Source organism: Muntiacus reevesi, chromosome 2 (genome assembly GCF_963930625.1).
Source record: "Muntiacus reevesi chromosome 2, mMunRee1.1, whole genome shotgun sequence".
Taxonomy (NCBI): Eukaryota; Metazoa; Chordata; class Mammalia; order Artiodactyla; family Cervidae; genus Muntiacus; species Muntiacus reevesi.
Window position 1 is genome coordinate 227918870 of NC_089250.1, and position 137107 is coordinate 228055976.

Here is a 137107-nt window from a genome sequence, read left to right on the forward strand (position 1 = left end):
GGACACTGTGCACACAGGATGCACAGTCAAGTCCAACTGAGCCTTTCCTAGGGACCTACCCACTCCTCTCATGATGGGCCTCTGCCGTGGTGGGGGGGGCCGAGGCTCTGCTGTGGGGGGCAAACTGCCCACCTCCTTCCCTGGCAGATGCTGTCTGGGGCTGCGTCCAGGCCACCTGTCTTGTGCTCTCCAGGGGCCCCTGGGTGTGCTGTCCACCTGAAGAGCAAAGCTGACTCCAGAGAATTCTTCAGGATAAGTGCTCTAGGCTTAGGTCCTGCCCAGTGATGACCTCTGATCCTGCCAACCCTCTAGGCCCCCCAGAGTGTGTCTAGCACTAGAGAGAACTGCCCCTGCAAGACCCCACTCCTAGGCAGAGGGATGGGAGGCAGGCTGAGTTTGGCAGTGGGCCCCCCAGGCTCTCTGAGACTGTCTGGTTCCTGCTGGTCAGCCAGGTGTGGCTGTACTACTCAGGCCTCAGGCAGGCCAGTAGGGTGAGGAGCAAATTAGCTACGTGGAGGGAGATGCCAGTGCTTTTTATTTCCAGTTGGGTCAGTGGCTGCCCAGAAGCCTGTAACAGTTTGTGGGCAGGCGGTGGGCTACAGGCAGGTGCTGACCCAGGGTTCGCACCGACCCCAAAGGGGCTGAGTGGGGGTGGGGATTGGCGGTGGAGGGTCTCAGGATTTCCATGCCCACCGCCAAGGGTGAAGTGTGGCTCAGAGGTCCCAGACATGGGCAGATGTCCTGGGGACACTTGGGCCTCCAGGACAGAGTGGTCAGTGTCCAATAAATAAACAGCACAGTCTGAACCCACCTGGGCTTTGGGCCTCTGTGGGGGCGATCAGTTCTCTTCTGGACTCAGACAACAACCTGGCTCAGGGGGTTCTGAACGTCATGGGAATGTAGGGGAGCAGAGCTGCCCTCGGCCAGGCCCACAGCCCCTTCAGTCCTCATGCTAGCTGTCAGCGGCCAGGACGTTCATCCTATCAGGAGCAGAGGGGCCTCCTTGAGCCCTGGTGGGCTGATGTCACGCGGGGCCAAGAGCCCCTCCACGGCTGGCCTGCTGCCCCATGCGGGTGCCTCCTGGCCAGTCCCTGGCTGGCTGGTCCTCCACTACTTGCCCAGGGCCCGCCGGGGCAGTAGCTCCACGTAGCTCAGGGCGCTCTGCAGGGATGTCAGGCAGTAGCCCTCTTCTCCAATCAGGTACCTGCATGGAGGCGACACCGGCGCCTGTCACTGGAGGGGCTGTGGGGCAGAACCTCAATGCTGAGGTCCCACAGGGGCTGTCGGGGGCTCCTCTGGGCTGCGTGCTGAGGTGGGGCAGGGACAGGCTCAAGGACCCCACCTCTCATGGATGAACTCCTCCAGGGCTGCACACTCCGACACCAACTGAGGGAGGCCACTCTTTAGCGCCACAAAGGAGAGGATGGGCAGCAGGTCATCAGCACCACTGTTGGGGAGACACACACCTAGCCAGGAGGCTCCAGGGACCCGGGCAGGGGGGCCCGATTAGTCCCCAAAAGCCTGAAGCTCCAGCTCAGTCCCTGGAGCAGCCTTGAGCTTGCTGGCTGCTCTCTGTGCTCCTCCCACCTGCCGGCCACAGGGGATAGGGGGTGGGCTTGGATCAGCATGACAGAAGACCACCAGGGAGCACTGAGGCCATCCCGAATGGGGCCCCTGTGCTGCAGAGCCCAGGGCTGGAACCGTTCCTCCTTCCTGTGCACTCGCCCAAGCCCAGGGACAGGCTGCTGGAGTGGGCGGCCCATGTTCCCAGGCAGCCTGTTCACTCCTGGGATCAGGGTCACTCATTTGCCACGCCTGGTACCCCAGACCTGATGCAGGAAACCTCTCAGTGAGGGAGGGAGTCCCTGGGGGATGGTCAAAACCCCGGTGAAGGCCCCGCGGGTCAGTGCTCTCTGCCAGAAGCATGAAGGCACAGACCAGGGACTCCTGTTCACACTTCCCTGGGAGCCACAGACCTGCAGGGACCCTTACCACCCTCTCTGGCTCCTCAGAAATCCTGAGGGAGCTTGTGTGGGGGCTCTGAAACACTTTTAGTTCTGTGACCCTTTCACCTGCAACAATTTTTTTGGAGGCCAGATGGTAAAATGGTGAAGGCAACCCCAGGCCTCTGCACCGGTAGGCGCCAAAGCCTGCCCACTCGACTGCAAGCACAGATGCCTTCAGGGCGACCCTGGTCTCTGGCACAGGGTGGCAGGAGGCAGAGCCCTGGCAGGTCCAGAGGGTTCACCAGTACCAGGGCAGGAGACTGCTGGCTCTAGGCCCGTCCAGGTGAGTTAAGGCAGGACACAGTGGGGAAGGCCCCTACTCACCTCGGGAGTCTGGGCAGGGACTAAGGAAGCTTCCCCAAGTGTAAGACAGTGTGACACAGAGGGGAGGCACAGGCTTCGAGAATGCCACCAGAACACACAGGGGCAGGGCCCTGTCCTCTGCAGGGCTGGAGCCAGGGGTCTTTGGTGGGAAAGGGCCTCAAGGAGAAGCAAGGCAGAATCCCAAGCACCCAAGGCCAGGGCAGGGCAAAGCGCTTCCGCTTTCCTGAGCCTCTGAAGGCAGCCACAGACAAGGCCAGGGCGCTGCCCCCACCCCAGGCCCACCCACACCTCACAATCGCACCCTTCTGGGACTCACATAGCGGCGATGCCAGGCTGCAGTGCAGCCTCCCGGGCCCGGTAGTAATCCTCCGCACAGGCGCAGATGACCCGCAGGGCCCGAACTGAGGCGCAGAAGCCAGGCTTCATGTGAGCGGGTGGGGACGGCGTTCCAAACCGGCCCGAGGCACCGCCGCACCCCCACCCCGTGCAGGACTGGGCAGGGAGGACGAGCATCGCTTCTCTCCCAAGGGACTCCTCCCCACCAGACGGCCAGGCTGTGGCTCAGAGGTTCGGACTCAGGGAGCCCCGTGGGACGGGACACTGCTCTCCCTTCCCTAACCATCCCCTCACCAATGCACTCCAGCTTCTTCTGGGGACAGCTCTCCAGAACCAGCAGCCCCAGCTCCTGGGCTGCGGCGCAGTAGGGGTAGGGGCCCACTCCTGCGGCCTCGGGGTCCTGCGGGAGGAGCCTGGTGGGGACTCCGATGGCCACCGGGGGCGCATTCCTGTACAGCTCCATGCTCCGGCTCAAGGCCGCTTCCCGCAGACGGTGAACGCTCCTGGGTTGGAGAGAGGCCAGGTTCAGCAGCCCAGAGACCCCGACCCCGGGGCGGACAGAGACCGGGCTGGGGGAGCCGGCCACGCCCAGAATCCTGGACGGTGGGTGTGGCACCGCCTGCGAACCCGAAAACACCTGAGGCCGGGAAGGGAAGGCGCCCGCGGCGGGAAGCACCCAGGTGGACCTCGGGGGGGCGGGGGCCCACCTATAGACGGCCAACAGCAGGGGCCACAGTGGGGAGAAGAACGGCTCCTCGATGCAGGCCAGGCAGCGGTCCTTGGAGGCGGCCGTGTTTAGGCCTTCAAAAGCCAGGAGGGTGAGCGAGAGCAGCCTGTCTGCCGGAAGCAGAGCCGGCTCAGCGGGGACCTCCAGCCCCGCCCCGCAGAGACAGCCTCCTCGGGGTGGGCCTCTCCGCAGGTTGCTTCTGGGCTCCTTGGGAGGGCGCTCTGCCTGGCCCTGCCTCCCCTCCCTTGAAACCCTGCGGCCTGGTAAGCCCTCATCCCTGGGGTGACAGGGTCACAGGCAGCTGCCCAACCGCCCACCTGCCTTGGGGCCTCACCGATGGCATCGTGTATGTCCTGCACCGTGCCCTTCAGCTGCTCCAGCATAGGCTCCTTCCTCACCTCTGGGGTCTGGGGCTCAGGCCGCCCCCCAGGGCCCCAGCCCCTCCTCTCAGGAGTAGCCAAGAACTGTTCTAGGTCCTCGAAGGAGCTGTCCTTGCCCAGCAGCTGGGGTGAGGGAGGCCCTGCGGGGCTACTGGGGCGGGGTGGGCTGGCACAAGGGCCATCTGGGGGCCTTGGGGCTGGGCTGGGCTCCGGGGGGGAAGGCATGCAGTAGAGGCTCTGAGAAGGCCGGAGCCGCCGGCTTCCAGGAGCCAGCAGCCCATCGGCGTCCTGGGGCAAGGAACAGCAGCCGGGGGCGGTGCCCTTGCTCACGATGGGGTACAGCGCTCTGTACACTGCACACTGGAGCTTCTTGAGGAGCTGGGAGATGGGGTGGTCGGGAACGCTGTGAGTGGGGTAGAAGCAGTGTAGAGGGCAGCCCCGTAGGGCTGGCAGCTGCAGCCTCCTCACCAGGCTCTGGGGTGGGGGCTACAAAGCCCGCCCGACTCCCCCACCCACTGGTCATGTGGCCCCACTGTGAGGGATTTCAGAGAAGGGACTCATGGATTAAGCCTTGTGGGCAAATGTCCCGCCCCTCTGACAAGGCAAAAGGCCTGTGAAAGGCCATCAGGGGCCTACTGCCCCTGCAGTCACCCAGACCTCCTCCTCTTTCCCTCTTAATCCCTGCTGAAGGGAGCTGAGGCCCGATACCTGAGCAGGTGGGAGACCAGGCTGGTCACCAGGGACAGGTCCCCCGGGCTCCTCTTGAGCTTGGCCTTCCAATGCTTTGGCCAGTCCTGCAGGACAGGAGCCCTTGGGAGAGAGCCCAGAAGCCCCTCCTCCCTCACCGAGGCTGCCCCCCGGGGACCAGACCTCCCCACCCTGCCCCGCCCAGCACTTACATGGTCTTGTTCATACTCCAGGATGGCGGCATAGAGGGCCCGCTGCTCCCGCTCCTCAGGGGTCAGGGCAACCTGGCTGCAGAACCTCCTGGAAGGAAGGACAGGTCTGGGGACCTCAGGGCTGGACGGGCAGGCGCGGGAGCCCCCACCTGCTCCCCCCACCCCCCGAAGTCCTGGGACCGGAGGCAGGGACGCACTTGTTGGCGGCCTCCTGCAGCCGCAGCCGGCGCTCTTCCATCTTCCTCTGCAGCTGGGGCAGCAGAGTCAAGGCCCTTTCCGAGTGGCATGTATGGACCCCAGGCATCCCTGAGCCCTGCCAGACACGGGCCGGTGGGGTGGGTGGAAGAAGGCAAGTCCTAGTCGACCTGAGGGGTGGAGAGGAGTCTGTGGGTGCTGGGAGGGGCAGGGTGGCCTGTGCAGAGGCCAGGAGGTGAGAGGAAGCAGGATGGGCAGGAAGCACTGCCCCCCGCCTCCCCGCCAAGGATGCTGGGCTCTGGCACCTCTCCTCCCTGCCTCCTCCCTCAGCTTAAGCCTCTGGACCCCAAGGCTGGGTGGAAAGGATACTGTGTCCTCCCGGGCCTTAGCGATCACCAGGTTCTCCATCATCTGGCGCTGCAGGGACAGGGTCTAGGACAGGAAGAGGGAATAAGGCCTGCCCCCCTGGCACCCCCACTCCACATGGTCCTGGGCCCCACTCACCAGGGATGTCTTCTGCATGGCCTGGCTGGGGTCTAGCCGGGCCATCCGGGCCTCATAAGCAGCCTTCAGCTTCTGATTCTGCAGGGAGGCCTCTTCCAGGGGTGTCAGCTCCCTGGAATGGTGATAAGCTGCTGGCCAGGCTCCAGGAAGGCCAGGAACTCTCCAGTCATCTGAGGACCCCTCCTAGCCCTCCCCTGAGATCACAAGGTGAGGAGGTGGTGATCGGGGCAGCAGGGATGTAAAGGAGAGAGGAGGTCTGGGGTGGATGGGAGACAGCTGCACCCCTGAAATATGGCCCTACTGCCTGGATTCCAGACCCTTAAGCAACTCAGTCATATGAGTTTCTGAATAGCATTGAAACTCTTTGAAGGCACCACGTGGGCTAAACAGCTAGTTTGCAGCCCACAAAAAGGAGGTCACAGTACTCTGTAACAGCCACTGACAGCCCTCTCACCATCCAAAGTTTCAGTCTAATATCATCCTGCTTTCATAGGTGGGAGGAGGTAAGCTGTGGGGCACAAGACTGTCCTGGGATGGGAGCTGGTGCCTGGCCCTGCCCCAGAGCTGCACATGCAGAGACAAAATGTAGCAGTGGCTCAGAGCCTGGCAGCAGGAGGAGCCCATCCTCTTGCCTATCCTGCTGGGGTTCTGGCATTTGTGTCTTGGGATCTTTCATCCGCTCTAGAAAGCAAATTGTCTTTATCTCTTCAAATAATGCTCCTCTTACATTTTTTTGGTCATCTGTTTCTGGATAGACCTTCCATGTCTTTTTCATATTTTCTTTTTGTGTGTGTGAGTCATTCAAGAAAACCTTTAACCTTTTATCCAGTTCTCTAATTCTCTCTTCAGCTATGTCCACTCTGCTGTCACAAACTTGTACACTTCTTTTTGGGTCCATGTGTGTACTTTTACAGGAGAATATAATGTTTCCATTGTTTTTGATTAGTTTTTAAAAACAATTTCAGTATTTCTTATTACTACTTGGTTCTTATTTGACCTCTATTATAAATAAGGGTCAGATTTTACAGTTTCTTGTCCCCTAAAGGTATTTTAAAACTTTCTTTTTATTTCCCTGAATATAAAGAGCATGACTGTGTTATAGTCTGTGTCCTATAATTCTATCTGAAGATTTTTCAGGTGTGTTTCTGCTACTGCTCAAACTTCTTTTTGTGCATGGTTGTCTCTGACTATGTACCACGCATTTCACGGAAGTTGAAGGTGCTTTTCTCCAGAGACAATTTGCATTTGCTTCTGCTAGGCACCAGCTTATTTCCATTCTAGGATTCCTTTTGACTAAAGCCACCACTGCTATCTCACCGTGCCTCCAAACCCAGCCTTAGCCCACATGCCGTGCTGTCCCATCTTACTTCTTAGAGCTTTGTGACTCCACGACCTGAAGCTTCTGGAAGATCTCAGGTGGCAGGAACGGAGAGAGCTTCCCTCCCTCATCTGAGTACACCCGGCGGTGTCGACTAGTAGGGGAGGGCACGGGTGCAGCCACAGGCATGGCTGGCCTCAGGCATGTTTTCCCTGTAAGACACGCACAGCCAAGGATCCGCATAGGGGCCCCACATTCCACAAAGGAGAGGCAGACCGAGGCGGGGGGGATGCCCCAAGAAAGCTTTCTGCTGGACACTTACCAAGCTTGGCAGCTGTTGACTGGGCCCTTTCCAGACACTGCTCTGCCAGCTTCAGCATCTTTGAGGTATCAGGGGTCACAGTTTCCCCAGCTTCTGGGGAGCAAGTGACAAAAAAAGATGGTCACTATCCCCTCTGTCACTGATCAGATTCTTGCTGAGATACAAACAAAGGCACCCCCCTTCCTTACCTCGGACTACTTGCCCTCTATGTGGCTATCCTGTCCTTCTGCCTGGACCATCAGAGCCTTTTCTCTAACTAACCTGGCCTTTTCTCCCCATGGACAGCTTCACATGTACTTATAGCCCTTCCTCCAGGTGGGCCCTGCAGGCAGTGTGGCTGTTTCGCAGAGATCACTTCCTCACCCATCTCCAGGAGCCCCCCACCCCACACCCTGCATCTCATGCATCCCGGGGGCGTCTGTTCTCTGCTGTGCACTCCCTCCTCCGGAATCGCTCCTGTCAGCAAACTCATGCTGGAGGAGCTGCCACCTGACAGTCTCCCATGGACCCCATCAGCTCCAACTCCTGACCCAACTCCTACTGCCTTCAGGGCCAGTCCCTCACTACACCCTAGTTCAGCCACCAGATTTCCACTCATCCACTCACGTGCTGCCCTTCTCCAAGGGTCCCTGATTCCTCATGGTCTTTCCTCTGGGACATCCCCTCAGGGCCACTCCCACTGTGCCCTCCTCCGTGTGCGCAAAGTTCTGCTTAGCTCCCCAGGGCGGTGCTCACTGTGGGGACAGCCACCTCCCCCTGACCATGTCAGGCTGCCACATGCCAGGAGCAGACCGTGCCCATGATGGAGGCCTCAGCTCCTGCCACCTCCTGCTCCACCTCCGGAGCTCACTGGCCCCCACCCCACCCCAGTACCTCACTCTCCCCGGAGAAAGTCTGCTGAGGCAGATCTTTAGAGAACATTCCCCAAGCCCTTCACTTGCCCACCTCCCGGCAGTCCCACCACTGCTGTCCCCACGGTGGGGCTCTGCTGCCATGCTGGCCTCTGCCCACAAAGCATCCATTGAGCTTCTCCTTGTGCCAGGACAGCCCCAGGCCCATCCAAGGTCCTGCCTGCCCCAACTGCACCTCCCTCTCTCCAGACTGCCTAACTGTTTTGTATCTGGCACCCTCTTTGCTGCAGGGCCTCTGGGCCGCCCCCAGCCCCCAACCATCGTGTAGCTCACTCCTCCCAGGACTGGGGTTCAGCATTCAGTCTGTGGTCGTGTCCCCACCCATCTCTGTCCCCTGAGTCACAGCAGCTGTCCCGTCCTGCTCCATGTCACACTCATGTGAGTGTTCAAGTGTTCACCTGCTAATGACCAAGCAGGTAGGACATGGGACACGCCCAGGTCTGGGGCCAGGAGACCCATCAAAGGCCAAGCTGTCCACAGTCTGGGCAGCACAGGAGAAGCTGTACCTTTAGTGGTCTCCACTTCTTCCAGCAGGACCTGGGAGATGTAGTGGATGCTCTTCAGGTATTCTGTATATGCCTCCTGTGCCCAGGGAAGAGAAATGACATAGATCATGCCATTAGAAGCAAATAATTCCATCATGTCTGCTTGGTGCCCTTTTGGAAACAGTAACCATGGTGTCTGCTTGCTTATCTCTGAGATACACCTTCATTATCCGAGCTGGTTAGCTGGTAACTGCTCTGCCTGGGGCACAGAGAATAACCCTTTTTTCTAGACTTGAAGCTGGCATCACTCCTTTCTCTCCAGCACAGAAAGGAATGGAGGTTCTCACTCAGTGGGTCAAGGAAGCAGCACCGGCGGGTGCTGCCGTTTCCAGTCTATGCAACAAGTTCTTTTCCTGTATAATTCAGGGGCCATTCATTCAATGGCTTCAAAGAAATATTTCCTGGGAGGTGAATCAGGGACTGTGTTGTAAATCTTAAGAGTCACTTTCTGACTCAGTCTGGGAAAACCCTGGGCACGCAGGAGTCTATGCCACTAGAATGCTGGCACTTTCAAACGTGTGACCCTCCTGGTCAGGGCTGCCTGACAGAGCTCAGGGCGTTTGGAATGACAGCATGGGGCCTGCTTTTTGTTTGTTTCCTTGCATCCCAGTTCTCGTTATCCACCTTTAAGTCTACACTTCAGATAAAGATAAAATGGATTCCGGGAAGGATTTCTGACTTGTGGGGGCATTTGCTGCCGTAGGATAGCGACTTGAGAAAGGAAACGGATGGAAGACTTGAACGCCTCTTCCCTTGGGCGGCCCAGAGTGGTTCCGCCGGCTTTTCCACGCGGTTGCCACCCTTAGGATTAACACCCGTTCTCAGAAACGAGCCGCACCCCTCCCCCGCCGGCACTTCCTACCAAACAAGCTCTGAAGGCGACTCGAAAGCCGCAGTTAACCTCTTCTGCGTACCATCCCCTTTGGGAATCTGACTAAATCTACAGGGCCCGCCTCCAAACTACACAAACACACGGGACTGTCTGCCAGATACACTTTGGAGGGCTGCTTCACAAAATCTCCTGAGTCCCTTCACAAATAAAAACGCCCCGGCTCCAACCGAATCGCTAAACAGACGACGGGGGGGCGGGGGGCGGGGGGGGGGGAGATAGGGCGGGGGGCGGGGAGATAGGGCGGGAGCTGTCCAAGGTCAAAGCCCAAGCTGGAGCCGGCACCCCGGAGTCTTCAGAAAGGCCTGGAGGCGCCCTCCCCGCGGCCCCGCCCTCGCCCACGCCCACCAGGCCGGTCGCTGATCGGCGACCGCCTCCGCCCCGCTCGGCTCTGCCCGCCTTACCCGGGGCCGGTTGCCGGTGTCCAGCTCGATGGCCCCGTTGGCCAGCTTCATGGCGCATTGCAGTGGCTTCACCGAGCCGTCCCCGGCCGCAGCGGCCATGGCGCCGGCGGGGGAGGCGGTGGCGGCGGCAGCGGCGGCCGAGGGGCGGGGCGGCCGGCTTGGGGCCCGGAACGCAATATGTGGAGGAGCAGGTGCCGCCCGAGCCCTGGACCATAGGAAAAGGCGGTACCAGAAAGGGCCCACTTCCGGCAGCCCCGCCCCGTTGGCTCGCCGCGCGCTCTGCTCCTGGGGCCGAAGGGGCGGAGGTGGGGGTGACGGAGCTCTCAGATAACCTCCTTACGCTGTAGCTAAGAGCGTGTAAGTGCAACTACTGCTGCCCGCACTCCACGTCGGTGACAGACGGCGTCCCTTGCCCTCAAGCCGTGCTGCTCTGCCCTCCTCACTGCGCCCCTCCCCTCCTCACTCTCCGCTCCTCCCTTCACACTCTCCTCTCCCTCCCCTCCGCTGGTCAGTCCGCCCCATCCCGGTCTCTTCATCCTCCTCCTCCCTCGCCCCGCCCCTCCTCTTTGCCTCGCCCCGCTTCCAGTAAGTCCGGCGGAGCCGAGCGGCGGAGTCGAACGGAAACGAACGAGCACAGTCCGCGTAGCGGACGAGAGGCTCCGGACGTCCTACCTCTCGGCCCAGCTAGCCGAGCGGGGCCGAGCGGTACCGAGCCGGGCCGGGCGGAGCCGAGTGGGGCGGAGCCGGGCCGGACGGAGCCGGGTGGGGCCGAGTTGGGCCGAGCCGGGTCTAACGGGGCGGAGCGCTGGGGCCGAGTTTAAGCCGTCTCCACGGCTATGAAGCGGGACCGGCTCGGGCGCTTCCTGTCGCCCGCGGCGTCCCGGCAGCGCGGGAGCTCGGGCCGCGGCAGTTGTGGCGGAGGCCGGGCCCGGGGCCGCCCCGCCCGCAGCGGGCCCGACGTGGCCGAGGCGGCGGCCGTGGTGGCGGCGCGGCTGGGCTGGGGCTCGGCGCGGCCCTGCGGGGACGCGGGCGAGGACGGCGCAGACGAGGCAGGTGGGTCCGGCCGTCCGGTCGCGAGGGGCGGCAGGTGGGGCCCTTGTGACCATAGAGTACCCCCGGTGGCCACCGGGACCCCGCGCAACCCCCCCTGCCCAGGGTGTCTCCTCAGAAAGCGGACTAGGCCTCCCTGCTGGGAGGGGTGAGGCGGCCTCCACGGGACGCCGCAGCTGCGCGGGGTGCTCTTTTGCAACACAGCTGACCCATCGGCTCCCCTCAGAGCTCGCGGAGTAGTTTAGTGGTCGAGTCGTGCCGTCTGTTGGGCAGGCCTGGTTTCAGTCGTGGTTTTGCGCTGTGCTTTTCGGATAATGGCTGAATCTCTCAGGGCCTCAGCTTCCTCTTCGCTAAAACAGAACTGAGGATTAAGCATAGGAATACCCGCCCCCCCCGCCCCCGACGGACTGTACGGGGGTTAATATGCACTTGGTCTTTTTTTTTTGCACTTGGTCTTAGTGTCATGCTTTTGCCCCCTCAGAAAGGACTTCAAGCTGCTGTACTATAATCCCGGGGCAGAGAGGCAGGGGCATCGTCTGCTCCTGCAGTCAGGAGTAGAGACCCCCGGGAAAGCAGTGTGGACGCGATTCCTTCGCTTCTGGTCTCAGGGGAGTGGTGTGAAGAGGAATGAAGTTTCCAGCTCAGTTTATGACGGTTCCATAGCTGTGGAGGCATTTATATACTCAAAACTTTTTTTTTTTAGAAAAAACTTTGATGTATAGTTGGCACATAACATGATATTGGTTTTAGGCATGCTAGCTAACATCCATCACCACTCGAAGTTAGCAGTCTTTTTCCCTTGTGATAAGAACTTTTAGGATCAACTTTTAAGAGCTCTTAGCAATTTTCAGATATACAGAGAAGTATTATGTTGTGGTAACTATAGTTACCATATGGTACACGACGTCACCAGGACATACTTTATAACTGGAAGTTTGCACCTTTTCATCACTGCAACCGTATTTCACTCAGGACCTCACTCCCCTTCTTTCAACCAACAATATCTTTAATGTAATTATTAGTTCATGATTTTCTCTTTTTGTAGTTTCCACATGTTAGTAACATCATATGGTATTTATTCTACTCCATTTGACTGATTTCACTTAGTATGATGCTGATAATGTCCATCTTTGTCGTTGGAAATGGCAAAATTTTTCTTGCTTTTTAATAGCTGAGTAAATAATTCATTGAGTATATATACCACAGTTTCTTTATACATTCATGCATTGATAGACACCTTGGGTATCCTTGATAATGCTGCAATGTATATAGGGGTGCATGCATGTACCTTTTCAAGTTAGTGTTTTTTATTTCCTTAGGATAAATACTGAGCACTGGAATAGCTGGACTGCAGAGTAGTTTTATTTTTAATTTTCTGAGGAACTCTATGCTGTTTTCAATAGTGGCTGCACCAAGTTACATTCTCACTAACAGTGTACAAGGGTTCCCTTTGCTGCACATCCTTACCAACACTTGTAATTACTTGTCTCTTTGGTGATGGCCATTCTGATAGGTGGGAGGTAAATGTCTCATTGTGGGATTTTTTTTTTTCCTCATTGTAGTTTTGATTTGCATTTCCCTCCTGAAGTAATGTTGACCACCTTTTCATACACCTGTTGGTTATCTACACGCCTTCTTTAGAAAGAGGTCTCTTCAGAGCCTTTGCTCATTTAAAAAATCAGATTATTTTTGTTATTGAGTTGTATGAGTTCTTTACATATTTTGGTTATTAATCCCCTATGTGATGCATAACTGGTGAATATTTTTTCCTATCCAGTAGGTTGCCTTTTCATTTTGTTGATGGTTTTCTTTGCTGTGCAGAAACTTTTTAGTTTGACATAGTCCCATTTATTTATTTTTGCCTTTGTTACCTTTGCTTTTGGTGTCAATGCAAAAAATCATCTCCAAGACCAATGTCAGGGAGCTAACCATTATGTTTTGTTACATGGAAGGAGTTTTATGGTCTTTCAAGTCTTTAATCCATTTTGAGTTGAGTATGGGATAAGATGGTCTAGTTTCATTCTTTTGCATGTGGCTGTCTCAACACCATTTTCTCAACACCATTTGTTGAAGAGACTGTCCTTTCCCCATTGTATCTTGGCTTATTTGTTGTAGATTAGTTGCCTATATATACATGAGTTTATTTCTGTACTGTCTTTTCTGTTTCATTAGCTTATGTGTTAATTTTTTTAATTAAAAATATTTATTTAGCTGTGTTGGGTCTTAGTTGTGGCATGCAGGATCATTGATCTTTGTTGCAGTATGTGGGATCTTTAGTTGTGGCAAGTTCCCTGACCAGGGATTGCATCTTGGCCCCTTAAAATGGGAACGCGGAGTCTTCACCACTGAACCATCAGTGAAGTCCCTTTATGTGCCTCTGTTTATGCCAGTACTGTACTGTTTTAATTATTGTAGCTTTGTAGTATACTTTTGAAATCAGGAAGCATGATGCCTTCAACTTTGTGGAGCTTTCTCAGAATTGCTTTGGCTGTTCAGGGTCTTTATTGGTTTCATATAAATTTTAAGATTTTTCTATTTTTGTGAAAAATACCAACGAGATTTTGATAGGTGTTGCTTTGAATTTGTAGATGACTTTGGGGAGTGTAGACATTTTAACACTGTCGTTAATTAATGTCAATTCTTATTATTTGATGTCAATTAATTATTCCTACCCATGATCATGGACTACTTATTTTTTGTCAGTGTCTTATAGGTGTCGGTGAACAGGTCTTTCATCTCTTTGGTTATATTTATTAATAGGTATTTTATTCTTTTTGATACAATTGTAAATCTGATTATTTTCTTAATTTGTAATAGTTTGTTATTCGTGTATGGAAATCAACTTATGTTTGTATATTGATTTTGTATTCTATAACTCAACTTGTTTATTCTAACAGTTTTTTTGGTGGAGTCTTATAGAATTTTCTGTATGTAATATTATACACAAACAGATTGTCTTGCTTCTGTCTGTATGACTTGGGTGGTTTTTATTTTTCTTGCCTAATTGCTTTGGCCAGAATGTCCAGTACTGTGTTGAATAAAAATGGTGAGAGTGGGCATCTTTGTTTTGTTCCTGATCTTAGAAACAGCTTTTAGCTCTTTACCATTGAGTATGATGTTAGCTCGGGGCTTGTCATGTATGGCTCTTATTATGTGGTGGCATTTTCTATCTGTATACAGTTATTGAGGTTTTTATCATGAATGGATATTGAATTTTGTCCACCACATTTTCTCCATTTATTGAGAGGAGTATGATTTTTATTTTGTTAATGTGTGTCACATGAATTGATTTGGGAAAGTTGAGCCATCCTTGCCTCCCTGGAATACATTTCAGCTGATCATTGTGCATGATCTTTTAAATTAAGTGTTGAGTTCAGTTTGCTGTTATTTTGTTGAAGACTTGTACATCTATGTTTATTAAAAATAAATATTATTTCCTTTCCTTGTTGTGTCCTTGTCTGGTTTTAGTATTAGAGCAATACTGGCTTTGTTTGGAGGCATTTAGAGTTCTTTGAAAGGATTTTCCACTCAGAAGACCCTCCACTGGCCATTCTCCCAAAAGACTGTGTGTTCATCTGGGAGCCTGGAGCCAGAGCCCTGTCTCTGACTGAGACCTGAACTTGTGTTTAAGGGGCATGTCTGAGGAGGTCCCACTCCAGGAGCTGGTGGGGGCAGGGGTGGGGTCTGGTGGAGTGTGGATCTCACCTCTTTTGGGAGCTGTGTTCTGCATGCCTGACTTCATGTTTCCTGTGCTTGCCCAGGAACTGCCCGGGCCCTGGCCATGGGGCACTGTCGCCTTTGTCATGGGAAGTTCTCCTCCCGGAGTCTCCGCAGCATCTCCGGCAGGGCACCTGGGGAGAGCTCAGAAAGGCCACCCCCTGGGGACCGTGTTTTCATCCGAGATTTTCAGCGCCTCCTGGGCGTGGCTGTCCACCAGGACCCAGCTCTGTCCCAGTTTGTCTGCAAGAACTGCCATGCCCAGTTCTACCAGTGCCACGGCCTCCTCACATCTTTCCTGCAGCGAGTCAATGTTCCCCCGACAGGCCGCCGGAAGCCTTGCACAAAGTAGGCGCCCCTTCCCTCCTTTGCTGGGGGCATGCAGGAGACCGTGTGAACAGGGCTGCGTGGGCACAGGGCAGCCCAGGTGCCTGGCGAGGCAGACACTCATGAGCAGCAGTCACTGGGTGTGTGGGGAGGCTGACAGGAGAGCACAGGGCAGGGAGGGCTTGGTGGGTGGCCTCACAGGAAAAGGCTCAGCCTGCACACTCAGTGGCCACTGGGCCGCATGCTTGTCTTGGTGAGCAACTCTGCTCCTTTGCAGGGTTGGTGTCCAGCCACGGATGGGGCCGGAAGAGGGAGCGTGTGTGGGTGAGTGCGCCCCCAGGGTGGGGTTGCAGGGTGGGTGGGAGGTGGAGGGACCCAGATGCTGACTGGTCACGGGCTGGCGTCTCTCTGCCTTTCCTCAGTGGACCTGATTGCTTCGAGCCCCCAGGGCCTGCGTGGCTTGGTGGGGTGGGTGCACAGACACGCGGCTGGCTGCGGGGCCCTACCTAGCCTCCAGAGAACGCTGTCCTCTGAGTACTGTGGTGTCATCCGGGCCGTGTGGGGCTGCGACCAGGGCCATGACTACACCATGGATGCTGACTCCAGCTGCGGGGCCCTCTTGCTGGACAGCGCTTTGGGTGTCAAGTGGACGTGGGACAAGGATTCAGCCCCACGACTCCCCCAGCATCGGGGGTTCAGCCCCACCGGGGCTGCCCCTCAGAGCTCCCAAAGCAGAGCAGCTGCGACTGGGGCTGAGACTGAGACACTCCCCAGCATGGACACAAGCCGGCTTCCTTCAGATGGTGACCCAGTGGGACCGGGGCCGGGACCCCCGTCTCAGCCAAGCCTCCCCCAAGGTGGGACCCCAGGTAGGCGGCTCCTCTGGGCTATTTGACCAGTATTCCTGGTCCTGAGCCAGGCAGGGCCCTTGGCAGGAAGTGGGTGTTGTGGTGGTAGCAGTGGTATTGTGCATAGAGGGGCCAGTATAGTGACCAGGGCAGCCCTGGCACCGCCTCGTGCATGTCTGACGGCAGATGGGGCGACCCCGCTTGAGTGCCTTCCTTCAAGGCATGCTCCCCTGCCATCCAGGCTTCCTCCAAGCCTGCTTGGGGCCAGGGCTCGGAGAGAAGAAGAACCTGGGCCTTCCTGGGGCATGAAGGCAGCTGGGGTCAGGGGTTGTCCCTAGCCAGTGCAGGTCACTCCCTGGGCCTGTCAGTGCCCTGTGGGGCCTGATCCCGTGGCCCTGTGTGTTGGGTGCAGCTGTTCGCCAACGTGGTATTAGGAGGGCCGAGCCGGCTTCCTACCCATGTCTCTCAGCTTCCATGTGGGTGCCAGGCTGCTCCTGTGAGTGGATGTTCAGCCATCGGATAGTTCAGAGTGAGGCGGTGCTCATGCTGAAGGGCTTCACGGTTCTTAGAAGTGCTTGGATTTTTGAACTGTGTGCCTGCGGTACTTGGATACGAATGATCTTTTTCAATGTTCTGAAACATCCCAGAGTGACTGGATCTGAACATCTGGGGCAGGGCTGGATTTGCTGCTCTTGCTACTGTTGGCAGGACATGAGGGTGGCGTGGTGGGCTTGACTGTGCAGTGGCCTTGTGGGGGGGTCAGGAGGTGAGTGGATTTGGAGGCATGGGAGCCCTAGGCGCCCTGTCATGCCTGTGGGGAGGACTACCGTGCTGTTCCCCTGGGGTGACAGGTGACTGGAGTCTTGTTCTTTGTTTCCCAGGGCAATTGGGTGAGAAGCAGGTTCCATCTCCAACCTCGGATGATCGGGTAAAAGACGAGTTCAGTGACCTTTCTGAGGGGTGAGAGAAGAGTGGGTTTACATAGCCTAACATTCCTCCTTGGCAACCCAACGCCACTATCCCAGGGGCTGAGGCCTAGCTCTTGCTGGCCTCCCCCTTTCTCTTTTGGGAGGAGGGGAGTGGCAGGGGGTGCTTAACAGGCTTCCTTTTTTGATTGGGGGCACTTTGGACCTGATGGAGCTGCAAGGGAGGCCCAGCCAGGTGTGGACATCACTCTGTTCAGGTGGTCCTCTGGTTGCTGGCTCAACTCCACCTCCAAGGCTGAGTTTTATGCCAGCCCCAGATGTTACTAGAACAGAAGCCAGCCTCTGGCTGTTTATCGTGGTGTTTGTGATGTGGAGTGGAGGACAAACCTAGAGGCAGGCAAGAACACCTGTCTGCTCCTGGGCCCCCCCCCCTTCCCGGTCTCCAAGACCAAATCTTTCAGGGTGGAGGCCGCACTCCAGCCGACCTTTCCACCCTGCCTTATGCGCTGTGACTGGACCACAGATGCACTTTGTCCAAACAAGTAGAACGACAGCGTGGTTTTTGGTGCCAGTGACAGATGACCTAGGTGCTGGAGGAGAACCAGTGGGTACTAGAAATCCACCCCCCACCCCGGGTCAGGAGGCTGTGGCTGTCCTGCAGCCACCAGCCATCCTTAGGCCTTTCTCCATGGGGAGGGTGGCAGCCTGTAGGGGTGGCTGAGGCATGCCAGCCAGGCTCTGTCTGTGGACTAGCAGAGCTAATGTCGTAACTCACGTTTTAGGGTAGAGATTACAGACGTGCAGATCTTTTTCAGGCCTTTGTAACCCTTTGAAATCACTGACAGCTCGCCTGTCATTTGGGCAGGTGTTTTATAGTTACGGGAAGTGAGGTGACATTCTAAAAGCCCACTCAGTGCGAAGCCACCTCTTGTGAGGGTCTTCATCTCTGCCTGGCGCCCTGTGGGCTGACTCTTTCTGAGTTTGGGGTTCTGGTGTGATGAGAGGCATGGCTTACCAGGGATCCTCAGCCTGTGACCCTGGTTTTGCCCTTTCTGTTAGGAGAGGGTATTAGAGGATTGGGGATTTTAGGCCTTCTGAGAAGTAAAACATGTAGTGTGGGGATCCACATGGTGTTAGACAGGAAGTTTCACTGCCTCCGTCACCTGCCCCAGAGCGTTGCTGAAGTTTCTCTTCTTTCCTAGAGATTTCCTGAGTGAAGATGATGAAAATGACAAGAAGCAGAACACCCAGTCCTCGGATGAGTCCTTTGAGCCGTACCCAGGAAAGAAGTAAGGGAATGGTGGTGCCATGAGCTCCCTGGGTTTGGGGGTGTCCAGTGGGTGACCTGGAGACCTGCATCTGCCCTGAGGGCAGCAGGGACCGGATGGTGGCTTGCCCCTGTCTGCCTTGGTCAGCACACACTTTGCTTCTCTGATGGCCTGACCTCACCAGCCCAGTGAAGGGTGGCTTCTCAGTGACCCAGGAGGACTTTCTCAGTTCAGCGCAGGGACCTGTCTTAGCACAGCCCTGTGAATGTGACTCAGCCACCCACCCATGTCTGCTCTGGTGGCCTCTGATCCCCCTGCTCGCCTTCTGCCCTCTGTGCCCAGGGCCTTGGCGATACGGCCACCTGGCCCTGCAGTTGCTCTCGGGTCTACCTTTGGCCCTGTTCCCTTGTTGAGGCAGCCTACCTCCCACAGGATTTTGTGTCCTTGCTCCGTGGATCCTGGCAGGAGGAGGCTGCTTATCATTGTGTTACCCAGGGCCCAGGAACACTGAAACATCTCCAGTTAGTAGATGCCCAGCTTGGGCTTCTGACGTAAAATGAAACCACACCATCAGCCAGGAAAGCGCAAAACAAAATGGAGAAGCAGGCACAACTTCCTTTTCCCTTTGTGGGTGGAGACGAGAGGCAGTGGCTCGGGAGTCCCCAGTTGGGATGTGGGGCTGGGTCACAGCCCTTGAGCGGGCCTGAATGGACAGACGCTGCTGGGCCAGAGGGGGCATCAGGAGGGCCAAGTTGGAGGGACCAGGTCCGCTGCAGCAGGAGCCCTTGCTCTCTCACCCTGATCTCCATGAGCCCACCTCTTATGTCCTGCTGCCAGCAGTCCTAGGGCGACTGGTGTGGGGTTAGGAGAGGGAAAGTCCCTGCCCTGCTCCAGGTGGAGATGGCATGCAGGCGGCCCCTCCTTCCCTGGGTTTCCGGAAGGGCGCACAGACACGTGCTATAGGCCAGGACACACCAGGTATGTGTTCAGAAAGAAAGAAAAAGTGAACTCGCTTAGTTGTGTCTGGCTCTTTGCAACCCCATGGACTGCAGCCTGCCAGGCTCCTCCATCCATGGGATTTTCCAGGCAAGAGTACTGGAGTGGGTTGCCATTTGCTTCTCCAGGGGATCTTCCCAACCCAGGGATTGAACCCAGGTCTCTCGCATTGCAGGCAGACGCTTTACCGTCTGAGCTACCAGGGAAGCTGCAATGTGTTCAGAGGCTGTGGTCAAATGGAACATTTTAGTGGAAGTTGTGCCTGTGGGAGGCTGGAGCCCTGGGCTCATCCCTGATGGCCTCTTGGTGCCTCTGGCACCACAACACGAATGCCTGCTGACGTCCTGGGATGCGGCCTAGGTCCATGTGACCTTGCAGCAGATGTGCCTGTCGAGGTCCTCAGCCACGCAGACAGGAGGGGACACCAGCTGCCAGGGTTCCCACAGGAGCCTGAGCGGCCACGGGGAGATAAAGCACCAGCAGCCCCAAGTTGGGCCTGTGAGTGCCATCCTCCCATGCCTGCAGGGACCCTAGCCCCTTGTCCTTCAGGGACGCACTGGGAGACCTGGAGGCTGCTCCTGCTCTCAAGGAACATGTGATGTGGTGCGAGCACCGGGCACAGCTCAGCTCTCACTGGGTGCCTGAGCCGCACAGCAGCGGAGGGTGGAGGCCAGGACCGTGGCCGGGTGGCAAAGAATAGTCATAGACCAACAAGGGGAGGAGCAGCCTGTGCAGTTGTTGAAAAGGTTCTTGTTAATATATTGTTTAAAGAGGAGAACAACGGTTCATGTTTTTATTTGTGGTAAATTAATACACAACAAAGACTACTGTTTTACCATTTTTTAAGTGTACAGTCGCATTTCAGAACTTTTACAATATTGTGCAACCGTCAGCACTGTTTCCAGACTTTGTCCATCCCACACGCACCCTCATGAAGCAGTGACTTCCCTGTCCGCCCCTCAGGCCCTGCCCACTCCTAGTGTACCTATCCATTCTGGGGACTCTGTGTGTCCCTTTGCTACTGGCTTCTTTCACTCAGAATAGGGTTTTGAGATTCTTCCATGTTGTGACCTGTCAGTTTGATTCCTTTCTGTAAGATTCTATTAAAGGGACTTCCCTGGTGGTCTAGTGGTTAGGATGCCACGTTTCTACTGCTGGGGACATAGGTTTGATCCCTGGTCGGGTTGCCATGCAGCACAGCCATGGTAGGGAGGGACCACATTTTGGCTGCTGTCAATAGTGCTAGAAAGGTTGGTGTAACATTTATCTGTTTAAGACCTGTTTTTGATTCTTTGGGTCCTATGGTACTTTTAACTTTCTGAGGAACTACCATAGTTTTCTACAGCAGCTGCACATTCTACATTTCCTGCTGCCAATGTGCAGGGGTTCTGATTTCTATACATCCTCACCAAACCTTGTTGTTTTAGGTCCTGCTAGTGGATGTTAAGTAGTATCTCATTGTCATTTTGATTTGCATTTCCCAAGTGATAGTGATGTTGAGTGGCTTTTCATGTTTGTATCATCTTTGGAGAAATGTTGTCCAAGTTCTTTGCCTATGTTTTAACTAAGTAGTTTGTTTTGCCACTGAACTGTAGAATATATTTCCCCCTTTTTTCACTGAAGTCCAGTGTTCCTATTTTTACTTTTTTAGTTTACTGTGCTTTTGGTGTCATATTCAGGAGAAACCATTACCAAGTCTAAGGTCATGGAAGATTTACCCATAAGGGTTTCACAGTTTTCACTTAGATTTAGGTCTTTGATCCATTTGAGTTATTTCTGTGTATGGTATGAGGTATAGATTGAGCCCCACTCTTTTGCATGTGGATATGTGGTTGTCCCAGCACCTTTTGTTGAAAAGACTGTCCTTTCCCTAGTGAGTGGTCTTGGCACCTTTATCAAAAGTCAGTTGATTGTACTTGCAGGGATTTATTTCTGATCTCTCAGTTCCTCAGTATGTATGTCTATCCTTATGCCAGTACCACGCTGCTTTGATTACTGTAGCTTTGTAGTAAATTTTGGAATCAGGAAGTGAATCCTTCAGCTTTGTTGTCTTTCAAAGTTGTGTGGCTATTCAGTGTCCTTTGAAATTCCATGTGAAACTTAGGATTTTTTTTCTACTTTGTAAAAAAAACACAGAATTTTCACAGGGATTGAATGTATAGATTGCTTTGGGGGATTATTGCCATCTTTACAGTTTTAAGTTTTCCAGTTCATGAACATGTGTTTCTACTTGCTTAGGTCTTAATTTCAGCAGCATTTTCATAGTTTTGTATACCAGTCTTTAACTTTTAAAGTTTACTTCTAAGTATCTTATTTCTTTTGATGCTATTAAAAATGAATAGTTTTCTTAATTTCCTTTTTTGGACTGTTCATTTTTAGTGTGTAGGAACAGGACTGGATTTTAATGTGTTGATTTTTCCACCCTGCAACTTTGCTCAATTTTTCTGTGTAGCTTTTTTAAGGTTTTCTACATATAACATCATGGCATCATGACTAGAGGTAATTTTCTTTCCTGTTAATTTAGATGCCTTTTCTTTTTCTTTGCCTAACAGCTGTGGCTAGGACTTTCAGTACTATGTCGAGAAATGGTGAAAGTGGGCATCTCTTGTCTTGCTCCTGATACTAGAGGAAAAACTTTCAGTCGTTGACCATCGAGGATTGTGTTAGCAGTGGCTTGTCATTATGGTCCTAGAAGTTGCCTTCTGTTCCTGACAGATTTCCTTACATTCCCGGATCTAAGAAAAGGTGTGCATGTCTCTTTAAGACTTTGAAGGACACCAAGGGGGAAGCTGCTCTGTTTGGCCTGGTCCTTAGGGCCCCGTGAGACTAGCTGAGGTGCCCACTGCCTAGGGTCTGCAGTGAGGAGACAGCAGTGAGTGTGGAGCTCCCCCCTGGTTGCTGGGGGTCTCCTGGCAGGTTCCAGGAGAGTGGATCTGGATCTTCTTTCTAGCTTCCCCAACTCCACTATTTTCCCTGGTGTTTCCAAAGTTGTGTTTTTGGTGTTGACGACAGGGAGTGACACTTGGCCCTGAAGGCCCACTCCTGGGTCATGAGGTGGCTGAGCAGGGCCTCCACTTCCCCTCCAAGTCATTTTAGCTCTGGTGGCCAAGCGTTAGTGTGAAGGTCAGGTGGTCAGCATGGGGACTGGAGGTTAGCCCTGGAGATCCGAGGAAACCACCTCAGTGTTTAAAGAAAAATGAACACCGCGTATGCAAAAAGATCAGAAACATTACTGACCAGTGTTGTCTTTTCCTCCAGGGTGTCTGGTAGGAAAAGTGAAAGCAAAGAAGCCAAGAAGTCAGAAGAACCAAAAATCCGAAAGAAACCTGGGCCCAAGCCGGGCTGGAAGGGCAAGCCGCGGTGTGAGAGGTGAGGGGTTGGAGCGGGGGTTGCACAGCCTATGGGGGCCGTGGTTCCACGTATGCTCTGCATTGCAGGGAGGAACTGCCCACCATCTACAAGTGTCCGCACCAGGGCTGCACGGCCGTGTACCGCGGGGCCGATGGCATGAAGGTGAGGGGGCTCCCAGGAGAGTGCACCCCCAGCTCTGCTGACAGGGCCTGGTTGGGTCTGTGCCTTCGTGGGGAGGAGGCCTGCACACTGCTCTGGGGTGTTGGCCAGGCTGGGAGACTCACGCCCCCGGTCCCTCTCACAGAAGCATGTCAAGGAGCACCACGAGGAGGTCCGGGAGAGGCCCTGTCCACACCCCGGCTGCAACAAGGTGTTCATGATCGACCGCTACCTGCAGCGCCACGTCAAGCTCATCCACACAGGTGTGTCCCCTCCCCTGCCCCGTGCAGATGGGGCTCCGGGGAACTGACATTGAAGAAACTCTGGCGCTGTCCTGTGAGTCTATCATGGTCTGTTTTTACCTCATTGTGTGTGTTCGTCGCTTAGTCATGTCCAACTCTTTGCAACCCCATGAACTGTAGCCCACCAGGCTCTTTTGTCCATGGGATTCTCCAGGCAAGAGTACTAGAGTGGGTTGCCATTTTCTTCTCCATTTACATCATTACTGGAAGAAAATGATATATGCTTTTCAGATTATAGTGACCTAAATTCATGGTAGCAACTGGTGGGAAAAGTATAGGTAAAGTGGTGGTGCCCCAGTGATCACTGCCATCAGCATGTGAGGTTACTATCCCTTCTCTCTGAACATGCGTCCACGACCTTGGACTCGTGTGTGCCTATGCTTGTCATTGCTGGTTCTGCCCAGAAGGCAGCTCTCCCGACCTGCAGCCCCTATATCCAGATAGTCCATTCTAAATGATACTTTTCCTCTGTTGACCTCTGTACAAATGATTAACTTCTTCACTCTGATTTGCCCACTTAATGGCTGGCTCACAGTCCCTCAGTTTCACAGCATTTCATGTTGTGAGTGTTCTTGTCCATTACTCATGACACAGTAATTCCCTGGTCAAGGGTCAAGCCATTGTAACTCAGTCTGACCACAGTTATCATGACCACGAGAAGTTTTTATTTTAAGCACAGAACAGTCTAGACCTCACACTGTCAGGACGATTGCTCCTAGTCAGGGAGGAGCCTGCCTGTGCGGCTGCATCAGGTGCTGGTAGATGCGCAGTGATATAGGAAAGAAGCATGTGGTGGTGCCCCAGGTGCATGGCTGGGGGTGTGACGTTCCAAGTTTTGTTGAAAAGCTTTTTTAAGACTGACTTCCACAGTGGGTATCCGGGTGGTGGGCCCAGCATGGGGACAGTCCTTACAGTAGCAGTAGCTATAATCAGTCATCTGTGAAACTGCACTGATTGGGCTTCCTCTAAGAAATGGTGCTCCAGAAAATAGGAGGTTTAGGGAAACATGCTACAGCAAGGTGACGTGGGTCATAGCTGTGTCACCTCTGAGTTAGGTACTTGGGCACCAAGTGGACAGTGTCAGGGCCTGTGGTCACTCCTTATCTGGTCCCCAGAGGTGCGGAACTACATCTGCGATGAGTGTGGACAGACCTTCAAGCAGCGGAAGCACCTCCTGGTCCATCAGATGCGCCACTCAGGAGCTAAGCCTCTGCAGTAAGTGGGGGGTGGTGGCCCTCCCGCTGGCAGCACCCTGGCCCTGGCTCACTGCCCCCATCCCATAGGTGTGAGGTCTGCGGGTTCCAGTGCCGGCAGCGGGCATCCCTGAAGTACCACATGACCAAGCACAAGGCTGAGACGGAGCTGGACTTTGCCTGTGACCAGTGTGGCCGGCGGTTTGAGAAGGCACACAACCTCAACGTGCACATGTCCATGGTGCACCCACTGACGCAGACCCCAGACCAGGCCCCGGAGGCCCCACCCAGGCCCGCAGCAGGGCAGGTGGTGAAGGCTGAACCCACCTGAGGGCCTGCCCGCCCTGAGGTCAGGGGTGGTGACTGAGCTTCAGGCCTGTGGGCAGAGTGGTGTCCTGATGCACCCCCACTATGCGTGCTGGGTAGTGATGGTTCAGTCCACGGCTTTCGGGGTCTTGTGGCCTCTGCTCTGGGACCAGCAGTTTCTTCTCCTATAAGCAGAGTGACTTGGGCCAGATGCAGATTTTAGAGAACTGATTCCTCTTCCCCACTACAGCAATTGAGATTTGTAACCCACTTTTCAGGGCAACAAGAGCTCCATGTTATGCTTGTAATAAATTATTTACCGAGGAGCTGGGCAGTGCCCTGTGCAGATCGGGTCAGAAGAGCTGGGGCTCCTGGGAGAGAGCAGGGTTCAACACAGCCTGCCGCCTGCTCAGGAGGGCAGCACTCACTTCCGGGTCACAATCTTCACTCACAGCCAGCAGCTGCAACAAAGCCCACATGCTGGGCCCATGCTACCCCCTGTCCCTCCCAGGCCTGGATGCTGGATGCCGGCTTTCCCCAAGGCGTCCAGCATCCTCATGTCACACAGTGACATGGACCTAAACACAGACACAATGGTGAGCACCTGGGTGTTACCTCTGCCACGTGCAAGAAGCTCCTTTCTGGGCACCGAGGTATCAATTGCAGCAGAAAGAGACGGGCGTTTGTTATCAGGCTTACGGGGTCGCCCTGGAAAGAAGACGGGCAGAGCCAAGTTCAGGATCCCCACAGCTGTGAACTGTGCCAGGAGCGTCACCCCAGTCTGGAGATGGGCCTGGCCCTGCACCTGCCTGGGTCGGGAGCTCCCCACCATGGGCCTCAGTCCAGACTGCACCGGTTTCCCCGGCCACAAAGAGGCCAACAAGCTTCAGGTACATATTGAGAGCAACGTGCAGGAAGGCATCTTCTGTGAGGAGGGCATCCTTGTCAAAGTAGGGAAGGAGGCTAAAGGCAGACACAGGTGTCAGGTGACCTGACCTCATATGTCTGACTGAGGCTGGTGGCAGGCAGCAGGGGTGCAGCCTCTCTGTCTTGAGGGACCCCTGCTGTCCCTCCCCTGACCTTCAGGTCCTGAGGGTTACCTGTAGAAGGCGACCGGCAGCAGCCTGACCTGGTGGTCGGGGGCCAGGCCAAGGAGGGTGCGCCCCAGGGGGACATCTGTAAAACCGAGGGGCTTGTCAGCAGTGCGGGGGCCTCCCATAGGGTCAGGGTCTCCAGGAATCGTGTGCGTGCTGACCCAGGGGCAGTGACCTCATGCCACAGACTAGGGGGTGGGGGCTGGGTCCCTGAAATCCCAGGGCTCCACTAAATTATTAAATGAGTCTTCATACTTAACCAAGAACATAAAGTTGCAAAAATGAATTTTTAAAGTGAGCCCCAAGGAGGGCTCCTGTGTAACCATTTGAAAGTTGCTTCTGAAGAGAAGGACTAAGGAGTCGGCTGCAGTCTGACCTGCTCCCGGCAGAGGGCTGGGGGCCAGCACAAACATGGCTGGCAGCCTCTGGATTTCTCACCCGCCTCTGTCAGCTGAAAGACGAGCAGCCAGGAAATCCTCCTCCTCTGCAGACACCCCAAGATCTCCGCACAGATGTCCAGAGCCTTCAGGGAGCTAACAGCCTGTGACCCACAGAAGAACAGGAGAACTCAAAGAGGACAGCGGGCAAGGAGGAGGTGTCTACCTGCGGCCCTGCACAGACCCTCAGGGTGCAGGGTCTGAAGGGAGACCCCACAGGGCAGGCCCGTGGCCTGGGGTTTTCTCTCCTGAGAAAGCTTTTGCCCCAAAGGTACCACACCTCCCCTGCTCAAGAGACCTAACTTAAGAGGTCTGCGGGGAAATGGGGATCCATGGTTTCATGGATCTCAAGTGCCCTGAGGGCAGGGGCTCACCAACCTGTCCAATGTGGGAGAGGGTCTGACTTACCTGTGGAATCAGATATGAAGAGAGCAGGCCCATCAAGGAAAAGAAAAACAGGGAAACAAACAGCTACAAATAAAAAAACATCCACTCACAACATAAGACTACCTGTATTCTGTTCCCTGAGAGTAACTATAAGTAAAAAACATTGCTCACTAATTGAGCATTTACAGCTAGGTTAGAAATCTTTAGGGGGATCTTCACAGGAATAAAATTTCCAGTTGCTCTTAAGAGAATTTAATGGGTTATAAACAATTACTGCTTGGGGACCCATCTCTGTGGGTCTGTAAGGGGACAGTGGTCTGGAAGATACGAAGCCACTGAAAGCCTTTCAACTTTTACAGCCTGAAAAGTCTAAGAACAGATGCTCCCTGGGACTCTGTTACTTGAAATTATAATCACTCAAACCCCACAGCTCAGCAGTTGTTGTCAGGCAGGTGTGTACAACCTGAGCTTCTGGGGAGCTCTGGGTTTTAGAGAACCAGGGGTTCAGCTGGGTGCACCATGGCAGCTCCCAGTGGGGACACCAGCCTGCCCTCCAAGCAGCCCTCCATCCAGCCCTGGTCTCAGCGAGCAACTGAATGGGGTGCAGGTACCTTGATGGGTGTCAGTCAACTCTAACCGCCCCCGCCCAGGGATTATGGAGAGGATAAACAGTTGAGAGTTAACCTGAGAGTAAGTCTTATCAAACCTATACACCCAAGAAGGTTTACTTCCAAATAAAGTCACAAGGACCCCAAACACTTGTCTGTCCTTGAAAAGCACAGTGTGTTAGATGAACCCTGAGAGAAGGTGAGCTTGCAGGAAGAGGGTGTCATCCTTGCCTCCTCTCCTTGGCCATCCAGCTTCCCCAGCTCCTGCCAGATGCTCTCCTTCCTGGCCCGCTGAATCACAAAGTGCAGGGCAGCCGCGCAGAGCCAGGACGGGCCAGGTGCAGGGGATGGTGTGAGGGGGGAGGAGACGCTGCGCAGACAAGAGGAGTGTGTCACCACAGGAACCCCCGCCCCAACCTGGCTCTGCAGACTGGCCCTATGCCCTGGACACAGGAAGCGGTGCAGCTTGCAGGGGGTCTCAGCTTTGACAGGAGGGTGTGGAACACAGGGTTGCCTGGAACCCTTCCCCCAACCCTCAGACCCCAGAATCTGCACCAGCCTCCCACATAACCCCTGCTCCAATTGCACTGTGATGTTCAAGGTCCTTCAGCAGGTTGAAACGGTCAAAAGTGAAAAACAGAATACAGTGCATTGATTTAAGAAACTTTCCTGCTCTCTATATGATTAGAGTCAATGGGCTAACTGGCTTTCCTTGTTTTCTGAGGTTTCCAGCATCCCTGACTCTTTGGGGGTGCCTGAGGGATGGAAATGGTCACAGAGGAAAATGTAAGGAGGCTGGAGGGGACCAGTGATCCTCTCAGTGATGTCTAGGAGGGCATCCACTGGGAATTAAGAGGAGACGGGCAAGTGAACCGTGCACCTTGCAGGGCCTGTCCAGAGGCCTCCGGCTCCCGAGATGCCGGGCAGGTCAATGAGAGCATGTGCCCATACTCACCTCTCAGCGAAGAGGTGGGTCTCCTGCAGCTTCTGCAGCTCTGCAGGCAGCGGGCTCCGGGACCACCTCCTCCACCGACAGTGCAGCTCGGGCTCCAGGCTCGACCACCACAGCTCATGGGAGAGAACGGGCACTGACAGTCATTCCCCACCACCACGACGCTTTGGAGATCTCAGCAACCCCGACCATCTGGGTAGGACATGTCTACCTGCTGGCTGACACCCACTCCCCCGAGCCTGACTCTGCTCATCTAGTGCTTCCTAACTACAAGGACAGTGTCTCATCTATGGCCCAACACAGCTCATCCTCAGAGGACACATGGTTGCCCAGGGAGCTCAGTGGGGGACATGGTGCTCTGAAAGAATGGGGCTGTGTCCTCCCTCCTGACAAAAGGAGAAGTGAGAAAGCCCACAAGCGAGCCCCACCTGAGGAACTTCAGAACACCATGCAGGGGCCAGGCTGCAGGGGCCGAGCCGGCAGCTTCAGCCCAGAGCAGTGTGAACGACTCCTGTTGCTGGCTCTGGCGTGAATGGACTCTTGCGACCCTGACCTCCCGCTCCAGTTCTGCTCCCGGGGGCATCTTCTCCTGACTTAACACCCACTGTGCCTGGGATCACACAGCCAGGAAACCCTAGACGGACGTGCGACCTCCAGCCTCACTGACTCCCACGGCACCCCTCCAGGCCCAAGGGCTCCCCCATGAAGATGGCAGGCCTACCAGAGCAGAAGTGAGCAGCAGGGGGCACTGGGTCTGGCAGGCAGTCAGGGCCAAGTCAGCTGCCAGGGATGGGTCTCTGCTTCGTGCACAGGTGTTGAGGAGACCCTGGGGGAGGAGATGCCCGCCGCTGGGTTTGCACGTGGACCTTGGGAGCCACTGCATACACGAGAGCCAGGCCAGAGGTCTGAGCAGTGACATGGGAGGGGTGGTGGGAACTGGAATTACCCTGAAGAAGTGGGCAGTGATGTCATGGGTGAGGGCACCATCGTGGGAGAAGTTCCTCTGTAAGATAGTAGAGGCCAGTGAGGAAGGAAGGCGGAAGACGAGGGTGGGCGGCCACATGCTGTCCCTCATCCCCCCACATCTGGCTGCTTTCACAGGCCGTTCTCAGAGCTTGAGGGGGAACAGCCTCCAGAACGAACTTGAACAGAAATCTCACCTCATTTCTGCTGCTCCCCAGTTACCCTATAAGCTCCGCACAGATGACCAGAAGCTCAGATCAGCCTCCCTACATGGTGCATTTTTACAAAGCCTCCTGCAGGGGCACAGTACCTCCCGTCCCTGACTGTGCACAAGCAAGGGCGGGCACCCTTCGGAGCCTGAAGAGCCAGGTGTGGGCACTGTCTGGCTTCTGTGCTCAGAGGTGAAGCGGGCAGGTCGGTCAGCACTTCTGGGGCCCAAACCACTAACCTGGGGAAGGTTCTGTGAAGGAGTCATCTTCCAGAGAGGGCAATGGCCCCAGTCTCTGGTCTCGCTGCCTGTGTCCAACAGGGTGAAGGACTCCCTGCGGCTCCAAGTGCCACGGCCCATCCCACCTCAGTGACCCCATACAGGTGGGGCCCATACTGAGACACTGGCTCCACGTGACCACAGATGCACTCCTGAACTTTCCCCAGAAACAGCCCGCGGTGCCCACACGGCCCCCAACCCCGCATCTGACCTCGCTTGCTCCACACCTACCAACTCTGAGTTGACCAAGTGGAAGAAATCGGCACAGCTGGGGGTGGCCGGCTGCTCCGCACAGGGGCTGCTGACTAGCATGGAGGGGGGCAGGCCGAGGAGGGTGCTGGGAGGATGGAGGTATGGACAGTGACCCCTGAGAGCAACGCCTGGAGCAGCAGCCACCCTCCCGGCCTGCTGGGAACTGGCCCTAGTCTGTGGCCCATCCCTCCCTGGAGGGCCTAGTCTCTTGTGCTGCTGGGCCCACAAATACAACTGTGCATCCCCAAAGCAGCCATGCAGTTTCATGATGACCCAGGGTGGAAGCAGTGTATGAACCAACCAGGCTCACTAGCCTGGGAAGGATGTCAATTCACAGCTCAGTTGTGATGAAGCTGCTGCGAGGACCCCTGAGCCCACATTCAATGTGAGGCCTTTGAACTGAAGGGATCCTGGGTCCAAACCCTGCTCTTCAGGGGACTCCCGGGGAGAGGCCACCCCAGAGACCCATGACTGGAGGGAAGAGAACCCAAAGTGGGGAGAGACCCTGGGATATGACCGTGTTACCGTTTGCACGTGAGCAGCTCCCGCTGTCTCTGGAGGCGGCTGGCCACGTCCCATCCGTGAGCCAGCGCCTGAAGGCGTCTGTGGAAAACTCCAAAGAGAAAGTGTTCGCGGGAAGCAGCGTGGCCGAGGGATGCAGGGCCCTGTTCCAGGTCAGCACACATCTCCTGGAGACGGCAGCAGATGAAGAGCACCCGTCTCATCACCCTGTCACACATGACCTCTAAGCCCACAACTCCTGCTATGGCCACCCTCCCACGTACTTTCTTCCATTTCCCATTACGATGGACGCAGAGGACAGACATCCCTTTTGTGTGAGGTGTTAGGATCTCCCTTTCATCCTTCACATTTTCTAAATTCAGGCACTTTTAAAGAGAGACAGTGGGAATTCCAGATCCCATAAGACAGAGCTGCATGGGCACGTCCAGTTTCAGACTCGCAGTGCACAATTGGCGAGAAGGAAGGATGGGCCTGGTCTGCTCTCTGACCCCAGAGCCCACTCTCAGGAGATCTGGGCGGCAGCATGCTGACAGAAAGGTACTTTTCACTCCAAGATGAGAACACACAGGGCTTCTGCACCCTTCTCAGTGCTCCTGCCTCAGTGACAAGTGACCCAGGAAACACGAGGGGCTCCAGCCCCTGGTCTTTGCAAACTCTGGATGCTCAGCCAAGTGGAGGGTTATTTATATCAGTTCTCAAGAGTCTGACCTCCCAGCGCAGCACCCAGAGTTAAAGAGCAGAGAATGGGAGTAGCAACCAAGTTACTACTGAAGTCCATATTTTTACTTTCTGTTTTCTAATCTTAAATGTCCTAAAGCCTGGAGATGCTTCCTGTATTTCATCTTTCATTTTTGTGTTCCTGTGATGTTCATGGTGACATGAGTTCACAGAACACATGGTCTCTCGTCTGAGTGACCGGGTCTGTGACTCAGGCTTTCATTCTGTTTAAAACAGGCGTCTGGACTCATTGGATACTCAATAAATATCTTGATAGCACATGGCTTCGATGCAGTGGATACGCTGAGTTTTGCATTTTCTAACTCACCTGCAATCTGGAAAAAATGTCCCGATTTCCTTTGCAGCCACCGAGAACCAAATCAGAATTCTCTGAGTGATGATAACTCCTCGAACTGAAGTAAAAACACAGTGAAAGCCTCCTTAGTGTCTCCTATCTCTGCTGGGCTACCTCTTCTTCTCCTGCCTCCAGTATGGCCTGTGGTCACAGGGCCAGGGAGTACCCAGGGACCACACGGCACGCATGGTGCCCCAACAACAGCACAAAGCCAGCAACCAGCTCCGCCAACGTATCAAAATGATTACGTGCCACAACCAACTGGGATTTATCCTAAGAATGCAAGGTTGGCTCAATATGCAAAAATCAATTAATGCAATAAACATGAGTAGAATAGAAAACCAAAACCCACACAGATAAAGCATTAAGTTCAACACCACCTCATGATTAAAAAAAAAACTAACTAGGAGTAAAAGGGACCTCCCTCAACCTGGCAAAGGGCAGTTATGAAGAACCCACAGTTCACATTGTACTCAATGATGAGAGACTGCAAACTGTCCTCCCAAGACCAGGACCAGGACAAAGTGTCTGCTCCTACGGCCTCCAGTGAGCATTGCACTGTAAAGTTCTAGACAGGACAATTCAGCAAATACATCAGCACATAAAAGTGATTCGGATTGGAAAGGGAAAAGTTAAACCATCTCTATTCACAGATGACAAGACCTTATATATGGAAAATCATAAAGAATTAACCCTAAAAAGCCATCTGAGCAAATAAGTGAAATTAAAGCAATGATCCATTTACAATGGTGCTAAAAAAAAAATACTTCAGAATAAATTTAATCAAGGAGATGCAAGACTTGCACACTGAAAACTATGAAACACTATTGAAAAATACTAAAGATGACCTAAACAAATGGAAGGACCCAAACTGATATACAGATACAGTGCAGTCATTATCAGAATCCCAGCTCATTTTGTACAAATTGATAAGCTGATCCTAAAATTCAGATGGAGCTGCAAGGGCTCCAGAACAATCTTGATAAAGAAGGACAAAGTTAGCGGACTCACATGTTCCAATTTTACTTCCTTGTTTATTTTTTGGCCGCACTGTGCAGCTTGTGGGATCGTAGTTACCCGAGGATTGAACCTGGGCCCTTAGCAGTAAAAGCATGGAGTCCTAACCACTGGACTGCTAGAGAATTCCCACATTTTCCAATTTTAAAACTTATTACAAAGCTATAGTAATCAAAATAGTGTGGTCCTAGCACAGGGATAGATGTAAAGATAAGTAGAACAGAGTCGAGAGTCCGGAAGGAAACTCTCACACATATGGTGAGTGGACTTTTGACAAAAGTAACAAGACCATTCAATGGGGAAAGAACAGTCTTTTCAGCAAAAGGGGCAATTGGACATTCACATACAAAAGAATGGGGCTGGATCCCTACCTCACATCTTACAAAAAATTAACTCAAGAGACTTCCCTGGTGGTTCAGTGGTTAAGAATCCACTTGCAATGCAGGGGATGTGGGCTCCATACCCAGTCAGGAAGCTAAGATCCCACATGCTGAGACGCAACTGAGCCTGTGGGCTGTAACTGGAAAGTCTGTGTGCCTCAACCAAGACCTGATGCAGTCAAATAAATAAATTTAGGGGAAAAAAGTAACTCAAAATGGATCAAAGGCCCAAAAGCTAAAACTAAAAACAGATGAATACGGCTTCTTCAAAATGTAAAACTTATATGAATCAAAGTACTCAATCAAGGGAGTGAACCAATGACTTAAGGGATGGGAGAAAGCATCTGTGATTCACGTATCTCAAGGGACCTAGCATCTGGACTATACAAAGAACCCTTACGACTCAACAAGCAAATAGCCCAATTGTAAATGGGCAAAGGATCTGATCAGACATTTGTCCAAAAAAGATAAATAAATGGTCAACACTGTGAGTCATCAGGGAAAAGCAAATCAAACCCATAACAAGATAACATCACACACCACCTGGACACAGCATATGTCCTCAACTAGGAGGACGATGAGACTGAACAGGCCATGTCAGACGCCCACAGCCTGCATGGCCCAGATGGGACTAGGAAGGCCTGCCTCTCGTGGCGGCCAGTCCACACCAGTACCTCCTGCACGATGGGTGGCGACACTGGAGCCCACCACCTACTAGACCTTTTATTCTCCTCATGTTTGCTGACCAGGTGACTCACAGAGAGAAAGATGATACCAGAAGCTTGCCTTCATTGCGAAGATTGAGACTTGCTATCAGATATGTCCAAATGTGTGGACCAAGAGAAATAAAAACATTCTTAGAGCTACGAAAATCAAAATACACGTGCCTCTGGGCACCAATGTTCCTAACCTTTGGCAGAAGTCCATAAGCACGTTGACCAGGGTGGTGCAAGCGGCTTCCAGGTCTCCGTCGCAGCCACCGGCGGCAGAGGGCATGGGGAGGAAGTGCTGGTGGATGGCCCACTGCTGGAAGTCCTGCCTACAATGGAAACGCCAGGGTCTGTGCCGAGGGAGGCCGCCTCGACTGGAGGGGTGGGGGACTGCAGGTGCATGGCTGCTGAGCAGGGGATGGAAGGGCCATCTGTACTGGCTGGGTCTAGCAGCAGAGTGTCCAGATGTGGACCAGGCTCCCCAGTGCTAAGACCACAGGGAGACCAGAACCTGAGTAGGGCCTCAGCTACAACCACGAGAGGCAGGGGGCACTGCAGTGAGGAGCAAAGGAAGGAGGCCCTGACCTGACTCCTCACTGACAGCACAGTGTCCTGAGGGAGAGCTAAGAAGGCGTACTCTGGATCTGCATGCCAGGACACTGCAGAGGAGGGAGGCCCCGGGCTGATGAGCACAGGAAGGAAGCGCTCAGGAAGTAAGCCGGGCACAAAGCTAATAGGTGGGAGTACCCCATCAGCCCCTCCACCCCACCCTCTGAGCTGCAGAAGGCAGTGTCGTCACTCCCACTCCCACTCCTGTTTGCCGTCCTTCCTAAGTCTGCTTGTTCCATTGGAATCTGACACCATGTCACAGCATCTCCGTGTGCGGGAGCGTCTCTGACCACACCACAGATGGTGGCCTGAAGACAGCTACCCCTGCTGCAAAGCCCCTCAGCACATGCCTGAGCCCCAAACAGCACGCCTTATGGCTCAGCCGTCTCGTTCACCGGCCCCGGGACCCACAAGGGCCCCGGGACCCACAGGGGCTCAGACCCCAATTTGCGCACTCCTGGTGCCACACCTCGAAGCCAGCAGTTGGCGAAGGAAGGCCTGACTGCCATGTCCCTCCTTGGCTGACACCAGCTGAGATCTTCGTGGCTCCCTGAGCACGGCCCTCGGGGGTTCAGACTCCTTGTTCCTCACCCGCCAGCACCTGCTCCCACAGCCCTGCTGTACTGCCCTGCCTGCCTCCGGGCTGCACAGTCCCTCGGCAGGAGGGCCCACTCAGGGCTAAAAGGGTAGAAGTGCAGGTGGCGAGCCCCGTCTGTTTTGTTTACGCTACATCCCTAGCTCCTAGAACATTCTAGAAATGTCTGCCGAACCACAGCTCAGGAAGTGATCCTTGAATAATAGAATGAGTAAAATTATACTCATAGACTGTACTATAACATAGACTGTATGTTAAACTGAACGTTAAATTGAGGATATCATGACACAAAATAGTGTAATGTTTTAAAGGGCAGATCCTTTAAGCACTTACCTTTCTGTATCTGAAAGAGAATCAACTTCAGGCTGAATTTCTATTTCCAGCTGTAACCAGTCTCTATAAGTCAACTGAGAGAAAAAGTTCAAGTGACCACCATGCCAAGGACGGAGCACAGAAGCCACAGGGCGGGCCGTGAACGTGGCTCTCATCGCAGCTGGAGGTCTCCTGTGTCTCAGACCCCTCTCATCCTCACGCCACTTCCCAGTGTTAGACAGGGAGCTTGGCATGAAGCCCCAAGAACCAGTAATTTAACCCTGAAAGTGAAGCTAACTGAAACTTTTCAAACTGGTCTTAAACTGCTTCCTCCACACTGTTGCCTGGCCCTGGACAGATCGTGGTGTCTGCACAACTCAGGTTTCAGCTCACCAAACTGGGCATAGAACGTGAAGCTTCCAGCAGTCCCACAGCACTCTCCCTGTCTTTAAATTCTGGGGCAGCTCCACACGCCCACAGGGACCAAACTCAAAACCTCATGTTGTGTGTAGCAGGTGTCCCACGGAGGGACAGCAGGACCTACCTGGAGCCCCCCCTGCTTCAGCAGTTCCTGCAGGGCTCTTTGCTTCCACAGGCAGAGGGCAGCTCTCCGCCAATCCACGGAGGGCAGGCACAGGGGCCTCCAGGGTGGGCTAGCTGGGTCCTCCTGAGACGGGGGGTCTCGGGCTTCTGGGAACCATCTGAACATGATGAACTGGAACTGAAAAAAGCCAGTGGCATGTGTGCTGTGAGGCTGGCCACGCTCGGCCGGCAGTGGGGAGCCCCTGCTCCTCAGATGGCACTTCAGGGGGCAGCAGCTCTGATGGCACATCTGAGGCCGCTGTGTCCTGCAGCCGTGCTCAGCCGTCCCCTGAGGCTCGCTGGCACTGGGGTCTGTGTGAGATGCTCCTGGGTGATGGATGAGCCACCTATCTTTCCTTACAAGACAGAAACCCCCGCCCTGTGCTGCCGGAGTCACAGGCAGTGCAAGGGGACCATGGCAGCTTGGGACCTGAGGTGGGCTTCCTCTTCTGGGAAGCCACTTCCCCTGACCTGCCCCTGTCCCACACTGTGAAACCGTGGTAGCGGCCCCCAGGCTACTCCTGACAAGGCAGCTCCCAGCAGGGCCCAGGAGTCCAACACTGAGCCTGGAACTGAGAAGCAGGCTCATCGCCCAGGGGACAGGCTCCCTGGAACTCTGCATGTGCCACAACCCTGGCTCCCGCTGGAACAGACAGCCCTGTCACCCTTGACACAGAATCCCAACATGCAGTCTCCAGGGTTATCTTTAGAGGAAGTACAGAATGCCTCTTTACCTGGGAAGACAATTCTTGTGACTCATGAGCCAATTTTGCAAACGGGAGGGACATCTGTAGTTCACCTTACACCCCCTCCTCTTAACTCAGCCAGAAAGAAAAGGCATAAAGCGGCAGCTCCCAGGAAATAGCCCGCCACAGACCAGGGTGGTGCCGAGCACGAGATGGAGGCCACACAGCCTCGGGTCAGAGACCCATAGAAAACGGGAACTCGGCCGAGAAAGGAACCCAGAAGACTCACCTTTTTTATAAGGCCAGGAGACAGACAGCTGTGCAGAAGCTCATGTGACTGGGAAAACTTACACAAGGAGTAAGAAATTGCTGCTGTAGAAAATCTGAAAATAGAAAATGGAAATTATAGAAACGGGATCCACACAAAATACAGGGTGGAAGAGTCAGCATGAGTCACACAAAGTGAACCAAGGGCATCCCAGCACCCCCACCCCACCCCCAGTAATGCATCTTGGAAAATGTAAACATGCAAGCACTACACGTGAGGGCTTGCTCCCCAGCGTGTCGGGGAGGGCGTGCCCCGTGGGGTTCATGGGCATGACCACACATTGTTTGCCCTTCCTGCCTACAAGGACCTCCAAGCCAAGGAGAAGTAGGCCCACGTGCAGCCTCAGCTCTGCCCACCCATGGTGGCTCTGACGAATCAGGCAGAGGCTGTCGAGAGCAGAGCTGACCCCGAGGCTGGCAGGGAGTCTAGGTGGTGAGGACAGGGCCTGACTCCCAGGGGCCTCATCAGTGAGAGCTGCTCCTCTGTTTGGCTTTCCCTCTCTGCTGACGTCAGCTTAGTCTGCAAGCCAGGACCCTGGTCCCTGCCAACGTCCCTCCCTGCCAGAGTCTCTGACTTCTGTCCTGACTTCAGTCTATTCACCTCAACAGCTGCAGAAAGCTCCAGGTCTCTGCCACGGGGTGGCTGCTCTCACCCCAGCCATCTCTCACACCTGCCAAGCCCAGCGCTGGGCTCCCTGCAACTGCTGGGTCCCGGGAGAGGTTCTAGTGCTCTGTGTGCAGTGACGGGACAGCCACGCGTGCAGCGAAGTCCCCCAGAGAAAGCTGCTCATCACAGGGAGACCCCAGAACTGAACCTGAGGGGCAGGTCCACCCAGCCTGGAGAAGGACACCTGCAGCCCAGAGCCAGCGTCTCCAAAGGCAGGGAGCAAGGCAGGATGACCTCACTGTCCTAACCAGAGATACCAGCAGGTGCCCAGATACATCCAGACGAGGTTCCTTCCGGAAGGTGTGGACCAGCACAGCACGGAGCATGTGTGTCTGTGCTGTGCTGTCTAGGAAACACATGTTACTGCTGACAAGAGGCGTACTTACTTCAGACACAGGGTCGAGGCCTGCTGGGCTGCACAGGGCAGGAGGCTGTCGATGAACTCGGGGATGGGCAGGCCCCTGGCAGGGGCGGGGGGGCCCATGTGCACCTTGGGGAGCGCAGACTTGGACTCGCCCAGGTGAACAGCCAGCGCAGCCAAGCCCAGCACGTGTGAGGCACTCAGGCTTGGGCCCTAAGACAAGAGAGAAAAGGTGTTCGGTGCTGTGGAGCAGGGTGCGGGACCCACTCCCAGCTGGAGGGAATGGCAGCCCTACCTGGTAACGAAGCAGCTGGCAGAGCCTGGTGAGCATGGCTGGCAGGAATCTGCGTCCACATAGGGCCCTCACGAAGAGGGTGGCCCAGGGGCCCTGCCTACGGGGACAGCCATAGAGAACAGGGCAGTGGCAGTCCCAGCCCTCCCAGAGCCCATGGATGAGCAGGCAGGCACCGCAGACCCAGGAAGAGCCAAGTCACTCCCCAGACAGCAAACTCACCTGCTGCGAGGCTGCCTTGGCCACGGGCCTGTGGTATATCAGCCCCCAGCCCTCCCCGCCCTCCCCCAATGCAGCAGGACATTGGGGGCGGCCCAGGGCCTAGAACTGGACCAAGACTGATGACCTCTCAGCAGGGGCACCAGGCCACCCTCAGGACAGCTCCAGCCACCTGCTGGGACTGCCCGGTTTCTACCTGTCCGGTGGGCCGACACTGGAGGCTGCCATGAGGTTCTGACAAAAAGACGTCAGCAGGAGGTCCACCACCTGAGAGGAAAGGTCTCGTCAGAGCGTTTACACCCTGGACACACAGGATCAGAGCTAAGCTCACGAGACGACAAAATAGGCTGCTGCCCAGAGAAGGCTGCCACTCCCAGGTCATAGGAGCCCCCAGACCCTGGGAAGGTCCCCCGGGGTCATGATGGGAGGTGTCAGTGGAGAACAAGGTCAGCAGACCTGCCCACACCTTCCTCCCAATGCAGAGTCTGCATGCAGACAATACCAAACTCGCAACTCACTCACACATGGTCTCCCACACTCACCCTCTGCTCCCGCGGCTGCAGCTCAGGGGTCTGGATGCTGAGCTGCACCGTGGCCTCTTCGCCACTGCCGACATCCTCGCTGAGGCCCAGGACAGAGTGGAGCCTCTCAGAGACCATGGCCACCTGAGCTGATAGCACTATGAGAGAGGGACTGCCATGAGCAGGGGCGTCCCTGCCTCTACTGTATCTACACCACCCCCACCTCGCATCACCTGCCACTTCTGCAGGCGCTGACACCTGCTGCAGCCTCCCGGCCCAGCCTTGGTGTCCCCCAGGACCACAGGCTGCAGGGGCGGTTTAGGAAGGGCCATGCTGGCCACAAGGGGATGTCCTGGGCCTGCAGGGTGACCACAGCTGTGGCACAGCTAACCACACAGGGCTGGGATTATGAAAATCATGTGTCACTCTGACCCTCAATTTTGACTCCTCACAGGCTTCCATGTTCTCTGTAGGTCATATGTGAATGTACATACACTATATGCATTCACAACATACCTAATTTTTTTAATATTTCTAGGCTACATGGTTTATCTGCAAGTTTTTTCAAATTGTCATTTACCTCCAAAAATTAAATATATTTACTGAAAATAATCTGCATATACTGAATTGACCTGTGCAGTTAAAAACATGTCTCATTTATATTAGTTTCTGCATTTAGCATAACAAAAGTCTAAAACTACTGGAACTGAGCACTTGATTTTGTGGCCACCGCGTGCTCTGAACTGCACAGACTGGTTCTCCAGGTCCCCCAGAAGAGACAGTCCAGGTGCAGAGACCCAGGGCTGAGAGCTGGAGGTGCCGGGCAGTGGAGGTCGGAAAGAAAACCACACTAGCCCAGCACACAGCTTCCTCCTCTACATCACCTTTCCCACCAGTGCTGAGGAGAGAAAGTTCACCTTCTGCCAAGGCTTCGGGACAGCCTGCATGTCAGAAACAAGGCTGTGTCCTCTACACCCACCGGGCCACGGTCAGGCTTCGTGACAGCCTGCATGTCAGAAACAAGGCTGCGTCCCTCTACACCCACCGGGCCACGGTCAGGTTTCGTGACAGATGCTGAGCTCAGGGAATGCGATGACCACGGTGGCTCAGGGACCAGCCATGAACTTGAGCACACAGGACGTGCCTTCCCATCCACAAACACCCACCGTGGATGGCCCTGCCTGCAGCCCCCGCCTCACCATCATGCTGCGTGGGGTCCGTCATAGAGGCCCTGAGCTTCTGCAGGGCAGCCGTGAGCAGGTCCAGTGGCTCCTCTGCACAGCTGGGCTCCACCTCCCCTCCCTGGGCTGCATCTGAGAGGCAGGAGGTGATTTTCACAATTGGGCTAGACAGCAAGCACACGGAAGTTTAGGGAAAAACCATGGCTCTATGCATATCATCGCCACAAGTGTAAAATGTACACATGTAATAAAAAAAGACCAAACGCTTGTGGAGGGAGGCTGGGCTGCAGGTATGAATTATGGACAGATGATGGTCAAACTGATGATGATGTTTCTCAAACTTTTAAGTAACATTGTGATACTGTTTTTTTACCACAGGATGTTAAGATCAGATGTAAGTGGAAATTACCAATCCTCAACATACATTTCAAAGGTTCTAGAAGCCCTTTTCCAAAAGCAGGACCAGGGATCAGGAAAAGAGGGGCGAGGCTACTCTCGGCTGTGGACACAGCCCTCCAACCCCTTGGCACCTCATCAGTGAGATGTTCTGATCCAAACAGGTCCAAACAGGTGTGGGTCCCCTTGGCCGTCAGAACCTGTGGCAGACTGTGTGAGAGTATTCTGCCAGACAGAACCAGAGAAGAGAATTGCAGGCAGTCAGTAAGCCTGGCTGGCAGGCAGCAGAGGCTGTGACCAGCAAACAGTGGCACCATCTCGACACTGACAGACCAGGCCCCGTGCAGATGGCACCTTGCTCCTGGGACGTGGGGTAGGGACAGTGTCCCTGGCCGCTCCAGGTCTGATGCACTCTTGGCCCAGGTCTACATCACTGTACCCTAGAGGCAGCAAGACCCCCACCAACATCACAAAGAGCCGAGGCAGACCCCCAGTAGGACGCGGTGCAGAACTAGCATCATGGCCTCAGCCTGGCTGGTCACCTGAATATAAAGCTCAAATCAGGTGGGCAAACAGAAACCACGTCACAACCTCAGCGGGGCACACAAAGATGACAGTCAGGTGGACTTGGTATCGCATCCTCCAGGAAGTGTATGGCAGGTACTTCCCGGCTGAGACCCGAAAAGGCTGACATCACAGCAGCCCTCCTAGTGTCACAGCCATCCTGGGGATGAGCCAGTCAGTCTCTGAAGTCACAGCTCTGACCAGACCAAGCATGACATGACCAGACCAGAGGGACTAGGGCACCACCAACAACGTCTCGTGATTCGGGAAGCAGAGACAAGCACGAATGAGGACCACACCTTCTGGCTGCTTCTGTCCAGCAGTGGAGCAGGCTTGGCGGTAGGTGGAGTACAGGGCTGGGGGAATTTTATCCGCTCTGGGTCAGAAGGAAACAGTAAAATAGTCCACTGCAATTCAAACTGATTCTCAAGGGTTACAATTCCAGAAACTATCATAAAACAAAAATATGCAATACAGTAAACAATACAACACATAAACAGATTATACAATACTACACTACGTGACTCTACTGAATAATACATGCTACATAAACATCTGCCAATGGTTTTTGTTGGGTAGAGAGATGAGAAAAGATTTTCACTTCTCTCAGTCAAGTTTTGGTAATTCCCAGATTTTAAAGGTGAAATTAATTACTTTTAATGAGAAATGCTAAGAAAAACACCCAATTAATGCTTATGTCACTCAAAATATAAGTCCAGTGATGAGGATAGAGGGCAGCTACAGGGCATGGACCCAGGTGGCATGCCCTCATGGTACAGGGGTGAATCCAAGGACAAGAGCCATGGAGTCACCTTCAGAGGAGTGGAAGTCACAAGTGGCCCAGTTATGAGACACATGGACAGCAGCATGGTCTGCAGGACACTCCCCCCACCACACACTGCACTGCAAACTGTGATGACAAGACTTAAGCAGAAGAACAGAGAGACCTGCTGTGGTCTAGAATATGAATGTGCACAGGGACTGGAGACGAGGGGCTGAGGGGCGCCACCTACTGCCCTGGGGTCAGTAAAGCCTTTAGCCCAAAAATCAGAAACCAGTGCAATTAAAAAGAGCAGACTCAAGGCAACAGAGAAATCCACAGAAAAGAAACTGTGAGTCATTGCTCTTATTAATATCTTCAGAGTGACAAGACATAGCACTGCAGCTATGAAACAAGAATGGATTGCTGGGGGCTTCCCTGGAGGCTCAGTGGTAAAGAATCTGCCTGTCAATGCAGGAGACAAGAGTTCGATCACTAGTCCAGGAAAACCCCACATGCTGTGGGACAGTCCATGAATCACAACTGGTAAGCGTGTGCCCTAGAACCCATGGTCCACAAAAGAAGCCACCACAATGAGAATCCCATGCATCACAACTACAGTAGCCCCTGCATGCTGCAACTAGAGAAAAGCTCACACAGTAGAAAAGACCCAGCACAGTCAAAAATAAATTATGTAAAAAAATGAATGGACTGCTGTACAAAGAAATATCTGATGGAAGAAATGAAACACTCAGTAAAAGTACCTACAGATAAACTTTAAGAAATCTTCCAGAAAGGAGAGGGAAAAACAAAATGAAACAGATATGCAAAATATGACAAAAGAGAAAAGAGTCAGAAGACACTTCAGGAGATATAATACCTAAAAAAGAGAAGTTCCAAGAAGGAAAAAGACACAGAGGAAACTCTGAATGACACGAACCAAGATAAAATAATCAGCGTCTGGGACTGGCTTCAAAACCATCCAGGATACTGGGTGGGTAAGTGAATTTGAAGGATACAGATGAAACAAGATTGGTCATTTACTGATAACTATTAAATCTGGGTGATAGATTCTATTCTGCTTTTCTGTCTTAAATTTTTCATAAAAAAGGGTTTTAAATAGCCAAGAAAATTCCTTAGTACTGAAGAATATGAACTTCCAGATTAAAAACCCCACCATATGCCCAGCCCAGAAATGAAATCAGATCTACAGTGAAATGTCCTGCTATAAGACTTCGGAACACAGGGAACAAAGACACTACAGCCTCCAGAAAGAAGAACACAGATCCCATGCAAAGAGTCAGAAGTTGTAAGTTTCTAACATCTCAGCAGCAACACTGGACACTAGAAGTCAAGGGAGTGACTCAAAAATTTGAGGGAAAATAATTTCCAACTTAGATTTCTATACCCAGCCAAACTACCTATCAAATGTGAGGGCTAAAAGGTGTCAAAAAATTTACCTCCCATCCATCCTTTTATGAAAAGCTTCAATAGGATGCTTTCCACCACCACAAAGGAGTAAACCAAGAAAGAGGAGAATATTTATATAGAAAAGAGAAGCCAGCACAAGCCATGGCAGACGACAGCACAAGGTGATGCTGAAGGGAGATGCAAGGGTGACAGCTTTTTTTTGTTTTGACAGCTGTCTTAAAGGCATAAACAGCTAGTAAGTCATAGTGGAGCAGGTTGGAAGGCCTAGAAGAGATTTCCCTACAATATAACTGCTGGGATACTCAACGATTCTGAACAAGAAAACAGTTAGACACCCAGCTGAGTTTGCAGGGAGGCATATAAATATGTACAAGGAAAACTAAGGTAAAACAAAGATGATTATGAACTCCAGAGAAAACAAAAGGAACAACTCTGAATAGTGTCTGATAGCCTTAAAAACAAGCATTAAATACTGAGGTTTTAAACACTATTACAGGAAGGACAGCAATGTTTGTTGGTGGAGGAAAGAAAACTAGAACAGAAAAAGTGTAAGTACTGAAATAAAGTTATTTGGAGATTTGGGGCAAAATATCAAAAAATCAGGTAAGAGATGAAAATTCTGCTTCCTGAAAGAAAGTGAAGTGGCAGGCTGGGTGGGGCATGGTTGTCTTAAATTTCATAGAAATATCTGATTCTTTAGTCTAACTTGTGTTTTTTTTTAAATTTTGACATATAGTTGAATTACAACATCATGTTAATTTCTGCTATACAGCAACATGACCCAGTTATATATATTGATACATTCTTTTTCATATTCTTCTCTGTTCTGATTTATCACAGGATATTGAAGTTACTTGTGCTATATAGTAGGATCTTGCTTGTTTATCCATCCTATATATAACAGTATACATCTGCAGATCCCAAGGGGAGGTCCATGCCTCCCCGTCTCCACCGTGCTCCCCTCCCAGCAACAAGTCTGTTCTCTCTGTGTGTGAGCCTGTTTCTGTTTCATTTGCGCCATGTTTTAGATTCTACATATAACGGACGTCATATGGTATTTGCAAAGTTGTGATATTCAGAGTCAAAGAAATTTTCTTTTTAACATTTTAAGCAACTAATTTTAAGGCAACTGTTTATAGATAAATAGAGCATACATGTGACACCACACAGGTCTCTGTACTGCTAGGCCCCAGCCACACTAGTCACACGTACCTCCTCAGGGACTCAATAAGAGCCTCGCGGGAATCAGGGGCTCTCGGGAGCTGTGAGGAAAGACAGACTCTGTGAGATGCCGACAGGAACCCCAGTCTCTGCCAACGCGGCCCGAGGGTCATGGAGACGTGTACTGACCACTCGTGGTGTGAGCAGCGCAGGGAGGAAGTGGGACAGGTAATAGGACCTCCGGAATATGCTGCAACAGAGAAGGGCAGACTCAGGGCGGCGCCTGGCAGAGGACCCACAGCAGGGCAGTGACCATCCACAGCTGGGGCCATCCCTGAAGGTCAGCATCATGTTTTCAAGTCTTCTTTCTCACTGTTTTGGGGCCCTTTGCACAAACAGAACTCTGTGCTGGTGACCACCTGTGTCTGGTGAGTCAGGGCATTCTGGAATCTGGGCTTATCCATGGTCAGGAGGTTGACTGTGGGAGCTGGAGGCCATGCACATCCCTCAGGGGCAAAGCCTTAAGAAAGCTACCCCATGCTGGGAGCAGCCAGAATTCATGCTTTGGAGTCAGAGCAAATTCTACAAAATTTTGCTATTCAACTCCCTGCACTGGCCTCACATGGTCACCGCTGAAGCATGAACAAGAAAAATCATTGTGGCTTGAGGGAGGGCCTGTTCTGATCCCTCTGAACAGCCTTCCTAAAGGGCCCGCCCATCACGGCCACAGACCTTTGCTGGGGCCTGCCCAATAGCCCTCCCGGTGTGTGACCCTACCTGGCCTCTAGGATGGCAACGGGAACCTTCCCTGTGTGTTCAAACACCGTGAGTGCCTTCTCGACATCCTGGGATGCCTGGCTCTGGGGCTGAACGGAAACAAACAGAAGACTTAAAGAAAAGGCAGGAGCAGAGCAGGGCCATGGTTTTGTGGTCAGGTGAGAGGCACAAGAGAGCAAGGCACGCAGACAAGCCCCTGTGCCAGCAAACTGCTAGGAGGGATCGACTGCTGCCCCCAGCCTCAGCGAGCTCACCAAGTGTGAGAGCTGCCCTGCCGGCCCCCGTGTGTCTGTCCCTCCACCCTCTTCCTACTGCCCTTCTACAGCAACGAAGATTCCAATGCAAAATTTTCAGGTGGGAAGATGCAGAGACCTGATTTTTGACATTTAAAAACATTATGAATTGGCAACTTATAAACAGCAATAAATCTCAAATGGAAAGCTGCTTTACATATTTTAAAGCTTTAACCTGACAGTCCAGCAGCACCTCCAAAGGTTCTTCATAGACTCACAACTTTGAGGTTAGAGTGTCTTAGGAAAGTACACACAGCCCATACGCCCACCTGACATGTGTCTACACGAACACAGTTAACACTTTTTTCTGTAATTCCAAGAAAAACACAACCCTGCCCTTCCCCAGCTGATTTACAGACCACTTTGTAAAAAAACCATGTGAAGGGGACCCCGAGAAGTGTTACTGGACATGGGGCCCTTGCTGCTGCTGTGAACAGACACCAGAGGATGGCTCACCCCGGCTGCCGCACATGTGGGTGCCCAGGCGGAAGAGGCTCTGACGTGCAGAGTCTGGGAAGGAGGCCATGCAGAGAGGAACATGGGCATGTTACCTGTGTGATGTCTCCAGCAGAAGACAAGTCCTCATAGAGCCCCATGTTTTCTATAGAAACCTGCAGCGAGAGGGGTGTCAGTGAGGACCCCTGGGGGCGCTGGGCTCCACAGACAGAGAAGAAGAGCTGGGACTCACTTTGAGGTCAGCCAGGCGCGTCTTGGCCAGTGCCACATAATCGGTGAGGAGGGCGCGGTACTTGCCAGGGACCAGGGGTGGGTGGAGAATATGCACCTGTGGGCAGAGCAGGGGGGAGTCCATCAGCTCCTCAGATGCCCTGACTTTCTGGGGCAGTCACTCACACTGACCACAGAAGAGTCCCAGAATCAGCCACAGACCACAGAGGACATGGGGCAGACAGGGCCCTGGGCCAGGCGAGGGCAGGAAGGGTCCTGTCACAGAGCTGGCTCCCAGGCCCCACACAGGAGGGAGGCAGTGGGGGGCAGGGGGACAGGACTCAGGAGGGCATGTGTTCACTTCCTCTTTGTGCATTACCTCATGTGTACTCTTTGAAATGAAATATACATTTCTTAATTAAACAAAAAGATGATGTTCATTTTCTAAGTGCCTTACCCACAAAAGCGAGTGCTTTTCATTACAAAAGCAAGTGCACAGCAGGATGCTTTTGGTGACAAAGAACATGAAATGAGCATCCAGTCTTATACCCCAGGAATAACAGTCATGGCCTCGGGGGCATATTCCCCCAGCATCTTTGTCAGTATACAAATAGATCACTTTGAACACCAAGCATGGGGCCCAGGATGCTTGCCTGCCTCACCATCTGTGGTGTGTGGGCACGCAGACGGCCCTGCTCACATACCAGCTCCCAGGACCACACATGCTAGTTTCTGGGCATCTACCGGAAGAAACCTGCCTCCCTCGGGTACACCCTGACACCCCAGGGTGGAGTCCCCGTCTTGTGACTGTTCCCTGCTGCAGTGTCCTGGGGGATCCCCAGGACCGGGGACTGAGCAGAAGGTCCTGTCGGCTTCTCACCTGCAGGTACCGGGGGACCTCGAAGGGCACGAGGTCGGACAGGAACTTGAAGAGGAAGACCAGCGCCTTCTTGCTGCAGCTGTGGATGCCCCTAGTGCTGCCGAAAGTGGCCTGGGGAGGAGCCCAGGAATGAGGTGGGGGCAACAGGAAGACCTGCCATGCAGTGGCCATGGCTACATCCCGGCCTCAGCAACAGCAGGAAGAGGGAAGCAAAGTCATTTTAGCTTGTTCGTCTCCAGGATGCCATGGCTGTGCCCGAGCTAAACAGATGAACTGAGAATTTAAAAAGTTAAAAATACAGTCCTGTAGGACTTCCCTGGTGGTTCAGTGGTTAAGAATTTGCCTGCGAATACAGGGGACATGGGTTCCATCCCTGGTTCAGGAAGATTCCACATACCGAGGAGCAAGTAAGCCAGTGTACCACAACTACTGGCCCCCAATCTACAGGCCATGCTCCACAACAAGACAAGCCACTGCAATGAGAGGCCTGTGGTTGACTCTGCCCAGACCGCGTGGCCTCCCACTTCCTCATGAGTGCAGTCTGGGAGGACGGCGAAAACCAACACGGCTGCTTTTGTGCACACTGGGCTGCTCTGTGGTTGTATTCACATCTATGGGGATGGAGGGGGTGCCCTTCTCTCTGTTCCACTTCCCATCAGATGCAGGCATTTATTCTACTCTCCCAACTAGAGAGTAGCCTCAGCTTGCTGCAACTAGGCAAAACCTGTGCAGCAAGGAAGACTCAGTGCGGCCAAAAATAAATAAACACTTTTAAATTTAAAAACATTAAAAAAATTTATAAAGAATACATTCCTATAGAAAATGGTAAATATGGTGCCTTTCTGTGAACCTTAGAGACAGGATGTGTCAACCGCCCACAAGAGCACTGTCCTCAAAGACACACTCATTCCACTCCAATCACACAGCTGAGTGGACGACAGCCCTGTAGGGGAGGCAGCCATGGCAGGTGGGCCTTCGGCAAAGCCCCAGGTCACAGCAGGAAAGTGAAGCGGCCCCTTAGAGAACTCAGGGCGTCTGGGGGCTCCTGGGGGAGGGAGGTTCTGAAGAGTCGGCCCTGAGCAATCTGCATGAGCAAGCAAAGAGCAGCATACACTCCACATGAGGCCCACACGCCACACTGCAAGGCCTGTGGCAGCTCCTCTTCCAGATCACGCCCCTAGTTCTTCTGAAAAAGGATGGTCAGACAGACAGCACACATGCAGTCACCAGACTGAGCATGCAGGACACACAGTCGACATCACTGGGCCTGCCATCAGAGCACTCCATGGGCCCCAGGTGAATCCTCAGTGCTAGGATAGTGGACACAGCTGCGGAGCCCCTGTGTCCGGCAGGAGCCCCTGGTTTGCTGTGTGGAGCCGGAGGACGCACGGGGCAGGAGGGAGCATCATTCAGTCAAAGAATGAACCACGCCCACCAACCCGACAGGCAAGCCGGGCACAGAGCCCAGCAAGGAGGCAACAGCTCTGCCACCCAAGCTTCTACAAAGAATAGGCCTTGAAATCCCAGATCCACACACACCCAGGTGGGCTCAGCCGTCTGGGAGGAGCAGCAAATACCTGCACCTGGTGGGAAGTGGAGCAGAGAAAAGAGCACCCCCCACCCCATCCCCATGGACGTGAGCCCCACCACAGAGCAGCCCAGTGTGCACAGAAGCAGCCGTGCTGGTTTCTGCCATTCTACCAGACTGCACTCATGAGGAGGGGGGAGGCCACATGGTCTCGGCAGAGTCAACCACAGCTGCAAGTGTGGGCCATGCTGGGGCCCGGGAGCCAGGCGGAAGTGCAGGCAGCTCACCTGGAACCAGGTAGCGTAGGACGGGAAGACAGCTGGGCCCTCCAGCGCAGCCTGCCGCACGACCAGGAACGCCAAGACCATGCTGTCCAAGTCCCAGCTTTCGAACGCACGTGCCAGCAGACGGGTCACCCAACCTAGGTAAGAATACCAGCACGGCTGTGGAAGAGCCTGGGGTGCAGGCAGGATGGTCCGCCTGCCCCACACCGATCCCCAAGCATGGGTGGTGGCCCGCATGCAGCCCGGCAGTGGGTACAAGGGCAGACGGCAGCGGGCAGATGGCAGAAGGCAGGGCACCTGCTGAGCAGGCCTGAAAGGCTTCATTTTCATTGAGCTGGACACAGTGATTTCATGATAGGCTCACCCAGACACTGGTCCATAAATCACACACACACACACACACACACACACACACAGGAACAGGACACAGCTCCCGCCCTATGCACCAACACACACACACACCCAGAAAAGGACCCAACTCCCGTCCCACGCACCATTAACCAGCTGCTGTGCATCCGGGAGGCAGATGACCAGCGTGGACACACAGGACAGCACGTGCCTCCAGTTTACTTCCTGTGTCTCCAGAACGTCTTGTAAGTGGCCCACCAGCTCTTCTGGGCTCAGGATCACAAAGAGCTGGAAGCAGAGAGTCAAAGATGGACCTTCACCTCCTCCCACTCTGCATCAGACACAACCTGGACTCAAAACACCTGCCCATACTGACCCCCGCAGCCAGCACCAGCTAGAGGGAGTTCTCCTCTGAGGCTATGGTGCTCTGCCCAAGTAACATGCTCAGTCTCGGACCGAGATGGTCATCCTGCGGGGACAGCTGTGGCTGTGGTGTCTCCCAGGACCCCACCCCACGCACTCACCCTGCGGTACAGGCCGCTGAGGAGAGTGGGGGTCCTTGCAAAGCTCCACTCTCTCTGCATCTGAACGGCATCAGAAACTTCATTCAGGGGGAAACACACAGAATGACAGATCAGCAATCATCAATGTTCATTGGTTCAATGTCAAATAACCACCGTGTTTTAATTTGCACTTTTCCAAGTGTATGTCAACTTCACCGTTTCCCCATTTGTCAACCATTTTTAATGTCATATTCTTTATCATACATACGTACTAAATATCCTCCAACCCATCAGTTACATTTTAATTATTTGGCTTTCAAACTTTCACTGTGAACAAGCAGTGAGGACGCCGTGGAAAGGATGGCAGGTGGAAAAAGCACAGGTCAGCGGGCCCAGGCCCTCTGCTGGAGCAGTGGCCTCTTAGGAGCTTCCTGTGCCCCGAGGGCAGGCATGAGGGCAAGCACCTGGAGAAGGCTTGGGTGCTGGACACCTTTCAGGAAGCCATGTACCCACAGGAAATGCTGACCTGAGCCATTGAGACAGAACCCTGGAATTCACAGAAAGCCATGCATATACAGGAAATGCTGACCTGAGACATAGAGACAGAACCCTAGAATTCACAGTATGAGCACTGTTTTAAAAACCTAACTAGGAGACTTCCCTGGTGGTCCAGCGGCTAAGACTTGGCTCCCAATGCAGGGGACCCAGGTTTGATCCCTGGTCAGGGAACTAGATCCCACATGCCACAACTAAGATTCTGCATGCTGGAACTAAGACCCAGCTCAGCCAAATAAATATTAAAAAAAAAAAAAGAAAAAAAACTACCTAGAAAAGACAAGAAGGCCTTCACCCATTGCCATTCTATTGTAGCAATGGGTGACAGTTCTTTAATTCAAACTTTGCTTATGGGAAAGCGTTACTCTCAAACAAGATGTTTAATGACAGAAGACTGTCCTTCCAGTGTTAACACCCACAGTCTGAGTTCCCATTGAGGGGAGCACCAGGGCGCTAGGACCTACCTTTTAGCACAGGCTTGTGGGTGAGGATCTGAGTTAGAGTATGACAGAACCACTTCTTCAGAGTCTCTGCTGAAAGTATACTCTGGTACATGGGTCCACTGAACACACCGAACCTATAGACATAGCGGAGGCACTCAGGGAAGGGACCCTCTAGGTTTCCACTGCCTGGCAGCGACACCTCACGCACAAGGAGCAGCTCATCCGAAAAGCAGCGGAGACCTGCAGGCCCCCCACTCCAGACCCCTGCCTCGGGCTTACGGGCTAGCCTTGCCCACACCCTGCCACGCTTCTCTGGCAGGATTGCAGCCTGGCTTCCATGCTGCAGATGGAAATGGAATCTAGGGGGCCATCACTCTACAGCACAGGATGAAAGGTAACAGTCACCGTAACAGAGAGCAGCAGGCAGGTCAGACTGGGGGCATGGAGGGCCGCTCCTTGCAGCAGGTTTCACAAGCCACAGGAACCACAGCCCCGCCCTAGACCACAAAGCTCTCAACCACACCCACATTCCTCAAGCCAAGGACGCCATCCCCTGACATGAGAGGGAAGGAAACTCGAGGGCTGAGAGAGTCACCGACAGGTGAGGAGGGTCAGGGGCCGGGCCTGAGAGTGGGGCGCCCCTTAGGGGACAGAACCCAGGGTCCCAGATGCCATGTGACCTTGCCTCCGTCCCACATGCAGTGAGGAGGCTCTGGGTTGGAGACAGGGTAGAAGGCACCCAGACAGGGAGGGGCCTCTGAGTTCACTGATTTAACCTGGGAGGCCGTGATCGCAGAGTCAGCACGTGATGAACATGCACACACATACAACACAGCTGTGTGCTGTAGCTGCTTGCTAAGTGCTGAACCACACAGCAGGCTGAGGACTCCTGATGTCATCGTGGGGAAAAGAAACCAGGAGCAAGGTAATTAAGAAGGGGTAGGAAGAACAAAGCACAGAAGCCTCCCAGGCAAGAGCCATAGTCCGGGTGGCCTCAGCCCTCGATCGCCTGAAGCAGGTTCGGTCCCCAGGAGTGTGGGGCACGCCCCCACAGAAGCATATACAGGTCCTGCTGGGGCAGCATGGCGGGGCAAGGTCACCCTGGCTTGGACCCTGCGGACCCAGGCCTGCCCCCTCCTCACACCCGGAGGGGCACAGTTCCCACAGGAAGGGCCCCATCTTCAGACGGTTCCTAGCACTTTGAACTGTCACCACGATGGCGAAGGATCACAGAGCTTTCAGGAGGGAGAGCACAGCTTGGATGCTCAGCCTGCAGGCCCACCCCAGGAACTTACCAGCAGCTCCCTGCCTTGTATCCTGGGGATCCCTCCTGTAGGCCAGCTGCCATGGCTTCGAGAGTGGCTGAGGCAGAAAAGAGACGTCAGCATCATATCGTCACGTCTGTCAGAAATAGCTTTGACCAAGTGCTTCTGGGCAAGTCAGGTCATGGACCCCCAACCCACAATCCCTTTAAGCTCCCACGCGTCTCGGTGGCACCAGACTCAAGCCTTGAAAATCCACCCGAATACATAGATAGGACAGTGCTTTCCTAACAGACCATCCAGCTGTTACCACCGCTGATCTGGAGACCAGAAGTGAAGCCAGCAAAGCAGGTCTCCAGAGGAGACTGGAGTGAGTTAGTCAGTTTATACCCCATCACAGCCATCAAAGGGCCTCTGGGGGGCACGACTGAGCTGGAAAGGCAGGAACCGTGGGAACCCCAACCCGCCCGGCCCACAGGGCCACTCACAAGCCAGCATCCGCTCAAGAACACCCGTGGCGATCTGTGGGGACAGAACACTGCAGTCACCTGCATGCAAACAGGTGCCATCACCCCAGATCCAGTTTCCAGACCCCTTCGGGGGGTCTGCCCAGGACACCCTTCCCCCTATTCCCAAGCACTGGCCCAGAGTCTGGGAGCTTCAGAAACCAGAGACGTAGGGGAGAGACCACTGCCCAGGCCCACACCCTCGCAGCTGGACCCGGGGAGCGCCCCCATACAGAGCTGCACACCCAGGCCCCTCATTCTGCGCCCGCTGCCCAGTGTCCTGCTCCACTCGCCTGGCACCCACCTGGGCCATCTGCGCTGGTGCCCCGTCTCCCCTCATACCCTCGCTTTTCTGGAATCCCCTCAAAACAAACATCTGCACAAGATCTGAAAAGCACAAAAGCAAAGTGTTTCCATGCACTGTGGTCTCTGGGCAGACCACCAGCTTCAGAGGGGCTGGGAGGGCAGGGTCTGCACGAAGCTGGGACGCCGGCTCTGGGCACAGGGGGCCCACCAACCGCATCCACCAGACCCAGCCAAGCCTTCCCTAAGCCCACTGCACAGAAAGGGAGACATAGCCAGTCAGGTTTATGGAAGGATGTTCTCACTTAAATAAATTTCAAGAGGATTTCATGTGTCATTTCCCTCCTACACCAACCACACTAAGACGCTTTTAGGGCCCGAAAGTATTAAACTGTGGGGAGCTGGGCAGGAGATGCACTCAGGGATTCTGACTAGCTTACCATCAAGGGACTGAAATTAAACAGTTTAAGCTTCATCTGGGAGCAGACTGCAGGATAACTCACATCAGCAGGACAGTTTTAGGAAGAAGGAATGCCCCTTATGCAAAGGAAGACTGCACAAGCCCCGCAGGGAACCCTGTCGTCCAGGCTTCCATTTACTCATGGGCCGCACTCCTCGGGGAGGATGGGCGACGGCAGACATGCTGACCCGAGAGCCGCAGGGGCCGGGTGTCTGAGCGAAGGGCCCCGGCAGGCAGCCCTGCTCATCCAGAGTCCCCACATTCAGAGAAGCTGAGGTTCCTGCCCAGTTTCTGCTCTGCTTCTCCGGGGCACCTTCTAAAATCACCACTTGGAGCCGGGCCTCGGAGAGGCATGGATACTGCACAAGTACTAGCAGCCTACTGTCTGCCCTCTCCTGCCCGCTCGGGGCCTGGAAGGGAGGACAGGTCATCCACGGAGCCCCTGCCTCTGTGCTCAGAAGGTCACCAAGTGCCCGTCCTCAATACAGCAGCCGGCCCACCCAACAGGCCAAGAGGCTGCCGGCCCAGTTTTCACACAGTTCAAGGTCAGCGCACACCCTGGAGACCAGGTGTGACTGCGCTGACTTCTGTCAGATCTCCACACCCCAAGTGCAGCCCGCTGTGCTTCCCTGACCATTGCCGAGGGAAGCACCCACCTGCGCCATGCACTCACCGGCAAGCACAGCCCTGGCGACCTCAGCGTGCTGACAGGGCGCCTCTATCTGCTCACACAGCAGGCCCAGGTCCTTGCAGAGCCAGACCACCACAGCCTGGGTGTCGGCGTGGCTGAGGGTACAAGCACAGCATTCCGTTGTCGGTCACACTCACTCCACCAGGGAGCCGAGGCCACAGGCAGCAAGCCGGCACTGCTCAGCCTCCTGCCCCCACTACTGTGGGGCCATCCAAGTAACAATTACCACTTTTTCCACATAGTGTATTTACCTGGAGTGGCTTACTAATGTTGGGGGAAGAAAAATATTTTAGTGACAGTAATGAGAGTACTAATAAAGTAACGAGAGTAGTAATACTGGGCTTGGGCTCTAGAAACCAACAAGGGAGTATCTGGCAGAGCAATGCTGGTTCGGGGGCATTGCAGTGGGTGGGCAACTCTCATTTGCTGGGTTTGTATTTCCCTGGTGACTAATGATGGTGAGCATCTTTTCACGCGCTTGGCTACTGGTGGATCTTTTTAAAATTTATTTTTAATTATTTGGCTGTAGTGGGTCTTAGTTGTAGCCTGCAACCTCTTAGTTGTGGCATACGGAATCTAGTTCCCTGACCAGGGATTGAACCTGGGCCCCCTGCCTGAGGAGTGCAGAGTCTTAGCCACAGGACCACCAGGGAAGTCCCTGTATGATTTTCTTCAGAGAAATGTCTATTGAAATCCTTCATCTGCTTTTTAACTGGATTATTCCTCTTCTTATTGTTGGAGTAGAGGAATTATCTGACTTGTAAACAGTTTCCTGTGCACTCTTTTCATTGTCCTGATGGTTGCATGAACTTTAGGTATAACATCTGAGAAACCCCTGCTTGGTCCAAGCTCGTGAAGATTTACCCTTAAATCTTCTTCCAGGAGGTTTATGGTTTTAGCCCTTAAGTTCAGGTCTCAGATGCACAGAGTTAACTGCGATCTGTAGTGGAGATAGGGGTTTAACTCCATCCTTCTAGAAGTAGATATCCAGTGGTCCAAGCACCACTGCTGAAAAGACCATTTTCCCCCATTAAACGGTCTTGGCACCGCTGTCAAAAACAACTGACCATAAATGTATGAGTTTACGTCTGGACACTCAATCCTTCTGTTTTTCTCTATGTCAACTGTTATGCCAGGACCCCGCTATCTTGATAATGACTGTTTTTTACTAAAAGTTCTGAAAACAGGATGTATGGAAATTTCCCTGGTGGACCAGCAGCTAGGATTATGTGCTTCCACTGCAGGGGGCATGGATTTGACCCCTGGTTGGGGAATCCCACAGGCCGCATGGCAGGCAAATACGCAAGAACTCAAACAATCAATACAGTAGATGTGATCCTTCAGGTTTTCCCCTCCTTCTGAACAATTTTTGGCTATTCAGGGTCCCTTGCATTTCCATATCAGCACTGGGACAAGCTTGTCAAAGTCTGTGAGCAAAGCAGCTGAGACCTGAAGGACCCGTACTGGGTGCACAGGTCGTGTTGGTGAGCAGTGCCATCCTGATAATAATATGTCTGATACAGAAGCCTGGAGCATCTATTTAGGTCTTAGTTTCTTTTAGCATGTTTATAGCTTTCAGTGCACTAGCCTTGTTCTTTAACTTTTTCTTTTCGATGCACTATTAAATGAAATTATTTCTTAGTTTCACCTTCAGGTTGTGTGTTGTTATCGTATAAAAACGAAAGGATGTTTGTGTATTGGCCTGGTACCCTGCGACCACACAGAATTCATTTATTCACTCCAGAACTTTTGATGTGGGTTTCTGAGGATTTTCTATATGCAAGATGATGTCATCTGCAGACAGTTCCAGTTCTTCCATTCCAATCTGGATGCCTTTTTATCCCCCTTGCCTAATTTCCTGGCCAGAAAGTCTGTGATATTGAACAGAAATGTTAAGAAGGTTCCTGATCATACAGTCTGCAGTCTCAGTATGATGTGAGCTGTGGGTTTTTCTCAGATGACCCTTATCAGGTTGACATGTTCCCTCTACTACCAGCTTGCTGAGTGTTTATCATGAAATAGTATCAGATTTTGTCAACTGCTTTCTGCTTCTATCAAGATGATCACTATTGTCCTTTATGCCATTAATATATATGTTAATTAACATTCAGATGTTAAACCAACCTTGCATTTTGGGGAAAAATCTCCATTATTATGATGTTTAGACCTTTTTTGGTTGCTGGATCCAGTCTGTAACTATTTTACTGAGTTTCTGCATCTATATTCATGAGAGATGCTGGTCAGTAGTTTCTTGTCCTGTGGTCTCCCTGTCCAGCTTTCCTGTCAGGGTACTACTGGCCTCATGCAGTAAGGTGGGGAGTATTCCATCTTCTTTATTTTCTGAAAGAATTTATGAAGGGACACTGCATTTCCTCTTTAAATGCCTGGCTGAATTCTCAAGAGGAGCCAGGGCCTGAGGGTTTCCTTGTGGGAAACCTCTGTTTTATTTAATAGTGACTTGGTTTCCTCTCCTGTTACAGGTCTATTTAGTGCAATCTTTTGTATCTTTCTGGAAATGCATCCATTTCATCTGTTTTCTAATTTACTGGCATAACACTGTTCACAGTATTACCTTACAGTGCTTTTAATTTCTGTATGGTCAGCAGTAATAACCTTCCTTTCATCTTGATTTTGGCCGGCTGTGTCTTCTTTTCTGGGTAAGTCTAAGGCTTATCAATTTTGCTAACATTTTCAAACACTTCCTCATTGATTCTCTCTATTATGTTTCTCATTTCATTGACTTCTGCTCTAATGGTTATTATTTCCTTCCTCCTGCTTGCTCTGGGTTTGGTTTGCTTTTCTCTCTCTAGTTACTTAAGGCCAAACTTTAAGTCACTGACTTCAGATCATTCTTCTAATATAGGTTTTTGCAGCTATAAATTTCCCTCTACGCACTACTTCAGTGGCACCCAATATATGTTGGTATGTTATTCCCATTTTCCTTTGTTACGCTATTTTCTAGTTTCCCTTGTGATTTTTTTTCACCAATCCAATGATTACTTAAGAGCGTGTGACCTACTTCCCACTGTGGATTTCCCAAACTGTCTTCTGTGGATTCTATTCAGCACCTCTGTGATTTGAAAACACGCTTGTATGGATTCCACCCTTTTTAGGGCCTGACCCATGTGGTCCCTCCTGCAGACGGTTCCACACTTGAGAGCCAGTGTGCTGCTACCACTGGGTGGGACGTGCTGCAGGGGTCAGGTACGTCGGCTGGTCATCACCAGTCTGGCCAGTGGATCGACCCATTACTGAAGGCTCCAATTATTATGGTTCAAAGTCCATCTCTCCCTTCATTACTGTCAAGTTTTGCTTCATATATTTGGCACTCTGACATTAGGTGTGTATGCTGGGAGATAACGGTTTTCATGTAGTCAAACTAACCAAACTTGCATAACTTCTGGATGTGACCCATACGTCATGAAACCACTGGCTTCAATATGGCATTTACCACTGTGCCTGACAGTCCCCCAGACTAGATACTCTGTTTCTTCTGACCAGAGAACAAACACTTAAACCTCCAGTCTTCTGTTGACCAGAAGGCTGCCTTGAGCAGGGACGGCCAACCACTAAGGCTCCTGACGCTTCTCACATCTGGATGGGTGGCAGGCAGTGTGCAGGTCCAACTGGCTCCACCTGGACCACCTCTCCTTCAGCCCCTCCATCTCCTGCCCCTCCTCCCCATGCCTTTCTTAACTATATAGGGTTGTTCCTTTTGTAAAACCCCCTTTCTGACTCTTGGTGGCATTTCAGGAGGTAACAGTTGCACACATTTTACCAGTCATATTAACCTGAAAATATTTTATCACATTATGTATCTCATAAAAAAAAATTACCAAGTCTGTGCATGATGAAGATTTCAATTATAACAACGTTCTCTTTAAATAATAAAGCAACTGCTTCTCTGGGTGATTTTTGGTTTAACGTATACATGAGTTATATTAGACTAGATTAAAAAATTAAATCATGTAATATTAACTTTATGTTACATAAAGTTTTCATTTTAGCTTATTTTAATGCTAAATAATCACTGGTTTACCTTTCCAGCAGCTCTGGGATGTTTACAATGTTTTGAACATGAAGACGCCACACAGCTTCAAGCAGCAGAGAATTCTGAAGAAAGTGACAGAACTATGAGTCCTTCACCCACACGTTTTCTTCCAAGACATTCAACCTATATGCCTAACAACATGCTTTCCTGAAAACAAGCCTCCAACATTCACATGACCACCTGAACCCCCATCCCCACCACGATCCTGCGTTCAGGCCCAGGGCCCAGCTTAACCCACCTCCAGGCCTTTCTCCACTGTGGCCAACACAAGACCCCACAGTGTAGCTGGTCACACCAATTTCTCCTTTCTAGGACCCTTCAGTGGTTTCTCTCCACTTTCAGGACAAAGGACCTCCGGCGGTAGCCCTGACACACCCCACCCCCTTGGACATGGTGCCCCAGTCTGACTCGGGCCCCCACACCCACTGCACCCTTCTCTTCACCCAGGAATTCTGACTCAGGCCCCATCCCCGATAAGCTTCTTCCTGGAAGCCTTTCCTAACCACCCAATCAGACACCCTGCCCACTCCTCTCTGCTGCCTGCAAACACCCGGACCATCACAACCCACATGCATTGAGCTCATTATCAGCAGGTCCTAGAACCATAGTAAAGCCTGACAATCACTTGAACTCTAGATAAATGCTGGATAAAAGTGGGGGAAAAACCATGAATGCATCACCACCACTTAACGGTTTCTTCTTTGCTATATAACGGATCCCGTTTAGTAACTAGGCAATAGCTTTCAACTGTAAAGCAACTATGTGTCTGTTCTGTCACTCAGTTGTCTCTGACTCTTTCCAACCCCATGAACTATAGTCTGCCAGGCTCCTCTGTCCATGGTATTTCCCAGGCAAGAATACTGGAGTGGGTTGCCATTTCCTTCTTCAGGGGTTCTTCTCAACCCAGGGATTGAACCTGTGTCTCCTACGTCGTCAGTGGATTCTTTACCACTGCACCACCTGAGAAGTCCTGTCAATCAACTATACTCCAGTAATAAAGTATGTTTAAAAACCTGTAGGCCTACTAAATTTATAACTTTTCAAAAAACAACAGATAAGGGAATTCCCTGGTGGTCCAGTGGTTAGGACTCGGCCCTATCACAGCCTTGGCTTGGGTTCAATCCCTGCTCCAGGAACTAAGATCCCATAAGCTGCACAGTCTGGCCAATAAAAATAAGTTTAAATTACATTTTTCTAGTTTACTACCCTGGGAAATTGTTCATCATAGTTATACCTAAGAAGGCACAACATGATGTTTCTGTGTACACTCTATATTCTAATAAATATGACTAATGATGGGAGAATACTGATAAATACGGTAATTGAGGGTCCTTCTTCCCCATTCACAGAGACACTTGCTGAAAGCTTTCCACTCCAGTCTCTGTGATTAAAAAGACACTTGCTGGAAATTCCTAACAAAACCTAGGGATTCTATTGGCTCCACCAAAATGAACCGGATACTGCTTGAAAATCCTGGAATCAGAGTTTCAATCTCAACTTTACCTGTGCTTTCCATAATTCTTGACAGAAGTAGAGACGGGAGAACATGCTCTGTGCTAATAAGTTCTGAGCGATCTCCAACAAGGACGACAGTTTCTTCTGAAAACAGATTAAATCCTTTCTAAGAAAGCATATCATACGTTCAGTTTTCCCAGACAGCCGAACAGCAGCAAGCACAGTCCCCTCACTCGCACTGGATCTTACCCTCTGCTCTGGTGTCAGCAGCACCTTGGGAGGGGGCCTCGTGTCTGCCTCACAGATCCGTATGAGGCCAGATGCCACCACCTGGCTGGACAGGACAGCCACTGGAATGCCCAGACGTGTGGCTTGATCCCGCAAAGCAGAGCCTTAAAGACAGGACAAAGTATAGAGATACCCAACAAAATCTACTACTGAAAGAGGCTGGTTAAATGCCTTCTCTTAAGCTCTGCTATGCTATGCTAAGTCACTTCAGTCGTGTCCGACTCTGTGCGACCCCATCCCTGGGATACTCCAGGCAAGAACACTGGAGTGGGTTGCCATTTCCTTCTCCAATGCATAAAAGTGAAAAGTGAAAGTGAAGTCGCTCAATCGTGGCCGACTCTTCGAGACCCCATGTTCTGCAGCCTACCAGGCTCCTCCGTCCATGGGATTTTCCAGGCAAGAGTACTGGAGTGGGGTGCCATTGCCTTCTCTGTCTCTTAAGCTCTAGCACTATAGAAAACTGCCTTTTGAAGGGGAGAAGAGACCTGGGGGACACAACATATAAAAATAAGGCAATGTCAGTTTGGTCGAAGCATCTCACGATGGTCTGGGGCCCCTGAAGCCCAGGGCTGCATACACATACACACATATTTGGACAATATAGGTGACACAAACAGGGCGCCTGGCAGATGGATTCTCTTTCTTTTAATTTAATTTTTGGCTGTGCTGGGTCTGTAATAAATTACAGAAACTGAAAAAAGAAGTGGAGCCTGAATATGTGACTGATTTGCTGCAACCTCATGATAAAGTTTGAAGGATGAGAAGCTGCTTCTTGTTTCTGAGCCAAGAAAGTGGTTTTTTAAGATTGAATATAGTCCTTGGGAATATGCCGAGAAGACTGCTCAGATGACAACGAAGGATTTAGACTATTACAGAAACTTAGCTGATAAAGCAGCGGCAGGATCTGAAAAGACTGACTCCAACTTTGAAAGTTCTACTGTGGGTAAAATGCTATTACCCAGCATTGCAGGCCACAGAGAGAGAGAGTCTATGAAAGGAAGACACAGTGGACTTCACTGTTACCTTGTCTTAAGAAATGGCCACAACCACCCCAGCCTTCAGCAACTTCTGCCCTGATCAGTCAGCGGCCTCAACAGTGAGAGAAACTCTCTACCAATAACAGAGATTACGGCTCTCTGAGGGCTTAGACGATGGTTAACATTTTTAGCCATAAAGTCTTTTTAAAATTTTAGCAATAGAGTATTTTCTAATTCAGGTATGCACACTGTTCCTTTAGACATAATGCTGTTACACACTTAGTAGATTACAGTGTCATGTAAATGTAACATTTTTATGCACCAGGAAATGAAAAAATCTGTGGGACTTGTTTGCCTGCAACACTGGCTTCCCAGCAATGGCCTGGGGGCAGCCTTCATCTCCAGCTGCCTTCTGCACTTCCTTACCCAGCACGGCCTGTTCTCGCCACTTCCAGAAACGAGGATCATATTTTTGTCCCATCTTCCCAAGGGTCACTTAGGTTCCTACTGCTCTGAGTCCCTGTTTTTAAACAAGAGCCTCAAAACAAGCCCCAAGCAAGTCACAGAAACTCGTTATTGGTGACCACACATATAAGTAGAAAACCATTATCTGGGGGTATTTAAACACATCTGCCTGTTAGAAGCACATCAAAGTCACTTTACATACAGCTCTGCCATAACGCAATATATTAAGAAAACAAATCTATAACTCACCTATCAATGAACTAGAAAGGTCAGTGTGGGGGTCAGGACCATCACAATCAATCAACTGGTGGAGACACAGCTGGTCACAGGGAGGACCTTCTACCTAGAAACCAAACACCAAGAACTCCACTTTAAAATTCAAGCCGTGTCCTGAAGACAACCAAAGTGTACGCGGTGCTTGCCTACTGTGCAATTCCCAAATAATCTGAGGTGAAAAAAAAATTTTTCTAAGGTGAAACTTACTGAAACCTTTGAGAATTACCAGACTCCTCTCTGAACTGTTCTACCTCCGAATAGATAAATGCTCCTGATTACTTTTCTCACCTGGACAGCATTGAGTGGGTGCTCCTCCCAGATACTCACGAGTCTTGCCAGGTATCTCTTCATAAAGGTGATGCCTTTGAGAGGTTTGAAAACCTGCAACCCAAATGTGCTTACAAAGGTGAAGCCAACTGCCTCTCACCTCCAGAATGAGGTCACTCAGGTTTAGATGGCTTCTCAGGAGGCGCACGGCTGACTCTCTCACCTTCTGCTCCCCTTCCAGACTCAGTTTCTGCCTCTCGACCCTTCCCTCTAGGGAAGAAAATCAGTTTCACAAAAATTACAGCACTCCTTAAACATTCAGACAAGGAAACACTGTGACACGCTGTACCCCTGGAGGTGATGCACCCTGGAACGTTATATCCATGGGACTCCTGCCAAAAACCTGCACAAACTTAATCTAACCCTAGGACATATCAGACACACCCAACAGAGGGACACTCCTTCAAACGCCCAGGTCAGGAAGGCCCAGGAACTGTCATCCACGCAGGGGCCAAGGAGAAGGGAGTAACTGACACGTGGGAGCCTGGACAGAAAAAGGACTTTACGGGGAAAATTTATGAACTTTGAGCAAAGTCTAGTTTAGCTGGTTAGGATGTACCAAAGCTAGTTTCTTGGGATTGATCCTTTCAAAGATGTTAAGGTGACTCGGGCTGAGCGGAGCTGAACAATTACTGTCATCCAGGCTACTAGGGGGTGCGGGAGGTGAATCTTACGTCTCTCCCTTCTGCAATTGCCCCTCGTGACCGCACGTAGGACAGAGTGGACAGAGGGCTGCCAGAATGGGAAGCTCGGGTGAGCGTGGAGGGATCAGGGCTCCGGGATCACGATGAAGGGGGACGAGGATGGGCAGAAGGAGGTTCGGGGGGAAGGAGTCTTGGGGCCCGCGCCCACCTACCCAGCAGCTCGGCCCACGCTCTCCTGCGGACCCCAGGCCCCTGATCCGAGGCGGCGACCCGGGCCCCGGGTGCTGACATGTTGCGAACACAGCGCGGGGCCAGGGCTCTAGAGGTTCTGCCCGCGCTGCCCTCTCATTGGCTGCGGACAGACGCGAGCGCCCATTGGCTGGCAGCTGCCATGCCACACCCACCTCGGGGGCGGAGACTCGGCGGCCATCTTGTCCGGGGCTGAGGCGGCCATCTTGCAGGTGGCGGGAGACCGCGGTCAGCAGTGTCTGTGGCATTTATTTAGGTCCGACTGAAGGCGGAGGTTAGCGGCGCTGTCAGACGGCACCACCGGGAGAAGACTGTGCCATCCCTTTTGCGTTATTCCTGTCGCGGTGACCAGAGCTGTGCGTGAGGAAACAACCGACAACCCCAAGTTCCGGAGACGCCAGAACCACGCCGCCTGTAGGGAACCGAGGAGAACGAATCTGCGCGCGGGACTCCGCGGAGCCTGGCGGCGGTACTGAGGCTGCCCCTCCCTCTTTTTCCCCAGACTTAAGCGAAGTGTCACCGCGAGGCCGCGCACGCCGGGGTCGCACAGCAGGGGTCTCCCACGTGAAGTCCATTTTCAGCCCACCCCACCCCCCGCCCCTCTCAGGAGGATGTGGGGAGGAGGACTGGAAATCCGGGCTTGTAACCATGGTGACCAGCTGGTGTCCCGGAAAATCTTGTTAGAGAGAAAGATGCTCCCAATATTCAGCCCATTTAGGAATTTACAGGGATTCAATGGGTATGTGCCTGGACTGGGCGCAGACACTGACGTGCACCCCAGTCTCTGTGTCCAGGTTTTCAGGCAACGTAGTTTCCTCGGCCGTGAAGGCGGGGTGACAGATGCCCTCAGATAGCGCTCACTGCCACCCGCTGAACCTTTTCCAGGTGGCTGGAATGTGTGTGCAGGCTGTGACCGCCTTGCACCACTCCTGCTGCCCCCCCCCCCGCCCCCGTCATGGGGGCTGTTGAACTTGAGTAAACAAGGGTCCGAGGGAAGTGAGCCTTGTGGGTTGCAAAATGTGGCCAGGAGTCCTCCCCCTCTGTCTCTGTCCCTTCCATTTGGGCTGGTGATGACATGCGAGTGACATGATGCAAACAGGAGTTTGAAAGGAGCTCATGCTGAGAGGGAACCCTCCCAGCGACCCTCAAAAGAACATCCTGAGCCAGCCCACCAAGGACCAGACACATGGAGGAGAGGCAGCCGCTCAGCCAACAGTCTCTGGCCAGCTGCCTGCCCACTGCCAGAACCTGCAATTTAGGCCATCCAGCTGCCAGTGACCTGTAAACGGGACAAGGCTGGCTGACACCAGAACTGCCACAGGCACATGATCAGGCGCTAAGCACACAGCTGAGGAGGGGAGCACCCACGTGGCCTTGTAAGTACTGAGAAGACCTTGCCTCCAGGCCCAGTGAGCAGAACCCTGGCAGGTGCATGTCCCAAGTTATGCAGCTGGTTGAAAAGAGACTGGGGAGGCAAAGGCAGGGCACAGAGGCGGGCAAGATGGACTCAGGCCATCATTTGGCAGTGGAACAGGGGCTTGACCACAGTGGTGGCCTTGAGGTGAAGATAAGTGATGAGACAGATTCCTGCTTCAAAGGTTGATCCCCGAGGTGAGGAGGAAGAGCAGAGTTTTCTAACCCGAGCCAGTGGGAATCTGGAGATACACATATATTATACACACAACATCACACACATGCACATCATGTTCACATACATCATACCATATACTTGTACATCATATGTGTACATGTACATCATACAAATGTCATATGCATGGATGCATTGACACACCATATGCACATGTATGTATAACATACATATTCACGTACACCATACAGATGTCATATTCACATACATCATACCATATACTTGTGTATCATATGTATACACATGTTTTGTACACACAAGCACATCGTATGCATGCATACATTGAGATGCCATATGCATACGTGCGTACATCACACACACATACATCATATACACACATCACATACCTACACCAGCTGAGAGGTGGCAATACTGGGAGGGTGGTTGAGAGACAATAACAGGACAGGCCCAGAGTTCCAAGTGTGAGTGTGTCAGATTCAAAATGACAGACCCTGTGTGGGGCTGCCAGGGAAGTAGGTTGTAGGAGCCTCAATACACACACACACACCAGTGCTGCCCGTCACTGCCCATCGTGGCAGTCCTCACCCACCTGCTCCAAAGAACAGTGGAGAGCAGATACCCAGTCATTTGAAGCACGTCAAACATGCCACTGTTGTGACCCATGTGTCCCCTGTGCTGGATGGACCTTCTGTGGGGAAGGGGCTGTAACCAAGCATTTCCAAAACATCATTGGAGCCTGTGCCTTCCCAGCATCCGCTGATAGTCTACATTATTTAGGGGCTATTTTCCTTTAAATTTAGTCGTTTTTTTCCTTCTTCCTTCCTTTTTGGCTACCTTGGGTCCTCATTGCTGTGCAAGGCTTTCTGTAGTTGCAGTGCTTGGGCTTCTCATTGCAGTGGCTTCTTTTGTTGCAGAGCACAGGCTCGCCAAGTAATTGTGGCTCGCAGGTTCTAGAGCTTGCAGACTTCAGTAGTTGTGCAAAGGCTTAATTGCCCCAAGGCATGTGGGATCTTAGTTCCCAGACCAGGGATTGAACTCAGACCCCCTGCACTGGTAGTGTGGAGTCTCAGCCACTGAACTACAAAGAAAGTCCCTGAGTGCATTTTATTTATTTTTAAAAATTATTTATTTATTTATTTAATTTTTGGTTGTTGGGAGTCTTTGTTGCTGTGAGTGGACTTTCTCTAGTTGTGACAAGTGGGGGCTACTCATCTTTGCAGAGCTTGGGCTTCTCATTGTGGTGGCTTCTCTAGCTGTGGTGCGCAGGCCCTAGGCCCGCAGACTCAGTAGTTGAGGTGCATGGGCTTTAGTTGCTCCTCGCCATGTGGAATCTTCCGAGACTAGGAATCAAACCTGTGTCCCCTGCATTGGCAGGCAGGTTCTTATCCACTGTACCACCAAGGAAGTCACCTGACTCCATTTTAAATGAGGTTTCTGTTAATTTTCACAACATAAAGAAACCCCAAATTTTGCAAATGACTGCCAGTGTCACTAGTGGGAAGCAAACAGTGTTCTTGAGTATTTTCTCAGCTACTGATCAGGAATCCAGAGAAAGCACCTCCGTAAGCGCCCCTTCCTTGTCCCCTGGGCAGAACAGCCCTGTCTGCCTCCCCTCCATCGTAGTCTTGTGGGATTTCCTCTCATCACCTTGGTTTAGCTCTGGGTCCCCACTTCCTGCTAGTACCAGCCTAGAAATCTGCAGCCATGCCCAGCCCCAGTGCCCTTCCCCTGGAGCTGTGTTGGCTCCTTTTAGAGATCAAGCACAGCCTAGCTGAGTCCAGCACTCCTGGGGATTCATTGCCTTTATCATTATCCCAGAATAAACCTAAAGCACAAACCACAGCCTCTCGAGTTTCAACTTTTCCTCCCAGACCCCTGAGCCCTGCCTCTCTGCAAGGATGGTGACAGAGAAGGCATTCAGGGGCCTTGTTGCTCACAGCGTCGTGTGCACAGATCCCCTGGGAGAAGCCGACCTGTTTTTCAGGCTGAAGTGGAATTTGGTGCAAGCTGAGAGTCTTTGCTTCCCTCACAACAGGTGAAGTGGCTCTACCTGTGTCTAGGGGAGTTAACTAGGGGCCTTTCATCTCACGTTGTCTGACGTTTAACCTAGTTGCTTATATGCCTGACTCACTCTGACCTTTGTCTCTGAACTCTCAGCATGCTCTCAGTGTGGCACCCTGGAACCCTACACTATCCTCCTGGAGTCACGTACGTGTATTCCACAAGGCACCTGGACTTCTGGCTCTGACTTTTTGGCGTCCAGGGGCCAAACCAGGATCCTTTAGTTTCTATTCTGCTAAAATGCTCACAGGTACAATTCCTGGATATTTTAACCTCTGGCCAGTGGCAGTCATGAGCCACCCACCCCTCTGATTGCTCTGCCCTGGCACGGACACTATCTGTAATTCCCTTAGAGCATCGGACACAGAGCGTGGGAAAAGCAAACATAACCAGTGGGGTTATGTAGCCATCAGTCCATTTCCCACCTGCAGTGACAATGTTTCCATGTGGCTGTTTGCCCCTCAGGACCTGGGGGATTTTTAGGGGGACCTGGTCAGGTTTTTCAAACTGGTCTTCAGGTCTTAAGACATGAACACCTAGTGCTCAGCAAATATGTGTGAATGAACAGCCTACACTATAAGATGAATATCTGGGGAGTGTGTTTGCTAGTCCAAGTACTGGTGGGCTGGTCACTTCACTAAAGGTTTCATTCAGACCCCAAGCACAGCCCATGGTGACTGACAGCCTTCCTCATGTACTAGACATGAAGGGTGAAGGACACGGCTTCAGGAGTGGGCTATTGCTGATTCCATCATTGTAGAAATGACCTGGATCCAATGCTTTCCCGGTTGGTTTCATGACTGACCCATCAGTTTCTGTTTCTTGTTGAGACTCTGAGCAGCTGGAAATACACTAAATTTTCGTTTCTAAAATCCAAGGGGCAACTTCAGGTCATGGAAGAACTAACATTTCTTCGACTCAGTTCTGTGTAGTGTTATTGGTGGACAAAGAGCTCCATGTTTTGACTTGAAAGCCACTATCTACTGGGATGAACCCCATTCCCATCTTAACCAGGCATTGTCTGCCCTCCCTCGATGTGCAGTTACCCACACGAGTTTTTATTAAAGTATGGGCAGGACTTGGCGCTCCACCCAGGAAGGAAGTGATCACCTTGACTCTGACTTGTAACCACTGTGTGTGCCCACCAACCAGATCAGAACCCACTGCATCTGGTTGATCAGTTTTGGTCTGGTGGAGTCACTTCATTGCCTTTTACTGACTTAGAAGCCGCACTTGCACTCCCAGGCTACACCCGACACCCCTGTCACTGCCACCACCTGCAGGCTGCTGCTGCTTGTCTGTGTCCGTTCTAGAGCTCATTTGGGACTTTTTTGGGAGATGTGAGAAAAGTAACCTGACAGGAAAAAACCAAAATGGTTTCTAGGAGCATTTCAAGAGCTGACTGATGCTTCTATTTCATAATTTGCTATGGCTAGAGGGACAAACCTTCAGATATTGAGATATGTAAGTAGAACCTAACTTAAAATTTTTTTTTTTAATAAAACCCCAGTGTTGTAAATCTTGCTGACTAAAGTGCACAGGGGTCCCTGAAAAAATAATGACAGATCAGAAATGGCCTTGTACTTTACATGGGTGATTGCAGGGCCCCTGGATCAGGTAGACATGAGTCATCACTATGCCAAGTACAAATTGGCTTAACAGATCTTCAGGTAGTTATTTTCAGAAGATTTTATGAGCCCAATTATATGTCCTCGTGTCTAGAAAAGCACTAAAAGCACTGTGACATCTGCTTGTGACTAGCACCAAGCAAAATGTGTGCCTGACCGCACATCCCCCTTCACTAAAATCATGTACATACTGACCTTCCCCTGCTTCTTAGGGGCAGTTCTGTACAGCTGTCTGATGCTGCCTCCTGGGTTGTAGTTCTCATTATACTCCAGATAAACTTAACTCACAGCTCTCATGGTGTGCTTTTTTTCCCCCAGTGAACAACTAGGTCCTTACCAAGTCCTGTGCTCATCAAACAAGACCTTCAGTTAGGGAAATTGTGGCCCTTTGAAGAAGTACCCAGAAAGGTACTTTTGCTACAACCCAAGCACCTTCCAGTTAGAGTCCTTGCCACTTTTTGCCCTGGGGCCAGGGTGCCCCTTGTGAGAGGCTCATGCCAGCAGGAGGCAGGGGGGTGGCTCTGCCTAAGGTAGGAGCAGTGACCATAACTTCCAGTGAGTTGGTGGTGGTCTGAATGGAAGACTTTACCTGAACAGAGTCTGAAATCACCCCTTGTGTGGGGGCATGGGGAACAGCCATGTGGGGGAGGACAGCTCTGTGTCCTGTGAGTCTGGGCCTTACCTCACCACTGTCTGGAAACTCCCCACTGTGGTAAGACACACCTGGAGGTTCTCCCTGACCTGTACTGACAACCATGGGTGGGGGTTCCGGTGGGTGAGGATTAGACAGAAGATCAGGTCTTAGCTGTCATGCAGGATCTTCCTTGCAACACAGGGACTCTAGTAGTGTGCAGGCTTCATTGGTCTGCATGTGGAATCTTAGTACGCTGACCAGGGATCGAACCTGTGTCCCCTGCATTGCAAAGTGGACTTAACCACCAGACCAGCAGGGAAGTCCCTAGGCAGGAAGATGAACTGGAGTCCAAGTGCTTGCAGTTCTTGGAGCCCCCGGGCTCCACCTTCACAGTGGTGGCACTGTCTGGTTTCTGCCTGCATAAGTGCCCAGAACCAGGAAAGCTGTGAAAGTGCCCAGCTCTTGGACGCCCAAACTTGTATGATTCATCTGTACAAACTCCTTTTTTTGGAAAATGAAAATGCCAGATGGGGTTACCTGGGAGTAGGGTCCTGGGGGACCGCCTCCGCACACCCCAAGTCTTCAATGAGGTGACATTGGAACTCTGTTGTGATTTCTGTCTTCAGCTGTTGAGAATTCCCAGGAACTTTCCAGTCCCAAGTTACACTACAGACCTGAGAGAATCGCCAGCATGGAGAAATTCAGGAATCTGTAGGCCATATGCTGCCTAGGATGGGGACTGTCGCCTTTCTTGCCTCACCTCCCAGTGAATTTTGGCCATGTCAGTCGGACCCAGTGCAACCAGGGCGGAAGAGCCCGCGGGGGTGCCTTTGAGCCTGTGCCCCCGGCCATGGACGGGAGCGCTGCACCGCGTTCCACGGAGACGCCAGAGCTGTCAACACTGGCGCGTGTCTACCCCCTGGAAAAGGGACACAAGTGCTTCCTACCGTGGGTCTTCGTGGATCTCCTCACGGAGTGGTGACTCCCGAGGTGACTTGGCCAGCTGGCTCTGCAGCACCGCCTGCCCTTCCGGGAGTCACTGGCCTCCGGCTCCCCCGCAGTCACCGCGATGAGGCTTGGGCGGGATGTTGGCCTGACACGCGTGTGAGAGCCTGGTGTGGGTTCGCGGGCCGGGCGGGGAGGACTGCGTTTCCCCGATCCCGGCCTGTCCATCCCCGCCTCAGGCCCAGCTCAGCGCCCTCTCCCGCCAGCCCACCCCCTCCGCTGGACGCCCTCCCCACCCCCTCTCCCGCCCTCCTCCCCTGCGCGGCTTCACCTGCGGCCGCTCGCGCTGGGCGGGGCCGGGCGATGACAAAGCAGCGGCCGACGGCGCGGGATCCGCCCCCCGCGCTTCGCGGGCGCGCCGGCCGCGGCGCGGCTGTTATGGAAACCGGCCGGGCGCGCAGGCGGCGATGATGGGGCGGCCATGGCCCGGGCCGGCAGCTCCAGCGGCGACGCGGCCGCGGGCGAGCGGGCCGGGGGCGCGGGGCGCTCCGAGCCGTGGGAGCTGTCCCTGGAGGAAGTGCTGAAGGCGTACGAGCAGCCCATCAACGAGGAGCAGGCGTGGGCCGTGTGCTTCCAGTGCTGCCGCGGGCTGCGGGGCGCGCCGGGCGGCCGGCGGCGCATCCGGGACACGGCGGACATCCTCCTGCGCAGGGACGGCTCGGTCAGCGCGCGGCGGGAGTCCGGAGCGGCGGGTGAGGCCGGTGGCGGAGGCGCGGGGGGCGGGAGGCGGCGCCCGTGGCGTGGAGGGGCTGCGACCCTCCGTCCCTCCCTCTGCCGGACCTGGCCTCGGACCCGGCTCCCCCTTTGCCGCGCCTTCTCTCCGCGGAACCCGCCGACCTCTCCCACTTCCGCGCCCCCTCTGTCGCACTGGGGGCCCTCCTCCGGCTTCTCTCTACCGGACTGGAAGGCCCTCCCCCTCTCCCCTTTCTGGGTTGGGAGCCCACCAACTCTCCGCTGGAGCTCGGACCTCTGCCCCTCGGCCCTGCTTGTCCTCGCTCCCTCTCGCTGACATGAAAGTCACTCTCTCTTTCCTGGACCCCCTCCCCCCACCCCGACACACACACCTGGAACCTATCTTACATCAGGGCCAGTGCTGGCTGGAGAGGAGAGGGGCTTTGGCTCCTTGGGCGAGGACGTTCCGCAGGGAGACCGGGCTCTGCCTCTCCTGCCCGCTCTCCCCACCCCGTCTGCTTCCTTCTGCTCTGGGAGTCGGTCCCACCCAGTGACTGGTGGTGTGGATCGGTGTTGGACTGGTATTTAGACAAGAAAGGAAACGTGTTTTCCTTGGGCTCTGTTTTGTGGGTCTGCCGATTTGAAAAAGGAAAATGTAAGATTTGGGGAACAGCTTGCTTAGTGTTCGACTTTTTTAACCATGAGCAATATTCAACAATGAAGCCCTTGAAAGATATTTGAAATCTTCGGAGAATGATGAGTTTAAGTGATTTTTAGCCTCTTTAAGAAAAAAGTTTTCTTCCCTGGAGAACCAGAGTGCCAGTGCCAAGCATACGATGATACTGCCACTAAAAGGGATATCCTTGGGGAAGTGCACCCCCGGCTGTGTGTGCTGGAGAGGTGGGTTTGCAGAAATCCATGCGATGGGCCAGGCCAAAGCCAGCCAGAAGGACAGTTCCGTTGATAACCGGGCAGTCTGCTGAGTGCTTGCCCCTCCTGGGACCGTCAGGATTCTTCCACAAGCTCCCATCTCATCTGTGTGCCCTGTTCCCACCTCCCTAACACTGCAGTTGGATGACACTTGAGAGTTGCTCTATTTGCACAAAAAGCTCTAATATATTTGACAGGAGAAAATAATAAGAACTGGATTCAAATGGTACTGTTTCCATTATGCACACAGGTAATCCGAGGCTCAGGCTTCCCTGTCACACGGGAAGGGTTAGGATCTGGATTCAGCACAGATGCTCTCAGTGCCTGTGTATACCGTCCTCACAGGTGGCTCGTCTGACCTGTGGGCCCTGGAGTCTGTATGTTCACAAAGAGCTTTTCTCTCACAACTGCATTTCCTTCTTAAAAGACCTTCCCTGTGCCCCTGCTCATCCCTGGAGACAAACAACATAACCCAGGGACTGGCTTCTGCCACTGCAGAACAGGACTGTAAGGGCCTGCGTAGTCTGACTCTCTGATTTAAAAGGTGGGGAACTGAGGCGGAGAGTAGTTAAGTGTTCTGCTGCCAGTCCCACCAGGTGGTTAGAGGAGGTTGTAGAGGAGTCAGTAATGTCCACATGGACCACGATGGCCATCCTCTGGGGTGGTGGTCTTCTGGACCTGTCCACCTCTTCTGCCCACCCCCTCTTCAGCCCCTTCTTCCTGGTCCCTACAGACCCAGAAGCACTGACCTGTACTGGGAGGTCCTAGCCTGTGACACAGGAGCCCAATTTCATTTTCCGTTAGATACGATCTTTGGTTTCTGTCAATAAGCATGTCTCGTAAAGGTGGATGAGGTTTGTGACTTGCTGCCTCTTTAAAGATTGAAAAATAGACTACCATGAACTTTCTCTTCTGTCCTTGTCAAGCTTTCATCAATCAGCTGAAACTTTCGGCCGACTGTCTCCTGTAGGTAGCTAACCCAGCATTTCTCTGGGACTTGGATGCTTAGTGAATTCTCTGAAAGAAGTGTGCTGTAATAGCCATCAAGAAAAAGGTCACATGGGCCCTCAGTTCCCATCCCCCCTCATGAAGTTTTGGTAAAGCTAGGCATTAAGTCAGTGTTTTAAGGTAATGGTAAAGAAAGCATCAACCAAGTACTTCCCCAGCAGTCCAGTGGTTGAGACTCCAGGATTTCATTGCAGGGGGCACAGGTTTGAGCCAAAAGAAAAAAAATTCAACAACCAAATTAAACTTTACTTGGGGAGGACGAACAATATTAGGACATGAGCTGGAATCTTCCCACTCTCTGTTACTTGGGGAAAGCCAACTTGAGTAAACTTTCTGATCTCAACTTCCTCATAACTGCTTGGAAGCCGCCTTTCTTCAAGTGGGAAAAATGGAAAAAAACATGTTAAGTGAAGTTATTTTTAGGAGGCTATTATTAAAACTTCCTGATAGGCAAAGGTTTTGTTTTTTGTTTAATTAAGGCAAGAAAGTCCATCAGGTAGCACATGCGCTGACCATTCCCTGAGACAAAGCTCTTTCCTTCCATGCAGCGTGGTCGTGGTCAGTTTCAGCGGCATTTGTCCACCTGATGCCTCCAGGACAGGCCCCGCAGAACACTGACTGCTCCCAAAGTGATGCTTGGCTGCCTCCTCACTTGAGACCTGCCCGCCCAGCCGACATCTGCAGGGGAAACAGACATACTTTTCTCTTCGCACAGGCTCTCCACCCTGAAAGCCCCAGGCAGGCGGAGGGTAGATGCAGGGCTTCCACAGGGCTGTGCCTCCTTTCACCTCCAACCTTCTCTGTTCTTATATGAATCCACACACTGCCCTACTTTTCCATGTTTGTTTGTTTGTTTTGTCAGTTTTGATGCTAAAATTTTCACGAGACCCGTTCTTCACGCCCGGGTGCCTCATGTGACCTGTCCACCAGGTCACACCTGCATCTGCAGCCCTCCCTCCTTTTCTGCCTGTAGTTCTGTGGCCCCGCTGCCACCCCCCAGACACCGGCCACCTGTTGCCGCCCACCGCTATCTGGAGGCAAGACCTTTCCAGTCTACCTCCTTGGTGGTCCTGCGTCATGACCTCCGTTCTTCACCTCTTTACCTCTAGCTCAGCAGCTGGAGTTAGGGTGAAGTTTAGGGGCCCCCTTTCCTCCCCCATATACTGGGGTGAGAGTGGCACGTACCAGGGGACAGGGGAGGACTAATGAGGGAATGTTAGTGTGAGGCCCATGTCCACACTGGGCCCAAGGATCTGTGCACGCAGCAGACACATGTACACACGCATGGACACATAGACACGTGGACACGTGGTGCTGTCGCCGCCACTGCTGCTGTTTTTCTGTGCTGCTGGCACCATGTGTGTAAGTGGGGCTATCCGTTCCCGTGGGAGGCACCCTTTCTTCTGGCCCAGGGTGTCCCCTCCCAGAAGCTGAAGTGGGACCCCCGGTGTTCCAGGCAGCCCTGTGTGTCCTGTGGGCTCTGGGCCCTCATGCTGGACTTGCTGGGCCTCACTGGCAGGTTGCCTCCTAAGTGACCAGGGTTGCCTGTATCTTTTAAATGGCCTTCCTCACAGTGGGGTGTGCAGTGATATGGGGAGAGCTTGGGATGGCTGCAGAGCTGGGATGCTCCCCCTGGAAGACAGCACACATCCCGAACAGAGCAGCCAGGGCTTTCCCATGTGGCTCTCGTCTCCTACTTCTTAGCCCTCTCTGAAGCTGCTGGTGCCACTCACCCTAGCTGTCCCCCAGCTCACCACCGCAGGCCCTTTGCTCCTGTGAGGGTCACCCAGGAAGACATGGTGTGGGGCTGCAGCGGCTCCATCTTGTCATCGAGGGAGATGGGGGCTTGCTTTGCAGCCTGCAGCCCGCTGTCACATTCACATGTCTGACAGGGAGGCAGGGCTATGCACCCGTCATGCAGACAAGGAAACTGAGGTTCAGGAAGGCTGAGCAACCATGCAGTCACCAGTGGGGAGACGTGGGGGCAGGGCTGGGGAGTGGGCTTGGCTGGCTTGCGCCCACCCCCTGCCTGACCTTGGGAAGTTATTCAGGCTTCTGGGTGCTTCAGTTTCAGTCTCTGTGGGATGGAGCTTTGCTAGCAGCTGCCCCAGAGGTCATATGGGTGTCTGTGGAGTCTTGGGACATGCTGGCCCCAGGCACATGCCCCATGAGCACCTCACCCAGGCATCAAGGAGGCTGTACTGAGCCCAGGGTACCTGTGTACATCACTGCCTCAGCTCCACCAGGAATGTTCAGTGAGAGAACACCTACAGGGGTGTTCAGTGAGTGCCAAGTTCGTGGGTGTCCACTCGAGCATTTCCCCCGGGGATTGGAGAATGCAAGCAAGTGGAGTGGTTTAAAAAATCAGGGCTACCGAGGGAGCAAGTTACACAAACTTACTGCTTAATACAAATTTACCCTTGTAAAGCCATGATAATCCCTTGGCCTTAAGGTCATCTGAGTAACAACTGAACCTCCGTCTGGACCCCAAGACAGAGCTCTGTCTTGGGTCTTCCTGGGGCTTGACTCGCTTCCTGGCCCTTGCTGCTGGGTAGGAAACCACACCCATGGTGATGTGTGAGTTTATGGCAGAAACCAGCTGGAGGAGGAAGGACACACTGCTAACACAGGGTGCCTTTGACCCCTGTGCTGAACAGCTTCCGGGTTTGGAGCATGTGTCTTCTCTTGGCTTCAGGCGGCATCATACTTTCACCAGCTTCTCTCTCGAGTGAAGAAGTGAGGAGTGGAGAGGGGAGTCCAGGGCTCCTTACTGTGCTGACCCCAAGCCCAGAGGGTCTCTGGGAGGACGTCCTCGGCCTGAGCCATCATCAGTGGACAATCACCCGCTCCTCCCCCCCCCCCCCCCCCCCGCATCCTAGCAGGGCACTACATCCATGTCCCCCTGTTCTCTGCGGTCAGGGAGGCAGGATGCCAGGGTCCTTATTCACCACAGTGCTCCTCACCCCCAGCCCTGCAGGAGGGGGAGAGGCTGCTCAGCACCCCATCCCACCACCCCCTGCTGGGCACCGGAAGGCACTGCCCTGGGGATTCCAGACTGCGGAGTCCTCACAGAGTTCTCTTCCACAAATGAAACCCGTTTCCTGTGCTATGACAGGGTCATCTCAAAGGAAACGCCCTCACTTCTTGACTTCTTGTCTTTTGTTGTTTCCCAGAAGAAACCGAAACAACTTTCCACCCCAGCACGTATCGGGGAGGGTGTCCTTTTGGGTATGGGTGGTGAGAACGCCAGGGAAACAAGGTGGCTGCATCTAGCTCCCACCTCACCGTGCATCAGTAGAGCCTTTCAGTAGAGCTTTGCGTCTGTCTCGGTCTCTCTGCTCTTCCCCAGGGAGCAGTTGGTTTGTAAATAAGTGTGAGCTAGTGTGCAGGATGCCAGGTGAGCAGCTTGTTATGTCAAGCTTATGTCAAAGTTATGTCGACTCCAGGTTTTCGGGGGCTCGGGAGGGCGCACCTGGAGTCTGGCTATGGCTGGTGAGGCTCCCAGCTCCACCATTCCTTAGCTCCACCATTCCCTGTCTGTCTCTAAGCTGCAGCTGCCTCATCTGTGCAGAGGGAGCCGTGGCCCTGAACTTTGCAGCAAAGCACTGGGCACAGGACCGCTGCGGGGCTCCTTGCTCTGCACAGCCCAAACGTTCCCCAAGCCCGTGCGACTTTAAATACAGTTGGGTTGGTGAAAACACCTCCACACCATGCTGGGTTTATAAAGAGTTCTGAAGGGTTGGCCGCCCCCTGCCCCTTTATAGCAAGGTAACTCGGGGCCCCAGCCCCTCCATTTCTCCCACTTTCCACGGTCTCTGTCCTTCACAGCTACGGACTTTTTACTGAACCCTCAATACAGGCCAAGGTATATGCCCAGGTGCTCACTATTCCATCAACGCCACTGATGGTGGGAGTGCAGTGTTTTAATGGGAAAGTGTTTTCATGGCTCAGCCCTACGCAAACTCCCTTCATCCCTGGCAATCTTCCTGTCTCTTGATGGCATTTGGAAAATATTTGCAGAGTTAGCAGGTTCACTCAGTGGAGAATGTCATAGTTTGTGTTTTTATCCACCTCAATTAAGGCAGCTGAAATTCATACCCTCCCACAGCTCTCTCTGTGTGCTTTATTCAAGCAAGCCTGTGGAAGGAGGTGGGTTTCCTGTCTTTGCAGGCTGGCCTCTTGGAAGGCTGGAGGGTGACTCAGGCAGTGACTGGAGCATGGATTCTGGGGTCTCCCAGCCTGGCCGCAGGCAGCACCACCACTTACTAGCTGTGATACCTTGGGGCACATAAGCTCATCCCCTAGAGCCTCTGTTTCCTTATCTGTGAAATGGGTACCAGGACCATCGACCTCCCTACACTGGCTGTGCGAGTGCTTGTAAACATGCCAGCTCAGTGCCATGTTTAATAATAAAAGGCCCACAGCCAAATTCAGCACCTGGGCAGTCTGTGTGTCTGGCTGAGGTGCTGACAGTTAGGAGAAATCCCCAGTGCCAGAGGTGCAGCCAGATGGCAACTCACCCGCATGGCTGCTGGGAACCCTGGAGCAGAGCCTGCCCTCCCCACTGCACCCGGCTTTCTCATCTGACTCTGGTTTGGGAGTGCATGGCTCCCCACGGCACCCAAGCTTCTCATCTGACTCTGAGTTGGGGGTGTGTGGTTCCCCACTGCACCTGGGTTTCCCATCTGACTGAGCTGGGGGTATGCCGCTTCCCACTGCGAGACCTTTCCTCTGGCCTGGCTGACCTGAGCCGCCCCCTTGACCCTTCCTCTCACCTTTCACTCTTGCCCCCTGCCTGCTTCCCCAGGGGGTGGGATGGGCTTTGAGGTCCTGTAGGCTGCTCCTGTCTGAGGGGTCACTTCGGGGCATGACCGCTGTGCAGGGCGGGACCGTCTGCCCCAGGGCAGGGCCACATAGCTCGCCTGGCGTCCGGCGCAGAGCTGGGTCTCATCAGTGTCTATCCAGTGACTGATGGCTCGCTGGTTTCTGGTGGAGATCTTGGGAGATGGGCTGCATGTTCCTGGGGGGTAGGTGGGGGGCCGGCCCAGGGGATGCTGAAGCTTGTCTTGACTGCTGGCTCTCTTCTCTTACAGAGCCCACAACAATGGTGTCTCCGGCCAGCTCGGAAGCCCAGGTACTTTATTATTTTTTTTTAGTTTTATTTATTTATTTATTTTTCCAGGTACTTTAAAAGCAAAATTTAAAGGTACTTGATCCAAAGTGAACAGTTAGGCCTGTTGCATGCTGTAAATTAGAAGCACATACAGTTGTGCTTCTAGAAGGACCGGGAGATAGTGAAGCCTGGCATGCTGTTGTCCATGGGGTCACAGAGAGCTGGACATGACTGGGCGGCTGAACAACGGCAGTTGTACAGTTGCTTCTCTGAGGCAGGATGTGGATAAGTGCTCAGTGGCTTAGTGGAAGGGCTTTTGGGGAGATGATGCCTGAAAACAGGCAGGGCGGGGAAGCCCATACACACAGTGGGGTGGACTGGCCTCAGGGGGTCTGAAACATGGGGTCTCCCCTGTGACCCCCGGGCTCCTGGAGGTGCCTCCCACTGACCAGAGGGAAGAGGGGGCAAAGGTGATGTGGTCTCCCTGGTCAGAGCGTTGGGCAGGCGTGGGGCTGGAGGACAAACAGGAGAAGCAGCCCATCCCCCGTGTCCCTGAGCTCCCCCCAGTACCTCATCCTTAGGACCTTTATCTGTGTCTCCTGTCCCATCTGCCTGCCCCCAGGTGGTTTGTCCTGAATTTGACATTTATTCCACTGCTTTATAAAAAATGGTTTTATGTAAATACATATTTATATGTTAAACACAGTGTTATAGAAAGGGGGTGGGCACAGCTGTTGGTCTGCTGTGAAAGTGAAAGTCACTTAGTCATGTCCAGTTCTTTGCGACCCGATGGACTGTAGCCCACCAGACTCCTCTGTCCATGGAATTTCCCAGGCAAGAATACTGGAGTGGGTTGCCATGCCCTCCTCCAGGGGATCTTCCTGACCCAGGGATTGAACCGGGTCTCCTGCATTGCAGGCAGATTCTTTACTGTCTGAGCCACAAGGGAAACCCATTGGTCTGTCACAGAGGATTTTTACAAACAGTAATAAAACCATCCCAAAGTTTTCTGACTTTTTCTAGTCACCACATGCTGGCAATTCTTAATTGTGTCAGTGTTAAAGTACACCCTCTGGTTGGGCGGATGCCCTGCTGTTTACACAACACGACTTCCCAGGGATTGCTCTGAGCTCATGCTACACAGCATCCTGGAACCTGAGTAAGAAAAAGCCTAGCCCTGTTTTCAGGACGCATCCATCTCACTGCTGTGTGCGGTTCCTGCTGCCAGGCTGCCCTGCCCCACAGCCCCAAGTGAATTTGTGTTCCCCACCCCTGTTCCACTTGTGTTCCCTACTGTCATCAGTCTTGAAAACACTTACAAAGAACCTTGTATATAGGCTCGGGAATCGATGTGGGGGCCCCAGGAAGTCGGTCAGGGCAGCCTCCTGGCCTGTGTGCTGAGATTCTCACTCTGGCCCTTCAGTGGCTCGGGCTGGTCCCGGGGCCTCCGCAGCCTGGTGCCTACACTGCCAGGGGCAGGGGGGCTCGGGGTTCTGCCTAGACTTTTCCCTAGGGGGAAGCCAGTGGTCTCTCCAGTGTCTGGGGCTGGGGCCACTCTCAAGAGGCTTGCAGTGGGGTTAACCCTTTCACTGATGTGAGTCCAGCACAGGCCAGAGACCAGAACCAGGGGAGGCAGGCCTAGCAGGGGCGCTCTGTGCTGCACTGGAGCCAGGAAACTTTGGTGCTGGGCCTTCTGCCTGCCCGGCCCGAGGGGTAGAGTGATCTCCTTCGGAGAGAGAGGGTCACCCTGGGGTCAGCGGGGGCTGTGGGGCAAAGCTGGGGTGAGGTGGAGTTCTCTGCTTTTTTGTAAAAATGATTTTATTCATTTATTTTTGGCTGTGCTGGGTCTTTATTGATGTGTGGGCTTTTCTCTGGTTGTGCAGAAGGGGAGCTACTCTTTGTTGTGGTTCATGGGCTTCTCATTGCGGTGACTTCTCTTGGCTGTGGAGCCTGGGCTTGAAAGCACAGGCTCAGTAGCTGTGCCACTTGGGCTTAGCTGCTCTGCAGCACATGGGATCTGCCCAGACCAGGGATTGAACCTGCCACGTCTCCTGCATTGGCAGGTGGATTCTTCACCCCTGAGCCACCAGGGAAGCTCCATCTCTGTCTTCTTCCTGCATCCACCTCTGAGCCAAGAAAGGATCAGTGAGAAATTGTGTGAAGTGAGGTCCTTGCCTGCCCAGCAGTCCCAAGGGGCTGCCCCACAGACTCCACCGGCCAGAGCAGACCCTTCACTCACCTTTCAGGCCTGGTTGGCTTTCAGGCCTTTGACTCCTGATTCTGGGGTGTGACTTGTAGCCCAACTGGCCCTCCTCCCGAGGCAGAGATAAGGTGCCTCCAGCCTGGGAGTGTTACTGACTTTCATTGGAACTTCGCTCCCACGGGGCCTCACTCTCCCCAGGCGTCCCCGAGCCAGGCAGACCCCTCTAAGCCCCTCCAGGCTCAGGGCATCTCGGGAGGCGCTTCTGTGGACAGAGAAGGCCTGTTCTTGTGCCCTGCCCTCTGCCCAACACTGACCGTCTCACTTCTCTTCAGCTCTGCTCTGACCCCTTCCCTTGGAGTCTGGGGGTGACGTCACAGGAAACGTCACTCTGGTCACAGGAGAGACCAGAGGGGCCCAGTGGCCGGGTGGCCTGCGCATGCCTGGCGAGGGTGTGGCTCCGCCTAGGGCAAGAGGTCAGGACCCAGGCTGCAGGCTGACCCCACCCCCAGGCCAGCATGGTCCCCCTGCCTGAGGCAGGCCGGTGACTGGTGTTTGCCCCACCCGTGACAGTCTTGAGACTAGTGGCAAGGTTGAGTGGCAAAGAGCTGTTGTCATTTTAGTGTGTGTGTATCTCGTACTGAGTCGTGAAAGGAAACCATTAACGCCCTTTCAAACACATAGTGCTGTCAGCACTGGAAGCAGCTTCCTCATTCTTTGTGCCACTGGCTGTCATCGAACCACTTCCCCCGGCACCTCCCTCGAGCAGACCCAAGGCTGTGGGGCACAGACATTACAGAACCCAGAACCCGGATCTGAAATACTAATGGTGGTCCCTGAAAGCTCAATTCCCTAGGGGCTAAGTAACACCAAAAGCAGAGTTAAGAGGTCTGGAGTGCAGGACTCATCTCGAATGTGCTAATCCGCTTTTTAAAACCTTGTTGTGGAGAAAGAATTTTGAACTTAATGCAAAGCCAGCAGAATAGCTTGGTGGCCCCACACGAGGCTCCAACAGCAAAGGACTGACTCACCTATTCCCTGCAGCGCCCCCCCACCTGCCTGCTGGTGACCCCCACCCCCTCTCCCTACACAGGTACAATTATCTTTTAGGTTTTTCTCTTTCAGGTTAGATTCACATACATTGAAATTTACATGCAGCTGAAAATACTTGAGGGGTTCTCACTTTTTGTGAGTTCCAGTGTCAAGCTTTGTATGTGTCATAAAACATACTGTCATTGCACATGAAAAGCTAATGCTTCCTTAGGTTGCCTCTCTGTCTTTTTCTAAACACTTTTGTTGGGGGTAAACTGTACATCTGGTGAGCTCTGACTGGTGTGTAAGCAATACCACACACACCTTTCCCAACATGCTTCCCCTGACCCCCAACCCCTGGGAGCCAGGGGCCTGCCCTCTGGGCTGTGGACTGCTTCTGTCTTATCTAGAGCTCCAGAGTCCTGGCTCTGGGTGGTGCTAGGGGTTCAGGGCTGTGCACGGCTGACTAGTATCCCTCGGATCACTGCCTCACTCCGGACCTGACCTTTGTGGATTCCCCTACAGGGATTTCTGGTTTTCCTCTCTCTTGGTGAAACCCCCAAGAGGAGCTGCAGCCCACCAGTAAAGCATGTCTTGATTATAAGAACCTGCCACGCAGTTTTCCACGGTGGCTGTGCTGCTGGGGAGCACCGTGTTTCCCTGGTGGGGGCGGTGGTGCACCCCTCAGAGGACAGCTGCTGTCCCATTTCACCAGTAGAACCCACACGATGGGGACCTCCTGCGGCGGCTAGGACGCAGCCCACCCCACCCCCGCCCTATATGCCCGCCCTGCCCTGGCCTAACACCAGGGCCCTGTCCCGCAGGTGGTGCAGTCGCTGGGCTTCGCCATCTACCGCGCTCTGGACTGGGGGCTGGCCGAGCACGAGGAGCGCGAGCTCAGCCCGCAGCTGGAGCGGCTCATTGACCTCATGGCCAACAGCGACTGCGATGACGACAGCGGTGGCGGGACGGCCGACGAAGGATACGGGGGTCCCGAGGAGGAGGAGGAGGCAGAGGGCGGCCCCCGCACCGTGCGCACCTTCGCGCAGGCTATGCGCCTGTGCGCTGCGCGCCTGACCGAGCCCCGGGGCGCACAGACCCACTACCAGGCCGTGTGCCGCGCGCTCTTCGTGGAGACACTGGAACTGCGCGCCTTCCTCGCCAGGGTCCGAGAGGCCAAGGAGGTGAGCCGAGGGAGCGGCCTGGGCCGGAGGACCAAGGATCTGCCCAGAGTCGAGGGTGGTGGGTGGGGCCGGCCAAGCGAGGGGTGGGGTCCCAGAGGCGCCTCCGCGCAGAGGTGGGGCAGGTGGGCAGGTGGGCAGGGCCCGGCCCAATCCCCGCCTAGTTCCTTCTGTCCCTCCGTCTGTCCACAGTGGGTGTCCACTCTGTGCCAGACGGTCCTGAACACTTTGTAGGATTTAGCTTAATCCTCAGTGTCCTGCTTACCTGGCTTTGCACAGGAGGGACCAGAGGCTCAGAAATTCACCAACTGGTGCCTTTACCCATGACCTCACTCGTGTTGTCTCTAAGTCAGTCCTTAGCTTCCCTGGTCCTCATGTTTACATCTGCAAAAGGGACTGTGTCTCCAGGTCTCCTGCCCCAGAGCTGGTTCCTTCTGAAAACAGGGAGCAGAGGTGCCAACATGTTGGAGCTTTGGGGAGGTGGGCAGTTCAGTGAGGGGTCACTCGTCCAGGTGTTTGTCCCTGGGTGACAGTCCGACATTCCTTTCCACCCCTAACCACCCCCCAACCCCCACCCCCACCATGGTTTTCACCCATTTCCCAGTTGAGCTGGAGGTGCTAAGAGGTCGTGTTCTCACCCCAGGTCACAGCTAGTACGGAGCAGAAGGGCCTGACCGGCTCCCGGCTGGCATTCTCCCCACAGCTGTTCTGCCGCTTCATGGTCTCAAAGTCAGGAGGTGACAGTCTTTGCTCAACTCTCACAGCCTCTCCCTTGGAGGGAACTGAGGTGTTTCATTGAAATGGGGTTCGCAGCCCACAGGGACCCCTGCCTTCCACCAACATTTCACAGATGAGGAGAAAAAATGGAGACTTTGGAGAGGTCAGGAGGTACTTTTGGAATTAACCAGTGCTGGTCCCTGATTTTACCCTGACCCTTTGTTGACGTGTGTCTACTTCCTGCCCAGCTTCCCTGGGCCTGGGCCTGAGCAGACTCTCAGGGTTGGGATCTCAGGGGCCTGGGATCCAGAGCAGGACAGGGTAGATGCTGCTTGGGTCACTTGGCCTCGTCTGCAGCCCACTCGTAGCCCAAAGTGTGTGGTCCCGCTGCCCCCCAGCCCTGTCCCCTGTCTTCCCTCCCACTCCTGTTCAGCATCTCAGAGGTGTCCTGCCAGTGCTTTAATTGTGGCTTCCCCTAATGCTTGTCTGTTTTTCCTTTTGTTTTGATTGGACTCTAGAGGATGGGTGGGGACTGTGTCTGAAACTTACGCCCCACTAGGGAGATGTCCGTTCTGGTTTTTCCGAGTCGGCCTTCAGAGCATTGTCTTCTTGGAACCGCTGCTCTTGCTGTAGCAGCCTCTTCAGGTCCACTGCCGAGTGGATCCTCCCTGGAAGACAAGTTCCTCTTTTTCTTGAGGACCCTCCTGTTTCCTGACACTTCAGGGTCACTGTGTGGTTCCTCTTTGGGGAAAGATTTCTTCCTCTTGGGAGGAACTCCATAGCCAGCTGTCTCCTCAAGGTCACCACTAACCGGCTCCTCCTTGGAAAGCATTTCTTTTCCTTGAGTTTGAGAAGGAGACAGATGGGTCTTCCATTCCATCCTCCCAAGGAGCCTCTTGGGCTTCTGGATTTTCTTCTTTGGGGTCTTTTACTTGTCTCCTCATGCTCCTGTGTGGCACTAAGGGTCCTAATGATTTTCAGTTGCCTGGCTGTTGCTGAGGTCAGTTCCTTGCCCAGGCAATAAAAGCTCTTTCTTTAGGTGTAAACAGCTCTAGACTTCAAGTAGTTGACCCAGGAGAAGTCAGGGGACTGGAGGAGGCAGTGAGAAGCAGGCTACTGGCAGTGTGTGGCTGGGCTGGCATTGGGAGCAGAAACAGCCTGCTCAGGGCCAGTAGAGCTGCTCCAGAAAGGACAGGAGACCCACCTTCATGCCCTTTGTCCACAGAGACGCAGGTCACACCCAGCTCTATTTTTAGAACCACACACCTTGTGCTTCTCAGGGACTTGGCTTAGTTTTCTAGAGCATCCCAGGGCAGTTTGGCAAGTGGCTTGGGAGGGAAGCCGGGGTGACTGGTTCTGTTTGACCTGGGGGATGGGGTGGCAGAGGCTGTGTGCTAAAGGCAGATGCTCCTCTAGGGTGGAGGGCCAGTGAGAGCAGAGTCCCAGCTGCTACCAAAATCCAGGGCAATGAACCTAGCAGCCTCTTCACAAATTCTCAGTAGAAAACAGCTCCCTGAGCATTCCCAACATCCTTCCAGGGCCCTCACCTTGCTGGTGGCGTCTTTCCCAGTTCGTGAAATACATCTCTGTGACTTTGGAGCCTGCTGAGTGACTCGCCCTCTTGCCCATCCATCCACCCATCCAACTCTCCACTTACTGATTCATTTATTCACTCAACCAATGCTTAAGACCTAGCATGTGTCACACAGTGCTGGGAGCCAGATTTAAAACAATCCAAAGCTGAAAACGTGGTTCTGACCTCATGGAGCCAACCATTCAGAAAACAATCAAAGAAGCAGAGGACTGTAGATTCCAGATGGGATGACATGCACAGAAGTGGCTGTGGTGTTCCACGAGGGTGGATGTGCCCTGTGAGCGGCAGTCTGGAGCCCTTCCCAGATGGAGGAGGGCCTCATGCCTGTATCGTGGAGGATGGGGGCCCCATGAAGGAGTGTGGGTCAGTGTGAGGAGGCCGTGGGTTCTGCTGCAGCCAGGGGTTGCTGCAAGGGTCGTGCTTCCCCCGGCCCTTGCACAGGAGAAGTGGCCACCGATAGCCAGCAGGACATGAGTGTTTCCATGTCGTTCTAAGGCTGATGGCTTGGTCCCCTCAGATACCTTTCTGTGCCCCAAAGCCTTGTCCAAAATTGTACAGAAGCGTCCCCGGGGGGCAGACCAGCAGGGTGCACAGCCCTACCACCCCTGTTCTCCCGTTTCTCTGGACTTAACAGATGCTGCAGAGGTTCCGGGAAGATGAACCGCAGGCAGAGAAGCCCCTTGTGGAGCTGGATAGCCTGAGGCGCACAGACTGGGTAAGACACGTGCCCGCCACCCCCCACTGCACCCCCACCAGGGCACAGATGGGGCACAGGCCAGGAGCCCCGCCCAGGACTAAGGGCCATTTCCATCTTCTCGGGGGCCTAGGCCCGACTTTGGGTCCAGCTCATGCGGGAGCTCCGCCATGGGGTGAAGCTAAAGAAGGTGCAGGAGCAGGAGTTCAACCCCCTGCCCACAGAGTTCCAGCTCACCCCCTTCGAGATGCTCATGCAGGACATCCGCGCCAGGAACTACAAACTGCGCAAGGTCATGGTGAGCCGCTCAAGGTCATGGCGGGCCGGGTTAAAGAGGATACATGTTCAGGCCCCTCTGCCTGCTGGAGCCCCTGCTTGATACACTGGTCACTGAACCAGAGATTCCAATGGGAACAGGCAATGTGGCCTCGAGTCACACACCTCATGGTCCTTTCAGGGACACAGTGTGACATTGGCAGGGAGAAGGGGACCAGGGGCAGGAGCTGAGGCTGCGGGATTGTCCCACTTAACACTCACAGGGCCTCGTGGTGTGCCAGCATCGCTCTGAGAATCTAAATGTGTGAGTTAATCTCACCCTTACAAGGACCCTGTGAGGTAAAGCCACTGACCTGCTTTTCAACATAAAGAATCTGAGATGCAGGGAAAGCTGGTGGTCAGGTCTTGAAGGCCACAACCACACAACCACTGAGGGGGAGACTGGGTGAACCCCTCTCATGGCTGCAGCCCAAGCAGATGGTCCCTTAGCCTTGCTGCCCTCCTTCTCTCCCTCAGGTTGACGGGGACATCCCTCCCAGAGTGAAGAAAGATGCCCACGAACTCATCCTGGACTTCATCCGCTCCCGGCCTCCACTGAAGCAGGTACCAGCCCCTTGGGGCATCCGGAGGGTTGGTTCTGGGACGCTGCCTGCCAGAGCATGCAGGGCCTTCAGGGAGCTGGCCCCCCACCTGGTGCTGCCACACCCCCTGCAGGTCTCAGAGAGAAGGCTTCGCCCCTTACCCCAGAAGCAGAGAACTCTGCACGAGAAGATCCTGGAGGAGATCAAGCAGGAACGCAGGCTGCGTCCCGTGGAGGGCAGGCGCTGGGACGGCCGGGGCGAGCGGGGTGAGCACGGGACACCTCTCTCCTGCGCCTTGTCTCCCCCCGACTGTCCTGTCCATCCTGCCTCACCTCCTGCCTCCCCCAGGGTTCGGCTCTCTGCCCTGCATCCTCAATGCCTGCTCTGGGGACGTCAAGTCCACTTCCTGCATCAACCTGTCCATCACGGACGTTGGGAGCAGCGCCCAGCGCCCAAGGCCCCGAGTTCTGCTCAAGGCGCCTACTTTGGCTGAGATGGAAGAGATGAACACCTCTGAGGTCAGAGCCCACAGGTTCCTGAAGAGAGACTGATGAGGAGGAGGAGGTGGGGGAGGGGAGGAGGGGGAGGGGTAGGGAGGAAAGGGAGAGAAGGTGGGGGGCAGGGGGGAGGGGGAGGAAGGAAGGAAAGGAGGTTCTGGGGAACTGAACACAGCCAGGGTGCAGCATCCAGCTGTGGGCCCTCTGCTCGGGGTCCTGTCTGCACCCTGCTGTGAATCTGTGTCCTGCTGTGGGGCTGGGTCTGCCCGGGGGACACCCTCTCCCATTTGGTCATTCACAAGCGTGACTGAGACAGTGGCCTTGAGCCGCTGTTGCCTCAGCACATAAAAGGATGAAATGGAGAGCCACGTCCTCCTGGGCTGGGCAGCCCCACTTGGCGGTGCAAAGCCTACAGGTCCCAGCGTGACTCCCCGCCCTGGCCGCACTGCCCTCTGACCCAGGAGACCGGGGTGGGAGCTGTCTCCACGTGACCCCATGTGACCCCAGGCCTGTCACCTCCAGGACTTTCCAGGGACCTCCGGCCACGGGCTGGCTTCTGAGGCGTGCGTCTCCCCAGGCCTGGGTAGTGGATAGCGGTCCACTTGTGCACCCCACGCCGAGGTCCAGGGACAGGCAGGAGGCACTGGGGCAGAGCAGTCACTGTGATGCTGGACTGGACTGTCCACAGGAGGGTGGACAGGGTGTTGCTCGGCTGCTGTGTCCACAGGAGGAAGAGTCACCGTGCGTAGAGGGGACGCTGAAGCGAGACCGCTCTTTCTCGGAGCACGACCTGGCGCAGCTCCGGAGTGAGGTGACCTCTGGCCTGCAGCCAGCCCCTCAGCCCCCTGGAGGCCTGGAGTTGCCCCGGCCGCGAGCAGGCAGCATGCAGTCCTGGAGGCCCAGCCCCCTGGAGCCGGGTATGTGCCACCTCCCTCCCTGGATGTCTTCCTGCAGGTCGCGCTGCTCCAGAGGGAGCTTGCACTGCAGAAGAGACATTTATCACCTCAGGCAGCCACGCCCCACCTTTTAAAACTCTGCTAAAGTGGTAATCCATATCCAGTGTAAAACTTGAGAAAAATCCCCACAATTCTTTTACCTAGAGATAATTAACTTTGCCGTATTGGTCTGTAGAAAGACAGCTGGACCAATGGATTAGACCCTTCTAATCTTTCTCTTTCCTGTCAGTGGAAACAGGCCCAGAGAGCATGCACACCACTCTGGACCAGACTAGTCCCCTGGGGTTTGTCACAGCCCCGTCATCTCCCGTCGGTCAGCCGGCCACTCTAGGTTAGCTGGTCCCACGGTGCTGAGGCCTGAGGTTGCCATCCCGCGCACTGCCTCTTCGTGCCTAGCACAGCCCTGTGACGCCAGAGCCGCTGCGAATTGTCCTGACAGCCCCTGTCTCTTCCACCAGGTTCCCTCCCCGTCAGTGTCCAGTCCCAGCCTGACCCCAGCTCCCTACCACGCAGTGACGTGGGCTCAGTCGAGGACAGGCAGGGGGCCTCCGCGGCCCCGGACAACAGTCACCTGTGGCTGGTGAGTGACAGAAGCGCTGTGGTGTAGGGTGGCCGGGGTGGGGGCAGTGAGAGGGGACGGGGAATGCCCCTGTCGGGCTCAGGAGTGGGGACCCTCCCAGTGGATGTCTGGGGAGGTTGGTCTTTGCTGCCGCCTCCTGGGCCTTCTGGGCACTGCAGCCCAGGCCAGAGAAGGCCCTTGCTAAGGGCACAGTCTAGTCCCATCTCTCAGGGTCAGGGCATATGAGAAGGCAGCGTGGTGACACCAGACAGCACTTTCTCGGGTCCCAACTCTGGCTCCGGGCCCTTCCCTATCTGTGCTGCAGTTCCTTCACCTGTGAATTTTGTCTGACTCATAATCGTGAAGAGCTAACAATTGCTGACATCTTGAGGCTCCCTGAGCTGAATGGAGTGCCTGTAGGGCCACAGGGCACCTTGCTGGCATGGGGAGGGAGGTCCAGAGGGTGGCTGTCATTATTGCTTCATTGAGGTTTTACCAAGAGACCCAAGTGAGAACAGATGTTCAAAGGCTTTGAAAAGTCAAGGTTATGTTACTGTAATACTCCTCAACTGAAGGGCATGCTCTACCCTCTGAGTCCTGTATTAGATATCTGGCCACATAGAAAATCACCCCTCGCGCAGCAGCTACAACAGCACACAGTTACCATCTCATCGTCTCTCTGGGTCCAGAGCCTGGAAGTGGCCTCTGCGGGGGGCTGCAGTGGCAGGGCTGTGTCTCACTTGGAGACTTGACCTGGGCTGGAGGACCTGTTCCTAGGAAACTCCTCCCCCGTCTGTGCCCGGGGCCCCAGGTCGTCCCAGGTGAAGTGCCCTCATGAGGTGGCTCCCCTGAGTGAGCCATCTGAGAAGCAGAAGGAAGCCAGTGTCTTTATGACCCATTCTCGAGCCTGACACTGTCAGCTCCACCTTATCCATTCCGTACAAGTCAGTCCCTAAGTCCTACTTTAGGGAACTACATCTTATTTATTTATTTGGCTGTGTGGGGTCTTGGTTGCTACCCTCGGGATCCTCCTTGCATTACGCAGAATCTTTTCTTGCTGCACATGGCCTCTCTAGTCATGGGGCAGAGCACAGTAGTGGGCCCAGTAGTTGTGATGTGAGGGCTTAGTTGCCCTGTGGCTTGTCCCTTTTTTTTAAAAGATGGATTCTTTATTAAAGATGTTATTATTTTTTATAATTTTATTTATTTTTGGCTATACTGGGTCTTTGTTGCTGCATGCCAGCTATTTCTAGTTGCAGCGAGCAGAGGCTACTCTCCATTGTGGTGTAAGGGCTTCTCACTGCAGTGGCTTCCTGTGCTATAGAGCACAGGCTGTAGGTGCATGGGCTTCAGTAGTTGCAGAGTGCAGGCTCATTAGTTGCAGCACACGAGTATAATGGCTGTGTGGCATGTGAGACCTTCCTGGACCCAGCATCGAACCCTTGTTCCCTGCATTGGCAGGTGGATTCTTATCCTCTGGGCCACCAGGGAAATCCCAGGACCACCTCTTGAAGGGAGGAATGTCAAGCAATCAGGGGACATGTGTTTAATAGCAAGTCTTTATCCAGCTCAGATCTCGAGAGCTTTCCAAGAGGCTTGGCTATCAAACCCTTGAACTGCAATGACCTTGCCTCAACCCAGTCTGCTGAGCACCCAACTTGAAATCATTGGCAATGTGTACAGTGATTGTAACATCTGTAAGGTTAGAAGGGGATTGTTCACATATAAATAGCGCCATCAGGCTACAGGAAACACTAATCAGGAGCCAGGAGACCTAGATGCTTCAGGTGAGAGGAGAGAACGCAAGGTTCCAGACTCACCCAGTGCCAGACAGTAGCAGCTGACTAACAAGTGTAATAGGAGAAAATCTGACCACAAACACCATCCAACTCCCACCAGCCTCTGGTGCCTCCCACGCCACCTTGTCTCGGTAGCTAACATTTTGATTCTGGTGCCAGACACTGCATCTTCTTAGTGGAGCTGAAATACCCTACTTCATAGAAGAGGAAGTGACCCTTTGAGAAGTCAAATTCTGTGATAGGAACACAGGACTGTTCTCCTGGGGGCAGAACAGGGTATACTCACCATGACAGCCCAAAAGGCTAGGCGGTTATGACGAGGTGGACAGGTGCATCCAACTAACCAACAGACCCAGAGTGGCAGTGGATGGTTAGCACTGGGAGGGAGGAGGGGGTACGGTGGTGGTGGCATTCCAGGAGGCTGGGGGCAGGAGGGGGTATGGTGGTGGGGGGTTCCAGGAGGAGGGGGGTGGGGGGCAGGAGGGCACTGTGGTGGGGGTTCCAGGAGGGAGGCAGTGGGCCTGGGGACTCTGGGTGACTTTGATTGTCCTGGGGTGTTTTCAGGTGAGCAACAATGTTGGAGGCAGATGGCTCAGGTCTGGGTAGCATCGTGAACAAAGGTGGGATGTGCTTATGGGGTTGTGTGAGCAATGAGGTCATCGAGGGGCTGGCTGCCAGTTGAGTTGTTGGGGCCAGGTCAGAGAGCTGCCTGTAGGAGTGTCCCAGGAGCAGTACAGCTTCTGTACTTCCCCATGGGTGTTCTGGGGAGCTTGCCTGGACTGAGGCCAGGAAGATGCCAAGTCCTCAGGGAAGTGGGGAACTTGTGGAGACGCCCTGAGAGCCTGAGACCAATGCTTCAGGTCTCCTGCCTCAGGAGTTCAGCCACCCTGTGGAAAGCCTGGCTCTGACGGTGGAAGAGGTGATGGATGTGCGCCGTGTGCTGGTGAAGGCAGAGATGGAGAAATTCCTGCAGAACAAGGAGCTCTTCAGCAGCCTGAAGAAGGGGAAGGTGAGGAGCTGGGTGGGGGGTAGGTGCGGGCAGGACTGGGCCTGGCGAGTTTGGGATAACACTGGGCTCCAACCAGGCTTTCCTCACAGATTTGCTGCTGCTGCCGAACCAAGTTCCCACTATTCTCATGGCCGCCCACCTGTCTCTTTTGCAAGAGGTGAGCCTTCTGTACGCACCTTGGCTGTGAATTCACGTGGGAAGGAGGTAGGAAGCCTCTCGGATTTTGTCCAGTAGAGCTGCCTGTGATTCGGGGCATGTTCCATGAGGCACTGTGACCAGTGCAACCAAGGAACAAAATTTTTACTTTAACAACTGAGGGGCCCCCACTTTCAGCCAAGATTGGGTAACAGGAAGCAGAATAGGCGTTTTCCACAGGAAATGGCCAAAAAAAAAAAAAAAAAACATGCAAAGACATGAAACATTGGTTCTCAAGAAGCAATCACATATGAAGCAAGTACCAGGAAGCAGACGGGGTAAGTTCTGTCCTACGACAGCCTCAGCTCTGGACTCAAACCTGTTCAGCTCCTGCAGTGGAGGAGGTACAGCTGAGAACAGGGGCACCTGGGCAGCTAGAGTTCACAGCACAGATACCCAGAGGGGAGAGGGTTCTCCAGGAAGCAGGTCTCAGAGACCTGCACAAGATCCCCCTTGCATATTCAGTTCTGATCAGCACTTACATGAAGGAAATTACCCAGGGTGTGGAAACCTGGCCCACTGCCTATTTTAGAAATAAAGTTTATTAGAACACAGTCACACCCACTTGTTTATTATTCATTTAGCCACATCTAAAATGTTGACCATCTGAGCTTTTGGAGGAAAAGTTGACTGACCCTGTCCTACAGACTTAAAGGAGCAGTACCAGAGACAGCGTCTGTTCCCATCAACCAGGGTGGCAAGCTGTGACTCGGGCTGCTGAGTGAGTCACAGAAAGGTCTTGCCTCACTACCAGGAATAAGTGCCCCTAGACTTGAGTGCTGCTCCAGAACTAACAAATCACAAAGTCAGACCAGAAAAGACCAGACTATTCCCAAGTATCTTAATTGCTTCCTAGAATAAAACTCAAGTCTATGTGTCTATGTATATACGCTCAGTCGTGTCTGACTCTTTGTGACCCCGTGGACTATACATGGAATTCTCCAGGCCAGAATCCTGGAGTGGGTAGCCTTTCCCTTCTCCAGGGGATCTTCCCAATCCAGGGTTTGAACCCAGGTCTCCTGCATTGCAGGTGGATTCTTTATCAGCTGAGCCACAAGGGAAGCCCAAGAATACTGGAGTGGGTAGCCTATCCCTTCTCCAGCAGATCTTCCCGACCCAGGAATTGAACTGGGGTCTCCTGCATTGCAGGTAGATTCTCTACCAACTGAGCTATCAGAGAAGCCCATAAAACTCAAGAATAGGAGTAAAAAAATACCCAGCATCCAGCCAGATAAAATGCCTGTCATCCAATTGCAGATTATCAGGCATGTCAAAAAGCAGGAAAGCATGACCCATGGTGAGAAAAACCAATCAAATCATGGTGGTGAACTGACCCAGATTATAGGATTAGCAGGACATTAAAATTTGAACTGCATTTTATACCTTGAAAAAGTTAAAGACATGGAAGATACAAAGAAGTGACAAATCAAATGTCTAGACATGAAATGTATGAGATGAAAAAAATTACACTGGATGATATATAGCAGATTAGACATTCAGAGTAATGTGCAGAAGAAAAGATTAGTTAACTTGAAGACACAGCAGTAGAAGCTATCCAAAATAAAACACAAAGAAAAAAATAATTTAAAATGAAAATGACATTGGCAAGCTGTGGGGTAACATTAAGAAGCCTAATATAGCTGTAAAGAAAGTTCCTAAAGATGTGGGGGCAGAAAAAGTATTTGAAGAAATAATGGCTAAAGAGGTTTTCCAAATTTGATAGAAAGTATAATAAACCCACAAGAAACTCAGTGAACTTGAAGCACAAGAAACATGAATAAAATCACACCAAAACACACAATCAAATTGATCAGTGGTAAAACCAATGATAAAGAAAAATTCCTAAAGACAGAATTTTTCTCTGTCAAGAAGACAGAAATTCCTAACGTCAGTCAGCAAATAAAAGACATGTTGTATACAGAGAAAGATAAAGATGATTGCAGATTTCTCATCAAAATACTACAAGCAGGATGTCAGTGGAACAACATCTTGAAAGTACTGAAAGAAGAAAAAAGTGGTCAATCTAGAATTCTGTACAAGAATATTTGTGTCAAAAACAAAGGCAAAAGTAAAGACACTTTGAGAAATACGAAAGCCACCAGCAGACCCATACTGGAACAAATGGTAAACGAGGCCTGCTGCATAAAATTAAAATGATGCCAGATGGAGATCTGAATGTACACAAAGGAATAAGAGCACTAGGAACAGTAGCTACTAAGATGTAACTCTCCTAACATAAAAGATTCTCTTCTTATGCCTCTTTAAAAGGTAAACCAGTGCTTCCCTGATGATTTACTGGTAAGGGATCTGCCTGCCAATGCAGTAGACATGGGTTTGATCCCTGATCTGGGAGGATACCACCTGCCACACAGCAACTAAGCCCATGTGCCACAACTATTGAGCCTGCACTGTAGAGCCTGGGAGCTGCAACTACTGAGGCCCAGCACCCTAGAGTCTGGGCTCCGCAAGAAGAGAAGCCACTGCAATGAAAAGCCTGTGCACTGAAAGTAGAGTGAGCCCCCACTCTCTGCACTAGAGAAAAGCCCATGCAGCAATGAAGACCCAGCACAGCCAAAAGTTAATAAATGAGAAAAAAACAAACGGTAAGCCAATATCTAGCACCCAGCAAGGTAAAATTCAGTCTGCCATCCAAACAAAATCTATTAGGAATGCAAAAAAGTAATAAAAAAAAATGTATTTTGGAGCTTCTAACAGATGTATAAGTTAAAATATCCTAACAATATCATTAAGACTGAAGGTGAGGATCAGAAATATGCTGTTTTAAGTTTTTTATACTGTACATTAGATGGTAAAATATTACTTGAAGGAAAACTGTGATAAGTTAAAGATGATTTAAAGATGATCCTGTGAGGCCAAACACAACCACTGGATTAGCCTGTAAGTCAAAAAGAATATACTGGGTTGGCCAAAAAGTTCATTTGGGTCTTTCCAAACAAACTTTTTGGCCAACCCAATAAAATGGAATCATAAAAAAATACTCAATACAGAAAGCAGAAAAAGGACAAAAGAACAAGCATGACAAAAAGAAAACAAATCCCAAGATGACAGACTTAAACCCAACTGTATCAACAACTACATTAAACATAAATGGCTTAAACAATCCAATTAAAAGACAGAGTTTCCCATATTGATTAAAGAAAGCAAGACAATCTGCTGTCTATAAGTCATGTATTTTATTTTTTATTTTTTGGCTGTGCCATGCAGCTTGTGGGATCTTAGTTCCCCTACCAGGGATCAAAGGCACACCCTCTGCCTTGGAAGTGTGAAGTCTTAACCTCTGGGCCACCAGGGAGTTCCCATGACCTGTAGCTTAAATAAAAGACACAAATTGGTTGGAAGGAAAAGGATGGAGAAAGATACCCTATGCCGATAGTAGTCTAAGGAAAGCCTGAGTTGATATGTTAATACCATACAAAGTAGACTATGGAGCAAAGAATATTACTAGAGTTAAAGGAGTTCATTTCATGGTGATAAAGGGAGGAAATAATTCTGAACACTTTCTGTACCTATCAAGAGATTCAAGACACATGGAACAAAACATTGACAGAACGGCAAGGAAAAATAGCTAAATCCATGGTTATAATTAGAGAAATGAAAAACTAAGGGTATAGGAGATTTGAATGACACCATCACCAAATTGATCTATGTGATGTTTACAGAAACTAGTCCTTACAGTGGGATGTACATTCTTGTCAAGTGCACATGAAATATCACCAACATGACTATATTCTGGGTCATAAAACTGGTCTCAGAAATGTGGAAGGATTCATATCATACAGAGTATGTTCCCTGGCCACAGTGAAATAAAATCAAATGAATACAGAGGTTTGTTGATGGCAGATTAAGTATGGGACATCCCTCTAAGAGTATATGGTCCCTTGTCTTAAAAAATGAATTTGGACAGTTTGCATTGATGTGGAGAAGAACCCTGGTGTATCTTTATAGGATAGTACACAGGATACCCCGTTCCATGTATTTTACACTTATTTTAAATGTTTTATTCATTTATGTTTAGATCTGGAGCATGGAAAGTGTGCTAGTAGGGAGCATCTCCAGAATGGGCTATATAGGAGAGGACTCATGACTAAATTAAAATTCTCTCTAGCGTTTGAATTTTTACAACAAAAAGGCATGTACTTTTGAAATCACATATGGATGGGAAATAAACGTTACTCACTGCTTACAGCTGGGCATGTCACCTGACTCTCTGGCTGTGGCAGTGCTCGTGTGTGGGGAAAGTCAGGCACCCTCCACTGCAGATCCATGCTCCCCAGAAAGAGCCTGAAAGGAAGGAGTGTTTTGGGTGTGGAGCTAAGTAAAAAGAAAAGCAAGATTTGGAAGTAAAATGAGAGTAAAACACTGATGTGGCCGGGGGCAAGCAGAAGGCGGCAACAGTCTGGCGTGGCCTGCATGCTAGACCCCTCGAGCTGACCCTACTAACCCTCTTCTTTCCTCTCCAGAGCCGTCTGCAACTCCTGTAGCATAAAGGTGAGGACCACTTGGGGTCAGAGCGAGGCCCCGTGTCCTGAGCGTCCTGCAGCCTGGCTGGGTTGTCCGGGAATGAGGTGGGGGGTTGACAGAGGCTCTGCTATCTTGAGTCTGATGACCCCCCTCACTAGTCACTTCTTTCATCTTCTCCTTCCAGGAAGAACCCACTCTTACACTGCCCAAGACTGCAGTGTAAAGACCCCATGGATGGTTCTTTTTTTTTTTTTTAATATTGTTTTAGTAGGCCAGTGCCAAGAAACCCTTCTCTAAACTCTCCTTCCAACAGGACAATCCTTGAGTGTTTTCAGAAGGGCTTGTTTTATATACAGCAGCTGGTGGTGTCTGTGTACACCTGGGGTGCAATTTGGGTGGCACTCCTTTACCCCTCCTTTATCCCAGAGATAGTCATCTGTTTGAGGGGTTTTTACCACCACAATTCTCAAACCCTTGCCTTTTATGACCCCTCTTCAATGTTAAGTGATGGTTACATACAGGCCACTGGGCTACACCTGGCATGTTAAAAAGGCGCACTTTGTTCTACAAAGCAAGGGAACCATGCCTTCAGACACCAGGTGTGAAGGGGCGTCCAGTGAGCATGTGGGAGCAAGTGACCTCAGGCAGGGTCCTCTGCTGGCCAGGCAGGTGGCCTTTTGGGGGGAGCAGGATGCCCGGAGTGTCTCTCTCTATTGCAGATGAAGATGCCTTCTAAGAAGTTTGCTCACATCCCCGTCTACACACTGGGCTTTGAGAGTCCTCAGAGGGTGTCAACTGCCAAAACCACGCCAACACAGAGAAGAGACGCGTTCCAGTGCGTGCCGCCCGTGGTGACGTTCCTGGTGGGCCGGGAGCTGCGTGGGGGTTTCTCTGCTGGGGAAGGCGGGGGGGGGGGGGGGGGCACTGAGTAGTCAGAGCCCAGAGTCCCAATTCTTCCTGAGGAAGGGCTTTTGTGGGGTGGACTTTGCTCTGCCTGGCATGGGTGTGGGGGACGGAGAGGCTTGGGCAGGGCCCCCTGACGGCCCTGTCCTGCCTCAGATCCCTGCAAGGGCTGCAGTGGCGGAGCGTGGAGGAAGAGTTCCCGCACATGTACACCCACGGCTGTGTCATGAAGGATGTGTGCATTGACTGCACTGGCTTCGTGGCGGATGTGGTACACTCCAGCCGCAGGAGTGTTGATGCCCTCAACACCACGCCACGTCGTACCCGCCAGACCCAGTCCCTGTATGTCCCGAACACCTGGACACTCGACCTCAAGTGATGACCCGTAGCCCCTGGGCTGCCTGGCAAATGCTTCTCAAGGTGCCCCCAGACGGCCATGCCTCCAGGGAGGAGCCGGGCTAGGCCTGGACCAGGCTGATGAGTCTCCATCCTGGGACAAGAACCCCCATCCTCCTGATGTGCATGTACATATATACATACGTTTATATAATATATACACACAGCCTATATATTTATATTCATGTCCCCTGGCCCCCAGAGCTCACTCCAGGACCCTCCCTGGGGAGACTGTTCCTCTCAGGATTCCTTGGGCGGGGTGGGGGGGTGGGAGCAGGTCTTCTCACTGAGACAAGGAGGGGCGGTGGGTGTAAGCAGAGCGCACTCAGAGGTGCCAGGGTGGTGCTGGTCCGGGGGCCCTGGTGATGCTGGAGGTCCTGGTACGGGAAGGCACTCCACAGACTGTACCCATGGCCACTCCTGGCCTAATAAAGGTGGTCTCACAGTCTCCGGTGTGGGGGTGTGAACTGAGTTCTTCAATTGCAGCGGTGGGCCTGTGCTCCGAGGGTGGAGGCTGGGCTCTGAGGGGCGGGGGCTGTCATGACACGAGGGTGCTCAGGCTCACTCCATGACCTGGCCATCTTGGTCTTACGACCAGCGGGGCTGCGTGTGTGACAGCCACTCAGCCTGCTTTCTGGTCACCTGCCAGCCTGGAGGACCCTTCAGCCTCGTCCCCCAGATCTCTACTGCTGTTCTCTAGGCAGAGGGTTCGCTCAGGGCCTGCAGAGCTGGGGGGAATGTGCGAGTAGGCACCCAGGTGCTCTGCAGTGGGCTTCTGTGGTCACCCCATCTTACAGATGAGGAAGCTGAGGCTCAAAGAGGTGAGGGAACTGACCAAGATGGCACAGCCAGGTCTGCTGGATGCCAGGCTCTAAGGCCTGAGGAGGCCCCAAGGGACAGAACGTGCAGCAGACAGGCCTTCGGGTGAAATGCTTTCTTTCCTCAGCTGGGATCCAGGGACACTGAGCGACATAGAGAGAGCAGCCAGTAACAACATCCAGTTCCCAGGCTTGTTCTAAGCACTTCCTGTGCAGGGAGTATTATTCCCATTTTCAAGTGAGAAAACTGGCACAGAGAGGGTAAGGAATTGCGCCCAGTCACACAGCCAGCAAGGAGAAAGCACTTCCAAGGGTGATAACATCCCCAAGGGCACATAATCCTGCAGGTGAGGAAGCAGCCAGGGGACACATTCAGGTCCATGCTCCCAATAGGGAGAGACTTGGGTTCTAATCCTCACAGGGATACTGTGAAATGAAAGCCACCATGGGACAGCTGGGCTAAGCCAGGAGGGCCCACATGGTTCCAAGGTGAGGTCAGGAGGGAGGGTCTAGGGTTCCCAGTGCTACAGCCTGGCTGCTGTGGGTTTGCCTCCTGCTGAACCCAGGGGAAGAAAGCTGTAGTGTCCACCCAGCAAACCCGCCCCACCTCCGCTCACCTAATGTATCTCCTGACAGAGGGAGGGTGCTCGCTCTAGAACTGTTCACAACCAAGCTTCCAGCTCAGGCCAGGCCTTTGGGAATACTGGGAAAGAATCAGGTCCAGAGTTGCCTGTTCAGGGAGGGCACCCCTCACAGTCCCTGTGTGGTCGACTTAGGGACAGCAGAGCAGGAAGCAGCTTTAGGTGACACCCCCACGTTTCCATCCACAGGTGACGTGACAAGCCTGCGTAAGCTAGTCACATCTGGGACTAGCCTGGCCCTGCACAGTCAGAATTTTCCTGAGGAGGGTGGCCTGGAGGTCCTGTCTGTGTGAACTTGAACTCTTAGTCGCTGGATTGGGGCCAGGGTGGGGGTTGGAGCAGCCACGTGCCAGCCATGGTGAAGGAGTCCCAGGGACTAGCATGGCTAACGGACCAGGGCTGCAGGGCACTGGCACACACACCTGCCACCCTTCTGGGTCCTCGCCAGCAGCCTTCCTCATCTGAACTCTGGAACCGCAGGCAAGAAGGAAGAAGGACTACATTCTACGTGGACCAGTCTCCTTGTCTATAAACGGATGGATATCGACCTTCTAGGGCGACGTAAGAACTCAGTACAGGGATCGGCCTGGTGCCGCAGTCGGAGCCGTCTGACTGACCGCGGCCCTTTGCTCTCCTCCGTCAGGGTGGGAGGACCCATTTCCACGGCAGATCAAGATTATCTTGCCCTCGCGTTTGGAGCTCTGCAAGGCAGGGGTTCTCAAACCTGCCTGCACATTCTAGTCCCCTGAAGATCCCACGTTGGTACTTCTAGGGGTTAAGTCGTCGACCTTCACTGTAAACCGCCCCCCTCACCCCCGCCCCGGGAAGTTATGACACACGGCCAGAGTGGCGAGCCTCCACGTTAGACCACGGATTCCCCTATCCAGACGTGCGGAAGAATCACTGGGGACTCACTAATGACTACAAGGGCAAATTCCCAGGGCGGACCCTAAGGGTCGGTTTCAGCCTGTCCGGGGAGGGGAGTCCAGAGGACCTTCATCTTCAGCATGTCCAGTCCGCAGCTTTGGGAAGCTCCTCAGCTTGGAGGCGCCTACTTTTAAGCAGGACAGAAGGTTCTCACGGGCAGCCTCAGAGGCGGCCCGCACAGGATGGCCCCGTCTGTCCCCGTCTACCCTAGGTGTTGCCTGGCCCCGCCCCCGGCCCGCCCAGCTGACCAGCACTCGGGGCTGGAGGCTCGGAGCCCCACCCCGCCCAGAAGACCCGGAGACACCGGCCCGTGGAGGCTCCCAAGTCGCGCGAGAACTCGCCCGGAAGTGTCAGAACCTTTTCTAATACTATCGACAACAGAGAGGAAGTTCCGCAAGGCAGCAGCGCGCAGACGCGACACGCCAGCCTCGCGCCACCGCGCCTTAAATGCGCAGGCGCGCCGGCCGCTCTCTTTTCTGCTCTTCCTTCTGCCTGTCTCCAGACGTCAGCGGCTGTTGGGTCCTATGTCGCGTCGGGCCCTCCGGAGGCTGAGGGGGGAACAGCGCGGCCAGGAACCCCTCGGGCCCAGCGCCCTGCAGTTTGTCCTTCATGATGACGATGATGTGGAAGAAGAATGCCCAAAGCGGGGTCCAGGTGGCCGGCACCCCCGGGGCGCAGGGAAGGAGGGAGTCCGAGTCAACAACCGGTTCGAGCTGGTGAGACGGGGTTACCTGGGGTGGGGGCAGCAGGTGGGGGCGGTGTGCGAGGCGGGTCCGTGACGTCACGGGGCGGGGCGATGAGGGTTTGGGCTGCAGTGGGGAGGGCGGGGCGAAAGGAGTGGGAGGTGACCTGAGGCCAGGGGGCGGAGCTACCTTGGGTTTTTTCCGCGTTGGGAGGAGGGGCCATAGCATTCAGGGGCGGGGTAAGTAGGGTCCGGGCTGCCGCGGGGTGGGCAGGGCCTGTCTTGGGGGCGGGACCGCGGGGTGGTGGGCGGGGCTTCATTCCCATGGACTGGGGCTCCAACTCTGATTTCAGGGTTAAGTATCTCCCCCGCGGTGCCTTCGCAAATGTTCTCACAACCCAGGACTCTGCCTCTCCCTTGCTCGTCGCTTCATCTCCCACAGCAGGTGCCAGGCACCGAGGAATAACGCCCCCACCCTGGGTTCTCCAAAGCTCTGGCTTCAGACTGTAATTTTATTTTTTTTCTTTTGGCTGCGTGGCTAGTGATATCTTAGTTCCCTGACCAGGACTGAACCTGGGCACTTGGCACTGAGAGTTTAGAATCCTAACCACTGGACTGCCAGGGAAGACCCAACTGGGTCTGTAATTTTGCATGTGCTGGTTCTGGCTCCGCCGACTGCCTGTGTGGCAGGTAGCATGTCTGCTTCCTGTGCCCAGCACACACCTGGGGCTCCACACTACCGCCGAGCGTTCGGAGGAGTAGCAGTAGGTCTGAAGATCTGTAAGAAAACACCTCTCTCTTGGTCTGGCTCCCAACTTCACAGGAAGGTGGCACGTTAGGACCTATCCTAAGATAATGGAGAGTGTAGGCTGCCCATCCCACATGGGAAGTTTGGTTTAGAGGTTGTCCATGTCTCTCTAAGGTGAGAAAGCCTCACTCCAGTTTCTGCTGGGGGTGGCATGAAATCTCTTCAAAATCTCTGGACTCTCTGTCCACCTCTTCTGAGCCTCCTTGCACTCTTGTTTCTTGTCATTTCTTTCTTTGTAACTTTTTATTTTGGAAGATTTCCAACATATGCGAAAACAGTGTTACAAGTAACCTTCATGTTCCCCCTACCAAGCTTCCGTGGCTCCCCACGCACAGCCACATCTGGTTGTTTTACCCCAAGGCTCTCATCACATCATTTATCCCTAAATTTTGCAGTTACTTTTTGACTTGTCCCAAAACCCTCAGGGCTTCTTTCCATCCCACTTGTTCACAGTCTGAAATGGGTTTGTGCTGGAGTTGACCATTTTCACGGATCTTCTGTCAGGGTAATTTCTCCTTATTCTGACATTCTCCAGGTTTAGTGTCTCTCTCTCTCTTTTTTTTTTTAAGTCAAACAATATTAAGTTATTTGGAGAACATTCACACATCCCAGGCACTGCTGTGATGTTGTGTGCCTTACTGTCTGCCCAGGTCATGTTGTCCCCATTGTACAAATGAGGTAGTAAGTGACACTCACTGTAGATCCAGGCTTGATGACTTACAGTTGTACTCTTAACCATCCCCTGGTATTTTCTCTGAGGCATAGTTAGTGTCCCTTCCGAAGAAGAAAGTAGATGGATGGTAGGCCAGGGTATGTGGGATAAATGGGGGAAAAGGCAGGTTCTTCTCTGTGTGAACAGAGGGAAAGGATGCTTATGTGGAGCCCCATGAACTCAGGTCAGGGGACCAGCGGCTGCACCTGTCTGTCTGTGCTGTGTGTGTTCCCTTGTGCTTTCCGGTAGGACACTGATGTGGCCGGCACAGACCTCCATCATGGTCTCTGGATCCACACCTCACCTCCCATCATCCCCTTTAGATGTTCTGCAGACATCTCAGTCTTGGTGTGTCCAAGCTTCAGCTGCTTTCTGCCTCCTCCAGCCCTCCCTGACTGTTGAGGGAGCTCCACTCTCCTGTTACTAAGGCCAGCAGCCTGGAAGTACCCTTGACCTTTCTGTCTCACACACCACATGCAGAGCCTGGTAAAGCCTGTACGGCTTCAGGCACAGTGCCTGCGGGGTGGCCATTGCCTCCGTGCGAACCATTCTGACCACTCCCGCTCATCCTCTTGTCCTCTGCAGCCTGTCTGGATGCAGTAGCCACAGGGATCCTGTCAGGCCCACGTCTGCTGTCAACCCTGTTTCCTTATAGCTCCTAAGGGCCTGGGTCATGTTGCTCATCTGCTGGAGCCACAGGCCTGAAACACAGGTCTCCCGCCATCCCCTCTGCCTGGGACATGCTCTGTTCCCCCGTCGCTCACTTCTCAGGCTTCGCTCAGATGTTGCCTTCTGAGTCTTGCTCATCCTTCCCAATTTAAAATTACATCCCCCTCCCACTCCCGTCCCCCTTCTTCTGATCTTTGTCCTTTTCCCATGGAGGTTTATCACCGAGCAGACCAGCCAAGTTACCTCCATGTTCTTTTTATCTCGTGCTGCTTGCCTCCCTCTGCCTTGTGAGAACGGAGACTTCATTGTTCCCCAGTGTTTCCCCACCCCCGGAGTGGCGTCTGCCCCTGTGGGTGTGCAGAGAGGTCCTCTGAGGCCAGCCAGTGAGAGCCTGCACCTAGCTTTACGGTCAGAAGGACCCAGATTTGCATCATGGCTCCACATGTCCTTACCTTTGAGAACTCGGACAGCATTCCTAACCTACGTGAACATACATGTCAGCTCCCCTGCTTCCTGCCTCATGGGGTTGTCACAAGGGGTCAGTGAACTCCATGCCAGGCACACAGCACTCAGCAGATGTTGGTACTGAATGATGTTAACAACCAAGAAAGGGTGTAATAGGACTTAAGTGATTCCCCCACCATCCCTGGGAGCGCGAAGATCTCTAGGGTGTCTGTGACTGGGGCTGTCCTCTTTTCTGGCTCTTGAGTGAGTTTCCTTGTCCTTCGATTAGAAATCATCTGCCCTACCTCATTCCAAGTGGTTTTTGAAAATCCATTTTATTGAAATATAATTTATATGATGAACATGCCTGTTTTTAGAGTATAGTTTGAATTTTGCAGCATAACGTACTGCACAACTGTTAAATAGTGTTGTGTAATAGAACTTATTAGTGTTTTGCGGTCAGGGACCACTTTGACAATCTGATAAAAACTACAGAAACTTTTGAAAACTGTCAAGTTTTACTCTATATCATTGAAAAGTTTTAGCAAGAAGACCATTTTTCTCCAGAGAATTGCATGAGTCTGTCTCTCTGTTTTCATGTACAATGCAGTGACCAGTCTCTGAAAGAAACCTCAATTATAAAGGAAATCTAAACTATGTAATTAAATAACAACAAACTTCTTTCAAAATAAGCATCATTGTTCAGGTTGCTGTTGTTTGAGTTGTTCAGTGACCGCCGACTTGCCAATATATGTCATCTTCATCTTTGATGTCCAGTTCAGGAGCAAAACACCTGGCTTCATATTCACAAATGTGTTTAATTTCAGGTGGTGTTAGAACCTCTGTAGCTTTTTTCACTGGTCAAGGATTTGGATGAGGATTACCATAGTTTTCTAAGATTCTTCATGTTAACATCATGTCACATCAATTGTCTTATCCTTAAGTCTGTGAGAAAACCTTAGCAGAGATGGCCTCATTGATGCCAGTGTCTACCTACAGTAGACAGTAGATGTACCTACAATAGACAGTAGATGAGGCTTTGTCCTCCTTGACTACATACCATAGGAGTACTCTGTCAGTATTGCAGAGGTTTAATGTTTTCTCTCTTTAAATTGAAAAAAGAATTAAAATGAAAGGCTTTTTGTTTTTTCGACCTGAAGGATCTTAGTTCCCTGATCAGTGATCAAACCCAGGCCCCTGCCGTGAAGGCACTGAACCCTAACCACTGGACCGCCAGGAATTTCCCAAAAGGCTTATTTTTGTAGATCCAAAAATAATCTCCCAATACACCAAGCAGTGCATTAATAGAAACAAAAGTAAGGTTTTTTCTACTTCCAGTCCTGGCGGAATAACTGGTACTGAAATAGCCCTCTTGCCCTAAACAACTGCAAGACCAGCAGAACAGTGAACTAATTGTGTTCAGACATTAGACAACAAACGTTGCAGGTCTCAGGTCCCCAAGACCCCCGTGCCAGCTTTCTACTTGGAGACACTCTCCAGAGATTAGCACAGGAAGGCTGTCCCAGCAGATCGCAGTACTCTCGGGGAGTCAGGGAGTTGGGGGTAGACTAGATTTGGGGTTTGCAGAGGTGGCTTGAGTTAAGGGAGAGGGAGCTGGAAAGAGGGAGTTCTAGAAACCTGTTTGGAGTCTTGGGCTTGATACCTGGTTGTTTAGGCATAGAACAACAGGTGAAGAAGGGACAACACCAGAGATTGACCACCACTTGAGCTCACAGGCTTGAGAAGACATTCAGCTCTGACCGACCAGAGCAGACGAGTGGAGGCTTCCAAAAGGCCTTGCTGTAGGAGTAGGGCACAGTCACCCTCCAATGAAGAATATCCTATACCCATCCTAAGACAGCCTAAAAATAAAGTTCAGAGGAATTGTGCTAATCTGCAAGTAAATTTACTACCTGCCTAAACAAATGTCAACACTCTGTTAAGGAAAACTACAAAATCCAATCACTCGGCAGTGTCACATCATGACAGTCAGTGCCCACTAAAAAATTCCAAACAAATGAAGAAGCAGGAAGATGTGATTTGTAACCAGGAGAAAAAACATTCAGTAGGAACAAACATGCTGATGACAGACGGTAAAATCATATACAAGCCTCAGACAAGATACAAATATGTTCAAGGATTTAAAGGAAATCATGAACATAATGAGGGAAAAAAATAGGGAATATCATTATAGAAGTAGAAACTATAAAAGAGCAAATTCCAGAAAGGAAAATATTTACTATCTGGAATGAATAACTAACTCAGTGGTCTGAGTATCAGATTAGATAATTGAGAAGAAAAGATCAGTGATCTTGAAGTAAGGGCAAAAAAAAGACCATCTAACAATCCAGAAAGGGGGAGCGTGCTGGGAAAAATTAGTCTCAGTACTTTGTAGAGCAGTATCATGTTGTTTAATGTCTGTAATTGGAGGAGCAGAACGGGAGGGGTTCTGCAGAAAAAGCCATCGATGAAATTGTGCTATAAAAAGTCTCAAATTTGACACTGAAGAAAACCCCATAGATCCAAAAAGTTCAACAGACTCCAAGTGGGATACGATTTAGCAATAGTTTAAATCATAATTGCTGAAAACCCATGGTGAAGAAAAATCATGAAAGAAGCTGGAGGTAAGAGACAGGTTGTCTATAGGAAAGCAATTACTGACCCACTCTGGCCCAGAGGGGGTCCGCATCCTTAAAGTGCATTCTATGTCCAGGGAAATGTTTACCACAAATGATTGTGAAATAAAGATATTTTCATAAACACAAAAGCTGAGAAAAATCATTGCCATAAGGCCTACACTAAAAGAAAACTTCATTTTGAAGGTAAATGATACCAACTGGTAATGTAGATGTATGTGGCGGAGTGAGGAGTGCTGGATATGGTAAATGTTAGGGTGAGTACACAATGTTTTTTAGTGTTAAAGTTTCTCTTAAAGGTAACTGGCTGTTTGCCTCTTCTTAGTCTTTATTTACCTAATGGGGTTTTGATATTCTTTTATTTTCCTTTCTGTGAATGTTGTCAGTTCTTTGTGCATTGAGCACGAGGACATGGGTTCAACTCCCTGGTCTAGGAAGATGCCACATGCTGAGGGCCATGTAAGCCTGGGCAGCTTCTACAACTGCAGAAGCTCACTCGCTGTGGAGCCCATTTTTCGCAACAAGAGAAGCCCCAGCAATGAGAAGCTCAAGCACCATAACTAGAGAAAGCCCACATGCAGTAATGAAGAGCCAGCGCAGCCAAAAGTAAATAAATTTTTTAGAAAAAGAATGAGACGACCCTCAAAAGCTGTACACTGTGGGACTAGGCACAAGAAGACACTGGTTTGTGGATGCAGTGTCCTGGGACAGGCAAAGTCATAGTGGTGAAAAGCCTAGGACTCGGCAGCCTCAGCAGGAGGGCTAGCTGCCAGCCGGGGTGTACCGTGGCCCGTGTTTTTGGGGTCATGGAAGGGCCTTGTCTCTTGACCAGAGTTTGGGTCACACACCTCCTCCAAAACTTGTCCTGTACATTCATTTCAAAGAGCTTTAATAAAAAGTTTCCTACCCCGAGCAGAGATCCAGCCCCTCCGCATCCTCACTAGTAGTGTGCTTCGTGCCCTGTCATACTGTGGATCCCAGAGTGCACACCAGCAGTGGACAAGAGCCTCTGGATGTTGGCATCTATTTGGGACCTTGAAGCTGATGACCGACCTGGAGGCTTCTGGATGGCGAGTCAGACACGTCAGGGTGCTGGACAGAGGTGCTGGGCCAGCACCGGCCAGTGTGGGTAGCAGTGAAGCTGCCGGTGTGCAGAGCCCTTTGCGTCCTGTGTGCACAGTCAGAGATTTTCTTTCCAGGGAAGTTGACCTTGGCATGGAGCTTGTTATTAATTGGAACTTCTCAAAACTTTCTCAGAGCTTCCAAAGGGGGCTCAAAAATGAGAATTTGTTTGAAGGAAATGAGCAGGACTGAAAAGAGAACCAGTCCCTAACTTCCCGGAGGTGCAGAATCCTGGACAAAGTGTGCGGGCCGTTCATCTAGGACCCCTGCCACAGAGAAGAAACATCAGAAGACCCTTCCGGTACTTCCTCCCTTGGTGGCGCTGGTGTGGGGAGCAGCCCCCCTCCCTGTCACTCCCCGTTTCCAGTCGTTACAGAAGAAGAACTATGAACGTGAGGGACAGGCAGCCATCACACAGCCTCACACTTTGTCCCTGCCCCCTGGGAACCTCTACTGCTGAAGACAGGAAACCAGGGCACCCAGACAGGCATATGTCCTCCCTCCCTGAGACCTTCCGTGGGAGCCCGGGCCTACGGGAGCAGGCAGTGCACAGTCGCTGAGGACGTCATCCCAGTTTTGTTTTGAAATCATCTTAGGGCTCTGGGGTTAGAGTGGCTTTTATTTTTTGTTTTTTGAGCTTTATGTTTTTCGGATGTTCTGAATCGAATGTGGTTTCATTTCTCTACTTTTGGACCTCAGCAAAGCAGCGTGGGCCCCTCAAATCTGGCTCTTGGAGCCTGGTGGTTGCTGCTTCGTTTTCTCTGGCTTGCTGGTTCGTTTACTGGCCAGAAGGCCAGAGCTTGTTCCGTGACTTGTCCCCGCCCCTCTCAAGAGTGAGGGTGTGCATCTTTCGGGACCTACCATCTAGCATCAGGTCCCTAAGGTGTGCGTGCGTGCGTGCGTGCTTGTGGTTTATCCCTGTTCACTACCAACTGAGGTCCCATCCTTAACTCGTGCGTCACCCACCTTCTCCCCAGCACTGCTCCTGTCTGCTGGTGTAGACTGGCTGACTGGAGTCCAGGTGGGAAAAGGGAGCAGTGAGGCGTTAGCTGAGCGAGTATGTTTGCAAACCGTCTCTGGAGTGGTGCTCGGAGGGGGAGCACTTGTCACTACTGAGCAGATGACGTGGCCACATGGCACTCTAGCGTTCTCTGGGGACCCTAGGCTGGTGATGTTCATGGTCTTCCCCTTTGTGACCCCAGTGATCTGACATGCACCCGCCCCTCCAAGACATGCATGTCTCAGATTCACCTTTGTAATTGATGACTAGGACGCAGCCCTAACACCCTTGCTCCCCCATCTTTGTTTCCAGATAAACATTGAGGACCTTGACGAGGCACCTGGGGTAAACGGGGAGAGGACGGACTGTCTGCTTGTGGACGCTGTGGTGTCAGGGAACAAGAGGAGGGCCCAGAGCGGGCACTCAGAGTCCACCAGGGGTGGCGACGCGGCAGACACGGCAGTTCCCTCAGAGCAGGTGCGGCCCACCCTCCATCCCGCTGGCATGCTCCGAGGGCTGTTCTGTGACTTGCCCAGCTGCCTGGATTGCCTTGGGGGCCATGATCAAACTTGCATGGACTCCTCGAGACTAGTGGTGGCTGGGGAAGGGCCATAAGCAGGGGCCTCTAGGCACGTCTCCCTGGCACAGGGCCTGCCTCCCACATTCTGGGTGTGTTGTTTGTGACTGGGTGGATGCTCCTTGAAGCACATAGGCTAGGTTAGGGTTGGACAAGAAGGGGTCTCCTAGGAGGCCCCTCATCATTCACCTGCCAAGTGCTCACTGCAGGCCCATCTGTGTCCTCCAGGGGCCTCTGGTGCAGCTGGGCACCCGACTGGTCTTGGGATGTTGGAGGCTTCCTTAAGGACCTTCGCACTGATGGAAGGGAGGTGGCCGGGTAAAGGCACAAGAGATCTTGAGGCAGGGGGCCTGCAAGTAGGGGGGGGTCTGCCGAACGCAGTGGGGAGTGGTGACACGAGGGCAGGTGGGTGTATGGTCCAAACCCCATGAGTGTCAGGGACTCCTAAGAAAGGTGGGGTGAGACCAGAGTTGGGAAGGCTGGGGGAGGGTCAGCTGCTGGAGAGAAGCAGGTGTGTTCCTAGGAGATTCAGAAGGTGGGCAGCTGGATGACAGGCCTGCTGCCATATTCCCTTCAGCTGACTCCCCCCCTCCAGCTAGTTCTTGGGTTTAAGATGTCCTCGTCTCTCTCCACTGAGTGAAATGTGCTTCTTTTGTTAGTCCAATGCAAGTAGCAAACTCCGCAAGAAGAAAAGAAAACAGAAAAATAAGAAAAACGCAGGAGAAACCTCGGTATGTACAGCTGGCAGATTTCCTCTCTGTTCTTTTCTGTTTCTTGAGGTGGTGTTGAAAACAGGCCAGTGTTACTTGATATTTTGTTGACTATTCAGAGGTTGGGGGAAATTAGCGAGCTTGTTCACTTAGATCCCAGAGGCTTGGAGCCGTCTGTGCTGTCCATTTTCCAGCAAACATCTGAAACAGTGCAGACTCTGAGTCCCTTCCTGGTCCGTGGTTCTGACTGTCCATCTTATGACATACCTCTCCTTTGTCCTCACTGTACCTGAAGTACATGGTGTTCGGATTGGACTGTCTTTCAGGAAGGCGACATGATATAGTACTTGCTTTTAGTGAAAGTAGATTTTGCTGTTGATTGCTCCGTGTGGTGATGTGTGTCGTTTGGGATCTCAGGAGAATGGCCTGGAGGACATTGACCGCATCCTGGAGAGGATTGAGGATGCCAGCGGTGCCAGCCGCCCGGGCCCGCCCCCCCTGAGCACCAAGAAGCACGTCCTGTACGTGGAGCACAGGTGCGGCCTCGCCGAGTGAGGAGGGGGATGGCTGGTGCTGACCCATCAGGACCATTCTCTAGCTCTCTGTGCCTGGGGTATATGACCTCCTCTGCTCCTGTCCCTACTGCCAGCTGTGGCCTCCTTCCTCCCTAAGGCAGGGAAGGCCCCTCGGTCTCATGGCCAGCGAGTGGTGGCCAGCATGGTCACGGGCTGTGTGGTTGCAGAGAAGGTCAGCCGGCAGGAGAGCGATTTTTCCCGTTGGGTTCTCATGTGACTTTCTGACATTCCCAGGATTATTGTCAGAGCACTCATCTTTGTTTTTTTCTCTAAAATTTTCAATTCTCTAGACACTTGAATCCAGACACAGAACTGAAAAGATATTTTGGTGCCAGAGCTGTCCTTGGGGAGCAGAGGTAAGATCACTGCTGTGTTTTCACTGAGGGGGGGGAGGGGAGGGGCTTTAGAGCCACAGTGACAGACGGAGTCCCAGGGTCCGAGGGGAGTTGGAGAGAAGGCTTGCGGCCTCACCCTCCGTCCCACACCACCACTGCCCACTAGGGTCCTAGTTTTACAAAGCCTTGAAATCTCAGCCAGATGCATTTTTGCTTTGCAGTCTAGAGCAACTCTGATTTGGAGTTCAGGTTCTGACAGAAGTCTGATCTTTGTGAAGTGGGTTCTGTGGCTGCAGCCGTGTGTTCAAGGCCATGGGAGCGCCCAGAGCACTGCCATCCCAGGCTCCTGTGGGAGGGGCTGTTCTGCCTGGCGCTCCCTTGCAGGCCCAGCCCCAACTGAAGGAGCTTTCCCTTGGCCCAGGCTTTATCTTTTCAAGTGCATGTGTTTCTGATTGTAGGACTCAGTGCTTCTGTAAAACCGCCACTCACTCCAGCAGCTCCAGTCCGGTTGTCTGCTGTGCATTCTGGGCCTGCGGGTCCTGCTGTCTTTCACGTGCCTAGTTTGCGTGGCTGAGCTCTGGGCACCGTATACCAGGACACGGGTGCTGGGGTGTGTTTGACAGCAGCCCCTGCTGGCACTTGCCGTGGGGGTGCCACCCGCTGCCCTCTTGAGAGTTGAACCCCCACCCCCAATCTGGGTGTGACTTCCTGCTCGGATCCATGGCAGACGTGGGAGGCTTTAAAGCCTGTCGTGATAACAAGATGAAAAATAGTCATGTGTTGAGTTTTGTTGGTTTGGTTTTTCTTGGCCTTGTTGCTCACCATGAGGGATCTTGGTTCCTCAGCCAGGGATCAAACCCATGACCCCTGCGGTGGAAGCACGGAATCTGAGCCATTGAGTTTCTCATTGTGTTTGCTTTATAATTTGCTTTTATTTTTGATGTTCAGTTATACAGGACACAGGGTCCTAACCCAAACCCTAACCCTAACCCTAACCCTAACCCTAACAGGACACAGGGTCCTGTATACACAGGATACAGGGGTCTCTGATTTTGTCTTCTTTTTTGGAATATTAAGGAAGAACGTTTTTAACTCAAAATGTTCGTCTTTTTCACCTGGGCTTCCCTGGACTCGACCTTCCACCTTGCTTCCTTGCATCCTCTGTTTGCCGTCTGTCTGGTCGTTCTGTATCACATCTTTACATGTTTGCCTGATCGTATTTCTGTGCAAATTACAGTTGTTAGTGTACTAGTATTTAACAGCTCTGCATTTATGTTTTCAGTGGTAAACTGTACTTTTTTCCCCATTTACTCCTTTGAACACTTAATTCCTGTGTACAGGCTTCCCTGAGAAGCTGTGGTCTCTCCTGGGCCCCTGGCCCCACGTGTCTCTGGCCATCTCGGGACCTCCAGGTGCCCTGTGTGCCTCACCTTCTCCGCTGCTGGTGTCTGCCCCGCCTTGGCGCACCACCTCCCAGGGCAGCCTCTCCTGCCTGCCTAGCAGCTCCCTGCAGGGCTGGACCCTCCCTCGGATCCCTAGACAGGACAGTTCTGAGTATCTGGTTAATTCTCCTTTGTATACCTTACCAATCACCTCGAACCACCCCACATTTCGGTTTCCTCCAGGTTTTGACCACTGTTTTCTTTTCTTTTTTTTTTAACACTGTTTTCTTGAAGAGTTGTATTTTCTCCTGTAGTTTTTTACTTTTTTTTCTTTTTTTGGAGTAAGTGGGATTTTTAAAAATTTATTTGCCACATTGGGTCTCAGTTGTGACATGTAGGATATTCATTGTGGAATTCTGGATCTTTGGTTGTGGCCATTGGGCTCCAGAGTGGGGAAGCTCAGCAGTTGTGACATGCAGGCATGGTTGTCCTGCGACCTGTGGGATCTTAGTTCCCCGACCAGGGATCAGATGCATCCCCTGCATTGGAAGGCAGATCCTGAACCACTGGACCACCAAGGAAGTCCCAGTTTTTTACTTCTCTGTTGGAAGAAGGGGCATACTTTTTCATCCCATTCCTCACCCAGTCCAGATTCTTACTCATTTTTTTTTCCTTGATGAAATAATTCAGATAATCAAAGAATTATGCAGAGAAATATAGACGAGTCCACTAGGCCACTGCTGCTCAGTTCAGTCATGGAGGAGAAAGCCTTTGGTGTGACCCTGGCTGAGGGGAGGGGCTGGCGCCTGCAGCAGAGAACACCCCCCATAAGAGGTTGGGAGAGGGCTGGGGGAGGGAGCCGGGCCACGGCCCACTCGTGCTTGTGTGTGTGTGTGACTGACTTGCTTTCTCCAGAAGTGTGCTGGTGTTTGGGCACCGATGCCCCATCCTTCTGGGGTTTGTTGGTGGCCCCTGCGCAGTGGGTCATCATCCAGGGAGGCCAGCGCATCTGCTGGTCACTGCAGGCTCCCTCTCTCCTTGTTGTCTTCACATCAGGTTCCACCTTGTGCTGCTTTTTTACCTTTCCTAGCCTGAGTTTCACTAGCCTGAGTTTCCTGTTTTTCTTACCTCTGCGTGTGTGGTTTGGTCGCTCGGATCTCAGTCTGCAGTCGCGTCTGGCAGCCTGATGGCTGTTGTCCAGACAGTTTATGTTCTGTTCTTGCCCACCGAGGTAAAGCCGTGCCCTGTCCATTCTCCCCAGGCCGCGGCAGAGACAGCGCGTGTACCCCAAGTGTACATGGCTGACCACCCCGAAGAGCACGTGGCCCCGGTACACCAAACCAGGTGAGGGAGTGGGGCTGCCGGGGGCTCCAGCGTCTGGGCTCAGGCCCCACCCACCGTCTGTCTTCTCAGCCGTGTGGTAATCCGCTTTTCTCCACCTTCTCCCTTTGTGCTGTGGGTCCTGCCCCACAGGAACCCAGCAAGTTCATTCTTCAACTGTGCTGTTCTGTGTTCTGTTGCAAACTCACAAGTGCACAGAATTCAAAGATCAGCAGCAGAGCAGAAAGGTTTGGATGTGGGGTAGTGCCCTGCTGGGGGCTTGACTGTGTGACGTGAAGGATGGGGGCACCCTGGAGCCTGGGGTGCCCTGCACGACCCCTTGTGCCCAGTAGGGACCTGGTGGGCACCTCGTCCCCCTTGCTCTTCCCTCCCGTGTTCCCAACAGTGGCTCCTGACTGCAGGCAGAGGACACATTGGCAATGGGGTCCTGGTGGGCTGGAGTAGACTGTCAGAGACCATGGCTAAGGGCATCCCCAGACCCTAACGGGTCTCACGACAGTGCTGAAGGAGATGAAGTTGTCAGGTTTCTCAGACCCTGGACCCGGCACCCAGCGTCACCACAGGAGCAGAGTTGTGTCATGAGTTAGCAGTCCCTGTTGCCTCGGGGGTGACATCTGGATCCTGACTTTAAGCAGACCATGTCTGGGGCTGACCAGGTGTGGTGGGGGAGGCGGGCTCTGCATGTCCCCCTATTGTCCACGTTCCTAGGGAGAGAAAGGGTAGAAGGGGCATCGGATGTGTGGCCTGAGCCGCAGGCAGTCGGCTCTGGGCATCCTGACGTGGGCAACCCCCACCCCAGGTCTGTCGATGCGGCTGCTGGAGTCCAGGAAAGGCCGCTCGGCCTTCGCCTTTGAGCACAGCGAGGAGTACCAGCAGACACAGCACAAGTTCCTGGCTGCCGTCGAGTCCATGGAGCCCAACAACATTGTGGTGCGTGGGTGTCCTGGTGTGGTCCTGGGGGCGTCCGGAGGCCTGGGGCCTGCCTGGGTATCATCTCATCAGCGCACACCACCCCCCCCACCATAGGTCCTGCTGCAGTCGAGCCCCTACCACGTGGACTCACTCCTGCAGCTCAGCGACGCATGCCGCTTTCAGGAGGACCAGGAGACAGCACGCGACCTCGTGGGTAAGGCCGTGCAGCAGCCAGCGCCTGCCTGCATATAGGCGGGGACGCTCTATAAATACAGCTTTATGGATCTAGTGTACACACAGCTCTTCAGCCACCCCCCTGCTGATTCTGGGTCATTCCCATGGGGCGTCAAAGGACCTTGACCATCAGCCTTCATCTCCCCTCCCCCGCCGCTGGCAACCGCCAGTCCATCCTCTGTCTCTGGACTGTCCTGTAAATGGAATCACAACCCTGGTGTCTCCCTCTGGCTTCTTTCATTTATCACGATGTCCTCAGGGTTCACCTGTGTGAGCCCTGTGTCAGCATTTCATCCCTTCATTCATTCTCCCAGCCGGTTCCCACCCTGGCTCCTGGGAGTTGGCCCCTGGGGGCTCCTGGGTTTCTTGAGGGGTGTGGCCAGGTTATGCCTCCCCTTTGGGTGTGACTGATGCCCACTGTGTGTCTGTCGGCCGGCAGAGCGTGCTCTCTACAGCATGGAGTGTGCCTTCCACCCCTTGTTCAGCCTCACCAGCGGGACCTGCCGGCTGGACTACCGTAGGCCTGAGAACAGGTGAGCGGCCCGCCTGGGTGTCTGTGGGCCACACTGTGTTCCCTTGCAGGGTCGTAGGCGTCACGACGTGAGGGCCGGACAGTCTGTGAGGGGCACCACTGGGATCCTAGGGTATCTCACTGTGTTTAAAGCTCGGATGCAGGAGGGCTGGGCCCAGGGATGGACAGGACCGGCCGGCCTGGGGTTGATACTCATGGGCAATAGGACAGAAACCATCAGCCATTTCACCACTTGTGTCTGGACTCAGGGTCCTCTGGAACGCCTGTGGGCAGGTGTGCATGCTGGTGCTGCGATCGCAGTCATCATGTCCACGTGCGGTGGTTGGTCACACGCACATGTGGGACCCTCTTCCTGTAGATGCCCCTCCCCCAAAGCCCCTGCTCGGCAGTGCAGCCTCCCACCTGGGCCTCTGCCTCAGGGCCCCACACATGTGGGCAGGCTCCACAGCCCAGTCTCCCTCTCCACCCTCCTGTCATGTCGCATGTGGGCTGTGTCCCCCAGCTGGGGGCTGTGCTGGGCCCCAGGGCACAGGGCCGGTCCTGAACTTTCTTGTGTCTAGTTGTATGAGCTCTTTCCAGTGAAACTCTTAGTTCTTTGAGATGCTGAAAACACTGACCTTCCTGGCATTAGCAGGCACTTACAGGGCAGTGGTGACAGTTGAAATTTGAGGATAAATGAAGATGGTGATTACAGTTTAAGGTGTTAAGTCTCTTCCCTTAAACGAGAGTTATTTTGAGAAAGCCCGAGAAGATGGAGGTCTCCACTAACATATCAGCTTGGTTTTCTGTCCGTGCTCCCACACGTGACTGCAGACAACAAGCAGAGTCACCTTCTCTGCAGACAGGACCCTGGCGAATGTTGGCGCTGATTAGGCCACACGGGATACGCCAGCGAAGCCCACGGGCAGAGGGTGGACGCGGTGTTGGACGAGGCGCCGGGCGACATGCGGTGCGGCCTGCTGCCGCGCTCATTCACGAGGAACTGTCTTGGGTCTAGGAGCTTCTACCTGGCCCTCTACAAGCAGATGAGCTTCCTGGAGAAGCGGGGCTGCCCACGCACGGCGCTGGAGTACTGCAAGCTCATCCTCAGGTAGGGGCCGCCGCTGCTCCCCAGCCCAGGGCTGCGGCCCTTGGGCGTCCGCGCCAGCCTACTCTGGGTTTTGTCTCCCTCTGCCTGCCCTGCTCACCATACTGCCTCCCCCTGGAAGCCTGGAGCCGGACGAGGACCCCCTGTGCATGCTGCTGCTGATCGACCACCTGGCCTTACGAGCGCGGAGCTACGAGTACCTGATCCGCCTGTTTGAGGAGTGGGAGGTGGGTGTGCACACAGGCCAGGCAGGGTGGGGCCTCCATGGAGGCTCTGGGGCAGACCCTAGTGCTCCTGCCTCTCCCTGCCTTGCCACCTGCTTACAGATGAGCACAAGCGCAGAGAAGGCCTGGGGGAGGGGATGGCCATCGGACCCCTGGACACATTGGTGCCGGAGGGGTCTGAGACTGGGCAGGAGTGAGGACACCAGCAGTCCCATTGATGACCTTCACAGTGGCTTCACGTGCAAGTGTTGCTGTGTTAGGCATGCTAGATTGCATGTAAGGTATTAGCATCAATTTCACCCGTTTTCTTTTAATTTGCTGCTAGAAACTGTATACTGATGGTGTGCTCCTGTTGGGTGGTGCTGTCTCGGGGGACACCTCCGGTCAGGAGTGGGTAGAGGCAGGAGGTGACAGCCATTACTGCTCTTTGAACTTCCTCATAGCACATGCCGGTGTATAACTGAAGGCTAACTACATGGATCCTTTCGAACTCTGGGTCTGTGGTGTAGTTGGGTGAGGATCCCCACCCATGGGGTCTAGCTCACACAAGTTCCTGAGGTCACAGGAACACAGCTGCAGGGGCTGCCCCTGAATGTTTGGGGTGAGACCGTGGCTTCATCCTCACAGAGCATCATACATCGTGTGTGTTCTGCCATGTGCCCTTGGGCAGGGCGGTGAGGGCCAGGCGTCAGCAGCCGTGGAGGTGGGGGGTGGTTCCACTGCCCAGATGACCCTGAGCCTTGGGAAGGTGGGCATCCGGCCTTTTCTCGCTCACCCGGCCTGCCTCTGTCCTCACACCCGGGTCCTTTATTTGCCTTTCTGCACAGAGGAAGGGACAGCTTGCCCATGGAAGCCATGTGCCCGTGAGCATCACCTTGAAGCCCTTCCCCTTCCCCTTGTAGGCCCATCGGAACCTGTCCCAGCTCCCAAACTTTGCCTTCTCTGTGCCGCTGGCCTATTTCCTGCTGAGCCAGCAGGCAGACCTCTCTGAGCAGGAGGTGAGCTCCGCGAGGGAGGAGGCCTCTGTCCGGATCCAGCAGGCACTCACCATGTTCCCTGGAGGTGAGTATGCCCCGCAGCCCCAGGCACGAGTGGGTCCCACGCTGGCCCAGCTCCCAATGATGCATCTGAAAGCCACGTGTTCTCGGAGCATCTTTGGGGCTTAGGGTGTCTTCAGATATTGACAGTTCTAGCAGAACTTGTCACCTGAAGCGTATGCTTCCAGGGAGAGGGCACTAGGCTGGGTGTGACGGGAAGCAGGGTATCTGTCCTTGTCCTGAGGACCCAGTTCTCACTGGGTGAGGAGCTCGGGGTTGGGGTTGCCCTGGGTTCTCTCTGATGACCTGCCGGTTTCCAGGGCCCCTGAAGTCTGGCTGTGTGGGTGGGAACAGGGCCTGCCGCCCCATCAGGCCCTGGTGGGGTTGCAGTCCTGTACTGTGTGTAGTTCCTGAGGGGCTCCCTCCCCGGTGGCGAGCCTGCCTGTGGGTGGCCTGGTCGCTTGGGACTTCCTGCTCATCTCGATCTGGCTCCATCCACGCGTGGGGCTGCCTGGCTGGGTCTGAGGGGAGCTGACCCTGCCCCGTTGAGACCCATGCACAGTGAGGTCACCCGCTTCATGGGGAAGCCCCATCGGGAAGATGGGCAGCTGTAGTGTTGCGTGTCCCAGGGGAGGGTCTCTGATGACAACATCCAGCGCACGTGCTCCAGAGTCCTGAGTGAGCCTCCTCAGCCTCAGCCCCTCAGGGTGCCTCCCTGTTCCCCCACAGTGCTCATGCCCCTGCTCGAGTACTGCAGTGTGCGCCCCGATGCCACCGTGGCCACGCACCACTTCTTCGGACCCGATGCCGAGATCAGGTACAGACTGGAGGTGCCTGGGGCCTGGGGAGCAACCACCTGGGTGTCAGCCTGGGGCCGCTGCAGCATGTCTGCTGGGCGAGCATAGTGTTGCTGTAGCTGTGCATGTGGTCCAGATGCCTTTGTTGCCACCTGCTGCCTTTTAAAATTTCTCATGATAAATGAAGAAAAACCTGTGACATGGGAGCCAGGCACCTCAAGGTTGGCCAGTACACCAAGGCAGGTCCTCAGGTCTATGTCCACAGGTGCACACATTCTCTGAGTGTTTATGTTGGCATTGGGAACTTGTTCTTAGTAAGGGTGCCCGCTACACAGAAGGAAACGCCTGGGGGCCCTGCCTTGGGGGCTGCGTCCCGGGGCAGCAGACCCCTTGGGGCGGCCTCCTTCTGCTCCAGGTTGCCAACAGCCTGGGACCCCCAGAGCACCAGTGGGCCCATGGAGCCGTCCCATGGGGTCTCACAGTCCCCGCTGCCTACAGCCAGCCGCCTGCCCTGAGCCAGCTGGTGAGCCTGTACCTGGGGAGGTCACACTTCCTCTGGAAGGAGCCGGCCACCATTAACTGGCTGGAGGAGAGTGTGCACAAGGTCCTACAGGCGGTGGACGCTGGGGACCCTGCCGTGGAGGCGTGTGAGAGCAGGTGAGCCGGGGCATGGGAGTGAGCAGTGCGGAGGGCCGGCCTGTCTCGTGGAGCCACGGCCTCCTGCAGCGCCGCCCTTGTCTCCCGGCCCCAGGCGCAAGGTGCTGTACCAGCGGGCGCCCAGGAACATCCACCGGCATGTGGTCCTGTCTGAGATCAAGGAGGCCGTGGCCGCCCTGCCACCGGTAAGGAGAGGGCTGACTGCGGGCTCTGTCCCTCCAGCAGCTCTGCCCCCAGGTCATGGTTCATGCAGAGCCCCCTGAGAGGCAGAGCCATGCCTGCAGCTTCTGTGATCTTACGGGGTGCAGAGCGGTGACCCGATGGCTCGGGGCCCACGGCCTGTAGCCAGCAGCCCTGACATTTGGGGGGAGTCACAGCACCTGTGAGCGGAGGCCCTGTGATCCCCACACATGTGCTTGTCCTGGGTTCACCCTGATCCTCAGAGCAGACAGCCTGAATGTCCTGGTGGACGAAGCCCCCAGCCCCAGACTTCCCTGACAGGGAATGTGGCCCACTCCCAGCAGAAATGTCCTGTCCAGAGTCGAGTCAGCTGAAAGCAGCCCGTGCCCTTTGTCCCTTTCCGTAGGATGTGACCACACAGTCTGTGTTGGGCTTCGACCCTCTGCCCCCTCTGGACACCATCTACTCCTACGTCAGACCTGAGAGGTACTTCTTGCTTTGCTCCTGGCCTTGCACTGCTCCGAGGTCAGTGCTGGGGCTCAGAGGGTCTCAGAAAAAAGAGTCAGCCTCTACAGGCCGTGTTTTTCCATGTATCTGTTCACCCAAGGCCGTTTTTCTGTCAGGTTCTGGAGCAGGTGGTGGATACAATGGGACATGGGTATTGAATCCAGGAGTATATGTAGTCAGAGCTGGTGTAAGAACCTGGAGGAGACAGCCATGAGCCTGGGGTGTGGGGGGCAGCTGGTTTCCCATGGGAGCCTCAACCCGTGCAGGGCCCCAGGGACAAGCGTCCAGCACAGCCAGAGGCTGGGAAGGAGGCCCCGAGGCCCGATTGTCCAAGCTGCTTTAGAATCGTGTTGGAGACAGGCTTCTTTCCGTTTCCTTATGGCCTTTAGTACTGAGGGAGTAAGTGCTTCATTTCACACAGAGCCTAGTCTAGGAGGGGGACCTCACAGTCCCCAGTCTAGGAGACTCAGACAGACTTTCTCATGTCCAGGGCTCAGGCCGACGTATTTTTTAGATCCAATCTTTTTTATCTCCTTTGAAGTATAAAACTTAGAGTACATGTTCATAAGGAAATACAGTCCTCAGTTAAAATGTCAGTGGGTTAAGATGAAAATTATTAATGATGAGTATCAGAAGACTCAAAACCAAGCTGGCATGTGGGGTGTGGTCCCACTAAGGACAGTTGGGGGCCATCCTGGCTCCAGGTGCCCAGAAAGTGCAGGAGGCCCCTGAGACGCACTTGCTAGCATCGTCTCTCACTGCACAACTCGGAGGGAAGGACACTTGGAAACACAGCTTTTCTCAAGATGCGGTGGGGCTCGGCTGCAGTGACCCTACTTTGCACTCTGCTCAACCAACTTCGTTCCAAAGGACCAACCCGCTCTGGATCCCCTTTCCCCTCAGGCCCCAGCCTCCATGGGGGTGCCCTCCCAGCCCACCGGGCTTTTCTGACCATCCTGACTCCCTCCTGCAGGCTCAGCCCCGTCAGCCATGGAAACACCATTGCCCTCTTCTTCCGCTCATTGCTGCCCAACTATACCGTGGAGGTACGTGGCGTCAGCCCACGGGGCACCAGCCTGAGACCGGGCGTTGGGCCTGGAGGCCTGGCTCAGACAGGTCTCATTTCCACAGGGGGAGCGACCGGAGGACGGGGGGCCCGGGGGTCTGCACCATGACCAGGGCCTGAACAGACTGATGCTGGCTGTGCGGGACATGATGGCCAATTTCCACTTCCACGACCTGGAGGTGCTGCCCGAGGAGCACCCTGAGGGCGACGGGGAGTGGGACTGAGTTCAGCAGGGCGCACGCCCCAGCGCTGCAGTCGTGCTCCGGGTTTTGTTCTGGTCGGATCGGCCAGGTCGCCACCTGCTCTGCTCTTCTATAAACTACGTGGGTTGCACTCTGCCGCGTGAACTCTTCTTTCCCAGGGCTGCAGTCGCCGCCCCCAGCTTCCCTCACGGGCAGGACCTCGCCGCCACTGCCATGCTGCCCTGGGGCATCACAGGGCCAGAGTCCACGCTGGCTTCAGGGGACACGGGTGGGTGTGGAAGCCAAGAGATATGTCTTGGGAAGATTGCTCGTCCTGGCAGCTCTGGGGAGTGAACGAGGCAGAGACTGGGGGGCACTTGATCTGGGGGCAAATGGACTGAGGGGTGGAGAGGGCGAAGACCAGACACTTCATCCAGATTGCGTCCTAGCACTCTTGAGTGACAGCTCAGAACCACACAGGCTGCCCGTGACCGAGGACGCTGTGTGGTGGTGGAAGGATCCAGGCCACTGAGGTTGTGAGTCCCACTGGGTACTCTTGTCTACTGAGCACCCTCCCAGCCCTGATCTCTGCCCACAGAGGCTGCCTGTGTGCTCCAGGGTAGCGTCTGGGCCCCAGGCCGGTCAGTGTGGTGACAGGTGTGACCCAGTCGTCTCCTGTCAACAGCCACCCAACTCCTGTCCATCGCCCGTCTTCCAGGAAGTCCAAGGCATCCTAGTGATGTGGGCTCACCCTCCAGCCGTTCCCAGGTGAGGGGCACCTGAACACCTGGCAAGGACAGGGCCCTTCAGACATGATGCTGTGAGCTAAACTTCCCATCATCCACACCTAGCTCCAGAGACCAGGCCTGCCCTGGAGCCATGCGGCCCGCACCAAGGTGGCCTGTGGTGGACTTTGGCCAGTAATACAGTCTGCTGAGGATCTTTTGGGAAGGGGCTTGTTCTCTGAAAATGACAGGCAAGCAGGGAGAGCTTGGTGCCCTGCCTCTTTCAACCTTAAATACATTTGGGTGGGGGTGTGATGTATGGAGCTACAGCAGCCATCTTGCAACCAGCAGTCCAACTACGATGAAGAGCCAGGGTCCTGGGATAGTGAAGCAAAGACTGGGCCCAGGCCTGCTGCCCACACAGTGCTTAGCCATGCTGCTCTGGCTGCTAGAGTTAGACAGCCAGGGCCCTTACATCTAGACATCTGTGCTATAAAGATTCTCACCTGACCACTCAGACCTTGTGTTGCTCATGGATTGCTATTGTACTCCTTGCCACCAAGTCACATCACACCTCAGGTCTTCAGCACAAGCACCAAAGAACGGGCACAAAAGCCCCTCCCTTCCCCAAGTTCAAAAGAAAATAGACAGTTCTTGAGCCAAGACTCTATGACTCAACTCTGAGCCAGGCCTTCCTGAGATCTTCCTGCGGGGCGGGGTGGGGAGTGGGGGTGCTGGCAGCACATTCCCCGTGGCTGCCCTCGGGTGACCCCTTGAAGGCGGCCACTGTGGTGTGACTGTGACTGGATGCAGGCGCCCCTCAGCTCTGCAGGCGAGGCTCCTCAGGCTCTGGCTCCCAGGAGCTCCCTCATGGGACGAGCCTCTGTGTGCCCAGACCTCTTCTGGTTCTGGGGTTCCCACTCAGCCTCCACATGTGGTCGGCACATGCTCTCACGTGGTGTGTCCTCTGAGGGGGCGGCCATACCCCCCAGCCCCGCCTGTCTCCCCTCACTCATTTACTCCCGGGGACAGAGGCGAACAGGCTGCAGGGCTAGCTGTGGGTTCGCATGGATGGTTCCCAGGACCGTGACCAATCACAGCTTGGCGATCCCGCTGTCCCCCGCCTGCGGGTGAGCACCAGATGGGGAGTCGCGAGGCCTCCCCAGGAAGAGGGCTGTGGCTCCTGGCAAAGGCAGCCCAGTTCTCACGCCCTTTGAAGTCTCAGGCTGGGCGACTGGGGGCTGGAGAGGCGCAGGCAGCTCAAAGGCCTTATTTATGGGGCAGCAACGACGTGGAAGCTGAAGGCAGGACACCACTCACCCAGTGGCCTTGGTTCCTGGGGAGTCCTAGGCTTGCATGGCTGGTTCAGGACCGAGATCCCAGCACAGGCCTTGCTGTGGCTCTTGCGTGGTCCTCTTCTGGGACCCGTTTCTCTTTTGGGGGCTGTCCACCGGGGGGCACCCCGTGCCTGGTTCCTCTACATGGGGGTGGGGAGCTCGTGCTCGGCCAGGAACAGGCAAACAGTCCACCAGCAGGTAAAAGGGTTTCCTGAATCTACCAAAGCTGCAAGTATGGCTCTGACCAGGTGGCGTCCCAGCAGCAATGTTAGTGACAAAACGGGAGCCGCCCAGATGCCCCGTGGCCAATCCCTTGCCGACCACTGAGAGCAGCCAAGAGAGCATCTCAGTGCTGAGTGAGGAGGGGCCCCGAGTCCTATGGATCAGGTTCTAAAATGGAAAAAACGATGGTCAGGGGGTGGCTGCTGGGCAGGAGGTGCTCCAGAGAGTCTGGTGTGGTCGTGTTAGGTTGACTGATTATGGAGTGCTGCAGTCCCGAGGGTGCTGGGTGCGGCATGCCCCAGCCTACATGTTTATAACTTGTGTACTGTCTCACATACCATGTGCTTCAATAAACAGCACCAACAGAGCCACAGAGGAGAAGGCCATGTGAGTCCTGGAAAGGGAAGGGAGGAGGACACGGGGCAGGTGCGGGCCTTGCTCTTCTGGCAGGAGGAGGAGAGACCCTGACATACCAGCGCCTGTAGCATACCAACCTCATGGGCCCACCTCTGACTCCCCCCCGTCTCCACGGTGGGGCCAGCCTGTCCACCCCACCCTCCTCCGAGGAGGGTTTGTCGTCAGCACCACGCACTCCTCAGTGAGAAAGTGCTGTGGGGGCTGGCACACGGCTGCAGACAAAGGTCTGTCCTTGAAGTGGTTGCTGGCGCTGGGCCGGCTGTGGTGACCTTTCGCAGAGGAAATGGGGGCTGTCAGGGAAGGACTGGCAGCGCCCCCCCCCCCCACCTCCGCACCCCAGGGAGAGGCCACAGTGCAGTGAAGGAGCTGGGAGTCCTTGGGCGGGGTTGCCCTCAGCTGGCCTTTAACATGAGTCAAGGGGAGGGTGGCTAGGGCCAGGGTGGGGGTTCCTGAGGCAAGATTGGACGGCTTCAGGGAGGAGGTAATGGTTTTGTGTCGGGCTTGGAAGAGGGTTGGAGGTCTCAGGCAGGTCTGCAGGCGCCGCCCTCCGCCTGGAGCACCAGTTGGCTGAGCACCGACCGCTGCGCAGGCCGGACTGCCTCCGTCTGACAGGCCTGGCCTCCGCCTGCGCCACCTGGTGGCGGACCTCGCTGCAGCCCGGCACACGCCCATCATGCGGCCGCCCTCAAGAGGAGGGACTCCGGGACGACTTTAAAGATGCCAAGGAAGGCTCTGTTCTCCCTGGACCGCAGCCCACCACGGCCCGGTAAGGCAGAAGGTCCCCACGGGCCAGGAGGAAGCAAGCGGCCCAGCAATGTCTGCCTGTGGGCAACTGCACCTCCAGGGAAGAGGCGGGGACGCAGACTGAGGGCAGAAGAGCGACGCTGTGCCCAGAGGGCTGGCCCCACGAGCTTGGGGGCCATGCCTGGGCCAACATTTGTCCAGCCAGGGAGGGGGGGATGTGAGGCCCCTCCCAGGGGAGCCATGGGTTGAGCAGGACCCCGAGAGCAAGCACCCCTTCCTGCTCCCTGCGGGATGATGCCTGTGCTTGGCTCCCAGAGGCGGCTGCTGGGTTCCCTTAACTGCACGCCTCCAGCCACCTTCCCCCTCACGCTGGCCCCCAACCGGACGGGGCCCCAGTGCCTGGAGGTGTCCATCCCTGACGGGCTCTTTCTCAGCCTGGGGCTAGTCAGTCTCGTGGAGAATGTGCTGGTGGTGGCCGCCATCGCCAAGAACCGCAACCTGCACTCCCCCATGTACTACTTCATCTGCTGCCTGGCTGTGTCCGACCTGCTGGTAAGCGTCAGCAATGTGCTGGAGACAGCGGTCATGCTGCTGCTGGAGGCCGGCGCCCTGGCTGCCCGGGCAGCTGTGGTGCAGCAGCTGGACAATGTCATCGATGTGCTTATCTGTGGCTCCATGGTGTCCAGCCTCTGCTTCCTGGGTGCCATCGCTGTGGACCGCTACATCTCCATCTTCTACGCCCTGCGGTACCACAGTGTTGTGACACTGCCCCGGGCATGGCGGATCATTGCGGCCATCTGGGTGGCCAGCATCCTCACCAGCCTGCTCTTCATCACCTACTACAACCACACGATCGTCCTGCTGTGTCTCGTTGGCTTCTTCATAGCCATGCTGGCCCTCATGGCCGTCCTCTACGTCCATATGCTGGCCCGGGCGTGCCAGCATGCCCGGGGCATCGCCCGGCTCCAGAAGAGGCAGCGCCCCATCCATCAGGGCTTCGGCCTCAAGGGCGCTGCCACCCTCACCATCCTGCTGGGCGTCTTTTTCCTCTGCTGGGGCCCCTTCTTCCTGCATCTCTCGCTCATCGTCCTCTGCCCCCAGCATCCCACCTGTGGCTGCATCTTCAAGAACTTCAACCTCTTCCTGGCCCTCATCATTTGCAACGCCATCGTGGACCCCCTCATCTACGCCTTCCGCAGCCAGGAGCTCCGGAAGACACTCCAAGAGGTGCTGCAGTGCTCCTGGTGAGGCTGGCAGTGCCGTTGTGTGCCCCAGGCCTGTGAGGCCGGGTCAGTCCCTTGGCAAAGAGGATCGGCTAGGCCATCTCTGAAGGTGAGGGTGCACAGGCCTTCGGGGGCCTGAGAGGGGAATCGCAGGACTCTCCAGGAGGCTGTGTGGAATGAGGAGGCTGGGGAGATGGTGGGGCACAGCCCCCCACACCTAGAAAGGAGGGCCCCCACCCCTCCATCCAGAGACCCACTCCGGGACCGGTGCCCACACCCCACCCCGCCCAAAGCTGTGGGAAGTGCTGCTCCAAGGACTTCATGACCAGCACAGAAGGAGGTGGGGGCCACAGCGGGGGCTTATCTCTCTTCTAACGCTCTGTGGTGACTGGGGAGCCAGGCTCAGCCCGTCTGTCAGCAGCACATGCATTCGGCAGACACCCCAGCCAGGCCTGCTCTGGGGAACCAGCGGCCAGTATGCAGGTTCCAGGGCCAGGAAGCAGTGCAGCAGTATTAATAAATGTGATGCTTGGTGCAACCTCCTTCCCATCTGTCATGCCTCTTTCCAGAAGTTGCCTGAAGCTTGGGGCCGAGGAGTGGGGGTGTGGTGAAAAGGGGAAAGACTTAAATCCCAGGAGCCAGTCAGAAAACATGGCTCACCTGCCCAGGATATGAAACCACAGCCCTGTGTCAGAGGACCCACCTGGGGGAGGGTGAGGAGACCCCAGTCACACCCACTCCATCCTGTGTCTTTGCATTCTGTCTGTGGTGCAAGCCCCACACCAGAGGTCCCCCATCCCGAGTCACCTCCATTGTGACAAGACCCTGGCACTGCCCGGCTGCCCTCAGCTGCAACAGAGGCAGGACCATGGTGACCCGTGTGTGACTCTGGCTAGAACATGGCCCTCTCTCAGCCTCCTTATCTGCTGCAGGGTGGCCCGGAGGCTGAGGTCTGCTCTTAAGTTCCGTCCTGCTGGGAGAAAGGTCAGTGCCCCGCCAGCCCTGGGAGGTCTGAGACAAGCTGCCCAGAATAGGGTGTGGCTCTCCAGGGGCTACAGGGATGTCCAAACCCCAGGGGTGTGGGCTGGGTCCTCCCTCTGCACCCCCCCCCACCCACCCCATTCCTCCACAGACAGAGCATATGCCCTACCCTCTTGCTGGGACAGGCTTGTGGATGAAAAGCAGGGGTACCAGCCAGCCCTGCTGCCCCCTGGCCAGTCCCTCACCCCAGTAGCGCCACCTGATTGTTGGCTTCGGGACTGGGAACTTGTTCCCGGCAGGGCCGGCCTTTGCTGGGAGATGGATGATGAGTCAGCCTCAAGCCAGCCTCAATTCCTCTGGGGACGGAGGGGGAGCGGTCCTGGCTGGGAGCCATCCCGCAGGGTGGCAGGTGGGTGATGGGTCCTGTTCAAGAGGGTGCGAAGCTTCTTCCTTCCAGGGAAAAGGACCCCCTGAATGGGGACAGGGAGGGGCCCCAGGCAGCTGGACACCAACCACAGGAAACCACATCAGAGACATGTTGTGGGGGAGGGGCATCTCTTGAGAACAAAAGACCCTTTCCAGACTTGCCAAGTTGGGGAGTTTCATGAGGGGAAAGAGGGGCACCCCCAAGCAGTGTGAGCACATGGGAACAGGCTACACGCTGTGGCTGAGACCCTTCCAGAGGTTTTTATCGCTGAAATGTATGATAGGGCTTTCTTGTAGGTGGTTTCACTCTACCCTCTGACCTCAGGAGAGTGGTGGTGTCATCCATGGTGTGTACCGTGAGTCTCTTCTTTTCTGACAGTGACCTCTTCCGTCTGCAAACACCAACTCCCTACAGAGCTTCTCCCCACCCACTGAATTTCCTTGGCCTCATTTGGACCAACACTCCAGGGGTACGAGTGACAGCAAGGAGTCAGACAGACACCACCCCCCAGGCTGATAGTTCTTTGTCTGGCTTGTTTGTGTCCTTATGACAATCCAGGATACCAGTGCTCAGCCACATCCAGCAGCAGCTACATCCAGGGGCGTGTCTGGCAGGGGTGCAAAGCACCCAATCGTGCTAGGTCCACCTGGGATGTCCTGGCAGTGCCCTGGGGCAGCAGGGGCAGGTGGCGCCCCACTGCAGAGATGAGCAGTGACAGAACTGCCATAGGAGCCCATCGCCAACTCCTGCAGCCACCGCCCTTCTGACTCAGATGTCTAGGAGCCTTGCCCCAGCTTGCTTTCTTCTGGAGAGAATCTAGTGCCCGCTGCAGCCTTGCCTGCCTCCCCCACCATCAAAGGCTGCGGGCAAAGCTCAGAGTACCTGGTCTGCCCCTTCTCGACAAAGGAGGGGGTGCTGGGGGGCGTCCCTTCTGGCCTTTCTGTGTGGTAATATGGGGTTGGTCCCTAATCAGGTGTGCACAAGAAAGACCCTCTCTGCTGCGCCGAGGGGTGAGGCTCCCGCTGGGGAGGGGAGCAGAGGGCAGTCGGGGCGGGGGCCAAGGGCCAAGGGGGGCTTCTATTGTCCTCCCTGGAGCTCACCAGCCCCGCCTTCCGGTTGCGCGGAGCCCAGAGACCCGGTGGCGGAGGAAGGCGGCGCCGCCGCAGCGCGCGGTCGAGCGGGGATGCGCGGCGCGGATGCTTGCTGCAGCCGGTGCCGCAGTCTTCGGCGGCGCCCCGGGATTGGCCGCGCGAGATGACGCCGGGCCGGGCGAGGCGGGCGGGGCCCCGCCTATAAGAGCGGGCGGCGGGGGCGGCAGAGCCTCCGCAGCCAGCTGCAGCCGGTCCGCTCGCGTCTCGCAGCCGCCCGCCATAGCACCGAGCATGAGGGAGATCGTGCACATCCAGGCCGGCCAGTGCGGCAACCAGATCGGGGCCAAGGTGAGGCTGCGCGGCCCCAAGTGCCGGTCCCCGCACTGGGCGCGTGTCCCGCGTCCCCAGCGCGCCTCCCGCGTCCCCAGCGCGAGCGGGTCCCGGGGGAGGGAAGCAGCGGGGAGGCGTTGTGTGCGCACAGCGGCACCCCAAGCTCGGCTCACCACTGCGAAACCTAGGAGAAACGGATGGGATCGCCCCCCCCACCCCCCCACCCAATGCCGGCGGGCGGCCGGGACGCCGGGTCGCCCCTCTGCCAGTCCCACCCCGGCCTTCCAGCTGCCCCGCCCGGGTTACCTCGGGCCTGCTGGAGGCACAGCGCAGATCAGCGGCTCCCCACTCTCTAGCCCCCCGCCGCTGCAGGTGCAAATGGACGGCGCTAGCTGGGCGTGGCCCTCTTTTCTGGGGTCGCGACTCGGCCTCGGGCGAGATGGGTGGGGTGGACAAGCTCGGGTGGGGCTCCCCCAAAAGCCATAACGATTCCCTCTGCACTCCCACGCCAGGAGCTTGGTGTCCCCCGAACGTTCAGAGCCGCCCCCATTTCCCCAGCTAGCTTTGACAACCCTCAGCTCCCTGGCCCCACCCTGTTCCTTTGTTGGGGAAGGAACTGTGCCCGGACTCAGAATGACCTTGGTCCAGGACTGGACTCTCTCTCGGCGTAGCACCGCCCGGGCCACCCCTCCCCCAACCCCACTTAGAGACGGCAGGTCTAGGGGTCGGTGATGGGAACAAAGCCGGGCTGGAGGGCGCGGTCCAGAGCTGCTTCCCCGCTAGGCCCCTCCCCTCCATTGTTAGCCCCCCTCACAGATGTCTGGATTGAGGCGCGCAGGCCACGTTCCTCCCCCACCCCCGCCCCCGCCCCCGCCCCAGGAGGCAAGTGTCGTATCCCTAGGTCCAGAGACGCTGTTCCTTGCCCAAGGTCACACAGCAAGTGGAGATAGAGCCTCTCCGCCCTCCGGCTCTCGGTCCCTGCAGGTGCCCACCCAGCACAAGACTCAGGCTGGGTGGGTGGGGCCTGCTGCCCTTTGTCAGCACCAAGGCCAGGGGCCCAGCGGGGATGGTGTGGAGCAGGTTCCCCAAGGAGAAAGTGGGAGGAGACAGGTCCTGGAAGGGAAGGGACCAGGAAAACCTTCCTCAGGAGGCTGTTGCCATGGAAACCAGGCAAGAACAAAAAGCTAATTACAACAGGGCTGGGGCAGCCACGTGGCTGACATGTAAATTGCAACTTGGGCTCCAGGGTGGTGGCGCCTCATAGGGGGGGAGGGCTTGGTGGGGAGACACCCTAATCACTGAGGAGACAGCTGTGCCTGCCCGAGGAAGGGAGGTGGGGGAGGGGAGGCCTGGGGGACCAAGGCCTCAAATTAAATCAGGCCTCTGGGGGCCATCATGACAGATGCCCTGGCCGGGCAGGAGGGACCAAAGACTCATTACTGTGGCCACACGGGCCAGGCCTGCCCTGAGCATCTGCTCCTCTGAGGGTCAGGGGTCACTGACGGGAAGGAGGGCAACCCTAGTTCCATCGTAAGCCTGGGGAAGTGTTGGTGGGGTTGCTCTGTTTCCTTCTGAGGCTGCACGGGCACCGATCGGGCAAAGGCAGGTTCATGGCCAGCTGCAGCCCCAAAGGGCGGGGTGGGGTGGGGTAGGGGTGGGCAGGGGGACAGGGGCAGCTGCCTGAGTGCTGGGCACTGACCTCTGCAGAGATTTTTTTCCTGCTTTAAGTTCGGTGTCCTTTGGGTTTTCATTACTTCTTCTTCGTTTGAGGTTAATTTCCTTAACTCTTGTTTGTTTTTAAAAGTAGTATCTGATGCTTTTTAACAGTACAAAAGAGAAGTGGATTGGGGAGGAGGGGAAGCAGTGAGCAAAGAAGGCAGTCAAGTGATTTCCTTCTGGCCCCCCTGCCCTGGAGGACCTCCACAACCAGGCTGGAAGAGCTCAAAGCCCGGCAAGGGTATTTGCCTGCACAGGCGCTCAACAGCGGCCTGTGGACAGGGTCTGGCCGTTTCCTACTCCCACGCAGGTGTGGGCTCTTGGCGGAGGGAGACCAAACTTTTCCCGCCAGTTGCCAGCGGCCGCTGACTGGTGGGGGCGGGGAAGGGTGCTGTCAGACTGTTACAGGTAGGCTGTAACCCTACTTGGGGGCAGGCTGCCTGCTATGGGAAGGGTCCTGGCTGCGGGTGGGGTCGGGCTGGGAGGGGTTATGGAGGGACGAGGGTAAGTCTGGGCGATCAGGGCTAGGAGAGACTGCGACAGCATTTATGACAGTGACCAGTGTTGGGCACTGTGCCGGGTGCGTCCCGCACTGCGCCTCTCGAGGTTGCGATGAGACAGGGTGCTGCCCTCACGGCAGGGCACGGGTGTGAATCCAGGCGTGTCGGCACATCAGGGTGGGCGGGGAGCCCCCAGCCCCCACCACGGGGCGAGGAGTCAGGCAACCCCACCCTCCTCCCCTAGGGGGTAGGGCGGTCCCGGAGCCTTTGTCTGCCCCCCCTCCTTGGACGCTGGGCGGTGCCTCGGAGAGACGGCCCTGGCCCTGACAGCCAATGGGAGGAGGGAGTTTCTGGTTTCGGACCCCACCCCCACATGATCCCTGCTGCTGTGCGCCGGGTGGGGAAGAGCGTGGAGTCCTAGAGGGGCTTAAGCCCCAGGAGTCCGGCAGCCCTCCTTCTAGAGCCGCACATTCAGCTTGCTTTGGGCTCATCTGTGTGCGCCCCTCTGCGTCCCCGCCCCAGGTGTGGGCGCGGCGGCCGTCAGCACCACGGACAGCGCCGCGGGAGCTACAATTGTGCGTTTGAAATAGGAGCCTGGCCTGGACCCTGGGGTCCACGCGCCACTTCTCATCTGTGGTGATGATCATAATCATTATTTAATTTATAGTATAGTATTTTGTTGTTTATTAATGTTGTATAATACATGTAATATATTCTGCTAAGCTTTTATTAATAATATTTTAAATTGCAATTTATATTCGTTTTAACTACAAAAGCTATTATTAACATATGTCCCTTCTAAGAAGTTGAAGCATTGCACAGAAGGCTAAAGTGCCTGTTTAAGCACCTCCCCCTGGTAGGCCCCCTCTTCTGGGTGGAGCAAGTTTTTTCCCCTTATTCTAATCCATTTTCTGTGCATGTACACCTATGGGTGAGAATTACAGCATCTGTTGTGAGGTGCCCGTTTTTACCCTGAATCTCCTTGCCATGTGCCTTTCCCCCCAAGGATGTGCCTTGGAGATCTGCTCATACCAGGGATGATTTTTTATTGTGCCACAATGTTCCAAAATATATTGATTTTTTAAAGTACGTTTTATTTTATTTATCAGTGAATGTGCGTTGGTCGCTCAGTCATGTCTGACTATTTGTGACCCAATGGACTGTAGCTCAGTAGTCTCCTCTGTCCGTGGAATTCTCCAGGCAAGGATAATGTAGTGGGTTGCTATTCCTTTCTCCAGGGGATCTTTCCAACCTAGGGATTGAACGTTGGCCTCTTGCATTGCAGGCAGATTCTTTACTGTCGGAGCCACCAGTGAAGTCCTTATCAGTGAATAAGGCTTGACAAATTTAAATAACAACCTAAGGACTTTTAACTTGGTGAGACCAACATCTGAAGGCTTTTATTTGTCAGGCCTTGAGTTGACCACTTGAAGTGAGTACTGTCATCGTGTCTACTTCACAGATGAGAAAATCGACGTCCTGAGAGGTGGCACTCTGGTCTGTTGCCTTCTGGAAGCCTATGCATTCCATACATGAGTTCCAGAGAACTCTTCATAGATGTATTGGTGGCTGGGTGACTGAGTCCCTCTCTGCCATCCCCTCACATGCCATCTCAGGCTCATTCCTTCTCTAGAGGTTGCGGATGTCCCAGGGCTGTGGGACCAAGGTCCTGAAGCCAAGCAATGATTGAAAGCTCTGATGAGGCCCCAAAAGCCTCAGTGACATCTCTAATTACAGCATTAACACATACCTAGTGCAGGGAGAAAGAAGAAAACTTATCAGTGACACAAATCACAAAGACCAGCTGAGAACTGACCTTTGCCAACAGTCTCTTCTGTGCATTTGATAATAATTACTCTTCATACTTTTTGGGTTTTAAATTTTTGAAGTCTTTTAATTTTTAATATATTTTTCTATTTGGCTGTGCTGGCACAGCCAAATGTTAGTTGCGGCACGTAGGATCTGAGTTCCCTGACTAGGGATCAAACCCTGGGCTCCTTCATTGGGAGTGCAGAATGTTAGCCACTGGACCATCAGGGAGGTCCCTAAAATTAAAAAAAAAAAAAGTTTAAAAAATGTTAACTAATCTTTTTCTTTTCTTTTGAGAAGTTAACATGTGCACGTGATAAAAACTAAAAACCACCAAAGAGTGTGCAGGGTAAAAGCCTCTCCTCCCAACCAGACCTGGGCTTCCCTTGTGGCTCAGCAGATAAAGAATCTGCCTGCAATGCTGAGACCTGGGTTCAATCCCTGGGTTGGGAAGATCCCCTGGTTCTAGAAGGAAATGGCAAACCCCTCCAGTATTCTTGCTTAGAGAATCCCATAGATGGAGGAGTCTGGCAGGCTACAGTCCATGGGGTCACAGAGAGTCAGATATGATGAATCACTAAACAACAATAAACCCCATACAGCACTCCCCATCCACAGTGTAATTGGATTTATTCTCACAGCACTCAGACTTTATCTTCAGGCCTTTGGACCTTCAGGCCCAAGGCCCTGAGACACAGAAGCTTCAGGGTTTGGCCAAGGTCACGCTGGGAAGGGGTGGTCCAGCTTGCAAGCAAGACCCTGTCCTGCCTTAGTCCGGAGAGAAGCTCTGTGGGTTCTGCCCAGGGCAAACAGGGCAGATTGCAGTGCGGTGAGTGAGCCCTTGAAACTGGGGCTGCGGCATGTCAGCTCAGACAGGCTGGGTGAGCCCAGGTGAGTCATTCCCCATGCAGGGCCCCTGTGGGCTGAGGCTGCTGCTGTGGGCCGCTTCCAGGCCCTGGCACTGGATGGCCTATGCTTGACACTGAGGTGTTTGCATATCCTAGGCCTGGTCTCCATTACTTACCTTCCTGGGCCTCAACTTTCTCATCTGAAAAGAGGGAAATAAAAAAGAAAAATACCCCAGATGGGTGTTTGTTATTAACCCCTCATGAAGTGAACTTCCAAGGCCCCTCTCAGCAAATACAGAGCTGGGTCTGGGGCCCAGGTCTGTGTCAGTTGAGCACTGATCCACCCTGAGGGCTCTGGTCTCCATGGACTTGCGTATTTTTTATTATGACAATTCTCTTGATGACAGAACTTGGGGCTCTTTTTCAAAGTCACTCAAAAGGACTAGTGCAGGCTTTGGGTCCACACCCCTCATTTTGTACCAGGGCCTTGAGGCTACCGGAGAGCAGGCCTTGCCGGGGGTCATGACCACCAACTGCCCCTTCCTTTCCCTGCAGTTCTGGGAGGTCATCAGCGATGAACATGGGATAGACCCCAGTGGCAATTATGTGGGCGACTCGGACCTGCAGCTGGAGCGCATCAGTGTCTACTACAATGAGGCCTCTTGTGAGTTCCCCTCCTTGACTGGGTGGGGATGGGGTGGGGGCCTTGACTGCTGGGTCCCAGCATTCCTGCCTTCCTTCCCTCGGCTGGCAGGTGTAACCAGAGACTCACAGAATAAAACAAGGAATCCTAGTCACCCATGTGAGATGCAAGTGTGTTTAATGGCCATGAGACACACGTAGCGGAATGACCAGGGCTGGGCAGGGTCCCAAAGACCCTTCAGGAGGCCCATGGAGGGTCCAGAGCAGGGGTTATCTGGAGAGGTCAGGCAGGGGCCATTCAGAAGCTGGTGTGAAATGGTGCCCTCAGGGACACCTGCCCATGTCCAGGTGTCACCCATGACCTTCTTGTCACATGTGGTCCCTGTCTCTCTGATCCCAGAGTCTAAGCTCTTAGGTGAGAGCACGAGGCTGGCAGGCCAGGGCAGGATTTAGGAGACAGAAGGGGTGCCTAGTTTCTGTGATCCATGTAACCCACTCCTCTCCTCTCAGCACACAAATATGTGCCTCGGGCCATCCTGGTGGACCTTGAGCCTGGAACCATGGACAGCGTCCGGTCTGGGGCCTTTGGGCACCTCTTCAGGCCTGACAACTTCATCTTTGGTAAGTTTCCCCTGTCCCCGCGTTCTCATGGTGGACCCCGCCACCAGCAAACCCAGATCAACAGAAACGAGGGCAGAGTCATCTCTGCCCACAATGCTGCAGAGCATCACTGAGCTCCCCAATTTGCAGCGAAAGAGTCCCAGAGAAAAGGTTCTGTGCAGGAAACAGACATTTGTGATTTCAGGCAGTGTGGTGTGTGAACAGAGCTTACAGGATGTTAGAGAGCTGGAAGGGGTCTCCAGAGCACACCGGCTCATGAGCACACTGCATCACTGTGGTCAGGGGTCGCCAGTCCTCATGCCCATGACGGTGACAGGAGGAGGGTCTCACCCCACTTTCACCTCCTAGAGCTCAGCACCCAACGCATGGGCATGACCCTCATCCCAACCCTGGGCTGCGAGGCACTCAGGGTTGTAGCTTACCCTTCCAACACAGCGGGCTAGAGGGTGGGTGGACCGGAGGACTGGGTGGACCAGTTCCACTAGGAGGTCCCCTGAGGCAAAGCAGAGGCAGAAGCTCCAGAAGCTGTGTCTGTGTCCAGATCCCACAGCTCTAGGTGCCGGGGGTGACATCCCCAACACACGATGTGGCTGGCACAAAGAGCCATGGACATGAGAGTTGCATGCCCCCACTTCATGGAGGGCAAAAAGGCACCGAGCTGCCTCCTCGGCTGCTCTCTGGGGTGGGCTGTTCAGACCAGTGCTGGAGCTGTGACCCCGTCTGTATCCCCCCTGCCCTCCCCATCACAGGTCAGAGTGGGGCTGGCAACAACTGGGCCAAGGGCCATTACACGGAGGGCGCCGAGCTGGTGGACTCGGTCCTGGATGTGGTGCGGAAGGAGTGCGAAAACTGCGACTGCCTGCAGGGCTTCCAACTGACCCACTCCCTGGGTGGCGGCACAGGCTCAGGCATGGGCACACTGCTCATCAGCAAGGTCCGCGAGGAGTACCCCGACCGCATCATGAACACCTTCAGCGTGGTGCCCTCGCCCAAGGTGTCGGACACGGTTGTGGAGCCCTACAACGCCACGCTGTCCATCCACCAGCTGGTGGAGAACACGGACGAGACCTACTGCATCGACAACGAGGCCCTGTATGACATCTGCTTCCGCACCCTCAAGCTGGCCACGCCCACCTACGGGGACCTCAACCACCTGGTGTCAGCCACCATGAGCGGTGTCACCACCTCCCTGCGCTTCCCGGGCCAGCTCAACGCCGACCTGCGGAAGCTGGCCGTGAACATGGTGCCCTTCCCACGCCTGCACTTCTTCATGCCTGGCTTCGCCCCGCTCACTGCCCGCGGCAGCCAGCAGTACCGGGCGCTGACCGTCCCCGAGCTCACCCAGCAGATGTTCGATGCCAAGAACATGATGGCGGCCTGTGACCCGCGCCATGGCCGCTACCTGACCGTGGCCACCGTCTTCCGAGGGCGCATGTCCATGAAGGAAGTGGACGAGCAGATGCTGGCCATCCAGAGCAAGAACAGCAGCTACTTCGTGGAGTGGATCCCCAACAATGTGAAGGTGGCCGTGTGTGACATCCCGCCCCGCGGGCTGAAGATGTCCTCCACCTTCATTGGCAACAGCACGGCCATCCAGGAGCTGTTCAAGCGCATCTCGGAGCAGTTCACGGCCATGTTCCGGCGCAAGGCCTTCCTGCACTGGTACACGGGTGAGGGCATGGACGAGATGGAGTTCACCGAGGCCGAGAGCAACATGAACGACCTGGTGTCTGAGTACCAGCAGTACCAGGACGCCACAGCCGAGGAGGAGGGCGAGATGTACGAAGATGATGAGGAGGAATCCGAGGCCCAGGGCCCCAAGTGAAGCAGCTGAAGGGGTGGGACGCGGCTGCGGCCAGGACCAAGTGGTCTGTCCCCCAAGCCATGTAGCCACTGACACACCCCTGATCTCACCCCCATGAGGTTCAGTCATGTCACCCTGGGGCTCCCGAGTGTTTGTCCTCCAGTATTTACAGCACCCCTGCCCTGCGTGAGTTCTCTCAGCTATCTTCCGCCTTAGGTCAAATCCGTTTCCTGTCTCTGCTTTATTGTTAGCTCCAGGCCTGATGTTTCATGTTTTTTGTTGTTTTTTTTTTTAAACTGGTTTCTGTTTATATTTGGAGGGGGATATTTAATAAATTTATTGCTGTCAGATACCCATGCCTGGTGCTGCAGTTTTCCTCTTTTTTGAGAAAGATGGGGCCAGGAGAGGTAAGGAGGGTAGACGGGGAGGCCTGATGGAGGCAGGACAAGTGACAAGTGGGAGGGGTTGAGACGGGCCTATGCTTGGAAACTGCAGGTGTCTCAAGGTGCTGCTTATGGCAGGGGAGCTGCTGGCAGTGGTGTTGGGGGAGGCGGCCATGCCTGGAGGAGCCTCATCCTCAAACCCTAGATGGGCTCTCAGGCAGCTCAGGACAAGCCCTCCAGGGTGACTCATGCTGGAGAACTTTCCTCTGGCTTCTCTGTGTGCCAGACGTTAGAAGCAGATGGCCGAGACCCAAACAAGTGTGAGGAAGTGAGGAGCTTGAGGATTCCTCCAGAAAATGTGGTGTGTTGGATGGTGGGGGCTTGAACCCTGGGGAAGGGCTGGTTGGGTCAGCAAGTTGTGGCCACCTCACCTGGGTGCAGGGGTGCTGGGAGTGAAGTTTTGGCCCCATATGCCTTCTGGAGATCATTTCCACGGCTGCAGGGCACCCAGGGTCCCACAGATAGGGGCAAATCTGGCTGCCCCCTCCTCCTACAGAGAGAGAAGTGGAACCCAGAGTTGCTGTCTGCCTGGGGCCCAGGTGAGCATGCACAGAGGTGGATGAGCCTCAACCCCGGTGCCCTGGGCCTCCTCATACCCCACCCCTAGAAGCCAGGACACCCCTGCATGCCCCCCTCCTGGGTGGATACCTGAGCAAAGAGAGGCCAAAGGGGCTGATCTGGACCGGGGAACAGAAGCCCCGAGAGGGTCTGCATCCCGGGCTCAGGCAGGAGCGGATGCTCTGGGCACCTGCTCCATGCTGGGCGGCTTGAAGTTCACTGCACTGCTGGCCCTGGAGGCTGCCAGCTTTTAACCCTGGAGCCTGTGCGGGGCCCTCTGATCCCACCTTCACAAGGCTGCGGCCTCCACGCCGTTGGGGGAAAGGGTGTCCACAGCCCAGATTCTCCAGGCTTTCTGTGATCCCCAGAGGGTTAAGTCACCCACCGAGCGTTGACAAGGGTGCCCCGGGCTCCTGATATCCCAGTGCTCACTCTGGGCTCTGGGTCCATGGTCTTGTGGAGTCTCTCCTGAGGGTTGTTTAACCTTCACATTGAGGCCACCAGGTTCCCTGGCAAGAAGTGGGACTCAGAGGAGCAACTGCCAGTCGGCAGATACCACAGCAGCGGGTCGGGCCAGGCCGTGTGTCTCTCCACTTTGCTCAGATGGCCGCAATCACACATCCCTCCTGAGCCCCTGCATGGTGAGAACTTCCTCCTGGCTCAGGTCGCATAGATGAAGCTGGGCTACTGGGGCCACCCCGCCTTCTCCCCTGGACCATACCCATCCAGCCCTTGTGGGGGAGAGTCCTCTCTTCGTCCTTCCTCCAGCCCTCCCTCCCCTCCCCCTGCCTAGTCCCTCAGCCCCACCCCTTGGGGCTCCAGCCCCCTTTCTGATGAGAGGCCATTTAGTTCTCTCCTGTGTTCCTCAGTCATAGCCTCACTCCTCACCCTCACAGCACGGGCATGGTGGAGCAGACACCACCCTGAGCGAGGTGAATGTGCTCATTTCAGAGTGGTTCACTGTGCCCCTGCAATTAGAAACACACACGGAAAGTGGCTGCAACAGCGTGTGGCCCATAACAAGAGCCCTAAGTGTTAGCACTCACTTACCTGTGACTGTTGCTGAGGGGTGCGTGTTTGCAGGCACACCTGGAAAAGAGGGGGGCAGCCCACTCAGAGGGTCCTCCATCCCACCTGAGTCTCCCTGAGGGCTCTGACTGGCCCAGGACTGTGCAGTGTTGACGGCAGGCACTCTTGGGCAGCCTTTGGGGCCACCTACCTCCTTGGCTATTTGCCTTCAGATCAGTTTGTCCCTTTCAGCCTGGTAATGGGCCAGGGGTGTCCAGACCTGGGCACACTCCTGCCCTGGCCTGGCACCCTCAGCCTGGCATGCAGAGCTGCTCAGGGGCCAGCAGATGGACTCACACCCAGGGGCAGGGCGGCCAAAGCAAATCCAGGATGCCCAGTCACACTGGGATTTCAGATGAAGAACAAATAGCATTCCTTCTGGGTACATGTTTGTACCAAGAGGTTACTCCTCAGTTACAAGACTGGGGTAATCCTAGGCTGGGGACTGGGTAGCCCTGCACTGGGCCTGTTCTGGGGGCCCAGCCACCTTGAACTCATATATCATCCACTGTGTTACACATCCTCACAGACTAGTGAGGTGGGTACTTCCAAGGAAGAGGCTGAGGCCTGGAGATAGACAAAGCTGCCCCAAGACCCCAGCTGCCAGGGGCAGAAACATAGGAGGATACTGGAGTCATCACTGCTCCCACCACCCAGGGGACCACAGCAGATGTGGAGGGGACAGTGAGTATGGGATGCAGATGACCCTCAGCTCTGCCACACCAGCTGGCAGGGCACATCCCCTCTCTAGGGCAATTTCTCCAGTGGAAAAGGACACATCCTGCTCATATTTTAGGACTTGTAATTCCAGATGGACTCGCTGGAAAGAAAACATCTTGCTTAGATAATAATAAATGAGCAGGTGCACATATGAGTTTGATAAAACCCAGCATGCCCACTGGATGTGGAGTTCTCTGCCAGCACAAGTGTGGGTGGGGATGGGGGTGGTGGTTCTCCCAAAGAGGATGGACCAGAATTACATGGGGTCCGAGACTGGATAGAGTCAGGCAAAGCTGAAGGGAATTGAGTCACTGTGGGCGGGGTATGAAGGCACCCTCCTCGGACCAGGACCCTGACACAGATGGGGTCTGCTCCCT

At 54.0% G+C, this 137107-nt stretch overlaps 6 protein-coding genes across 16 annotated transcripts; 4 read left to right on the plus strand and 2 right to left on the minus strand.

Moving 5' to 3' along the window:
* Positions 1-526: 526 nt before the first annotated feature.
* On the minus strand, positions 527-9948 carry VPS9D1 (VPS9 domain containing 1). 4 transcript variants are annotated; one of them, XM_065925236.1, is made up of 15 exons: positions 9761-9936; positions 8429-8504; positions 7012-7104; positions 6739-6901; positions 5372-5483; positions 5237-5299; positions 4870-4922; positions 4673-4760; positions 4482-4567; positions 3728-4176; positions 3374-3467; positions 2961-3169; positions 2647-2731; positions 1343-1447; positions 529-1204 (listed from the first exon to the last, which is right to left on the minus strand). In XM_065925236.1, the coding sequence occupies exons 1-15, from the start codon at positions 9857-9859 to the stop codon at positions 1111-1113; spliced, it is 1869 nt and encodes a 622-aa protein (XP_065781308.1). In that variant the 5' UTR covers positions 9860-9936; the 3' UTR covers positions 529-1110. The 4 variants fall into 4 exon arrangements, 3 of the variants coding, with proteins under 3 accessions (XP_065781308.1, XP_065781307.1, XP_065781306.1); XM_065925235.1 differs by having other exon boundaries at positions 530-1204; positions 3374-3503; positions 7012-7101; positions 9761-9898; XM_065925234.1 differs by having other exon boundaries at positions 530-1204; positions 3374-3503; positions 9761-9898.
* Positions 9949-10014: 66 nt separating this feature from the next.
* On the plus strand, positions 10015-26908 carry ZNF276 (zinc finger protein 276). 3 transcript variants are annotated; one of them, XM_065925239.1, is made up of 11 exons: positions 10015-10117; positions 14572-14875; positions 15132-15178; positions 15277-15723; positions 16584-16662; positions 17831-17917; positions 22151-22261; positions 22330-22405; positions 22548-22665; positions 23820-23919; positions 23988-26897. In XM_065925239.1, the coding sequence occupies exons 2-11, from the start codon at positions 14592-14594 to the stop codon at positions 24226-24228; spliced, it is 1590 nt and encodes a 529-aa protein (XP_065781311.1). In that variant the 5' UTR covers positions 10015-10117; positions 14572-14591; the 3' UTR covers positions 24229-26897. The 3 variants fall into 3 exon arrangements, with proteins under 3 accessions (XP_065781311.1, XP_065781310.1, XP_065781309.1); XM_065925238.1 differs by having other exon boundaries at positions 10057-10813; positions 22151-22252; positions 23988-26908; XM_065925237.1 differs by lacking the exon at positions 10015-10117 and adding an exon at positions 10185-10813 and having other exon boundaries at positions 23988-26901.
* FANCA (FA complementation group A) lies at positions 24253-62038 on the minus strand. 5 transcript variants are annotated; one of them, XM_065925227.1, is made up of 43 exons: positions 61943-62038; positions 61187-61296; positions 60733-60826; positions 59003-59145; positions 58802-58897; positions 57287-57360; positions 53230-53342; positions 52098-52180; positions 51776-51809; positions 51321-51387; positions 50047-50159; positions 49049-49125; positions 48671-48812; positions 48180-48313; positions 46365-46475; positions 45507-45602; positions 45370-45429; positions 44526-44614; positions 43938-43998; positions 43800-43849; positions 40696-40772; positions 39455-39568; positions 38277-38413; positions 37931-38001; positions 37519-37615; positions 37249-37436; positions 36158-36251; positions 35145-35321; positions 34622-34695; positions 33285-33413; positions 30951-31035; positions 29909-30072; positions 29363-29468; positions 28403-28684; positions 27685-27797; positions 26961-27099; positions 26143-26205; positions 25736-25838; positions 25304-25379; positions 25013-25166; positions 24819-24911; positions 24524-24664; positions 24253-24388 (listed from the first exon to the last, which is right to left on the minus strand). In XM_065925227.1, the coding sequence occupies exons 1-42, from the start codon at positions 62019-62021 to the stop codon at positions 24557-24559; spliced, it is 4470 nt and encodes a 1489-aa protein (XP_065781299.1). In that variant the 5' UTR covers positions 62022-62038; the 3' UTR covers positions 24253-24388; positions 24524-24556. The 5 variants fall into 5 exon arrangements, 4 of the variants coding, with proteins under 4 accessions (XP_065781299.1, XP_065781300.1, XP_065781302.1 ...); XM_065925228.1 differs by lacking the exon at positions 24253-24388 and having other exon boundaries at positions 24534-24664; positions 28403-28507; positions 28628-28684; XR_010661665.1 differs by lacking the exons at positions 24253-24388; positions 25013-25166 and having other exon boundaries at positions 24534-24664.
* Positions 62039-62151: 113 nt separating this feature from the next.
* Positions 62152-95981, plus strand: SPIRE2 (spire type actin nucleation factor 2). 2 transcript variants are annotated; one of them, XM_065925231.1, is made up of 18 exons: positions 62152-63355; positions 68538-69608; positions 76620-76660; positions 80696-81055; positions 81696-81789; positions 81903-81940; positions 83998-84078; positions 84191-84355; positions 84850-84936; positions 85048-85180; positions 85263-85432; positions 86139-86328; positions 86826-86947; positions 89600-89734; positions 89824-89891; positions 94411-94438; positions 95131-95246; positions 95471-95981. In XM_065925231.1, the coding sequence occupies exons 2-18, from the start codon at positions 69338-69340 to the stop codon at positions 95691-95693; spliced, it is 2322 nt and encodes a 773-aa protein (XP_065781303.1). In that variant the 5' UTR covers positions 62152-63355; positions 68538-69337; the 3' UTR covers positions 95694-95981. The 2 variants fall into 2 exon arrangements, with proteins under 2 accessions (XP_065781303.1, XP_065781305.1); XM_065925233.1 differs by lacking the exons at positions 81696-81789; positions 81903-81940 and having other exon boundaries at positions 62153-63355; positions 95471-95980.
* Positions 95982-98496: 2515 nt separating this feature from the next.
* On the plus strand, positions 98497-119734 carry TCF25 (transcription factor 25). Its single transcript, XM_065925241.1, has 18 exons — positions 98497-98812; positions 106482-106646; positions 107406-107477; positions 107874-107992; positions 108322-108387; positions 111010-111092; positions 111889-112019; positions 112116-112215; positions 112675-112768; positions 113765-113857; positions 113976-114081; positions 114981-115140; positions 115845-115932; positions 116411-116569; positions 116664-116754; positions 117156-117235; positions 118230-118302; positions 118388-119734. The coding sequence occupies exons 1-18, from the start codon at positions 98621-98623 to the stop codon at positions 118544-118546; spliced, it is 2031 nt and encodes a 676-aa protein (XP_065781313.1). The 5' UTR covers positions 98497-98620; the 3' UTR covers positions 118547-119734.
* A 1933-nt stretch (positions 119735-121667) lies between these two features.
* Positions 121668-134290, plus strand: LOC136157441 (tubulin beta-3 chain). Its single transcript, XM_065919333.1, has 6 exons — positions 121668-123193; positions 123466-123512; positions 125712-126019; positions 131430-131538; positions 132027-132137; positions 132887-134290. The coding sequence occupies exons 1-6, from the start codon at positions 122241-122243 to the stop codon at positions 133960-133962; spliced, it is 2604 nt and encodes an 867-aa protein (XP_065775405.1). The 5' UTR covers positions 121668-122240; the 3' UTR covers positions 133963-134290.
* The last annotated feature ends 2817 nt before the right edge of the window (positions 134291-137107 follow it).

What these genes read in the sequence shown, in the direction of transcription:
- VPS9D1 (XM_065925234.1), bottom strand. Translation starts at nt 9,859, where the DNA reads ATGGCCGCTGCGGCCGGGGACGGCTCGGTGAAGCCACTGCAATGCGCC. An exon ending in CCATGCAGAAGACATCCCTG is followed by an intron (nt 5,300 to 5,371) that starts GTGAGTGGGGCC and finishes TTCCTGTCCTAG; the next exon opens with ACCCTGTCCCTGCAGCGCCA. An exon ending in GAAGAAGCTGGAGTGCATTG is followed by an intron (nt 2,732 to 2,960) that starts GTGAGGGGATGG and finishes TCTGCGCCTCAG; the next exon opens with TTCGGGCCCTGCGGGTCATC.
- ZNF276 (XM_065925237.1), top strand. Translation starts at nt 10,597, where the DNA reads ATGAAGCGGGACCGGCTCGGGCGCTTCCTGTCGCCCGCGGCGTCCCGG. An exon ending in CGCCGGAAGCCTTGCACAAA is followed by an intron (nt 14,876 to 15,131) that starts GTAGGCGCCCCT and finishes GCTCCTTTGCAG; the next exon opens with GGTTGGTGTCCAGCCACGGA. An exon ending in GAGCCGTACCCAGGAAAGAA is followed by an intron (nt 17,918 to 22,150) that starts GTAAGGGAATGG and finishes CTTTTCCTCCAG; the next exon opens with GGTGTCTGGTAGGAAAAGTG.
- FANCA (XM_065925227.1), bottom strand. Translation starts at nt 62,021, where the DNA reads ATGTCAGCACCCGGGGCCCGGGTCGCCGCCTCGGATCAGGGGCCTGGG. An exon ending in TACAAGGCAGGGAGCTGCTG is followed by an intron (nt 50,160 to 51,320) that starts GTAAGTTCCTGG and finishes CTATGTCTATAG; the next exon opens with GTTCGGTGTGTTCAGTGGAC. An exon ending in GGACCCCACGCAGCATGATG is followed by an intron (nt 38,414 to 39,454) that starts GTGAGGCGGGGG and finishes CCTCTCTCATAG; the next exon opens with TGCTATCAGCTCAGGTGGCC.
- SPIRE2 (XM_065925231.1), top strand. Translation starts at nt 69,338, where the DNA reads ATGGCCCGGGCCGGCAGCTCCAGCGGCGACGCGGCCGCGGGCGAGCGG. An exon ending in GCGGGAGTCCGGAGCGGCGG is followed by an intron (nt 69,609 to 76,619) that starts GTGAGGCCGGTG and finishes CTTCTCTTACAG; the next exon opens with AGCCCACAACAATGGTGTCT. An exon ending in CGGCCAGCTCGGAAGCCCAG is followed by an intron (nt 76,661 to 80,695) that starts GTACTTTATTAT and finishes CCTGTCCCGCAG; the next exon opens with GTGGTGCAGTCGCTGGGCTT.
- TCF25 (XM_065925241.1), top strand. Translation starts at nt 98,621, where the DNA reads ATGTCGCGTCGGGCCCTCCGGAGGCTGAGGGGGGAACAGCGCGGCCAG. An exon ending in AAAACGCAGGAGAAACCTCG is followed by an intron (nt 107,478 to 107,873) that starts GTATGTACAGCT and finishes TTGGGATCTCAG; the next exon opens with GAGAATGGCCTGGAGGACAT. An exon ending in TGCCCAACTATACCGTGGAG is followed by an intron (nt 118,303 to 118,387) that starts GTACGTGGCGTC and finishes TCATTTCCACAG; the next exon opens with GGGGAGCGACCGGAGGACGG.
- LOC136157441 (XM_065919333.1), top strand. Translation starts at nt 122,241, where the DNA reads ATGATGCCTGTGCTTGGCTCCCAGAGGCGGCTGCTGGGTTCCCTTAAC. An exon ending in CATGACCAGCACAGAAGGAG is followed by an intron (nt 123,513 to 125,711) that starts GTGGGGGCCACA and finishes CGCGGAGCCCAG; the next exon opens with AGACCCGGTGGCGGAGGAAG. An exon ending in CTACTACAATGAGGCCTCTT is followed by an intron (nt 131,539 to 132,026) that starts GTGAGTTCCCCT and finishes CTCTCCTCTCAG; the next exon opens with CACACAAATATGTGCCTCGG.